Genomic DNA, 144,179 nt, shown 5'->3' on the forward strand with positions numbered 1-144,179 from the left:
TGGCACACCTCCATGCAGAAACAGCAGACAAAATACAGGAATTCTGTGCTGTCATTGCTGGATCTGTGAAGCTATTCCAGACATTGCGTTCAAATGACCTCCACCTTTTTCCTACTGCAACATGCACCAGGAAATAGCATAAAACCAAGTCATATGCTTGTGCCTGCAGGCTCAGACTTTTTCATAGAATCATAGAATTGCCTGCTTGGAAAAGACCTTTGAGATCATCAAGTTCAACCGTACCAGTACGCTACTAAACCATATCCCTGAGCACTTCATCCACATGTCTTTTAAATACCTCCAGGGATGACAACTCAACCGCTTCCCTGGGCAGCCTGTGCCAGAGCCCAATAAACCTTTCAGTGAAGAAATTTTTCCTGATGCCTACTCTGAACCTCCTCTGGCCCAGCTTGCGGCCATCTCCTCTCATTCTACTACCTATCACTTGGGAGAAGAGACAGCATCCACCTTGCTACAATCTCCTTTCAGGTAGTTGTAGACAGTGATAATGTCTCCCTTCAGCCTCTTTTTCTCCAGGCTAAACAACCCCAGTTTCCTCAGCTTCTCCTCATAAGACTTGTTTTCCAGCCCCTTCACCAGCTCTGTTGCCCTTTTCTGCACACGCTGTAGCACCTCAACATCTTTCTTGTAGTGAGAGGCCCCAAACTCAACACAGTATATATTTATTACAAAATACTATAAGATTTATATATATTTGGTAAGAACTACAGACTAGCAAGGAGCTAGTTCCCATTTTGGTTTTGAAAAATGGACACATAGAGCTGTGAAAATAGGAAGCCAAACAATGGAAAACTTGTTTGTTCTGAACTTCTCACAAGTCTTATTTGTATGGCTATGGTGCAAGTCTCATAGACATTTCAGCATTTGTCTGACATATTTATGCTAGAATGTCCCTTTAGTTAAAGAAAATTAGTAATATTGGTAAGGATAAGGACCAGAATCTCAATAAACTGATCAGTAATGCTATTGTGCACTTCTCCGCAATGTTTCCCAATAGATTTCAAAACTGGAAACACTACTGCTTGTATTTCTGTTTCCATGCCCACTCATTTCTTTGATGATGATTTCTATTAAAGTTGCCTGTAATAAGCACATCTGTTTTGTTGAGTACTTGAAAGCTGGCAAGTCTCAGAAGTTTCTGCTCTCTGGACAAGTATGTGTAACCACAATGAAGTTTTTATTATTTGAAATAACTTAGAACTGTAAATTCAGCAACAAGACAAGAAGATGATGTCGCAACACTAATTTTCATGGCAATATATCTTGTAGAAGTACCATAAGCTTGTTTGTAGTATTCTTTATTTTGGAAATAGATGAAAGAAGAAACAGCAGTATTAACTAAAAATTACTCAGGAGATAAAGAATATGTCCACAATGCATAAATGAAAAAAAGTACTGACTGATAGTTAACAAATTCTTATATACATCACACCATTATTTATGGATGATAAACTGCTCTATCTGTTGCTAAGCATTTAGCTGGCAGCAGATGAAAAAGAAGTCTACAGTTGATTCTGGCAGAGAAACCTAATGTTACTCAGCAACATAGTTATGAGCATTGTAAATACCGCATATGGAAAAACCTACAAGCAGCTGTTCGGGTGTTTAAGTGATTAAAATTCCATGTACTTCATTGTGTAAGGTCAGCTGTAAACATTCATTAAACCTGAGTCTATGACATATGTCTCAGCTGCTTATCTCTTGCTTCATTTCTTGGAGCATCTCCTCTTGTTCCTCTGAGAGAAAATCTTTAAAATAGTCCTCTAATTTTGTTCTGGTAGAGGTCAAATGCAGATCCCCAAATTGTCATGCCCTTCTGTCTCATTTTTACCTGCCTAGATAGCAATTGTCCTCTTTAGAACATGAAACAGAGTGAATTCTCAGCTCTACACCAGTCACGGCAGAAAAGGTCATTTGTATCTCAGTCACATAACTGTCTGCGTACAATATGCGTGTCTTTAAGCATTGCTTTAAAACAGAATGTGCTAGAGATGTCTGTGAATGCAGACGGTTATCTTAATGTTGAGTTTTTTTAAATTGGAAAATTAAAAGAAACAAGTGAATGGTGGAAAAGAAGATAATTCCCTACTTTTTTTTAATACCAACCACATTGGGGGAAAAACTTTGGTGGATCAGGAATTGTTGGATGGCTACATACAGAGGGTAGTTGTCATTGGCTCAATGTCCAGATGGAGATCAGTGACAAGTGGTGTCCCTCAGGGGTCCATACTGGTACTGTCTAATATCTACTTCATCATAGACATAGACAGTGAGATCAAAAATCTGCAGAAGACACCAAGCTGAGTGGTGTGATCAACATGCCTGAGGTATGAGGTGCCATCTAGAGGGACCTGGACAAGCTGGGGAAGTAAGTCTGAGTGAAATTCATGAGGTTCAACAAGGCCAAGTGGAAGGTCCTACACCTGGGTCGCAGCAACCCCCAGTATTCAAAGAGTGTGGGGTACAAAGGGATTGACAGCAGCCCTTCAGAGAAGGACTTGGAGGTCCTGGTATATGAAAAGCTGGACATGAACCAGCATTGTGTGCCCAGAGCCCAGAGGCCAACTGTATCCTGGGCTGCATCTTGAGGAGCATGGCCAGCAAGTCAAGGGAGTTGATTCTACCACTATACACTGCTCTGGAGAGTCAAGCTATGGAGCCCTCACCACAACGCAGACATGGGACCTGTTGAAATAGGTCCAGAGGAGAGCCACAAAAATGATCAGAGCCATAGAATACCTTGCCTACAAAGAAAGGCTGAGAAAGCTGGAGCTGTTCAGCTTGGAGAAGAGAAGGCTCTGGGGAGACCTTATTGTGGTCTTTCAGTACTTAAAGGGGGCCTATAAGTATGGTGGGACCAACCTTTTAGCAAGGCCTGTTAGCAAGGCCCTAAACCATTACAAGGCTTAATGGTTTTAAACTAGAAGAGGGTAGATTTGGACTAGATATTAGGAGGAATTTTTTTACAATGACGATGATGAAACACTGGAATAGGTTGTCCAGAGAGGTGCTGGATGCCCCATCCCAGGAAATATTCAAGGTCAGATTGGATGGGGCTCTGAGTAGCCTGAAATAGTTGATGATGTGCCTGCTCACTGCAGGAGGGAGGGTGGACTAGATGACCGTTAAAGGTTCCTTTCAACACAAAACATTCTATGATTGTATGAAATCCAGTCAATTTTGACAGATCTGGGATCACTATATCTTCCGCATACTGGGACAACTCAGCCTGGCACAGCCACCGGGAGCTTCAGACCACATAGAGCATCCTGAGGTGTTCCATGACTGCAGCTGCCACTGCCATCAATGCCACTGGTCCTGATGTCCACACATATCAGTCTCATAGCCCCACCTGCCCTGTTCCCTGCCATGGGCAACCTGCTGCTGGTAGGGATTTCCCCAAGTTTATGCCTTGTAAAAAAGCAAAGAGGAAGAGGAGTTGGCCTGACTCCCAGAGGTACCTGTAGCTATGGCTTCTTTTGTCTTTTCTTTTTCCCTTTTGGGTCCTCCACCAAACTATTTTCTTTTTCTTTTTTTTTTTCAGAGAAATGTAACCCATTCCTGGCATGGCATGGCTGGAATGGCTCAATTCCTCTGAAAGCACCCGCACCATATTTCAGTGACCAACTCTGTCATTAGCCGGCAACACACCATTGCTGACAAATCAGCTATAAGCACTATATCCTCACTTGAAAATTAATTTTGTTTTTCAATATTAATCTCTAACTGGAGTCATTCTATAGCTGAACAAAGAGATATTTCCCTTTGGAGGAAAATCTATGTTAAAAGAAAATGAAATCAAACTTTCTGGAGGGAAGGGGAGTGTATAAGGCATTCGTAACAGCGGTCCTAAGGCCCAGCAGCATGTGGCACTGCCTGCTGCCAGCAAACTCATCTCCACATCACTAAAAAGTAGGTTACTAGTTATTTTGGTAGAGTACAGGATTAAAAAATAAAATAAAAATGAGTAGCAAGTTTATATGCTCAATTAATTTCAAGCCTGCAGTCATGGTACTGGAATAAAAGCAGATTTAGCTCTGATGTAGCTCGTAGGAAATGGGCTTCTACACAGGACTGGATCTGTGAACAGTTAAACAAGGTAGAGATTTGCATGACCAGTAGCAGATGAGTGGTAAAAGTGACTTGAGCTGCTGTACTCTGTAGGTGAGCCATAGCTCAGGCAAAGGGATAGGGGAAATGCCATGCCACAATTTAGTAGTCAAATATTTTGCCTCTGGCAATGACTAATAATTTATTTGCTTGAGGGAAAGGAAACTGGTAATAGGGATCACTACATTGCAAAGAAAACTTCTCTCCTGTAGCAATGAATGACTTGCCATCATGCAATAGTAACACTGTAGTATGCAAGTATACATATTCATCTCATTCTGTAGATTATTATTCTATTATTTCATTGAACATTTATAATCTTGCAATGGAGTAGCATGACAGAAGACAATAACCACCTCACACTACTGGGTTTAGAGTTGAGCTTCATACATAGGGACCGTTCCTCACATAAATGAGAATATCCATGTGTTTTCAGCTCATTTAAAGGGCACTGATCTCAAAAAGAGGAACATACCTTGTGTTATCGCTGCAGTTGAATAGGCCACATGTTTTATGGCTCCATTAGCTTTAACTGAATTTGCCCTGATATCAAGTGGGCATGTAGCCCGGTTACTGACCAGGTTTCAGGTTTTCATCTCTTTTACCCTCTCTTTCCCAAGAGCTGCAAAAATAGTTAAAGAAAATGTGCATTCATTTCCCTTCTCAACATGTGGTTAATAGCTGTTTCCAGCTTCCTGGTGAATTCCTTCAGCATTTAAAGGAGAGGCAGATTTGATAATGGGTAGAGGACAAGAGAGCTACTGCCCATCCTCCCAGGTGATTCCTCACCAGAAGTGAGCATAGCATTCAAGACTCACTGAGCTTTGCAACCATGGCACCCATCTGTCAGTGACAGTGAGAGGGAGATGGGTCCCTGTCCCTTCTCTGAAAGTTGCTCTGCATTCTACAGTGGCTGACAAAGGGCAAGACTGGTCCTTGTCCGCTTTTCTGCAGATGTGTGGACTCCAGGGAGGTGCCATGGGATAAACCCATGGGAAGATAGGGTGGAGGAGTGTCTGCTTTTCAATGCTTGCCTGGACACAGGAGCTGCTTCCTCCTGTCAAGACAGATTCACCCACAGGGTAGTAATTTGTCATAATGACTTTGTTTTTCATGACAGCAGCGGGGGAAGATGAGAGAAGCTGGGTGTGACAGCTAGGATGGATGGGCACTGAGGGGGCATTAGCTCCCTGTGTCTAACTGGGAAACCAGGGCAGATGATGGGGAGAAGAGATCCCAGACAGGTCTCTCACGGTGGGACAAGTCAAAGCTGTGGCAGGACCATAGTGGAGTACAAATCCACGACACATGGGGCAAGAGCAAGTGCATGAGTCCTCTTCTGAAACATAGCACTCAGGATGGGGAGGGATCAGCCAAGGCTTTTCCTCTCATGTTTGATCCACAATCCCGTGTACCAGAACTGGCCCTGGGCACAAGCAGCCGAAGTTCTCAGCAGACGAATGTGGCTATTTCAAGTACCTCAGTGTTCTGGTTTTTGCATCTGGCTCATTGCTTTCGGTGCTGCAGGGCAGGACTGACTCTCCATGCCACAAGCATCCTTTCTCCTGCACTTGCTGAGCTTTTCCAGGAGCAGAGGGATGGCCAGAGGCCAGAGGGACAGTCCCCTGTCACCTTCCCTTTTCCAGAGCATCTGTACCCAGTCAGGCATGATTTGCTCTGAAATATTTGTTTTGTTTTGCACACCAGTGAAGTGGCACTGGCTGAAAGACAAAGGAGTAAGCACTTTAGAGTAATTTGGGAATATTATAAGTATTATAAGTATAATAATATAAGTAAGATCTTAAAGAAAGCTCTTTTCATTAAGTAAAGCAGTACAAGGAAAGGAAAGGATGATACGAGAATAACTGAAGATTAGAGAAAAAGAAAGACAAAGCCCCTTTTTGTCAATAATATTCTCGTACTGCATAACTAAATTGTGAAAATACTGCCATCGTCTGGATGACTAAAAATATAATCCCATCTTTCTTGCTACTGTTCAGCAAAAATATTTGAGAAAGTAATAGAGTACATTTCTGCCAAAACAAAAAATGTGTCAAATGATAGCAATGACTAAACAGCTACTTTCAGGGATTCAGGACTATGACTTTACCTGTGATAGTCTATGAATGTAATGAGACTAGACTTATAGACAAACTCATGTAGCTGTGTTTTGGACGGGTGTTTGGGGAGTAAAGGTGCAGATAACATAAAAGGATCTGAAAAAGTGCTAAAAGCTTTTAAAGACCTTATCTGGTTTGGGAAGAAATTCATAACAAAGGGTATGAAGCTTTGTAGTTTTCTTCTGAATGTAAATTTTCTTTGGAGCCATGTGTTTTTTTCAACTTGGAATCTAATTTTTAGATGCCATTTCTTCACATACCTTTCTTCCTCTATTTCTTACTTCCAATGATAGCCAAATCTGTAGGTGTATACACATTAAAAAATAACTAGCATGAAATATTGTCACAGACTCAAATCTCATACCAACTTTGAGGCATAAACCTTGTCAAAACAGGTTTTTCAAATATTTTTAGTTATTCTGCAAAACTTGGTTCTGCTTCTTATTTCTGTGTTCAGTAAGAGGCAGGGGTTTAATTCAATTTTAAAATATGAATCATCTTTTCATGCATGCACTTCAGCAAGTTTGTTAAATGAACTGAACCTTCACCAACTTTTTAAATTAACAAGGACATAAATGACTTTGAGAAGGGAAATCAACTTTATTTTTTGCCAATTAGAGAAAAGCACAACCTTCCCACATTAAAAAATACAGACATTAATTCTTTAACATCTTGAAGTCAATCCAAATGGCATGGTGAAAAGGCAGATAAAACTAGGAAACTTGATATTTTATATTCATTCCTGTTAATAGAAAATACATGGCTTTCCAAGGAAGGTTGTGAAAATGTCTTGGGAATACTAAACAGACAAACTGTGTGTAGTTTCAGAACAAATCCTTGAACAAAGGGACTTGATTACCGCGGTACCTTGAGATGGCCAGCAAGCCGTGAAAGACAGACTTTCTAAGGCCTTTCTGAAACCTGAGGTTTCCCAAGGCTGCAAAGCTCAGAAAGCAAATACTGGGAACGGGATTTACTTGTGTTCATAGATGTATTATTGACAAAAGTCAGAGACAGAAGAGAAGGATAAACTTTGGAAGTGAATTTTAGAAATCAGTATGCAAAGCATAATCTTGATTTCAGAAAAAGATGTGAACTTTCTACTGTCTTACTCAAGGACAATGTTATGCCAGGACAAGTGAAATACTTTTCTCAGGACACTGGGAAAACTGTAGTCCTGGGCTGTCACATAGTAGGTATGTATTTTAGAGAAGCCATGACATGACACTGGGACAGTGAAGGCAGGGACTGGTGATGGTTTGGAAAAGAACAAACGCCTGCTTTTTTTTCTGTTTGAAACTGTAAACAAAGATTTTGTATTCATATATCCATAGAAGACTGCCTTTTTTGCAACACTTTTTTGCAATATTTTCATTTTGAATGATAAATTTTTGTTTTGTGCTTCAAGAACCAACTTTGTCACTGCTTGGTGCACTTTAAGGATCTTTCTTGCCTCTGCTTTTTTATGCCAGGTTATTGCTGCCTGTTGATTTCAGACACTCAAATTGGGAAGAAGAGGGAGAGGCAAGCCAGACCTGCCTATTCTGCCAAGCACCACAGCAGGACTAGCTGCCATCACCAGAAAAAGAGAAGGTGCTCAGTTGTGAGGGGTGAGGATTACCCACGGTACCTCCAATGCTCATCAAGTGAAGAGGAAGGATATTGCTGCTCCATCCATGGAGTGAACTCAGGCCACAAATTACTTCTGCACCATCGGAATAAAAAATGGCCTTCAGCAGGGATCCAGGCAAGCGAATTGTCTGAATGTTTTAAATAAAGAGCAGATTTTTTTAAAGAATCACTGATACGCGGCAGTGGTATCCCCATTAGTGTGAAGTGTTTATTTTTTCAATTTATTAGTCTTTCATAATGAAAATAACTAAGTTATACAAATACTCATCCAAAACTTTTTATCATTCAGACCTGACATGGGATGAATTCATCCTCTTCTACCACTGTATGCTTAAGATTGCTAAACTTCTAAAGACATATCTCAGTTAAAAGCATAAAGTCTAATGGGACGAATTCAAGCCTCCGCGTGTTTTGATGTAGTCCACTCAGTAGTGTGTTTTTTCTATAATACAAAATATTTTATACAAAAATAAAGTAAACAGTTTTTATTTCCACAGTTTATGTTCCATTAGGATTTCACCAAATATTGGGCAAATATGACCCTGATTACAGGCAAATAAATCTCGATTTCTGTTACCATTTCTTCATGATTCTTCTCTGCTTTTGACAATGAAACGCATAATTTTTGGACTTTGTCTGTAGGTAGTATTCACAATTACATGGAGTCTGAGCTGTGCTCCTTCATCTAGGACTTAAAGACAGAACTGTTTGCTTGGATAGAAACATGTCTCCTGGCAGTCTGTCAATTCAGTTCAATGCAGTACTAGAAATCTTAGATGATTTTGCTTCTTAGAAAGATGAATGGGCATCGAGGCATCCTGAAGAGGGACATTTTCCCAAACCTGTAAGGGAAGATCTGCAAAATTGCACAAGACATTATTTTCTCTATAGCTCATTCATTTACCCATGATGTGAAATGGGTATTACCATAACTTGAAAATCCAAACTGTACAGATTTACTGTAAGCAAATACTGGCATTTTGGCAATAAAATTAGAAAAAAGTTTCCAGTGAAATGAGATTTGTCAGAAAATATCATTCATTGACAAGGAACTGTTTCAAGAAAATGTACCGTTCTGTCACAGCTTTCTTGGAAGCTGTTTAAGTGCTGGCTCTGGGCACCCTCTCCCTGAAAACAATATCAGTTGTGGGAACGCTGGAGCTGGTATGTGCCATTCTGCCCCATGAACTGCCTCACAAGCTACCCCACAAGCTGTCTAAGGGCTACTCCACAGGCTCAGGGCCTCCCCACACTGCATCTGATGCCCCTGGTACCCTGAGCCAGTCAGGACTCTTAAAATCCAGGAGGTGACTCTTCTAAACTCCATTTGATTTTAAAAAATGTTATGTAATAATGCTTTAAAAACAATTCCTTTCTGCAAAAGAAAGTCAGCATTCTCTACCTCTGCTCATCACAGCTCCCTCTTTTGCTTTGAGTCCCAGGATATTCCTAGGGCTGGAAAGCATCCAGTATCACCGCTGTGTGGGGCACAGTGTCCCTCCCACAATGTCCCTTCAGCCTCCCTAGCTCCAACCCCTCACGCTGTGCTGTCACTGGTGACTGCATCCACCCCCTCAACTCTCCTCGCTCACTGGGATCTGCTGGACTCCTCTGTAGCAGTATTCAGGTCGAATAGGAGGATGGGAGATGCCCGATACCAAACTACATGGTAATTATTATGGAGACAACTGAGAAAACTCCTGTTGCTTTGACAGAACGGAAAGTAGCTCTCACAATACTTATTCAAGTCAGAGTGTGCTACTCCGCTGCTAACAAGAAAAGAGGTACAAGTACATTGCTGAATTAATGCATTGTTTGCAATATTTTCTTCTTTTTTTCAACTGGTTAAATAGGGTTGGAAGGGAATAAATAATGTATTATTACATAAATCATTACAAGAATGATACATTTGTGGTGATCTACTGAACCTGCCTGGCAGCGTTAAACAACTTTCCTGATCTTTTACCAGTTTTGGTTTTTTAGTGAAGTCTATATGCCCCAAAATAAAGTTAGAGCGGTTTTGTTTAAAGGGAGAGGGAAGATTGTTTCTTGGTAATTATCCACTGCTTACTGAAACAGGATATTTCATGTAAACTGTGGCTGACAGTTTTGAGCAACTGGCAGTTCCAGGAATCAAACTGTGATCATGACAAAAACATTTGGAAAATATTATCTCCTTTGGATTTGTTGCAATATTGTGCATTCACAAGGAAATTGTAAAATTGCTGTTCTACAAACAAATAAATTTGTCCTAGGTCATGTTTCATTGCTTTTATAAGCAAGCCTTAAAGTAGTCTTTAGGAAGTATGAGTCCTGCCAAAGTCCTGGGATAAAATCATTCACAGTACTGATGCTGGAAAGGATGGCTTGTAAAGGGAGCACTTGAGGTTGTGAAAGACAGAGAGTTGTAGGGAAATGGGAAAAGAGCAGAGAAGCTAAGGCATCTGTGAGCAAGGGGCTCCAGTTCATTTGTACCCAGCTATGATTTATGTTACTCCAAGGAGGTGCAGCAAAAACAACCTGTCTCTGACAGCCTTGCTAAATATTGCCCTGTCTGTCTCAATCCACTTCTCCAGATCTTATGAAGGAATAAACTCAATGCATATTTTTACTTAATTAAAGTTTGTCTTCAATGCAGAGGAGTGGTTTCACTGTTCAGTGCACTGAGTCCTGAAAAGTGACAGGCAAAATTCATTTGAATACAGTGAATGCATTTTTTAGTGGACTTAATTAAAGGCTTTCTGCGAAGTTAAATGAATTGTATGTCCCTTCTTCTTAGTTTACTCAAAATACTTCAGCAAAGAAAAATCTGGCTTTAGCTGTATGGTGTTGCCTTTGTCTTTCTAGGCCCATTTAGCATGTCTAGATCTCACTTTCTCAGCTCACTCACAACAGGCTAAAATTAATTTCTAAGTTAATGCACTGCTTCCAAAAGGATTCTTGAAAGTAATTCAACCTGTATAGATTGGTATTTGGAGAAGTCTAATTTATTTCTAATCTTACATAGAGAATATGAGCATACTGGTGAGTTTGTGTCCTTGAAAATAATACCTAGTAGCTTTATCAAAAGCTTATAGTTATTTTCCTTTCTCTCCACTATTGTTCGGTAGAACAAAGAAGAAAAGTGGAGTAATAGAAAAAGAACATCAAACAGCCAAAGAAATTCAATATTTCTATATGGAGCTTTCTTTCTTTGGCAAATGTGTCACATTCCTTAGTGTAGTAATCACACTGATATATTAATAAGCATAGTTTGAACATGAGTGTGACACAAGGTCATGTAATCTATATCCAAAATATACATAATTTGTAGAACAGGGCTGTATAATATTTTTAATAAGTTACTAAGAATTGTTAAATAATAACATCCAGAAATTATGTTGCTATAGTTTTACAATTCTGTGAATTTATTAAATATCAATGACATCAACTTTACTTTGAAATTCTCATTCTTTGGGTTATTTTGATTAAGAGGCAGAGAGCAAATGCATAAAAGGGCTTTTTCTTCTATTAGAATACTGCAAAATGTCAAGAGATCATGCTAATTTCCAATGCCAGAACTGAGCTACGTTTGAGCTAACTGTACTTTTGGAAACCCAGCTGAAAACATAACCTGACTCTAAATCCTGTAGCTGGATAATGATGCCCCTTGAACAGCAGTTGTGTTTTTCTGAAGAAAGAAGACATATTTGTTATACTTTTAGAAGTCTGTTCTGAGGACTAGGAGTGAAGCATAGAGAGCCAAATTCCCTTATATAAAATAATATCTAAACAAGTAAAATTGTGCTGGTTCATACTGGTAGTTAACTGGTCTGTGTCTTAGAATTATTTAATAACTAGTTAGGATACCTTTTCAATAATTTACTCATTCTTGTAATAGGAAAGCAATAGGAAAGCGTACACCTTCTGCCTGGCAGTTAGGTGTTTGGTTATTTTGTCCTTAGACCTTTAAAGCTCCTCAGTGAAAAGCAAAACAGAATTTCATCCAAGTACAAGCTAGATATAAATAGTGAACCTAAGTCACATTTTCCTGAACATTTGTTAGAAATACATTAAACAAACTGCTGATCATTTCCTCTCTCTGCCGGACAGATGTGTTTACAAACTATTAGGGAAAGGAATTGAGTTGGCAGCAAATTTAACACGAAGGCAAAATACTGAATGCCTGTGAAGATATTTCAGAGCACTTTGAAGGTGCTCCAGGAGCAAATGGAGAAAGCTGCATTTCTGAGTTTCTTTAGTTTTTTGAACAGATAAACATAGAAATTGACTCTAAATTATTTGTGAGTTTACTCTCTATGTCTATTTTCTATGCGTATTTTTAAGTGATGCCCTGTTATTATCTAGACAGTGTGTATGCAGTCAGAGCCAAAGAAAAGGGCAGAAAAGGGATTTGAATAAGGACACTTAATCTTCTAAAGGTTTTATTATAGTTTCACATTTTTTCCACATTATGAAAAAGTTATATTAGTATAAATAACGAAATCTTAATGGGAGAAGAAGGAAGAAAAACAAGAAAATATCACAAAAATTCTTTCAGAAAAATGAATGAAATGAAGCTAAGTGCACAATTTAATGCAAAAGAGATGAAAACACGACATTGGCTAACAGACAACAGACTGAGTATACTGGTAGGATATTTGAAGATACAAATCTAGTATGAGTGAAAGAATCATTAGGCAGATACTTTGCTCAGCATGCCCCACACTAACACTGCTGAATCACACCATGACAGCTGAGCAAATGCACCACATAAAAATCCCAGTATAGTAAAAGACAATGCTTCTTCAGGTTTCTGTATTAAACACAGATCTTTTTATGCCATATCTTCTTCATTATTATGATAGTTGCCATACAACACTGTTCAATAATGAACTGAAATAGAAAATTTAATACAGGATCTCCCTATCATATCATTCCATATTAAAGAAATTTTTAAGGTCATAAGTAGATAGCACTGTCATCTTTCATTGAGGCCAGAGAGAACATAAATTAATTATATTTATAGTGCTGAAAATCAGCCCTTGCTATGATATTATTTGCAGAACAAGTATGTTTTGCCACTGAGCAAAGCAGGGATTATATCTACTAAGTTTCTAATTTTTCTCTTCTATATGTAGAACTTCAGACACCTCTTACTTCTTACATAGTGAAGGAGAAAAAGACCACTCAGCTCATAACTGTCCCTTAAAGTCATTTTTTTACCATAAAGATGTTGTTGCTGCCTGTTCTGAGAACTACATTTCTAAGTGGTCAATGTTTCTTTTTTTTTTGAGTAGCTAGCTAGACATTTTCAATAGATTTTATTTTAAAGCATTTTAAAATTGAAGCAAAGTTCTATAGTACAGCAAGTATTCTAATTTATAAGGAGTTCACTGGCAATAAAAGCTCTAAGAAAGACATTTCAAACTTGCACACTAAAAGCAACTAATCCCAATATTGCCTTAGAGAACTGAGGTTTTATTTAATAGCTTATGTTGACGGTTTCAGCCACAATACAAAAGTCCTGACTTTCATGACAATTGCAAGCTACTTCAGGAAATGGTTCCTTTTTGAGTGGGCAAGGAAATTGTTAGAAAGAAATGTACTGCAGAGTCCACAAAATACTGTGTATTGACACAATGGAAGAGGGTCAATAAATCAAAGTCTTTAAGTACTTAAGTGCATCGCAAGTCCCAGACAAAGATCTTCAAAATGCCCATCTCACAGACTGGTGCCTAGCACGACTTCTGCTTATAAAAATGCCCAAAACAGCTGTCCTGTTTCCATGCTGTGAGGTGTTCAGCTTTGTGTCTCACATAAACTTCCTTAGAATATTTGGTTTAGGCATCCGTCTGCCTGTCTGCTGTGGGTGACTCAGTCCAGGAGGTCAGCTTGGACTATTCTTAATGCTGGCTAGTTTGGATTCCTTACAAAACGCTGCTGTCACAGCCCATTTCACGTGAATCAGTATCTGTCTAGCTTGCACTGTATGTATTTTACCACTTTTTCTTGTACTACATGTATTATACTGGTTTTGAATTAGCAGCTTTTTTTTATTAGCTTATTCATGCAGGAATTGAGAAGCCTGCGTTTTGTTCTCTTTTAGCACAGAAGATGTCCAGAGCCATATTTCATATTTCATGATTGTGTCAACCTGCTTAACCAGAGGGCAGTTAGGATGCAAGTATTCTCTGGTTTCTTTGTTGAAGCCCTTCCAGAGAAGAATGCAAATTCTTCTGGCCATGCAGCTGAAGCACTTTAAAGACTCTTTAAAAGGGACAGAAGAGTAATATATATATTTTATGTTTCATCCATATTGAATTTCACTCTGAAGTTTTATGTCCAAATTGTGTCAATCTACTAAACAGCTAAACGCTTAAATGTTAGTTTCAGTACTTCAGCCCAAAATTTATATTTCAAAAACCTGCTGTCTAATTCTGGAAGAGCCTAGAGCCTATTATCAAAAATGACAGGAGTAGAAAAAGAGCCCAGATTCTGCAGAAGACTCCTTAAACTAGGCTTTATCCACCAATCTTTTGCTATCTAGACTCAATCTGTTACATGTCTTTAGGGCACAATTAATAATGCCAGGCCTGCACAAAAAGTTGGCACCTACAGTGGCTGAGTGCCTATATGGCTCAATTTTTAGGGCCTTTATCCAGAATATGACATGCAGTATTCATAAACATGCAGTATTCTTCTTCCCGAATGGATCTGAACAGGCACCTTATCAAGGAGGTACTCAACAGGCACTTTATCGAGGAGGAACTCAACTTGTGGGCTACAGGATATTGTGGAAATAGTCTAATTTCAAACGGTACTTAAACCATTAGCAAATTTTCACAATAGCCTTGTCTCCTCTCTGTCAGGAGATATGCTAGTAGCGGAGCCTAATCCCCACGTGTATTACATGGAAAATCTGCTTTGTAACTCCAGTGGAAAGGTATCAGGAATGCAGCTATTGCCTTTTTTTTTTTTCCTACCCTGCAGAACAATTTTTCTTTCATGTAATTCAGTATACATTAGAAATATTAACAGGCATGTATGAATGAACAAGAAGTTGATCTCTTCAGAAAGTCTAAGATACTTCTAGTGAACATTTGTAGATGTTCCATGGCATCCTAACCAAGTGACTAGAGGTAATCCTGGAAAGTCTAAAATTCTTGAAAGAACTCAAAGTTTAAGGCACTTTCTAAATAAAATAAAATAAAATAAAATAAAATAATAAAATTAAGAATGATGTCATCGCATAGTCAATGAGGTAAAAAAAAATTGGAAGTTGGTAGGAAGTAGTTATTCATCCCATTCCCTAAAGAAACAGACGTGTCTTTCTACTAGTAAATATATCTGCACTGCAGAACTACTGGTCTTCAGTTTGGGCATCCCCTTACCATCGTGCATTTGGTACATTGTATATTTCGCAGTGATCAAATAGCACTGTGGGTTACCCACCAACATCAAGCTACAGGAAGTCATTCTGCTTAGGCTTTTGGAAATTCAGGGGTGTTTAAAAAGAAGAATACTATAAAAACTAAAACATTAGAGATGGTGAAGCACTTTGGGTTGGAGGTAATATCTGTTCTTATCTAGATACATCTGTAGACTAAATGTGTGGTTCGAAAAGTATTTTTTTTTCTCAGCACATTTCAGATTGTCAGTCAATAAAACTGCTACTGCAGTTTTGTAAAGCCTATGGAGGCAAGAGGAGGTATGGACACAAATCTAATCTGCATTTCTCAGAAAGATTCTCCAGGAGGAAAGAAGAAAGCAGTAATTGCGTCTGCTTAGGGTAGATTTGCACAGTGAGAGCCAGCTACTGAGGCACACAGCCAGATCTACACTAGCATATGGGTCTTTTGGTAGGCTTTCTTACCTGTGGCAGCACATCCCACTCATGCAGGCTCACAGGCAGGAGATGATTTGGCTCTGGCTAATCCCTGTGTGGGTGGACCAGGCATCTTATTGACTGCAACCCACATGCCCTGTGAAACAGTGAAACAGATTTTATATAGGAAGCTCCTCTTCCCTTGTAACTGTTCTCCTTGGTAATATTTTACTTCTATCTTCCTATCTTGGTTTTCCCCTTCTCTTTAGTTTGAAAATGTTCAGTACTCTACAATAGCGAAGAGGGGGAGAAGGAAAATATGAACACTATGAACTCAGTTTCACTCTGGACACAGCAGCTCCAATCTTTGGATATTACAATAAATGAATGACGAGAGATATTTTTCTGCTTTTGTCTTCACTGAAAGCAGCATAAATTGTGTGCAAAGGTTTGACAGGTCTTGAATGGATGTTATATTCTCTTCCGTTTGAATGGTAATGTTTCATATTTGTGCTTTACTACTCGTGCTCTTCATATGGATATGACTTTTGCTGTGCTGGAATGCATGCATAGGTTTGCAAAAAAGATAGTCTTCTGAGGGTAAGCCTATGGAGATGAAAACATGGAAGGAGATTTAACAGCTAAATAGAGAGAGTCACGTCTTTTCACTCTGTTCCTACCTCTGCTAATGTATGCTCTGCCTCACTTGTAATCAGATGCATGCAGCAGTAAGTTAGTCTCCCGCAAATGAGAGATGTCAAAACAGTATATATTAAAAGCAGCGCTGGAATATTTAGTGTGTTTCTTATTCCACCATAACCCATTAGTGAGTCACAGCTGGCATTAATGTAAATATTATAGTCTCACTGTATTTAAACAGATAGTTTGAAGCATAAATATGAGAGAAAATATGCATCCACATGTGTAGGGCAGCGACTAATTCTTCTAATTTAGAGGCTGATCCTGAAACAAGTGTTGTTCTCCCCTGATTATTTTTTTATAGGTACGTTAAAAAAAAAAAAAAGGTAAATTAAGTTGGTAAGAGTATAGCTAATTTGTCTAAGTGCTGGACTGAGGGCTGATACAGAGGGGAAACACTTTTTCCTTTCATGGCCTTATGCAAGTTGTTTGACCCCTCTGTCCTTAGACAGGCAATCTGTAAAGCCTTCAGGGAGAATAACAGCTCCCTACTTCACTTTGGTATTCGAATTACCTGGTGTCCGTAGAATACTAATTTCTCTTATAGTCAACCATAACTACCACCCCTCATCAGGAGTAGAAGATAGTAGCCTTTCACTGCTGTAATTTCTGGGAAGAACTTGTGTCCCGCTTCCATTAATGCTCGTAACAGATTTGCCATTTTCTCTTTTCAATCAGTCACTCCTGGTCTCTCTGGTTTGGGAACAGTGACATTTCCCAAGTTCTTCCGCATCTCATCTATACTAGAATGATTAATTCAGCTACTTGATGTATGTTTTTCCTGTTCAGTAAGTATTTAAGTGCATTTTTTCTTCCCATTTCAAATTGAGAACACCAGCAACAAAGATTTTTTGTGAACAAGTAATTAACCCCAAATTTTAATCTTACAATAAAAAGCATCTTATTTCAATTTTGTCTTCTACATTTGTTATTTTTTTTGAAAGAAAAAATAAGAAATTCAGAAAACCCTTTGTTTATTACCACAAAATCTGTGGGGCTATTTTGGAAAACCAAAACAGGCTATTTTCCATTTTGAAGAGTGAGTGTTCTCTACATTCAGATTGTTTATTTCCCAGATTTCATCACTGACATGATGGAGATTCATGAAACTGCAGTGTTTTGTTGTAGGTGCGTTTTACTTGCTGAAGGAAAACCGCAGGATGAAGGTGTTCTACCTTATCATAGTGTCTTTGGGTTTCCCAACGTAACTTTTCTCTGTGAGTACTGACTTTTGAATAAATGAATTCTTACGATCACAGAACAATCAGTTGTGCAGGACTGGGACATATCTTTGGAGGGCATTTGTTAGAAAGCCAGTGTCTATAAGTTACCTGCAGGCTGCTGATGTAACTCCAATAGCATAGCTCTTTTCCCAGTGTGGAGGTGAAGGTCAGGGTGCGAAGGTTTTGAGCTCCTCATATGTAAGGAGTTCACAATGAGCTTAGATGTGTGAATGACAGGGCTTTTGTGCTAACAGTGTTGCACAGAGAGCAAAATACAGGAAACAATCCGGTCTGTGTTAGAAAGTGTGAAGAGTATCAAAGACAAAAAGCTTATCTGTTAGTTGGGTACATTGTAATCGTAGCCAACAGCATAACAGCATCAACACAGGTTCTGGCCAAAAATGATTCATGCATCATTGTAACAGGATAACCATTCAGGAAATTCTAACTGCACTGAAAGAGCCCGTACCTTTGGCACACTGCTTTGTTTCCACATTGCTAGAGCCATGTACTAAACATTTACACATTGTTAGCCCAATATGTATTTTTCATTAATTCAATTGCTCTTTTTTACCCCAGTTCTTCAAATTGCTCAACATTGTGTTTAAATTTGTAGTTTGCTGAAGCTGGCTCATGAGGTTGACCACCAAACCATTATTGCAGAGATTTGCTTCTTTTTGCTTTACATTAGAAAGCCAAACAGGGAAAAAATACCCCAAACTTGCCTTTTCAGAACATAAAAGCAGCATTTACATAACTTAAATTATATTTCTGATATGACTCCATGAGAAATACATGTAAGTATTTTCTACCCAAATCATAAGAGATAAGACAGTTTTGTGATGGCAGGTGAGTGAACAGTTGCTGATAGTGGAGAGATTCATGATTTCATAGTCACTATAGCTAAAACATTTTCAGTTGCATTGATAATCAATTGTTCATGAGAAGTATTTAACCACATCAGCAGCTTTGAACACAAATTACCTGTTATTATCTGAATTATTTGAACGCGAATACCTGCTCGTGCTTTTTACAAATCATGTACAGTATTTTTCCACGCAAAGACTAAATTGAACTCCATCTTGGTAATGCCAGGCTTGACAGCACTGAAAGAAGACATTCTGTTCTTTGCAATTGTAGAACACGCACAAAAGACAAACACTGGTGTCCTAGGCTGTATTCAAATTTTCAATAAAATGAGATTTAATGGCCAGAGCTACTCTCAAGTTACTGCCAAAAGTATAAAGAATGTTACATTTGCCCACATAAATACCTCAGAAACAACATTTAGATTGCAAAAACTACTTAGAATACCTAGTGGGAAAAACATTGTAACATAGAACTAAATTCTCAACTAATTTGAAGTGCAGAATGAAAAATCTGGGAGAAAAGACAGTAAGAATGCATTTTGAATCTACTAATGTTGAATGCTCAAATGTTTTTCCAGATAATACATAAAATTGATTTAAAAAGTTAATAGCTAAAGTTCTGTGGTTTGTTCTTTATTATGTTGACTGACTGATGTATGAGACAAAGACCTGTCTCTACAAAATATTAAGAACTTAGGTCCATTCCAAAGACCAGTGACATCTCTTTGAAACCTGTGTGACGATGCGCGTAAAGCATCTTCATGGGTTTGGGCTTCAAACATTTTGTCATTTGTGAGTCATAAACTGAATTTGGCAAAGGATGTGAAGAATAATAAGGGTTTGCACAGGTACATTGGCCAGAAAAGGAAGATGAAATAAAATTATAAATAAGACAGGAGAACTGGCAACAACCAACATGGAGAAGACTGAGGAACTCAACGATTTTTTGCCTCAGTTTTCAGTGGTAATCACTTTCTCTTGCTACATCTTTGAGGCCTCTGAACCTCAGGGCAAAGAGGGAGGCAATGAAGTCCTTCCCATAGTAGAGGATGATCAGGTTCAAGACTACCTGATGAACTGGAACACGTGTAAGTCCGTGCGATCTGGCAAGATGCATCCCAGAGTCTGAGGGAATCAGTTGATGTAGTTGTCAAACGACTCTTAATCACATTTTAAGTCATGGCAGTCAAGCGAAGTCCCCAGTTACTGGAAAAAGGGAAGCAACATGCCTATTTTTAAGGAGAAAAAGCAGGACTCTGGGAACTATCCACTAACCAGCACTACTCCAGTGTCTGGTAAGATCATGTAACAGATCCTCCTAGAAGACATGCCAAAACATGCAGAAGATAGGGAAGCCAGTGCAGCTTTACCAAAGACAAACCATGCCTAACTAAATTTGTGGCCTTCTACAGCAGAGTGGCTGGAGGGAATACGGTATGCCCTCTACCAGACTTCTGTAAGGCCTTTGATATGGTCTTATAAGGGAGTTTATAAGAAACCCAGAGAGACTTTTTACCAAGGTCTGTAGTGACAGAACAAGGGACAATGGTTTTAAACTGAAAGAGGAGAGATTTATATTTGATATAAGGAGGAATTTTTTTACTATGACTGTGGTAAGGCACTTGAATGGGTTGCTCAGAGAAGTTGTGGATACCCCATCACTGGAAATGTTCAAGTTTGGGTTGGACAGGGCAACCTGATCTAGTGAAAGATGTCCCTGCCCATGGCAGGGGCATTGGACTAGATAATATTTAAAGGTCCCTTCCAATCCAAACTGTTCTACAATTCTAACAGAATGTACAAGGGCACAAAGGCCTCTGGAGAAGAATAAAAAGACAATATTTTATGACAATACCACAGGCAAGCACTCTGATCCTATTTCAGCCAATCCATGACTGTTTTCATCACCTGAGGATGTCCTTTTCATATCTATATTGCACCTTTCATTTGCACGACTAGGTAATTCTGATCCCTACTCTCACAGGCAGAATAGCCTAAATATAGAGCTGGTGTCATTCTATTTTTATGCAAACAAAAATTTGTGATGTCTCTAAGTGTTCTTTCTGGCCTCCAACTCATTTACGCCAAGGTTTCCCAACTCTTTTTCTGGGCATCACTGCCTGAAGGGGCAGCAACAGACACCACCGTGATGGCAGCAGCCACCGTTCTGGGCTCCATGACATACTTTTCAAATGGCCGGAGTGCTATTAGTTCTACTAAGAATCGTGATATGTATTGTATGATCTGATGGTACATCTCTAAAGCTATGACATGCATAGATTGTTTTTCTTTGCGTAAAATAGGGGATGGGAACATACAGCAGCTGAACAAGTCTCTCAGGAGATGGCACGGATTTTAATAGATCCCTACAAGCTTCTCTTGCAGGCAATGGTAGTCAATTTTCAGGCCAGCATGACAAAATTAAAAGTGTGGGGATGGAAAAAAAAGCATTTGCAGAACCTTCTGAAACCAGTTGGTTTTGGCTATTTCTCTGTCTTTTGGATGGACTTACGCACCCTGAGGGAGACAATATACCTGATCCGAAGACATACTACCAAAATTATTGTGTAGCCAGGAGTCATGACATACACACCGAAGAATCATCCAGAAAGATCACCAAGTTGGGGACATTAATCACAGATGAGAGATGTTGAAAACTCTTCTGGGGTTAAATATTTCAGGTTTGCGTGTCCTGGGTATGGCATCCTGTAATATGCCAATGTCATACTGTAGGATTAGCCAGAGAAAACAATTACAATCTTGAAAGCCTTTATAGCTTGGAGGCTCTGAATGACTTGTGTTCATCACCCTAGGGAGTCTCTGGAAGAGCAGATGAGTGAACTCAGATTCTATCAATGAAAGGCATGTGTCCAAATCAACATATCAATTTTATTATCTTAAACTGCCTGTTTGCATTTTTATGTTTAGAAGAGTTCATTTTTTAATAGCTCAATATCCAGATGGAGATTCGTGACAAGTGGTGTCCCTCAGGGGTCCATACTAGAACTAGTGCTGTTTAATATCTTCATCAATGATATAGACAGTGAGATTGAGTGCACCCTCAGCATGTTTGCAGATGACGCCAAGCTGAGTGGTGCAGTTGCCACACTGGAAGGACAGGATGTAATCCAGAGGGAGCTGGACAAGCTGGAGAAGTGGGCCTGTGAGAACCTCATGAGGTGCAACAAGGCCAAGTGTAAGGTCCTGCACCTGGGTCAGGGCAATCTACGGTTTCAATACAGGATGGGAGATGGTGTGATTGAGAGTTGCCCTGCAGAGAAGGACTTAGGGGTGCTGGTTGGTGAGAATCATAGAATCATGGAATCACCAGGTTGGAAAGGACCCACTGGATCATCGAGTCCAACCATTCCTAACAATCCCTAAACCATGCCCCTCAGCACCTCATCCACCCATCCCTTAAACTCCTCCAGGGAAGGTGAACACCTCCCTGGGCAGCCTGTTCCACTGCCCAATGACCCTTTCCACGAAAAATTCTTTCCTGATGTCAAGCCTGAACCTCCCCTGGTGGAGCTTGAGGCCATTCACTCTTGTCCTGTCCCCTGTCACTTGGGAGAAGAGGCCAGCACCCTCCTCTCCACAACCTCCTTTCAGGTAATTGTAGAAAGCAATAAGGTCTCCCCTCAGCCTCCTCTTCTCCAGGCTAAACAACCCCAGCTCTCTCAGCTTCTCCTTGTAAGACTTGTTCTCCAGCCCCCTCACCAGTTTTGTTGCTCTTCTCTGGACACGCTCCAGAGCCTCAACATCATTCTTGTGGTGAGGGGCCCAGAAATTAACACAGTACTCAAGGTGCAGTCTCACCACTGCCGAGTACAGAGAGAGAATCACCTCCCTGGACCTGCTGGTCACGCTGTTTCTGACACAAGCCAAGATGCCATTGGCCTTCTTGGCCACCTGGGCACACTGCTGGCTCATGTTCAGTCGGCTGTCAACCAACACCCCCAGGTCTTTCTCCTCTAGGCAGCTTTCTAGCCAGACTTCTCCTAGCCTGTAGCACTGCATAGGGTTGTTGAAGCTCAACATGAGCCAGCAATATGTGCTCGCAGCCCAGAAGGCCAACTGGATCCTGGGCTGCATCAAAAGAAGCATGGCCAGCAGGTCAAGGGAGGTAATTCTGCCTCTCTATTCCTCTCTTGTGAGACCTCATCTGGAGTAGTGTGTCCAGTTCTGGAATCATCAGCATAGAAAGGAGATGGAACTGTTGGCATGGGTCCAGAGGAGGGCTACAAAGATGTTCAGAGGGCTGGAGCACCTCCCATATGAGGACAGGCTGAGAGAGTTGGGCTTGTTCAGCCTGGAGAAGAGAAGGCTCAGAGGAGATCTCGTAGCAACCTTCCAGTATCTGAAGGGGGCCTAAAGGAAAGCTGGGGAGGGACTGTTTACAAAGGCTTGTAGTGACAGGATGAGGGAGAATGGGTATAAACTGGAGAGGGGCAGATTTAGGTTACATATAAGGAAGAAATTCATCACCATGAAAGTGGTGAGACACTGGCACAGGTTGCTCAGGGAGGCTGTGGCTGCCCCATCCCTGGAGGTGTTGAAGGCCAGGTTGGATGGGGCCTTGGGAACCCTGATCAAGTTCTATGTCCCTGTCCATGGCAGGGAGATTGGAACTAGATGATCTTTAAGGTGTCTTCCAACCCAAATTATTCTACGATTCTATGATTCTATGATTCTATGATTTTATGATTCTATGATTCTATGACTCATTGTCCAGTGAGAATTTCAGCCACTGATTCTGACAGGTCCAACTTTCTTCTCTTCTGAATAAGTAACAGCTGCAGAATGCACATATTGTCATCATATTGCACAAAATCAAGAGGTTTAAAAATTGGTTTAAAATGGAAAGGCTAAGCCCATTTTCTAGGGCAAATGGTACTGCAATAGATGAGTGGGCTGCCTGGATCTGTTCTTAAGGAATTCTATGAGGAGACAGTCACATTATATTGGTTTTTCTAAGTGGCTATTTCATAAGAACCAAGGTTATATTCTTGAAACTGGACTGCATAATTAAGGCTATTTTCTTCTATTACTCTTCCTATTTCTTTCTAATTACCTCACTCTATTTGCCCTTTTCCATTCAGTTTGTCAAACCCATAAGTATCATCTATAATGACTATGCTGCTTTCACTAACTTAGAAAACATTCCACTGAACTCAAGTTCATCAGATTTATTGCCCCAAAGTTGATAATTGGTTTAGATCAGCTCAATGTAAGTGGCATAAGCAGACAGACAGATGCCTCTGTGCAATTGCATGTCAGGTTTTCTCTTCTGTCATTAAAGAATTGCACAAAACAAGCCATGTGTATATACTGAAAGCTTCATCAGCTGTGAATCTGCTTCTTGCTGTGTTGTTTCCAACAATATATTTTTTAATTTAGACTGAATAGGGAAGTAAACAAAGTCAGTGTACCATGCTTGCAAGAACACTATTAATATCCAAGCTAATATTTACAGTCCTAACACAATCCAAGTAATAAAGTTTCTACTAACATTGTAAATACAAGAAAGGGACTCTGTAAATATTTAAACCACAGAGATCCTTATCCAGCCTAGGCTAGAATATATGGAGGTGGCAACTACAGGCAGTATTTCAAGTCTTTTAGTCAGCTTTTGACACAGGTAAGGCATGGTCTAGCTCTGAGATGTCATACAGCCCAGTTTTCCATCATCTGATGTCACAGTTACTATAAGCCAGTTGAAAGGCTCATGGGATTTTCAGGCCTTGTGTCTTTGTGTATCTGAGATTCTTTTAGACAGAAACATCTAACAACTATAACACATCCTAACTTCTCAGCAGCTCTCAGTTGTATTTTCATTTTTCATGGCAAGAAATTTTTGGTTGGAGTGGCAAATCATCTTGGAGTAGTTTTAACAATACTTTTAGGGAAACAGTTATTTCACGAATAGCTTATGACTCTGAATACACAGAATGAGTCATATTAACAGATGTGGTGTTGTCTGTTACCAGACGTAAGCATACTGCTGTCTTGTGACTTCCTATGTAACCTGATCAGCATATGGCTTTCATCCTATTCCTTGCTCTATTTAAGAAGTGCAATCACAAGGGCCACTTGAAACACACATTTGGAAGTTTAATGCAGTGGGCAAAGCTGACAAGTGTAAAAGGGTAAGTCATTTCAGGGGATCTGAGTGTTGCAAACCACATTTCAATCTAGTATTTACTGCCATGGGGATCTTTGAAATGTCCTAGTAGGAAACAAAGCAAATTGGCTACTGTCATGGGTGCAAAAATATCACAAAAGGTCAATCCAGTTGCACTATTTATACAAAATTATATGTACATACAAATCAACTGCCGAAGAGGAATACACAGTACAGAAGCAGCAGCGGCCAAAAATTCTCCTCTCCTTCTGCCCTGTCTGCCTCCCTCTCCTTCCTGCTTTCCTCCTATCCCACTCTTCCTTGGCCTCCTATCACTTCTTCCCTCACTTTTCTTCCTCCCCTCCTACCCTACATAAGGTTTGGGCTATTTTTCCATCTCATTGTAGAAATATTGGAATTAATTAAATTAACCCAGGTTCTCTGTGAAGTTGTGAAAGACAGAAATTTAACTCTCTACTAGTTTTGTGCAATTCACATGTCATATCACGGAATTTCTGATAAAATTAAGATCGTTCATAGTTAGTTCAGTAAACTATTTTATCTAAAAACCCAGTATCATTTCAGTGACAATGACTATTAGAAAGCACTATAACAGAACCTAATAGTTTTTCCTAGAGCTGCCCTACAGAGAAGGACTTGGGGCTGCTGGTTGATAGGAAGTTCGACTTGAGCCGGCAATGTGTGCTCACAGCCCAGAAGGCCAACCATATCCTGGGCTGCATCAAAGGAAGCGTGGCCAGCAGGTCGAGGGAGATGATTCTGCCCCTCTACTCCTCTCTTGTGAGACCTCATCTGGAATACTGTGTCCAGTTCTGGAATCCTCAGTGTAAGAAGGATATGGAGCTGTTGAAACGGGTCCAGAGGAGGGCTACAAAGATGATCAGAGGGCTGGAGCACCTCCCATACGGGGACAGGCTGAGAGAGTTGGGCTTGTTCAGCCTGGAGAAGAGAAGGCTCAGAGGAGATCTTGTAGCGATCTTCCAGTACCTGAAGGGGCCTAAAGGAAAGCTGGAGAGGGGCTGTTCATAAAGGCTTGTGAGGATAGGACCAGGGGGAACGGGTATAAACTGAAGAGGAGCAGATTTAGACTGGACATTAGTAAGATTTTCTTCACTGTGAGAGTGGTGAGACACTGGCACAGGTTCCCCAGGGAGGCTGTGGCTGCCCCATCGCTGGAGGTGTTCAAGGCCATGTTGGATGGGGCCTTGGGCAGCCTGATCTAGTGAGATGTCCCTGCCCATGGCAGGGGGATTGGAGTTAGATGATCTTTAAGGTCCCTTCCAACCTTTACTATACCATGATACTATGATCGTATTTCATCCAGATTAATGTGTACATATACTCTGACACCTAAGTTTCTGTATGTTCTTACATTGAATGGAGCACATTCATAAAGAAGACCGGATGAAATATGTCGGTTGCTACATTTAATTCCTGAGTATAAATAGAGAATCTGTCTGAGACTCAGTGTAATGTACTCAGAGAAAGCCTATGAGCTGGTTAGACTTGGGGGGGGGGGGGGAATTCAGAAAACGTTATACCCGTTTAGCATTAAATATTAGATATTTGAAAAATGCAACAATTTGTCAAATGCTAAGAAAATTACAGAACTAAAGAATGAGTCCTACGTAGTTGCTTGAATCTGTTTAGTTTTGAAATCACAAGGACACGTTTTTCCATTGAAGGTATCCCATTATTACTTTCTGGCTTTGTGAAACTGCAAAAATACAGCTGACATAGCTTTTAGGCACCCATCCTATGCTAGGAAAGGAGTGGCTTGTTGCCATCTCTCTTTCCCAGGGCAGATGCAAAGTGCACTAATGTTCTTGGTGCTGAACCAGTAACTCAAAGACTGGTACAGCCACTGTATTACTGGAACAATTTTGACATTCTTCTAATATACGCCAGAAACCGCAGTGGAGAAGAAATGAAGGATCTTGATCTTGTACAAAAGGTATCTTCTGCTTTGGCATGAACAGATTAGGTGATTCATAAGGATTTCTTCTGAAGTAGTTCTGGCAAATGTTAAAGTTCTTTAAATTGCATATTAATGCCTTAAATGTACTTGATAAATCTGCACACTGTCATCTCACTGAAGTCAGCTGTATCCATAGTTATCAGAACTTCCACTAAATAAAATCACTATCCAAGAAGCAAAGGTGTAAAGCATTGTATGTAATGTGACATTAACTTCTATATTTAAATCAAATTAAATTAAATTATAATTAAATGATTTATGGAAAAAAAATCTGTCTTTTCATGAAATCCACACATTCATTGAGAAAACAGCACAGTATGAACACTAAGCTTGAACGTAATACAGTTTTTATCTTTTGGTATGTGTTCTACATTATTTCGGGAACCTTAATCTTGCTTCTTGCTTTGAAATCTACTGTAGTATCTCCTGTCCCAGAAACCAGAAATTGAGTCATTAGGCAGAGAAAATGCTGAAGAAAAGTACAAAAAAATTATCCATGGTATATTCAACAAGATATATTTGGAACAATATTTATGATTAAAATCTTCTAATTGTGAACAGGTCAAACGGTTCCACCTTTTATAGTGCCTCAACACACCAGTTGCCTCTCAGCTTATGGTGTGTTGCCAGTTCCTCCCCAAGCTCTTTCCAACTTGCATTCCTCCTGCAATGGAACTACAAACTTCTTACAAGTAGTTGTCCTAATCCTTTAGTGTCAGTCTTAAATGTTTCAGATTTAAATCCTTGTGGTATTTAAGCATCTAATTGCCATTCATTTGATCAGGGCCTATTTTTAATTTGGTCTTTAATGACTTTTAAATGTTATAGAATGCTTTCAATACTTACATGACAAGGTCTATAAAAGATGCTGCAAAGTTTGTTTCCACACTATAGGCAGCCTAGGCACTCCTCAGGCTGACACAGTTGTGACCTGGAGGTATTCTTTCATGACCTCATACTGCCTCTTCCTTTTTTTTTCCTTCAGTGGTATATCTACGAGTTAGGGATCTAGATATTCTTGAAGCTTTGGTTCCAGTGGTTCACTGCCCTCATGCTTTATTTGTAAATACCTACCCCTAGAGGGATACAAGAAAAAAAAAATGCAATCTGACCATCAGGAAAAGAGAGAGGGAGATGTCTTTGGAACACTGTTAGTATATGGCTGAGTAGTCAAAAGCATTACTTCACTTTCATGGCCACTGAAAGGGTTATGATGAATTCATTAGTCCATTAAGTGTTCTGAAATTAAGTCCTAATGTACACCTGGAATTCTTGAAAGTGCGGTTACTTGCATAGCTGCCTGTTTTAATATTCAGAAAAGAAAAAAAACCCTACAATTTGATATTTGGAAACAATAAGAACAAACAGGAACAGGTGCCAAGAGGCTGTTAGGATTTTTGGGAAGATGAAAGAAGAGTTTGACTTGCTGAGTCTGACAAAATTAAGGCTACAGAGGTCTGCAATTGGCTTCTTCAAAGTAAATCAGAAGGATAGATACTATGGTGAGGGAAGAATAGCTTAAAATGGAAGGCAATGTTAACCAGGAGGAAATGCTCATCCCTAGACCTTGAATAAATATAGATTGGAAATAACAGAAACATTATTAACTATGAAAGCAGTAAGGTATTGGAAAAGTCTTTTAGCAGGTAACTAACATAATTGTCTTTAACATAGGATTTGTTCACCTGAGGAACGATATAGCGTGACCACTTGGGATATCAGATGACTGAATTTAGTGATCGCAGAAATCCCTTTTTAAATACCATTCATTTTGAAGTTTCCTCACAAAAAAAATGTCACGGTGACACAAAGTTCTGATTTTGAGGAAATTAGCTTTCCTAACTAAGAACCACTACTAAATATCCACAAAATTCCAACCATATCTCTATTAATGAACCAGTGCACTGTATCGTCTAGTTACCTGTGAACACAACAATTTTCATGCTTCAAGGATTGTATCGCAGCACTGGAAAAAAACTCAAAGTGCACTGTTAAGTCCACAAAGTCTATCAAGACCACTCTTTCTCAAGTTCCATATTTTTAAAAGATAAGCTTGTCGTGCTGTAAAGCTTCAACTAAAACTATTTTGATGTGTGCACCTAGTTTCTATTTACTGAGATGGAGACCCCATATCCAAAGAGACAGACAAACAGAATTGGGTAGTGATTCTGGTCAACTACTGCAGGGAGAAATTTCTAAGCTGCTTGATTGTTGAGAGTTTAGAAAGCCATTTTTCATGTCTCTCCTTGAGCCACTAAGCTATCGTGGTCATGAACTGAGCTAGCATGACTGAGTTGCAATACTTGGTCTGTTTCAGCAGGCTAGGGAACGATAAGCTGCACAATCGAAGCTCCATCCTTGTCAAATGTGAATTTAGGAAACTTTATCTAGATTTCTTTATAAAAATACTTTTATTTACAAGTTTTAGAAAAAAATATTTTAAGTATTTTACCGTTGTGCAGCTTCGTGTGATCAAAATGTTTGAAAATGTGCCTCCCTGAACCACAAACTGAATCCCTTGTTTGAAAAATCAGTAAGGCTTATAAATTCTGAAGCAAGAAGATGAAATCACATAGAACTTAAATTTGTGATACTGCTTGGAGTATATCAGCTATTTTCCCCTCAATGATGTATTCTACTATATGTGGTAAGACAATTTGTGCTAGCACAAGGAACAAGGTACTGTTCTATACTAAAATGCTGGCCACAACAGCTCTTCCAACATCAAGGAACTGTGTAGTCTGACTTTCAGTCTACTGTGGATGGGGCCAAAGATTCATTTGAGAATTACTTCAAATGAACAGAGCAATTTTGTGGCACTTTGAAAATACAGCGCAGATAACAAAATATGACTTATTTTTCAAAAAGAAAGTACATGCAACTCTTATGCTGCCCCATATTGCATTAGGTATTGATCACAGACCACTACCTTTTATATGGCAATTCTAATTTTTGAAACATTTATTAGTAAAGTGAATCTTCATAAGTAGATGGTATTCATCTTTGGTGATGTTTAGATTTTCCATTAAAAGCAATTAGTGCAAATTAGGTAAACAAGTACCCTCCAGTGACTACCTAACAAAACTGAAACTACTCAAAGATATTGCATTAGAAAAAAACTTCTCATATAAGAAGGTACATTTGCAGCCAGAAATGAAAATTGATGGGATTGGATTAGATGTATTAAAAAAAGAAAGCTTCAAGGATCACTTGATGAGTTGGATGCTCCTCCCGTACTGAGCAATGCATACCTACCTCTTCTAAATAAGCATCTGTCTACACACAGCAAGCCACCAGATGACGCAAGTGATGGCTTGACACGTCACCAGAACTTACTGATATAAGCATCAGAGGATTCAAATAGTCATATCTTTATGCTCTTTATATATGTGCTGCTTCAGGGAGAAATCACCTGCAAACTTCTTGAATGGTAAGCTCAATACAGTTTTGCTCTAGCTCAGATTTTGTTGTTCAAATTTCTGTTGGGCCTACTTTTCTTTTGCTTTTAGGGATTTTTTTTGTTCAAAATACAAGCTAGAATATTTGGAATTAATTTTTAAATCTAAATTTGTCATAATTTCAGCTACTTGAAGAACTGTATGATACATTCTTAGTGAATTTTAATAAAATCTGCTTTTTACAAGCAGAAGAATGCAAGTAATACACAAAAAAAATAGGTCATTCTTTCATGTTCTGTATGACTTTACATTTCTTCTTATTGGCAAAACTTTTTCGCAACCTGATTTTTCTTTTGGTCACCACACATTGTTTATTTTCCCCAGTAGGTTGATATGAAAAAATATTTTAAGTATTGCACCTACCTTTACTGGTAGATACTAACTCTATTTATAAGTAATATTTGTAAAAATTAAATAATTATATTTGCTTAGAGCAAAATAGAGTATTATTACTGAGGGTCTGGTCATAGTTGCACATCTACTGAATATGCAACACAAAATATATTTCAACAAAATACATATATCTATTCCCTCTAATAAGTGTAGAGAACTTAATCTTAGTGAAACACAATACCTGAATAACTTTGATATGACTTGGCTACCATCCTTCAGTTAGGACAGGAATGTCTAGGACTTGGGGAAATCAAGTCAAGTGTCAGCAAGATTTAAAGACTAGCTAAAATATGCAATATTATACTTAAAGTAATTTCATTCAGATATTTTGGCCTTTTTCTTTTTTCCTGAATTATATATGTTTAAACTGACTGCTTAAAAAAGACCTAAGTATTTCTATATTTTACAAATTTAGGTATGTAAGCACCATTTTCACTCCGTTATATATGTAACCATTTTCAAGATAATGCTTTATTTCATCTTAAAATAAACTATATATGCAGTTTATATGCACTAGATAAAAAAACATTTTGATAATTCTAGATTTTAATAAGTATTTTTTCCAAACCTGATAGAGTTTAACATACCAAAAGTTCTGCTTCACAATTTCAGTGCAATTGCATGAGCAATTAATTGAGAAGAAATAGAAGTAATACAGGCATCTTGCAAAATAAATCATTGATATTTGAAAGAAATCATAACCTGAGGTATAATCTGACATAGATTAGAGGAACTGCATTCTATTTCAGAAAACATATCTTGTTGCAGTTGTATCCATCTGTGATGATCCATAGAAAGCACTTACTGAAGACTTCCAGTGTTGGCTGCTTCTGCAATAGAGATTCAATTCATTATTCCCAGTCACCTACACAAGAGGTTCAGGTCAACCGCTGGAAAGGTAAGAACCATATCTCTCTCAGATATTAGAAATTATGGAAATGTTTTCAGAAAATTCTTGTACATAAGAGAGTTAGAGGCTTAAGTGAATCCCCTTAGTTCAAAAAACAAAAGTATAGTCAGCAGATGCTAAAGAGAAGACTGACTTTGGCTGGATAGTATGTAGAGAAAGGAAATAATGTCAGGAAAAGAGAAAAAAGAGGATTAAGCAGCCTTGAAATATAAACAGAGAAGCCAAGGGAGAAGAACAGGCAAGAGAGAAGATAGTAGGAAGAATGGAGATGCAGTCATCCAAACAGGTTTGAAACTCCAACGTGAAGACAGTGAGAAATAGCGTGCAGTATTATTTCACTGATGTTACCTTTTCATGCTTGAGGTTACCACCTCTCATTTTTGGTACTCGCAGTCCGGTGAAGAGGAAACATGCATGAGACTTCTCATCAGTGGTTCCCCAGAACAACTATGAGCATTAAAAAGTTTGATCATTCTAGTTTATCAGTAAAATGTACACCTCACCCTTTGAGTGTGTACCCCTCACTAAAAATGCTGACATGCATTTTTCCACAATTTTACCTCTTTTTACGATCCTAAATTCTAGTTAATTTCTCTCTGTTTATTTAGGTTTTCTGCCCCTCTCCCCTTTCAAAGTGGAACTTCTTCATTTCATTCTGATTTCTAGCACAAATCATCTTGATAGAATAGCAATCTTCTACAAGCATGAATAAGTATGGCTAGATTCACAATCACCGACTATGAATAAGTATGGCTAGATTCACAATCACCTACTAATTTGTAATGTTTCCATCACTACTTTAACCCCTTAATGATGAAATTTCTTTTGGAAAGCATCTTTCTTTGTATCTATAGGAGGGCTACAAAGATGATCAGAGGGCTGGAGCACCTTCCCTACAAGGACAGGCTGAGAGAGTTGGGCTTGTTCAGCCTGGAGAAGAGAAGGCTCAGAGGAGATCTTGTAGCGATCTTCCAGTACCTGAAGGGAGCCTACAGGAAAGCTGGAGAGGGGCTATTCATAAAGGCTTGTGGGGATAGGACCAGGGGGAACGGGTATAAGCTGAAGAGGAGCAGATTTAGACTGGACATTAGTAAGATTTTCTTCACTGTGAGAGTGGTGAGACACTGGCACAGGTTCCCCAGGGAGGCTGTGGCTGCCCCATCGCTGGAGGTGTTCAAGGCCATGTTGGATGGGGCCTTGGGCAGCCTGATCTAGTGAGATGTCCCTGCCCATGGCAGGGGGTTTGGAGCTAGATGATCTTTAAGGTCCCTTCCAACCCTAACTATACTATGATATAGTGATTTTTTTCGCAGAAAGGGTCATTGGGCACTGGAACAGGCTGCCCAGGGAGGTGGTAGAGTCACCTTCCCTGGAGGCGTTTAAGGGACGGGTGGATGAGTTGCTGAGGAGCATGGTTTAGGGAGTGTTAGGAATGGTTGGACTCGATGACCCAGTGGGTCCTTTCCAACCTAGTGATTCTATGATTCTATGATACTATACTATGATCTAAAAAAGTATACCAGACATGCTACACAAAAGGGAAACTCCAAGTCAGTGAGCTTAAAATTTACTGTGTGTCCTCAGTAGGAAATAACAAACACATGGAACCATTCAGCAGAATGATAAACAAAGCAGTCAATACAGTTGTAAAAAGGAATTATGCCTACTAATTTTGCCTTTCTGTTACTGTACATGGTAAACTCCATTTTATTCCTAAGAGTGTTATGAATTAATAGAATACATTCTGACAGGTTTTCCTTCACACAATCATTTTTAAGAACTTCCATCTTTAAAGACATTTATCAATAACAGGTCAATAACAATAGCCACCAGTGAGACTAGACTTTATGTCTGAAAGAAAAAAAGTCATTGAAGACTGTCCAGTTGTTCAGAGAAGAGAGACTAGGTGTTGTGTAATTAAGACGTCTTTCTAGAGGACAGATTTTGCTGGATAGAATGTCCAGAAGAGAAAAGGGTTTCTAAGTAGGGAGGCTAATAAATTAAAAGCACTGTTGCAATGAGGGTGCTGTTCCCTGACATGCACGGCAGTACATATATGCTGTGTAGCAGAAATACGTGGATGCATATTAGGACAGCAATGGCAATGTAAAATACACAGCTAAATCTATTCTTGGTCAGCAAGAAAGTGCCTAGCTTAGATTGCAGCTAGGATTTAGTCTTCTAAAATCTAGGAGTGTTTTACCTAAAAGAAGCCATTGCCTAGCCTTTACATATACAAGTATCCTAAGGCACTTGTATCTCCAACCTGATCTAGTTGAAGATGTCCCTGCTCTCTGCAGGGGAGCTGCATTAGATGACCCTTAAAGGTCCCTTCCAACCAAAACCATGCTATGATTCTACGTATTTCATTACTAAGATTCTCCAGTTTTTCAGAGTTGGTACAACTGGAGATGTATCTTCACAATATCCAGAACAGAAATAAACTTGTCTATGATAAGCAACGTAATGCATATATATCAGACATCAGTGTGGTTGGACTTCATGGATCAGAAAGTTTCTGAAGCCTAATAATTCAGTTTTTTCCTAAATTCCGTAGTTAGGAGAAGCCCAGTATTGAGGTCTCTGTTTCACAGATGGTTGCTGGATTTGGTCGGTGGTGGCTGAAAGCAAACCACAAAACCAGTACTGAAGGCAGGAACGAGAAGGCAAGTTTTCCAGTGTGGTAGGGAACTGGACTGCAGCACTTTGACCCTGACAGTCTCTGGCTTCAACAGGGGGAGAAGAGAGTATCACTATCAGAAAGCAAGCTGCCATTTGGTGGCCACAATTGTTTTATTAAGAAATAGACAGACCATGTTTAATCTCTTGAGTTAGAAGAACACATATGATACCTACTATGTAAAAGGCCCTCCACTTGTTTAAAAGATAGTTGGCAAGAGATGGCTTAGCTCCCAGCTTCACAACAGCATTACTGTCTGAAATGGATATCTAAGTCATTCCTCACCTGAACACACTCCACTCTGAAGCATCCAGCTCTCACAGGGAAAGGGATTACATTCACTTTTGCTACCATATACCTAAAGCTTTTCTAGATCCAGCTTATATACTTGAAAGCTTTTTATCAAAGAGTTAACTTGAAGACAAAAGTCACCGCAATTAACTGCTAGGCTGTACTGGACACTGTAGGAAGTACCTTACCAAGAATATTCTCATGGAGTGTCATCTCCTTGCTTTTTACAACTTATTTTAACCATGAGATCAATCTATACTTATATACTAGGTCCCTTCCAACCAATAAAATATACTTATATTGTTATACTTCTGAAGCATAGATTGCAATCTATGGGCCTCTATTTAAATGTTCTCTTGTCCAAAGCATTAGGAGTAAAACTCAAGATGTGTAAGATTTTATTTTGTACCTGATTATCATTAGCAAAAAAAGACTCTGTGATATAGCGGAATGAAATATTGTTTTATAAATCTTTTTTTTTTTTCAAATGAGGCATGTAATAAACCTATCAATAATTTAAATCCTTCTGGTGAGAGTAGCAGCCTATTCCTTTACCACAGTAAAATCTCAAGAAGAAAAGCATTCAATGAAAAATCCATTAGACATAAGTGTAAAACGTGAGTTAAATTCACCTTGTTGTTTTAAAAAGACAGTAGGATATTTCTCCATGGCAAGTATAAGCATGTTTCTGAAAACCTGTAGAAGACAATGCATTCTTGCTTGTTTGGGTAACAGCTTGGATTAATTTCTGGGTGACTGTAATCAATATCTGAAGTACCATCATTAATTCATTTGGCTTACTGAATTAAGCCGACAACACAATATCCTAAATATCATTTTACACATTATAATTTGTATAACACTGTTGCCAAATAAATCACTTCCAAACCAAAAATCATAGAGTACATCTTTTTCATTACTGATATTTCCTTGAATTTATGGTTCCTAGGCCTGCAAAATTAACAAAATTGCAATACTGTATTGCTAAGGTTATCGGACTGTAATGGTGCATATTTATTGTATATACAACTTAATTATTAAACAATCATATTTTTAATGAAAAGCTGCTCTATGACTACCTTTAGTGAATTTTGCTTGTACTAATGGATCCACTACTCTACCATTAGCAAGATCATGTTTGAAATAAAATGGTGTAAATGTATTTTAATTCACCCTTGGGAAAAACATCTGTCAGAAAGGTTACTCTCTGACTACTTATGTGAATTAGTTCCTTGTGTCAAATTATTATGCAGAAATAAAAGCTGTGGTCAGCCCACTTAAAATTCCATTTGATTCCTCCTGGGAATGGAAAACCTTTGTATTATTTTTCATGCTCTGAACATTCTTCTGAATATTTACTAGAAGACCAGAAACTAACAGTAATTTTAAAAGAAGCAGGCAGTATTATCCAATCAAAGAAAATAAGTAAAACTGGTTGTTTGAGGATAGCAACTTCTACTGTTGCAGTGTTACGCTGCAGTTTAGGGGATTTTAAGAAAAAATGGCCTAAAGATTTACCAACACTTACCAATGTTTCACTGATACCTCTATTTCTAGGTAACAATTCTTGCAGAAAATAGCATTTATTTTCTTTATACTATACAGAGACTGTGTTTTGTTGAGTTTCATTTCTCATAAAGAGGACTACAGGCAATAGAAAATTCAAGGCCAGACACGGAATTTAAAGGGACCTCGTCATTAGAAGGTGAACAATCTTACCAATGGGAGTTGCTCCTAATCAAAGTACCGTGAAGATGGTTTAGAAATGCAGAGAGGTCCTCCAGTGACTTAATTTCAAGTCACATCATTAGAATCTCCACAGGAGTATAGCTCTCTTGCTATAGCATAAGTGTCCCTGTTTCTTTTGGTTACAATTAAAGGTGAATTAACCATAAAAATGTACCTTAATGTACTGCTGCTGAACAAATGCAATAACTAAATGCAGCAGAATGTGGGCTGGAGAAACTGTATTTGTCTCACTTTTTAAAGTTGTCTGATAAATAATAGGATCAAAACTCTACACCACAAGCACTTAAATCCACCCAGTTAGTCTTAGAACTATTTAGTCTTATGAATTTAAGACTACTTAGTTAAAGTCATGTAACTTAAACAACTACTATAAATGATTCTGGAGTTACAGGCTCTAGGATTAAAACCACCACAGCATTCATAGAGAGAAGTCTAGCGTTACACACACCAGTGAAATTGAAGGAATCAGCAAGCGTAAAGGTACAAAGACTGCCAGTGACAACTGGATTTGGGAAAGTACTTCAACATGGTCCCTCATCATAGTCTTTTAACAAAACTAAACCGTCATAGGACAGGCAGGAAGGATTTCATTAATCTGCTTAAGGGTTAAAAAATACGGAATAAGAATACACCTTTGCAAAGCTGGGAGCTTCCTTAGGACCCCTTAAAGTCAGTGTTTAGATCAATGGTGCAAAGACATTCTGCTGATCTGGAAGGTGCTATTGAATGCAGATGGTTGTGGGAAATCCCACAAGATTTGGTGACGTAGTAATGAAATATTGATAGATGTGCATAAATACTACGTGCATACACAGAAGAAATGTAGCCCTAACTACTCTTATAAGTCCATATAGCACCTAAATGCTATTTATTTATACTATCACCTCTCAGAAAAGGGATTGTGGCAGAGCAATAAAAATTCTCAGGAAACACCTCAGTGGCATTCAAAAAAAAGCAAACACTTCTGTAAGCATTTAGGATAGGAATAAAGAAAAAAAATGGGCAAACAGTTAGTACTATTGCTCAATATACCTTGAATTCAGCATGGTTTTACCATACCATTTCAAAAGGAACATAGAAAACATGCAGAGTAGTAGGATGAGGATATTCAAACATGGCATCCCTAAGAAGGAAAACCATGTTAGCTAAGGCCCATCAACAAGCAAAGAGCTGGAAGAACTTTGTGTGAAGTTATGAGTACCAACAATGGGGAAGAATATTCCGTTTCTCAAAATAAAACCACTAGGGAGCACTAAGCAAAGCTAGTGGTAAAAGAAAGCATTTTTCACAAACACATAATGAGATTAAGGCACTTAGTGCCACAAGATGTTGTGACACAGACAGTATAAAAGAGATTCAAAAAGGGCATGAGCGAAGTCATGGAGAACTGCCAGTCGGTGGCTATTAAACAGGCTGGATTGGATGTGGCACCTAGCAGTCCCAAATTGCAGATTGCCATAAACCATGAACACACAAGTGAAAAATTCACCTATATGCCTCCTACTGCTTTTCCTAAGCATCCGCCCCTACCGCTACCTGACCTTTGGTAGGGCTGTTCTTATCACAGTGAGTTAACTGTTAGTTCTCCTAGTTACACATTTCCATTAAAGACTCAGCAAGAATCACAGAATCATAGAATGGTTCAGAGTGGAAGAGACCTAAAAGATCACCTGTTTCCAGCGTGGCCTTGAACACCTCCAGGGGTAAGGAATCCACTCCTTCTCTGGGCAACCGGTTCCAGTGCCTTGGCACCGTCACAGTAAAAAAATTCTTCCTAATATCTCATGTAAATTTCCTCTCAGTTTAAAACCATTACACCTCACCCTATCAGGGAGTGAGCACTCCCTGATAAAGAGCCCCTCTCCAGCTTTCCTGTAGGCCCTCTTTAAGTACTGGAAGGCTGCTCTAAGGTCTCCCTGGAGCCTTCTTTTCTCTAGGCTGAACAACCCTGTCCAGCTATGGGAGGTGCTCCAGCCTCAGTTAAAGTCACTGTAGTGACATCTTCTGCTGTTTCTTTCTATAGCTTTCCTATGCTGCTCCAAATTTGGTACTAAAATAAATTCTACAAAAGAAACCCTTTATGACTACAAAGTAAATGCCGAGAAGTTAACCACAGAAAACTGGTCTAACAAGGTTGCGCATCTGGGGCAGACTGGAGCCGCAGCTGCCAGAGCAGCCATCAAGGAGTGCCACTCTCCCCCTCACACCCTGGGCACTGCGCAGTTCGATTTTGCCACTCCTGTTTTACATGGCATTCATTGATTTTAAATGGTCACACATTGCTCTCCGCGCTGAAGTTCTATGCACATCTCCAGGGACCGCTGTTACGTATTGCAAATGCCGGCAAATAAGCTCTCAAAGACTCATTTCTAAGTTTTAGAAAGGGAGCATCCTTTATCAGGCCTGGGCAACACAAGGAGTGATCTCCATCAGTCTTGTGCAATGAGACAAGAGCTCATAACAGAATGCATTTCCCATTTACAGGCAAATGTATAAATTTTCCCAGAAATCTTACGCATATTCTATTACTTTCCAAGGACTAATTTTAATGTTATTATGAACTTCCTGAACGGGGCCTACAAAAAAGCTGCAGAGAGACTGTTTACATAGGTTTGTAGTGATAGGAAGAGGGACAATGGCTATGAAATGGAAAGGAGCAGATTTAGACTAGATATAAGGAGGAATTTCTTCACGATGACAGTGGTGAGGCACTGGCACAGGTGGCCCAGGGAAGTTGTGAGCGCCCCATCCCTGGAAGTGTTCACAGCCAGGTTGGACGGGGCCTTGGGCAGCCTGATCTAGTGGGAGGTGTCCATCACAGGAGGGTTGGAACTAGATAGTCTTTAAGGTCTTTTCCAACCCAAACTATTTTATGATTCTATGATTCTGGTTCAAAGCAGTCAAAACTCTTGCTAATTTGGACCTGGCTCCAGCTCTCTACCTGACCCAGCATTTGGGACAGGAAAAGCCTTCAAAACAGAGGTGATTATAGAAGAAGAGACATCTGCGCAGCACAGGTCTTACTTCACACAAGATGTTATCCTCTTGAAGGAATGAATACCATCTGGAGAAACACCGTTTGAAAGAAAACACGCTATCAGAACGACTTTCTGTCTAACCTTCAAAAAATTAGTTGCTTAGATGAAACTTTACTTTAGCTTAAATCGAAAATATTCCACTTTTTGTAACCGTAACTACTTTTTGCATCAGGGAATGGTACAAAAGCGCACTCCGAACCCGAGCGGGATGCCCTCGCCCCTCTCGCCCCACTACGGCTGCCCGCCCGCTGCCAGCGGCTCGCCGGGCTCCCACCCAGCGCGGCTGCAGGCGGTGGCGCCCGAGGGGACCTGCCCGCCCCGTCGGGGAGCGGCTCGCCACGCCGGGGGCAGCGGCTTTCCCCGCCTCCCGCCCCGTCCGAGCCGTCACTCGCTCTGTCGCCTCGCAGGTCTGCGGAGCGAGCGGTGCGGGCGCCGCTCGGGCGGGTGGGCGGCATGAAGCGCTCGCTGCTGCGGTTCTGCCACTCGCGGGAGAAGGCGGCCGCCTCCAGCTCCTACCAAGGCGTCGTCTGCGAGGCGGACGCCGCCTCCGTCGCCTCGCAGGATGTGTTCAAGGTGGGTGCGGGGGGGGCGGAGGGTCCCGGGGGGGAGTTGAGGGAAGGAGGGTGAGGGGCAGCCTGGGGAAGCGTGGGGAAGGGGGATGGCCAAGGCTGGGGCGCGGGTGAGACAGGACAAGGAGGGTGAGGTGGAGGGTGAGGTGGGCGGGGGTGTGGGGCAAGGAGGGGTGAAAGGGGAGGGTGAGGTGGGCGACGGTGAGGTGGGTGAGGGTGTGGCACAGGGAGGGGTGAAGGTGGGCAAGGGCATCGGGACAAGGAGGGGTGAAGGTGGAGGGTGAGGTGGGCAAGAATGTGGGACAAGGTGGAGGTGAAAGTGGGTGAGGGTGTGGGACAAGGTGGAGGGTGGGGGGGACAAGAGCGTCAGGACAAGGAGGTGTGAAGGTGGAGGGTGAGGTGGGTGAGGATATTGGGACAAGGAGGGGTGAAGGTGGGCGAAGGCATCAGGGCAGTGAGAGGTGAAGGTGGAGGGTGAGGTGGGCGAGGGTGAGTGAGATGGGGCGCTGGAGGCAGCTGTGCAGACTTTGAATTGGTCATGTCCCACAGACTCTTTCCTCTCAGAGGTCTCTTCCCCTCACTCAATCAACGGAGACTTGAGGGAAGAGCTGTGAGGGGTGGGAGACAGGCTGGGAGCAGCCCTGGCCATGGGCCATGAAGGCATAGAATACCGTGGCGTGGCTTGGCCGAGTCCAGACTAGGGCAAGTGAGAAGGCGGGAGGAGAGCAGCCAAGGGTGGATGTGAGGTGGTTGGCTGGGTGGTGAGTGGCAGGGAGCTTCTGCAGGGATCCTGGGCACAGCTCCCCAGAAGGTCTTCTCCTCTCAGAGGGAGGCCCAGAGGTTGTGATGGGAATGAGTACACCATCGAGCAAAAATGTCTGAAAGGCAAGTTTAGAAGCACCGGAACTGTTAGGAAGGGAAAGGGAATCAGCAGCACAAACTACAAGTGAGAAATTGCTGCCAGGAAGGATATCACATCCTCTACTTTTCCATAGAGAGTAAGACAAGAAGTGATGTATTTATAGGGAGACCTAGACCAAAAGTTAGGGAAACCTTTTTGGAGGGTCTCAGTAAAGGAAGAGAGGTTGCTTATGGGCTGAATGACTGGGGTAACTGGAGATTTTTAAAAGCAGGCTAAACAAATTTCACAAAGTGGATGGGTTTAAAGATCTTGAAGTGATTTCCAGCCTGTTTTCTGTGTGCTAGCTGTAGTCCTGAGCAACACCCCTTCAGTGTAACAGATCGACACTCTGATGCGTGATCTTTCACTACAGAGCTGTTTGGGTGAAGTGCAAAGGAGCTGCTGTTGTTTGAAGTATCTTGTTTTGAACCAAGCAAAATACTGATACACCTAACTGATTTATTTCTTCCCTAGTTTGTTAATGAAACAATGTGGCATCAAATGAAAAATCATATTTTTCTTCATACCACAATTCAGTCACGTTTTGTCTTACATTAACAAAAAAATCCGATGTAAAGTGTGGTGAAATATGGTCTAAATCAATAGAATACTGGCCTCTATAATAAGGTTTTCTTGAATAGATTTTTGATGTGTATAAAGTGTATAGCTATTTGTGTATGTAATTGTCCTCTTATTTTTGTGACAGTTGAGTCATCTTAGATACCCTTTCCACAATAATATCACCTGTTTTCTATTAACTTTTTCTCATTGCTCTTTTGAAGCAGATGCTATCCCTGTATTTGGCCCTAGTCTTCTAAATCTATAAACACATATGTGACGTTATTCACATAAGTAACCTCACTGAGGTCAATGGGACTATTAAGCGGAAGGAAGTTAAACACACGCTTAAGTGTATGAATGGGCTGCCTGGTAATGTATACTTCCTTAATGACAGCAGAAATTGCTGAGTCTTTGCGGCTCAGGGTTCCTGCAGAGCAAAGTTTTTTTTGTTTTCTTTTGCTGCTGAGGAGGGAACAGTGGTTTTGAGGGATTTCGTTTTTCTACCTTTTGCTTGCTTACACATCTTTGGGAAGGTTTGCAATAATTTTAATATGCATTTTTAACTTTTTCGTCCACTCCCAATTTTGTTGCTTTGTTTTTCCTTTTTATTCCCTTTCAATTTGTTAATAACAACACTGTAACAAATATATTTTAAGAACACCATAAAGTAAAAATCAACAAGGTTTCCACAGTGGGATTTGGTTTCACAGCGGAGGCGGGGGGGATATCAAGGTGTCAGAGAGCTGAGCTGTCGGACAGGGTTTTTGTTTATTATGCTGTGAAGATGCTGGATTGTTTCAGACTGACGTACTAGCTCATGGGATATTCTTAGGATACTGGTGAAATTAAAGAATTTATTGGTTACTTTGACTTAAAGTACATCACAGAAACCCAGTAGATGAACTTGAAATGCCAGAACACAATACAAGTCTCTGCAGAAAGCTCTAGAAAATGTGTTTATCAAGATTATTAATTTTTCCTCTCTGTTGCATTCATTTGATGTGGCCACAGCTGGAGGGAGAGTGTAAAACAGTAAGTGATGAATTTGCTTGTTTGAGATTCTCTGTGGTGGAAGTTGGATCTTGAGCTCTCTACAGAAGACAAAATTATATATTCAAGATAATTTCTGGTTTTATTAATTCTGCACTGTTTCTCATCTGGATCTCCTTTTGCAATCAATCAAATCAACATGAGTTTCACTGTTGACTCAATCTATCTGATCAGAATTTCTGTATTTCTGTATGAAACTAAACAAGCTGGGACAGACTTATTGAGTGGTAGATACCTACAATAACATATTATAGCATTGCTGACATCTTGCTTATTAGGAAAATGGAATGTTTGTGTCCAAAATAGGTAATTTCAGATGGAAGTGCCTGTAGGCTACGGAGCTTCATTAAGAAGAATCGTTTTGGGCTTACCAAAGTGGATGAATTAAACGCCACCCCACTGCATCATGCTGCAGAAGGAGGTCAAATAGAATTAATGCAGTTGATCATAGATGATTCTTCCTGTGAAGGTAATATAGATTTTAGGAATTATTTTATTTAACAGAAAAAAAAAGTTTAAAAATCAAAGTGTTATTTACTCAGCCAAAGCAGAACTGGTAGGAGTTATCTACTTATATAGATTTGAATGTAGTTCGAACTGTCTGCCATAGTTTGCAGTGTCTCACGTGTAGTTTGTGTTGCCCTTTTTATATTAGGATTTTTTTCTCTCTAAGGCAGTGATTCAATATATATTATTCGTTGGGAAATCAGATTTACGATCTTCAGATATGAAAAAGAGAACTGCAGTGAAGTACAGTAGGCCTGACTTTTTATCATCCTTAGATTTGTTATTTATCTTTTGTTACATTTAAAATACTGGAAATGTAAAAAAGAAGGAATTTGTTTTCTCATATTTGCCATTCAAGTTGTCATTACAACTTGTTTACTTAATAGTGAGGATGAATAAACATTTGATGAGATAGGCCATCAGAAGAAATTTAGGGAAGCAGTGATAAGGGTGAAAACATGGGGCTTTGAATGACTGAAAAATACTTTGTGTAAAAGATGTTTAATAGTTATTAGTAAGCATTATGAAATTATGTACAATACCACTGACAGACTGTGGGAAAGTGAGCAAACATACGGTCCTAAAAAGCTGATTTTTTCACCTAGTGATGGCCAATCCAATTTACATTATTCTGTCTGAAAAATACTTTTTCTTTTCAATATATAGTGCTTGTCTTAATTTTTGAGAATATCTGTTGAAGTTTAGTTCCCATTTTGATGCTTAAGGTAAGTTTTTTGACTGATGTGAGTTGGTTTACCGACTCAGAATTAATCAGAATTGATATGGTCTTCAATCTTATAACTTACAAGCGCCTATCTATTATCACTATTTTAGCTATTCACACTCACTTGTTCTGTGCAGCCTCCAAAGCAATAGCTGCAAAGTCAAACAAGGTAGGAAAGAAAAGAGGCAAGGAAAGAGGTAACTCAAGTAACTATTGAGGGAGAAAAAGAGAGATATAATAATGGGAAAGAAATAATAAGTTTTTTCACCCCTCTCATTTCTCCACTATTATAATTTCAACAGTTCCAAAAAAAAAAAAAAACTTTATTGCCTTTTGCTAACCTTACCAAGCTTCCTCTCTGCTATTTTAGTATATGAATATTTTTAATAGAACATTTTCTCTAACAAATGCTGTGTATTCAGCTCAATGCTTAGTCAGTTTATCAGAATACACTGCGTGACATGCAGTCTTTCTCTTTTTAAAGAAAGGTAACAGCACAGACCTAAACATCCACTGAACATGCTTTTCTTTTTTTTTCAGTGTGATCAGAACATGTGATGATTTTGCTCGGTTTTGGTTCCGTTGTTTATTTTTTTCCTTCTCTCCTTTGACCTAGTATTAAATGTAATGGATTCTTCTGGAAATACCCCGCTGCACTGGGCCACAAAGAAAAACCAGGTTGAAAGTGTTAGTTTGCTTCTCAGCAGAGGAGCCAATCCAAACATTCTGAACTCCAATATGATGGCACCTTTGCATATGGCTGTGCAGTCCCTACATAATGAAATTGTTAAGGTAAGTCTAAAGTCCATATATATTTACAACTTTAATAAGTAGCTCAGCTGCGGCTGCATGCACAACACCAAGACCTTGTTTATATATGCAGTATCCTGGATGTAGCTCTCCACATGCTTGGTTTAATGAGCAGGATGAATAACATATGAGGGTTATAGAAATGTTTGTATCTTCGCACATCAAGTAAAAAGGAACTTAATGATTTATTTAAATACTGATAGCTGTGCTGTTATAGTAGTTACAATGTTTCAGAGAGAATTATAAATTTTCCAAGTGGAAGGAATTTTATTTTAAAAGGTTATTTTTAATGCTTTTAAAAGGTTCTTTTTAATTTAGGAAATTTGCATTTGCTAAAATGCAAAAGTAATGGAATAGGACTTTATGGTTGTGTTTGGCTTATGAATGAGTGAATATTTTCTTAAACATTTAGATTTTAGTCCAGCATAGCAGTACGGACGTTAATTTGGAAGGTGAAGCAGGGAACACACCTATAATGGTAGCATGTTACAAGGATAATCCTGAAGCACTGACACTCCTGGTAGGTATAACTCCCCACCACCTTTTCATGTGATTCTGTTTACCTTGATGCAATGTTATTTGCTTCCCATATTCTGCCTTTGTTCCGTGGAGGAAGGTTAATCATGGACTTGATACTCTGATTACTTTGCATAGGTCAATGCAAATAAATATTCAGTGGACACCCTTACAGCATCACTATCTGTGAAATAAAGGGATCACCCCTTAGGGAAAAAAAAGTGTAATTTGAACCTCAAAAGGAACTGTTTGTCTGAAATACAAAGTATTTTATCTTCCTGTATGTCATTCTAGAATTTTCACTTACATGCTTCTGAAGTATGAAGAAAACTTCCAATGAAATACTTTGGGTCTGTTTGAAAGAGTGTGAGAAATTACTAGATACATTGTGGGGTCCCTGATACTTAAAAAATATATTTTACAAAATATGAAATGTGGCATTTTATGGTATAGAAAACCATAGGAAAAATGTGAAGTATACCTGACTTGTTGCCTGCTTTGTGAAAAAAAAAGAAGTAAAGAAAACAGTAGAATAGAATAGAATAATTCAGTTGGAAGAGATGCACAATGATTGTTTCGTGCAGCTGCCTAGCCACTTCAAGGCTGACCAAGAGTTAAAGCATGTTGTTAAGGAGTTTGTATATAAATTTCACAATGTATATGCAACATAAAAAAAACACTAAAAAGGAGACAGCTACAGCTATACAGGAGATTACTCCTGTTACAAGGTGTTCATTAGTCAGAATTTTCTGTATGTCATTAAGCTATACCCAGGCATTATTTTTCAGATTGAAAATGGAGGAAAAATATGTAAACCAAACAAAACGGGATGTATGCCTATCCATGCAGCTGCATTTTCAGGTGCAAAAACTTGTATGGAGATTCTTTTAAAAAAAGGTAAACACATTGTTCCCATACAGTCATAAGATTTGTTATTTATAGTAGCGTTACCAATTTAAAGCTTTACTTCTCAAAGAACTGTGCTAATAAGCACTTATGTCTGTGATTGAACTTACAAGAAGTTAGTGCAATTATTCCCAGGGATAACTCATGCTAGTAACTTTTGTAGGATCGCAGCATGAGCTTGACTGTTTGCCCAAATGTGTGTTCATCCATTGTTTAATAGAGTGAAAGGTTTATCTTTTGAGGGGGGAGAATATTATTCCACTGTTAATATACTTGTTTTGAAAGCCTTGGTATGCTGTTCTGTCATTCTTGTTTAAAAGATTTCCATTTACTTTCATCTCTTAGGTGAAGAATTGGGTCACTCTGCTAAAACCCACATCAATTTTACCAATAATGGAAAATGCAGTCCACTTCATTTGGCGGTTCAAAGTGGGGACCTTGAAATGATTAAAATGTGCATTGAATTTGGAGCCCAAATTGATCTGAAACAGGTAACGCTTGGAATGTAGCAAAGTATAATTTTGATAAAACCTAGATATCTCTAAGTCTCTTGGTGGTGTGGAAAAACAGATGAGCAAAGAGTCCTTGCCCATTTTCTCTTCCGTTGCAAGAGCAGCAAACGAGAACAAGTCTTTAGTTCAAATCAGGCAAAATTGTAAGTTTCTTTACACTAGTTATGTAGGATGTTGTGGGTATGAAAAGTTTGCACAGATTTAAAATGCATTTGGGCAGATCCACAGGAGAAAAATCTGTCCTTAGCTACTGAGTAAAACAATATAACCTCGGGCTCAGGAAGTCCTTGAGTCTAGGAGAGCACTCTGGAAAAGTATCACTGTTCTTCAACATTCTTCACAAGCTCTTTACTGTGCAACCGCTACCATTCCTTTCCAGAAACGGGATCTTCCATCTGACTGTTTCTCATAATTCTTGCTTATCCTCAGGCTTGCCCTGGCCTTTACAGTATCTTCTTTGTAAGCAAGCACATTTGTGATACTACTGCTGCTACCACAATACTGTTGGTTTGAGGGCCAGTGCTTTGAAGAATAAACATTTCTGAAAATATCTGTCATTAATTAAATTGTTTGCAAGGCTGAAATCAACTCATGATTGCAAATGCTCATGAGAGCAAAGATAAACATGGTTTAGCCTTCTTTTATTTGTTTGGTTCTTTGAACATACAGCTTTTGAATGACATGTTTTATGCTGATGATTTTGTGATGGACAAGACTGTTTTGAGAATGCTTATGATTTGGAAAAGCGTATTTCAATGCATTCACTGAAATGTTCTTGTTTTGAAAAGAACAAAGTCAAAACCCTCAGGCATGTATCAAATGTAGTTTATTCCGTCTAGCTAAGTGAAATCCTGTTTTGGCAAATCTTGTTCTAATCGTTTATTTATTGCTTAATAATTTTATGACTGTCTAGCGTGTAATAATTTATATCATACTACACCAAGTTATTTTTAGCCTGTGGAAAATGGAATTTAAGAACAACATCTATGTAAGATTCCATTTAAGGAAGACAAAAGCATTTTGGAAATAATGCATTTTCTCTTTTATATAGGCAGATTTCTTTCCTTATTAATTTGTTCTGGTTTACCTAGGACTTTCTGTAGTCTTTTTTTGCTTCGTCAATTGTATTAAAGGATGCTCTATGTGTCCACTTAATAATTCAACTAGAAAAAGATTTTAAGATTGTTATATCTTAGGGACTTGTCATAGAATAATAAAATTGAATAAATAATAATAACAAGTGCCTTTAAAATTATCTTTAGAGTGCTGCTACTTTAGTTGAAAACTAAAGTCTCATTACTTGTATAGAAATGTAGGCTTTTAGGAATTACGAATCCTAGGCTAGAACCCTAGTGAGCCTAGTAGGTTGGAGGTTAGGTTGTTGGGGTTTAAATATTTAAATGTTGTATCATTTTCCCATTTACAGAATGAAAAATGCACAGCACTTCATTTTGCTGCCACTCAAGGAGCAACTGAGATTGTAAAGTTAATGATTTCATCCTATGCTGGTGAGGAATCAATAATTGATGCTGTAGATGGAAATAAAGAAACATTGCTTCACAGGTAGGAGGCTGCTCTGCCAGACTTCACTGTAATTTGTGAGCCATGATATTCTTAGTGATTCTCAACATCCGATTATACTTCATATAGTACACTTCAGAATGTCCTTCCACATAGGCTGGAACTCCTCGATGGGATGGGAGATAGTTTTTGTACAATATGAAAGAATCGGTAGTTTGTTCAGAATGCTAAAGATTTTGGTACTGGTATCAAAATTAAAACAGTTCCAGCTACCTTTGAACCATGTTAAAGAATGGTCAATAACAGATTGTATTGAAAATTTACTCCAGTAAAGAACTACTAGGTGAACCAATTTATGGAATTGGTAACAGCTTATAAGGCTGTGGAACAAATGCCCTCATGTAATGGGGTTATGTTCTCCAGAAAATGAATGAAAAATAAAATGAATAATTAAAATATCTTCCCCCGCCTCTCCCCCAACAAAAGCCTTATACCTGTTAAGGTACAAGTAGATGTTGGTACACTTCCCTGTGACTGTAAAGTTGCAGATTGTGTTTGTGTGTGTAATAATCCTCTAAACTTCCTAGTCTTTTAGTCTTTCACAGCCCACTTGAAACCAGAGCACTTGACTGTGGAGGAGTTTTCCTCAGTCTTCTGTAGCAGAGACAGTTAAATATGCTGGCTGCCAACTCTGTGGAAGATAGTATATTTCTCCATCTATGCATTTTTACAAGAAACATATGTCTCATTGCATTTAAGTAAAGTGTAATCATTTTTCAGTGTTATTTTGCAAGGAATTTCAAACTGTGGAATAACTGGTAGAGTCAGAAGTAGTAGAAATGATTGTTCTTTGGACATGGCTTGAAGTGGACTGATTCAAGGATAACTGAAGAAATTTAAAAGAGGAGTGTGTTGTAAAGTTAAGATAAGTTTTGGGTACACTTTGAAATGCTACCACAATAGAACATTACTGAAGACAAAGTGATGACAGAACGCCAAAGAAAATTGTTGAGGCATAACATAGAAAATAGATAACTGGCTTTCATTATTGTCCTTGGCGAAAGCTTTGGACCAGAAAGAATGACATTCTTTTGCTCCCTGTGCCTGTGAAACAGGAAAATATATTATCAAGAATCATCAGAAAGGCAGAAAGTCACTCAAATCTCTCAGAATATAAATACACTGAATAAGTGTGTGAACTGAACTTATTGAACTTATTTTGAGTGTGTGTGAAGCATTCAGCATTTGTGCCTGACTAAAGAGGCCTGCTGTAGATAATGGAGGCTCCTCTACTTATTTGGAACCATTACATGATTTTTGATATGTCTTTTGAAAAATCAGTTCTAACTATAGTATAGCCTGTGTTATTACCTCTTGTAATGCTGTGGGAACTATAATCTTTAAGATACAGTACAGCCTTGGAACTGTCCTTCTGTATTTCTCATTGAGTCAAAATATTTAACAGAGGTCTGACTTCTGAAAACATTTAGCGTGTGTGTGTTCACTGAGCCATACTTCCCAGATTTACCATTTTTTTCCTATAATATATAGTTCAAAGTCTCATTGTAGAATAAAACCTGATAATTTGTCGCATGTTTAGATGGCTCTAAAGTATCTTTAGTAAATTAATAAATGTCACCATGGTTTTTATCAATATATATTTTTTGAGTAGACTTGCTTACCACAGTCAGAATAATAGTTTAGCTAAGTCATTGCCAATTTAACGCCATTCTAGCATTATTACACAAAAAATATAGCAAGTTATTTTTGTAAGACTGGATCAATGAAATGGATTTGAGGCTCTAGGTCTGCATGGAACAAACTGAAGATGAAGTTTGTGGAATCGTGTATTGACTTTCTGTGGTACAGAAATACAAAACGACTAGTTTGTTTAAAATTGGTGGTAAAATACCTGTTGACCTATCAGTGAAGTCTTGTTTCCTGCAGTGAGTTTTCAATGTAGTAATTGAACTGAACTTATTTTAAAAAGAAAACTCTATGACAAAAATGGAAAAAAAATTAAAATGAATTATGTAATAAAGACCTCTCTCTGTCTCTTTATTTTAAAATGTATTTCTTTGAAAATATTAGAAAATTCTGCAAATGGAGAAAAATGCTAACTTTGGATTGAAAATACATTGTCCTTTCTAATGTTGCTGTATTTTTGCATTTTTCCCCACAGGACAGCATTGTTTGATCATTATGAACTGGCAGAGTATTTGATTTCAATGGTAAATATTTAATTAAGCGAAATGTTTATAGAGATTATTGCTTTCTATTACTACAGGTGTGCATAGAGAAATTCATAAAGGACAATATGTTTTCATGTATAGGTTATTTATAGAGAGAGATATATTTCATAATGCATAATTGGCAGTTACAGTACAGTGGTAGTTATGGCTCCATAGTAGCATCCCACAGTTACTGAGGACAAATTCTTGCATTTTTTTTCCATTTTACTTACTTAAAAAGGTTTCATAAGAAACCTTTCAGATATGAAAAGCTGGTTCAGTCATCCTCACTTTTAGGATATGAAATATGAAATAAATGTTTAGCATGCATTGACTTTAATCTGATTTTTCCAGAAAGAAATCCTTTCTTTGAAGCATGTGCATATGATCTGGGATCAAATAACCATATATTGAAGTTTGTGTATGATCTAGAAATATTTTTTACTCTGTGTAGTTTGTTTACATTTCTTCACTGACTGATTATGAGAGAGAAGGAGAAGAAAATGTAACTGGGGATGCTACTGGCTGTGCTCCAAGTGTCCATTTATACCAATTAAACTAAGGCTTATATAATCATTATATGCCTTACTCTGATGAGGAAATTTTCAGAAGTGGGCAGATTTCTTTTCCATTTTATGTGTGTTTATGGTTTTGGGGTTTTTTTTTACTTAATTTCATGACAGTTGTGTTAAGAAAAACTGTCTTCTATATACAGTTTTGCTTTCCTTAAAAACTCTGTTAAAGGGATTAGATTTAGGTCAGAACTAGATGTGTGCTTTTTTTTAATTCAGATGTGAAATGGTGAGGTTAGAATGCTTAAACCTGGCTGACAACACAACCTAGCTATGGAAGTTATTACCTGGTAAATAAAGGCACAAGTTTTTGCATTTGGAGCTTCTTGTGGACAAAGTATTAGAGGGAATATCTGTAACATTGCATTTGCTAAGAATAAACTTTTGTTCCTTGAGTGTCATTTTGACTATTTTGGCCTTTTTCATAGAATCTATGCTGAGAATTTGTTTGCCTTTCCTTATAAAGTATGGCAGTTTTGAATTTTTAAGACTGTTTTCATTTGTCCTGTCTGGGAATGGATCAAAATATGCTAGTTGGGGTTAGTGGGATGTGGCCCTCCTGTTAAGAGGAGGTAGATGTCACCTCTGCTATGGTGTACAGAAGAGCGAAAAAAGTGGAGCAATGTTACTTCTCAAGAGGAATAGCAAATTCCAGTTCAGAATGGCTTTTGGTTTTAATAAAGAACAATATTTATTTATATCATACATTGTATTTCATACGTTTAATGCACATTGACTAACAATTAATACTTCCTTTGCCTTATTTTTGGTACTTTTTGTGTCTGAAAATGAAAGTCATTGTAAACTGATACAGTGTTACATGTAGCTCTTCTAGACTGAAAAGGTAAGAATTAGCTATGCTAGATAGAGTTGTCTAGGCACAAAAAGTATGTTATTTACATTTATGTTACACTATTTTAAGTTATAGGTCAATGTGCTATACAAAAATCAGTTAATCAAACTGTATAGATATTTCTTGCAGAACTTTTCAGTATTTTGCATTTGGCCTCAGTGTACATGGCAATGAATAAATGCTTGCTCTTGTTTTGATGAGAAGTGCAGCTGTGATTTGCCTTAACTGAAGGCTAACCGAAGCCTTAAAAAGAGACAGAAATCTAGATCGAAATTCCCAGCTTCTAAACATTAGAAAACCTTATAGCTCTAAAGAAATTCTAGTTACAAATTGGTTTGCAAATTAAGCATTTTAACCTGTAGTAGTGTCAAAGTGGCCATTGTCACATTTGACAATTAGGTGCACCATACCTAGTTTGCACGTGCAAATGGCATGGTTGTATTTACAAGGTACATACACAACTGTAAAGAAGAATAAAGATATGAAAGCCAGAACATTCTCATGATTTAGATAGTATCTAGGCAATTTCCCTGCATCTTTTAAAGATGTTTTTTTTCTTGTGTACTGGACAATTTAGCATGAGGTATGTTGCACTTCTGGAGTTTATTTCATTAATTTTTTTGAAATATGTAAATAAGGAGCAATTTTACACATTTTCTTGCTTCTTGTTTTTTGCTTTTTCCCCTTCTGCTTCTTTTGTCTTCACTAAAAGGAAAATGAAAAACTAAGTTGATATAAATACTAACTTATATTTAAAAATATGTATAGTACATATTTTTATATAAATATCTTTTAAATTCATTTATACTAATGTATAAATGAAGAAGTACAAGGAGTTCATAAGCTAGATTTGCAAACTCTTCATTCAGCTGTGTCATAAATGTGGTAAATGTATGTGGCAATACATGCTACTCCTTATTGTGATAAATCATGATGAATGCTACTGACTTCATTTTGCTGAAGGCTGAACAATGACGTTAGCTGGAGGGCAGGTGGTTAAAGATTGTGTTATTAATTGGAAATTGCTGCCCTGTATTTATTGAAATGAATAAGCCACTTGGATAAAATGGTCTCTATTTCTTTGATGGATAAGAACGTTTTTAAGAGGTTGCTTGAACTTATAGAAAGGTAACTGTGGAAAAAGTCCTGCATGTGTTACTCTCAAACATATCATAAACACACATGGATGCTTCCTGCTCTGTCTGGTAAAGTAATCACTGTACATTTATTAAATGTTTATTATTACTGTATTACAGGTTTTACCATCCGGGAAAGTAAATATTGCTCATGATTATGAGTCTCTCAAATTAGTACTGGCCCTAAAGATGGTTGAAGTTAATAGAAAAACTTCCATTGATTTTTTTTCAATAATCTTTGGGTATTATCTGAAATAAAATAGACTTTTTTGTGTACTTCGTTCAGCAAATCCAATTTGACTTGCAACTCAATATCTAGAAAAATTATATCTAAAAGATCATAAAATATACTGACATCTCATCAGTTCATTTATTTGTGTCTTCGTACTCCTTTGCTGGTGGGATTTTTCGCATAAATATGTTCATAGTATTTTGCTGATAGGACCATAGTGATACTGTGACCATAGGGACCATAATGTCCTGGCAATAATCATCTTATGCAAAAACAAACAAAACAGGGAAACAGGACTTTTAGCAAAATATCTCTTTCCAATCCTTGTGCTTCCCCTATGGAGAAGAGTAGTATAAAAACCCTTGAGTTTGTAGAATGAAAAATGTGTCAATTTTTTATACAGCTACTTTGGGATCAAAATTAACTTGGCTTATATAGTTTATGATGAAGAAAGAAAGTGAAGACAGATGAAGCTATACAGATTGAATTATACTGATCTCTGCATGCATTACATCTTGGGCAGTATTCATATAGTGTAGAGCTTTGGAAGGGTCTTGTTCAGTAACTGTTTGCTAGGTAGGACCATATCATTCAGAAGGGCTGCAATTATTGTGTTTTTCCAGAGCTTCAGTCCCAGTATTTTCAAGTCAGAAGTATATATTTTGAATATTTAATTGCATGGAAAGGTGACTTAACAAAACATTAAGAGTTGTGAGTTCAGTATACCTAGAAGTAGGTCACTTTATTTAGGCATCTATAGATCTATATAGATGACTGTGATGTGTCCGATAGTTTGAAAATGTAGTAGTTTTATATAGACATGCAATGGGTTTATTAAATTTACTTATCTGGAACATCTGGAGTTCCTAAGAATGTCTATAATTCAGCTTTGCTTTTAAAGGGCTGCACCGTTTTATAATTTCATTTATTCATTATTCATGATAAACTTGAAATTCTTTATTGCAGGGGGCTAATATTGATAGTGTTGACATAGAAGGTCGATCCCCGCTTCTGTTGGCCACTTCCTGTGCATCATGGAAAATTGTGAATTTACTGCTTTCAAAAGGTAAAAAGGAATATACAGATATGACATACTTCCTTTGAGCAGGGTTCATACATATTAAAGCTCTGCGTCTAACTTCCCTCTCAATTTTGATTGAGTACTTCAGCATACAGTCCAGAAGCAGTTGAGCTAAATAGCTGCACAATGCTGGTATCGCCTGAGATAAAGGACAGAGTAGGGTGATGATTTCACCCTTCTTTATATAGAATGAACAGGCTGTAGAAAATGTGTGTACTATGTGTCATGCTTCTCAAGGTAGAGATGGCATTGGCAATCCATCCCTGCATTCATTAGCAATTCTTGAAGTAGACAGAACTGTGAAATAAGTACACTACTTATACAGAGTCGTGTTTCGTATCAACACTCAATCTTTTAATTGTTAAAGCCCATATTTCAAGTGTTACCTGTGATTTTATATGAAGAGTCACCTTCAAAATGTTTGAGCTATATTTTTCAATTGCTACACTTTTGATGCAAGGTAGTTATTGTTAGTATATTTCTTCTTGTTAAGTTATAAAGGTGATTTTGTTAATAAGCCCTGTAACAAGTTTTGAAGCTCTAACAAGATTACAGCTTTAAGGTTATGATGATATGGTGGTGATCTGCGTCTTTAAATGACCTATTGATTTGTGAATGGTCAGTATCTCTGGATATAAGGGCCCCATGTAAATCTTAGTTCTGCAGTGAAATACAAAATGCATACACACATCAGATAACGATGGAATCTGAGTGTAAATAGGGGTTTTATTTGGAACTGAAATTCTGTGTTGACTTGAAATAATACCTGTTATTTTATAGATTTATAAACATAGTTGTTCCAACATTTGTTCCTTTGTCTAAAACATCATGAATTAGTGCCAGGGGCCAGCAGTTTTGAAGTTGCTGGTATTTTTTTCCATATTTATCTAGGAGCAAATGTATCATTAAAAGATCATCTTGGTCGGAATTTCTTGCATTTGACGGTATTGCAGCCTGGAGGATTACAGCATCTGAATGAGAAATTTCTGCAGGTACAGTAAGCAAATTTCATGTCTTTGTCTTGCCTTTACTAGAAAATGTAAGACAAAAAGCAAATACCATTTTTTTTTGGAATGTTTGTAAAAGTTTGTGGCACTTGTTAAGTTGCCCAGTGTACAGAAAATAGTTTGAAGAGGTACATATCTCTCATGAAAGCATTTCAAAGCAAATAATACAGTTTTCTTATTGCCAGGCAAAGGAATAACATAATCCCATAAATTATTTTGCTGTTGGGGAATTGAATAGCTCATGAGGTAGGCAATAAAATATAGAACTTTTCACTTCTATTTTCCCAGCTTGCATGCATAAAAGCTAAGGGATATGATCATATTCAGTCAAACTCTAGGGCTTAAATAGCTTACAGCATATTCATCAGGAGCTTTCTGTGGACTGGACTGTAACGAAGACTTGGATTTTTAAAAAGGGTTTCAAACATGAATTTGTGTTTGGCTGTGCTGAGGCGAAGCACTCATATTGCTAGAGCGTAATCTTGCTTTAAGGAGTTAAATTTGCTAGTCTCCAGAGCTCCAGAAACAATCTTTTAAATGTGAATCAAGTATAACTGACCTTACAGAGTCTGCTGAAATCTGTAAACAACTTTGATTAGTATTGTAGAATGGATTTAGCCTCATTTTTCAGCAGATGTAGAGAATTTGTTTTAAACCAGAGTGATAACTCTCAGTTGTCTGCATTGACTTTCTAATCATTGATCATACTAATAATTCAGAAAAAGGAGTGCAGCAGACCTGGGGAGCAGAATTTTTAGTTGCTTTAAGAGGGACTGTACATAAGATAGTGTTAGGCAAGGTACAGAGGAGAAATAAGGGAATGAAGAGGAGAAAGTGAAATGGGGGAAATAAAATTACACTATAAACCAGTGAACTGATGGTTCTTGACAACCAGAAGTTTTGTTACTGCAGACTGGCTATAGACTACCCTTGTGTTCTGTACAAACCTGCTGGCTTCAATGAGTGTTATGATTGAATGACAGCAAAGAAAAATCTCCTGTATTATGCTTGTACTGTGGATGGATTGCATTAAGGGTGTGGAGTTGTGAACTGCTGTTTTCCTCAAAGATTAGCTGTTCGAAAAGATGGTAACCCACAAATCAGCAATGAATGTTCATTGTTGTTAAATTTACTTTTCCTAAAATTTGTTTCTTATTTTTAGATACTGCTTTGAAGTATTACTGCTATTGTTAAAAACTATTAGAAGCTGTGGAGAATTAGTGATATAAATGTAATTCTGTGCTTTTGGGGTTTTTTTGGGGGGTACAGATGGAACATATTAAAAACCTTGTAGTGGATGAAGATAATGAAGGATGTACTCCGTTGCATTATGCATGCAGACAAGGTGTGGCCCTCTCTGTAAATAATTTACTCAGCCTCAATGTTTCAATCTACTCTAAGAGCAGGGACAAGAAGTCTCCATTACACTTTGCTGCCAGGTTAGTAGTGAAGTCTAAGCAATGGAATCAATGACATTTTTTCCATCTGTATTTGACATTAATTTCTATGTTCATCTTTCAAAGCTATGGGCGCATCAATACATGTCAACGACTTATAAGAGATATGAAAGACACAAGGCTTTTGAATGAAGGTGATAAGAAGGGAATGACTCCCCTTCATTTGGCAGCCCAGAATGGTCATGAGAAAGTAGTTCAGTTTCTTCTGAAAAGAGGGGCCCTTTTTCTCTGGTAAGTATACAGATTTCTATTCATTAAGGCAAAAAGAACTATCACCCTACATTTTATGTCTGTTTGCTGGGAAGTTTATTTAACATAAATATAATATGTGAAAATGTTTAATATATATAAATATAAACATGCAACGTAAGAGCATATTTATAAAATATTTATAAAACTTAGCTGATTGATTGTGTCTGTCTGACATAGAATCATGGCTAACTTTGAAGCAAGGCTTCTAATGCAGGGGAAACTGAGTTTTCTCTAAATTCGAATGAGAGAAGAATATTGAACTTTTTGATGGAAAAAAAACGTTTTGGAAATACTGTAGTCATATCAGCTTCACTTACAGGCGTCAGTAAGGATTCTTAGGTTTAGTGTTTCACAGGCAACTTGCTGTGCACTCTAAGTCCTGATTTCAGGTCAGGACAAAGATCCTCAGATCATTGGCAGCTCCACAAAAGCTTCCAGGCCCACCTGTAAAGACAGAAGCTAAAGCTACCAAAAGCTGAGAGTCCTGTTTCCAAGATTAAGTTTAGTGCATTAACTTTCAAGTTACTTTCAAGTCCTGTACTTCTAAGTCCACTGCAGCTGCACCTTGGAGCAAGGAGCAAAAGCATACTGAGGAGATCCTTTAGCCAGCAGGCCTGTCATATATTCATTCTTTGTGAGTATGGGGGACTCACTAAATGGACTACTGTCAAGCCCCTTGTTTCCAGTGTCTCTAGCCAGACTGCTGTACCTATCAACGATATGGGTGTTGATATACATATACATATACATATACATATACATATACATATGGAAGTATTAAAGGCCAGATTGAATAGGGCCTTGAGCAGCATGGTCTAGTGGGAGGTGTCCCTGCCCATGGCATGGGGGTTGAAAGGTCTTTTATTGTCATGAATGACACTAAGCTGGGAGGAAGTGTCGAGCTGCTTGAGGGCTGGGAGGCTCTACAAAGGGATCTGAATAGGCTGTATCAATGGGGTGAGGCCAATGGGATGAGGTTTAGCAACTCTATGCAGTGTTACAGGCTTGGGGAAGAGTGGCTGGAAAGATGCGTGGCAGAGAAGGACCTGGGGGTGTTGTTTGACAGCTGACTGAACATGAACGAGCAATGTGCCCAGGTGGCCAAGAAGGCCAATAGCATCTTGGCTTGTGTCAGAAACAGCATGGCCAGCAGGACCAGGGGAGTGATTCTGCCCGTGAACCCAGAACTGGTGAGGCCACACTTCAAATCTTGTGTTCAGTTTTGGGCCCCTCACTACAAGAGTGACCTTGAGGTCCTGGAGCGTGTCCAGAGAAGAGCAATGAAGCTGGTGAAGGGGCTGGAGAACAAGTGTTATGAGGAGTGGCTGAGGGAACTGAGGTTGTTTAGCCTACGGAAGAGGAGGCTGAGGGGAGACCTTATCACTATCTACAACTACCTGAAAGGAAGTTGTAGAGGGGTGGTTGTTGGTCTGTTCTGCCAAGTGATAGGATGAGAGGGAATGGCCTCAAACTGCATCAGGAATGAGTCAGATTGGACATGAGGAAAAACTTCTTCACCGAAAGGGTTTTCAAGCACTGGAACAGGCTGCCCAGGGAGGTGGTCGAATCACCATCCCTGGAGGTACTTAAAATAAATGTAGATTAAGTGCTTAGAGATATGATGTAGTGGACAGGTATGGTTGGACTTGATGATCTCGAAGGTCTTTTCCAACCTAGGTATTCTATGATTCTATGATTTAAAGTCCCTCACAACCTAAACGATTCTATGATATATATCTGTATGTATGTATGTATATCTATATGTACACATGTATGTGTGCATGTGTTTAGGCTTAATTTAGAATTAAAACTGGCATTTTTTAAAGAAATGTCCTGGTAATTTCTATATGACAAAAGGCTTGATCAGTTTCATTATACTATTATGAAGTAATATTAATAGAAATAGATTTGTGTGGTTATAATGTATATTCACTATCTTTAAATGCAAAAATTACATAAATCATGTGGCCATGATCTATGTCACATCCATTGCTGTGTACTAGTAACAGAATATTGCAAGCATTTGTGTCATTTTCAAGTAAAATATAAGAAAATGTGTGCAATCCAGACATACACAGAAATAGAGAGAAGAAAAGACAAAGGGGGACCCAAATACGATTACTGTGTTGAACCTTTTACTTCTGAGTAATGCAAAGATAATCACAGACTAGCTGAGAAAAAGCATGGACATCTCTGTAATAGTCATGCCAAAGAGCAGCAGTTTGAGTCAGAGGAAAAGGTATTTACATTATATTATGTTTATAAAATAATTTCCATTTATGATTACTAATCATATACTGCTACATGTAAGTGATTATAAAGGCTGGACAGCCCTGCACCATGCTGCCTTCGGAGGATACACTCGTACAATGCAGATCATTTTGGATACTAATGTGAAGTGTACTGACAGAGTGGATGAAGAAGGGGTATGTTTTTGTATAGAATTACTTGTTTCTTGTCTGCTATTACTTCTAGACCAAATTGTCAGTGTTGTGCTGTTAGTAGATTTCCACTGTGCATTACGTGTCTAATATTTGATTTCCTGTGGCAGATTTAAAGTCTTTATGTTTGACTGCTGTCAAAGTTTATTACTTAATATATGAAGGCTGAAATCTTATCCAGTTCTTGTAAGTGGGAGACAAAAAAGGCAAATAGTCTAATATAAAATATAAAATGCTGAGTATGTTAGACATGCCACTCTTGGGCCCTTTGCAAATTGGTAATTGAAATTTAAAGAGCTTATGAAAATTAGAAGAAATCCACCATCAACTATAATGCATTAACATACTGTTTGATATCCACCTGTTCTGCACAGTGATTTCCAGCAGATACAGGTGGTACCTTGCTCTGAAGTTTGGGAAAATACAGTATCTGTCGGATCACGACAAAAGCCATTTCCTGGATTGGAGACCTCTTATATGAACCTGCCTACAGTTCCCCATCAGGAAACAATGAGCTGTCATTTTAAAGAACTATTCAGTTTCCAACACAGAAGCTGTTGCTAATTTCTCTGAGAACTGCTGTTGAAAACATTTAGAATTAATAGATTAGGAACAAATCTTGCCTAGAAATTAATGAGATGCCAATGCTTAGTTCTTAATTTCCCTCAGAAACACCTGAGTGAATTGGGAAGGCTGTCAAAAGTCAGTTTCAGCATGGCTTGAGGCCTAAACAACTCGTTGCCTTACTTTTATGAAAATACTAAATAAAAAATGTTCTTCTTATAAAACTGCATTTTATTGCATATTTGGCTTTATGAGCATGTGTGGATGTAAGTGAATACTTCCCTTCCTGATCATTAAATGCACGTGTTCTGTATCTGTATCTGTAGATACCATAGTTTTTACCTACTTGTGACTTGCAGTTTGTTAGTTACAAAACTAAAAGATATTAATGAATCAGCCTTTCTTACCTACAGTTGAGTTTCCTCTTCATATTTAGCACTACTGTAGCTGTAGACGTAGGATCACTTGTCTCTAATCTCTATCAGAGTCTCTGTGATAGTATTCTGCTTTTTAATCTTGTGACTGAAGGTATTCAAGACTTGCAACAGAGAACAGCATGTAGTTTTTCAGTTAAAGAAAAGACTAAAATATGTGCTTTTTAAAAATTATTCTCATGGATACATTGATGTACTACTCTTCTGCACAGAACACAGCTTTGCACCTGGCTGCAAGAGAAGGACATGCAAAAGCAGTAAGGTTACTTCTTGACTATGGTGCGAAAATCCTGTTCAACAAAGCAGTAGCTTCTTTTTTCCATGAAGCAATACACAATCGGAGGAAAGATGTAGTGTCTGCTGTCATTTTACACAAAAGGTAAGGTACACAGAGAATGGTTTATGAATATATTTTCTGTTTTATTTTCTGACTAAGATTAAGTTCTGGAAACCTGTAGTTTAATAAATAAGACTGAGTATGTATTTTTTAATTCCAGAGCTTATGTTTCCTTTGTGAGATCAAATTAAAAATGGCGTAATTGTAATGGACTTCAGTTATGTGCCACATTGTTTTCCATATTAGATTGAGTATTCAGATTCAGTTAAAAACACATCAAACCAGTTAGAAATAAGTAATTCATCCCCTGTCTTCCCTATTCTTAAATACATGTAGTAATTTTTGCTTTTCACATTGTGCTTCAGTATCAACAGAATTTTAAATAAAATGTCAAAGTGTCTGATACCAGTCAAGAAATTTAATTTAAAATTGGAGTTTTAAATATGTTGCAGATGTTTAAAAATGTGGCAGTTCAGCTGCCATTTTGAATATTTTGCCTTACAGTATAGTCAAGCTCCACTTCAGAAGTAAAAATGTTGCACAATTGCCCAATGATTACTTCTCTTGGTAGGAGTTTCAGGAACATGGCTAGTATTTTACGGCATTTACTATTATTCACCTGATCTGGTAAGCCAAGGTTCCAGCTTTAGTTCAAGTTGCATATTTTCAGAGGGTCTTAGCATAGTTGAAAAACATGCATCATCCTTAGAGAGGCATCGTGCATGTTACTCAGTTACTCCCCAAACAGGCAATTTTCCAGTTAATGATATGTGAACTTGTTACGTATTGTGATCTGCAAGATAGTATCTCAAATAAAACTCAAATAATCTAAAAGCAGTTAATTCAAAAGAGAAGAAACTACTCTATTTTCCATTATCTCAACTCATTTTTACAGATGGGAAGAAGCTGTTATGACATTCTCTCACTATTCTACTGCCAATAAGTGTCCTTTGCTGGAAATGGTTGAGTATCTTCCTGATTCGTTTAAGGTAAGCTTTGTGCACTTATTAAAGAAATGACTGCACAAAGAAATCTTAGTTACATTGCACCATTTGCCATTGTTTTCCTAATGCTGTCCTCATAACACATTTTATTACAAAACAGAAAAAATATAAATTCACAAATTGATTTAATTGTATTTTAGTGATAGCTTCAGGTTGTTCCTTTTAATTTCTTTCATATTAGAAAGACTTCTTAGCTTCCTGAAGTCAATAGTTACAACAGTATAAAAATAGCACAAAAAAAGAGTATAAAAGTGGTGAATATAAGAAGAGGATTTGGTTCAAAACTGTCTGAGAATTTTCACTTTTTGAGATGTTAAATTACTCTATGGAAAAGCTTTTTATTAAAATAGCAAGTGACTTGGTATGTTTGTATTTGTAAACACTTCACATTTCAGACTTGTATACTAGAATATAGCCTTGTAAACTGCATGGTCATTATTTAAATCCTACCTGTAAACTCTGAAATTTTACATCTTCAAAACATACACCATAAAATCTGATTGAGTCATTGTTTCTGTTAGATGACTGCTATACTTGAAGGCCATCTTGTTCAGGTGCAAACTCATTGCATTCTTTCTCATGAACTTTATCTATATCACCTTAACTCACTGTTCTGTTCTTCTTCAAAGCTGGTTTTGGACAACTGTATAATTGAGTCTTCGGAGGAAAAAACAAGTCGAGACTTCTATGTAAGTGGATGAAAAAAATTATGAAGACAGTACGTTTTACATCGCAGAATAGAATATGTCACAGAGTTCCTGGCCATATGTTAGCAGTTGTACTTATTTGGATAATATTTAAGCTTGATAATCATCAGCTTGGCTTTTAGCTACTAGTACTGGACTAAATTCTAGTACCTCTTAAATATTTTCTAGAATTGCAATTACAGTTCTATAGTTGGTAAATCGAAACCAGCCAGCAGTTTAACTTGATTTATGAATAATTCTGTTGTTATTCACCAGTAACTGTATTTGAATCTGTGTTTTTAGTGTGTATTTGGCAAAAAAATACTCAGTTTTAGGATGACACTTAGAACAGCACTTCAGATATCAGCAATCTTCAAATATTAGTCTTTTTTTTTTCAACAAAGCTATTGATTTCATTTTAATTGCCTGTGTGACACTGAACACATTTTTACTTGAAAGCTTGGGAAGTACACAGTTTGTATGCTTTAATGTGTATGTCAGTTTCATATGGGTAAGATATGACAGAAAACACAGGTGACATTTTATCCTTTGGGCTGCAAACAACTTTCACAGAATCACACACACAAGGTTGGAAAGGACCCATTGGATCATCGAGTCCAACCGTTCCTAACACTCCCTAAACCATGTCCCTAAGTACTTCATCCACCCGTTCCTTAAACACCTCCAGGGAAGGCGACTCGACCACCTCCCTGGGCAGCCTGTTCCAGTACCCAATGACTCTTACTGTGAAGAATTTTTTTCTGATATCCAACCTGAACCTCCCCTGACGGAGCTTCAGGCCATTCCCTCTAGTCCTGTCCCCTGTCACTTGGGAGAAGAGGCCAGCTCCCTCCTCTCCACAACCTCCTTTCAGGTAGTTGTAGAGAGTAATAAGGTCTCCCCTCAGCCTCCTCTTCTCAAGGCTAAACAACCCCAGCTCTCTCAGCCGCTCCTCATAAGACTTGTTCTCCAGCCCCCTCACCAGCTTTGTTGCTCTTCTCTGGACACGCTCCAGAGCCTCAACATCCTTCTTGTGGTGAGGGGCCCAGAACTGAACACAGTACTCAAGATGCGGTCTCACCAGTACCGAGTACAGAGGGAGAATAACCTCCCTGGACCTGCTGGTGACCCCATTTCTGATACAAGCCAAGATGCCATTGGCCTTCTTGGCCACCTGGGCACACTGCTGGCTCATGTTCAGTCGGCTGTCAACCAGCACCCCCAGGTCCTTCTCTTCTGTGCAGCTCTCCAGCCATTCTTCCCCCAGTCTGTAGCGCTGCATAGGGTTGTTGTGCCCCAAGTGCAGGACCCGGCATTTGGCCTTGTTAAACCTCATCCCATTGGTCTCGGCCCAGCAGTCCAGCCTGTTCAGATCCCTTTGCAGAGCCTCCCTACCCTCCAGCAGGTCGACACTTCCTCCCAGCTTAGTGTCATCTGCAAACTTGCTAAGGGTGCACTCGATGCCTTCATCCAGGTCATTGATAAAGACATTGAACAGAGCTGGACCCAGTACTGAGCCCTGAGGAACTCCACTTGTGACTGGCCTCCAGCTGGAGTTAACTCCATTGACCACCACTCTCTGGGCCCGGCCATCCAACCAGTTTTCAACCCAGGAGAGTGTGCGCCTGTCCAGGCCAGAGGCTGACAGTTTCTGAAGCAGAATGCTGTGAGAAACTGTGTCAAAGGCTTTACTGAAGTCCAAGAAGACTACATCCACAGCCTTTCCCCCATCCAGTAGTTGAGTGATTTTGTCATAGAAGGTGATCAGGTTAGTTTGGCAAGATCTGCCTTTTGTAAACCCATGTTGACTGGGCCTGATCACCCGGTTCTCTTGCGTGTGCTTCATGATAGCACTCAAGATTACCTGTTCCATGACTTTCCCTGGCACTGAGGTGAGACTGACAGGCCTGTAGTTCCCCGGATCCTCTCTGCAACCCTTCTTGTATATGGGCACAACATCAGCCAGCCTCCAGTCTAGTGGATCAGTTTCTGTAATCTTAAATGCATTTTAACAAGCTTAACATTTAGCTTGATCGATCTGTAGACTTTATCTTTGCTATGTTAATTCTTGCAATCAAGCCATCAGAGGTTATGGATATTTCAAAATAACAGCGATAGAAGATGTAATACATATCAAAAGCACACCTGTCATAAGTAGTGTAATTGTTATCAACAATTCAGAGTCCAAAGTAAATTCTTTTTTGTAAATTCTTGTCCAAAATCTCAAGCATTGTTTTCACAATGCTAAGGAGAAATGAATGTTCTACAGTTAGGTTACCTTTGAAAGCATATTGAAAACCTCCTTATGAATTAATACATTGGATTATGTCTAGATCTTTAACAGAAAAATTGCAAATTTTCTACTACTGTATGTTATATTGTGTTATCAAAGCCATATAACTTTTAAAAACAAGCGTATCTTCAAAACCAACATTAAAACAAATTACAGTTATAAGAATAACCCTTTTAATCTGTAATATTTTAAGAAGAGATGCGTGCTTTTTATTTTACAATTAAAAATTAATGTTTAAATATCTTACAGGCACAGATGTGCATTTTGATTATATGTGTTAAATGGCAGTGACTAACAATTAGTATACGTTAATGTTCTAATTACTTTGACACAATATGCCTTTTTTCTCTCTGAAGGACAAACTTTTTAAAATTAAGCCCATTGTCTCAGTCTTAGATTATCAGTTTCATCACATTTAAATACTGGTGGATGTTTATTATGCAGATTGAATATAACTTCAGATATCTTCAGTGTCCCCTGACACTTAACAAGAAATTAAAGGAGGGTGAAGACATTTTCTATGAACCACTCACCACTTTGAATGTGAGTTCTTTATTTTACTCTGACATTATTCCATGCTGTCTTGCTTCGAATAAAATCAAGGGGGTTGGATTTTTCGTCATAATATTTCTTCTCCAAATCGTGTAACTGTATGTTTGAAGTACATTGGAATGAAGTATGGGCCAAAGTTCTTATAGTCTGAGTAATATATAACATCTCCTTTAGGTTTAGATAAAAACTCTTAATTTATTTAAACAACTATGAATGTTTCAAGAGAACACGCTGTATGTATGTACGTCAAAGAAAGCCATATTCCAGTCATTGTGGTGACCATACACTGCAATAGTGAACGATCCGACAAAACTGTTTTTTCATGTGCTAATTGCAAAATACTTTCTGTGCCTAAATCAAAATTTGCTGTTCTTACACATTGCCTATATTTGTCAGAAAATGTTTAGAGAACAAGTTTTCTGGCTTAATTTGATTACTTCTTTAGATTTCCTGTTGCAAATTAGACTTGATATATGATCTAATAATAAATAGATAATTATTTTCTGGTTAAGTGCAACTAGAAAAGCTTGGTCATGTATAGTTGGCAAAACGTTTGCTCCTGAAAAATCATGTAATGATCAGTCTGATTTTTTTGGCAAAGTATGCTATTTCTGCACAGTTATTTTTTAAAGCTTGAAATACAGTAACAGAACAGCAGGAGAGATGGTGGATGCCTGAGTAGGCAGGAAAGACAAGATAGTAATAGCTTTTGGCTAGAATGTGTTAAAAAAGGAACTTCGCAATCTCTTACAGACATTTTACTTTTCATTAGGCTAATACTCAAGTAAAGAGGGTGGTCTGGCCAGTTCTGTAAGCACTTTATTAGATGAGATAATTTTGATTCTTCTGCTTTCTTGTTTTTTAGGCCATGGTACGCCACAATCGCATGGAGCTACTCAGTCATCCCGTGTGTAAAGAATATCTGCTTATGAAATGGTAGGTGTATTTTAATGCACATAAAATATAATATTGCATGTGAGGATGAAGGTTATCATGCCTGAGTGTTGTTTACTAGGATGTTCATATTTACAGTATTGACTGAATCAAAAGTCTTTTCCATGTAACCTCTTGTAAGCATATTTAATATATGCTGATGATTATCATATGGAATGTAGCTTAGAATTTAGTCACAATTCTTCAGTATGTACAGCAAAGAGAGCCACTATCTTTGTTTCCACCTTATTGCAAAATATTTAATAGGATTGATGAGTTAAAAAAAAGAAAAGGCACAGTATTTCAGAATGGCCAGTACGCCTTTGTCTACATGAAGCTCAATGAACATATTCATCACAAAAGAATATTTTAAGAAATGTTTATTTTCTCATCTTGAGAACATTGTTGACTGTTACATTTAAATGCATGCTCTTCTAAACTTGTAAAGTGTAGTAACTTTAACTTTCTTACCTTCAAGGATGGCCTATGGGTTTCGCGCACACCTAATGAACTTAGGCATATATTCTCTTGGTCTCATCCCACTGACTCTTCTGGTCACTCACATACAGCCAGGAAAACCTTTCAATGGAACAGAAATGTATGAAGCAAGACCATTAGAATATGAGGTACTGAGTTTTCTTACTAGTTATGTATGTTTAAGATTTTTATAGTAAAAGGATACGGCTAAATAATTTCTAGAACTGTTTATGATTTAGCAACTCCAAAGAATAGAATTGAAGTGTATTTTTAGACACTCAGCAGCAACTTCTGTAGGTAATTTTCAGTTCTCATTTCCTATTTTTAAACTTTACTGGAAATTTCACATCTGATACATGGATACTTGAATATCTTCCCTGAAGTGAATATTTCTTCAATGTTGAAGAAAAAGGATTAATGTATATTTAATTCTGAAAAGACAGAAACCATTGTATTCTTAAGCTTTTTATGTCCTTTCAATTTTCAGCCAAAATAACTGGATATGAGATTTAAAATTTGATGTAGAAAAAAATGGTCAATAATAAAGTGTTTTGGGGTATTGAAATACAGCTTTCTTTGCCTATATTATGTATTACTTTTCCTTGCAGGCTTAGTATTTCTTCACTAGGTTCATAAACTATGATACTTAAGACAGAATAACTTTTGTCAAATTGGCAATATACAGGGTCTGACACAAAAAAAACAAGACTAACCAAGAGCGGGAGGGGAGAAACAAAGACATTGTTATACAACATGTTCTAACCTGTCACAGTGAGACAAGGCTCTACTCGATTGCTTCACTCAGTATGAGTGGGCATGTATTCAAATATAGATGTTTTAATACCCTCGGTCAGAAAATGTTGGTGTGCGCCAGCCGAGAGCGCTTTGTCTATGGAGCAGTTTTTAGCTAATAACAGTATCATTGTGCCTGAGCACCCACTCTGCTCATGAGACTTTGCTCTGCGTCTTCCCAAAGATCAAGTCAGTGCTTAAAGGAACCCATTTTTGTCAATAGTTGTGGAAGCAAAAACAACGGAGATCCTCAACAGCCTTTCAGAAAATGATCTGTAGAATTGCTTTGAACATTGGCAGCATTGTATGCAGCTGTGTTGACTCAGAAGGGAACCATTTTGTAGATGATTGTAGGTGCTTTCTTTAATTTGTTAGATAGAAAGAGTTACAAGCATAGTCACAGGTTATTTGTGTTGGACCTCATCTCTGGAGGTATTTAAAAGATGGGTAGATTAAGTGCTTAGGGTAGTGGACAGGTACATTTGGACTTGATAATCTCAATGGTCTTTTCCAACCAAGCAATTTCTATGATTCTATGATTTCCATCTGTGTGTTGGTACTTCAGGTGCAACAGAAGCAAAAAAAAGAATAATGGAATTCTGTCACATATGATTGGAAATCTCTGTGAAAGGCTTTTAAGTGTATTGCTTTGTTTATAAACTTAAAAGAGAAAAATATAAAAAAATTGAGCTGTACCAAAATGTGAATGGTATATTCCCATTTTGGAATTAAGACATCTCAAAATTAAAAACTTGATTAGGTTGCAAAGTATTTATGCATCATAGTGACTTTTGAATATTCGTCTCTCAGTCACAGTTATGATAGGTGTGGGGCTATTCTAGTAATACATAAGTATTGATTTCATTCATGATATGCATCAGGTGGAAATGATGCTCGAATTTGGGCCATAAGAGAAGCAAACAAGGATGAACCCTGTCTCAAGATAAACCTGTCCTCCATGCATGCTTTGGGGTTGTTAAGAGACAAAGCTCAAATTTTTTTCAGAAGCTGGACCTGAAATAATTAGTAGACCGTAGTGAACCAAAGAAGTTAGGCTTGCCAGGTCTGCAACTACAGGATAACGAGGCTTTAGAAAAGAAAGGCATTGGTGCAGCTGGTTGATCTCCTTTTTGTAAGTGTTTCCACCCTGCAGTTAAAACTAAGCAGTATTCTGTCTTTTAAGAAGGCTGTTTTGTCCCTAAACTGAACATTGTAGTAGACTTGCAGAACAGAAACTGCAAGTTCTGCTGTTTATTGAACCTGTCAATACAACTCATCCATAGTATTACACTCCTGTGTCCATTTGAAGGGCAGAAGAGTCACAGAGCTCTGTCTCCACAAAATGAAGTCATATCATTTGAGAAGAGACACCTGTGTCATTTGCCCTGAAACAGTAATATACAAGTGTTAATGGAGACAAGAATATGTTTTGTGGGAAACTTTTCAAATTATCCATTTAAAGTAAGTGATTTTATCACTAAACCCGAGGATTTTAGCAAGAAAAAAAAAATAACTAAAGAGGAAAGAAAATATTTTACAGTTCTTTGGGGAGAGAAAATACATAAAACTGAGATAGGAATTCAAAAAGGATATGCTAGTGGAATTCAGAAATGAAATAATCTCAAGGGATGTGAAAGGTTCGTGAAGATAGCCCGATATATGAAAAAAAGTCAAGACAATCACATACCCAGCCCAATATGTGCAGAATTCTCCAAGATTCAGAAGCCAGAAGAACTAGCAGAACTGGAAGAATTCATGCTTCGTTACCTCACTTGTCTTCCTGGTAGAAGAGAGGAGAATGACAGGAGCTGCGTGGAGCGGACAGAGGAATGACTCAGACTGACCTAGGTCCTTGAATCGTCAGAAACAGGGTGGAAGAAGCATAGCTGAAAGGGGGAGCCCTGTCCTTCAACAATGTATGATGCCAGATGGTGGAAAAGCAGTGCACTGAGCAGGAGCCGTGAAGGCGCTGCCTGAGACACTAGAGCAACACCAGTGTATATGAAATGATGTCCACTGAGGGAGACAAGTGTTCTGATAACTCAGTTATGGGAATGCAGTGGGGAAATGCCAGATCTGTAGGGAGCACAGTCTTACAGAGCATAGGGCTATACTCTTAACCCGAGTTAAAGAGACATCATAATGGGGCAGATGCCACTGAAAAGTGCATTTGTGGTCTGCCTGTGAGTTAATGAACCCTTCAGGTGGGGAATTAACTCTACAAGTTATGTATCAAAGATTAAATTCACTGCTCCAGTTTGTAAACTCAAATAGTAGGAGAAGCTGCACAGCAGCTGTTTATTAGTGGAACGCTCAAACTTTCAGACTTGGCTTGAATTACTTAAAATATAAATGGTATGGATTTTACAATAAATATTAATAAAACAATGTAAATAAGTTTATTTGAAGCAAGCTAACAAGAATTTCTTAACTTGGCAATATATTGAGTGTGTAGTAGATAGAGATGAAATAAATGTTCATTTAATAATTTCTGATTTGTTCTGTGCTCCATTTTTTGTTTCAGAACTCATACTTCACAAGAGTGTGTATGTGTTTAGTTTTAATTATGAGTTTACTGGGAATCTGCAAAGAAATATTTCAGCTCATTCAGCAGGTAAATACACAGAGAAATAATGTTCGTCAGACTGTGCTTGCATAACGGTTTGTGTGACATTGAAATAAATCTGATTTTTCCCTAATAAAAAGGGAAATACCTTTTTAGATAAATTAAAAGTGAGAGGAGGATTTAAATAGTGTATTGAATTCAGCTCTTTAATGATACATGACTTGTAAATATGTATCTGTCTCTCTTAAATCCTAGAAATTGAAATATTTGTTGGATTACTCCAATCTACTGGACTGGACCATTTATACTACAAGCATAATTTTTGTGTCTTCTCTATTTATTAATACACCAGCTCATTTGCAGTGGGAGTGTGGAGCAATTGCTGTATACTTGTCTTGGATGAACTTCTTGCTTTACCTTCAACGGTAAAAGTTATTTACTCACTTTACAATAAAATATTCCTACTATTTTCAGATATTTTATGTATCCTAAACTGTGACTGATCAAGTGTGATAGTTCTATTTTTTTTACAAGTTATACAAGTTTCTGGATTACAACCATAGGAATGTTTTAACCTAATGAACTGTAAAGCAGTTTTGAGTAGTTTTGAGCATTTTTTGTGTAGAGAATAACAACGTGTTAATGGCAACTAATGAAATTTCAAGATTTATTTTAATGTCAAGTTAGCAAAGCCACCACATATGTCTTCTTAAAAATGTGTTTTATTACACTGTATAGACTTTCACTTAAAATAAAAAAGAAATCTGTTTTTATAACTAAAACCTGGGAGAAGGTAAATTCTCTCATCATTTATCAGATTAAAAGGCAAACCCCACTTGTCTACACCATAGTGTCCTGTGAAGAAATGGTAATGGATGAAATTACATCTTCAGTTGCCATTAGGTCTTACTATTATCATTAATGGTCTTAATGCTGTCAGTGGTACAGTAGTGGCCAAGAGTCATGGACTACAGGAGAGCTGGATGGAGGGAATAAAATAGTGTGGGTGTAGTGCTTAAGACTAATAAATTAAACATGTTTGTGCCTGAGAAGGACTGCCTTGCACGAAGATAAGGTGTGGCTGATCAGCAAAAAAAGTGGTGATTTGGAGCTGTTCAGGACATATGGATGACAGTGTGTCACAAGACTGCATATATACTCTTCTGATTCTTATTGTATATATGCACCAATCATCCCCATGAGATCTGGCAGACAGACAAACATGACATTTGCTGATTAATTGCAGGATCGTTTTACTGTAGTTGGGTTGTTTAAGGGCAAGGTTTGTAAACAGAGTTAATGTATCTTTATGGTACTGTCTCTGCTGGCAAACCTTGTCCTACATGTGTCTGACCTTAGATGACTAATGAATGGGCACATCCTTTCATCTCTGCTGTGTGCTGTGGGCAGAATGAGGGCTGACCCCAAACAGTAAAAAGTAAATTTGTAATTGCCTAGCCTTCCTTCTTCTGCTAGATGAAAAGCTTCCCTTGCCTTTCATTTGCATAGCAGTAGAAACCTACATGTCATTTTTCTAACTCATTTAGGCCTTCACTTTTCAAAGCAACCTGTAGCAACATTGACTTCAATGGAGATTTGCCTCGTAAATGCCTAGTAAATAGTAGAAGAACAGGGCTGCTTTACTTCCATCCTGATATTTTCAGCCTTGCACATAATATGTCAGGAGGGAAATCCTGTGGAGGAATTTTCTCAGTTACTTCTGTTGTAGTGTGAAACAGTCATCTGGTCCCTGAAGCTGACAGAGGACATAAATCCCCAAGTTCAGGTTTGAGGGGGAAAATGTAACTTAATCAGCTTTATGACAATTCCTGTTCTGAGACCTAGTTTTTGTGCAAGGCAAGAAGGAGAGAGGCTTGCCAGATGACAGACTGTTGTTGGAAACACAGGTATCTTAAAATTGTGCCATTCCCCTTCTCTTTCTGAGCAATGTGTTTCTCTTTGTTTGCTTGTTTTACGTACTGTGTAGTGTCATAAAAAGCAAAATAATTTTAAATCAGACATGTGGCTCTTAGATTGGTTGTGGTTCCAGTTGTCCTTTGTTCTGGCTGCTAATTTGCTTCAAAAAGTAGTAAAACATGGTGTAAATTCCTAATGTTGTTATTCCAAGTGTAACAGTTGTACAATACTGTACTGTCTGTGGCTGTGAAGAGAGTAAAAGTTGTCCATGAAAAATAATATCTTGAAGAACTACTGCTCTAGTGGATTCATGTATAAGATTATATAGTTCAGTCTTGCTGTAAATAAGACCACTTGCATTATTTTGGATGGGAAAGTACAACATACCATCTCAGAATGTCTCAGAGAGGCAGAACATCTTTTTACGCATGAGAATCAGGATTACTCATTGCCTTATGTAAGGGCCTCTCACTTCAGTATTTAATTTTGCATATCTTTTCTGTTTACTTATTGACTAGATTTGAAAACTATGGCATCTATGTTGTGATGTTCTGGGAAATTTTGAGGACTTTGATTCGGATTGCTGTCGTTTTCTTTTTCCTGATATTGGCCTTTGGACTGAGTTTCTTTGTCCTTTTGGGGTCACAGGTGAGTTGAATAGCATAGCTATTTTTTTATCATTATAAATATTTTTTACTAAAGAATATCAAGAGGTTCTTTACAAATTTTGTCAGTATGTGTTTTTTCTTGATTTTGTTATTTTTTTTTGCAGCAAACGTATAGCACACCTCTGCTTTCTGTAATGAAGACATTTGCAATGATGCTGGGAGACATTAATTACCATGATGCATTCCTTGATCCATTACTAAGCAGTGAATTGCCATATCCATTCCTGAGTTACACAGTTCTTATTATATTTACCTTGCTCATTCCAATCCTTCTTATGAACTTGCTAGTAAGTAAACTACTTATTAATATAGAGAAGTGGTTAAGCACAGGTTTATACACAGTTTTAACATATAGAATTACTTTAGTGCTGATTTGTGACATCCTTTCATTATTTAACGAATTAGTATTTTCAGTACTGGTTGCCTTTCCCGGGACTCGTTTTCCCACCGATTTACTGTTCTATGTATTTTCCCACCTCTTGCAGGGTAATCTTGTATATCCTTAGGTAGCAATTCTGATGGAATTTGAATAGGAGCTACATTGTTATTATGAGGTTCTGATAAAGAAAATTGAGGGAAAATGATTTTAAGAAGTACTTTGATATATGAGTAGACATAGTCTTAATGGTGCAACCCATTGTATCATAACTGAAGGCTAACAATATTTTTTTAAAGATAAACCAAAACCCAGATCTTCATTGCACACAAAACAGCAGTCAACAGTGGTGTTAAAACTAACTAATGAGCCTGACCTTGGCACGAAGAATCAGAAAACCTGGTAATGGTGAGAAAGGAAGAAAATATTTAATACAACTTCAGCCATGTTCCATTGAGCATCATTTTTTTCAGGAAATATTTTTTTTATACTAAGTAAGCAATAAAATAAAAAAGTATTTTAGGTTACTTATTGCTGCCATGATCCTATTCAATAAAGAAGTCAACAAGTTTTTTGACATAGCAGCAGCGACGAAGAATCAAGATGAAGGAGTTATTCTTGACAAATATTTGAAGTAGCTCTTTAGAGCCTTACTGGTAGAGAGATAGTTGGCATTAACACAGCTTACTTCATTTCTTTATATGGATTTTACAAATATGCACAAAAGGATTATGTTTCCAAATCCAAGTGAAATAAAATAAATGTAACTTTAGAGTAATTTTGGATTCAAATGAGACTAAGAAATACAATTGAAATAACAGACTATGAAAAAATAGATAGTGAAATCTTTCCTGGTATTTTTAGATTGGTTTGGCTGTTGGGGACATAGCTGAAGTACAAAAATATGCTGCACTCAAAAGGATCGCCATGCAGGTAAGTAGCATACCATAGAAGCTTGCTTATTCCAGCAAGCACCAGCTACAGGAAGTAGATACCATTGTTAGAACACAATTCAGATAATTACCTTATTTGTCATCAGCATCCTTAACTAACATCTTAGCATCTCTGTAAAGCAGCTTTGTGTACGTGGGCATCTTATTCTGAATCTCATTTTCAGTTACCGATTTAGGTACTTCTTTGCCAACAGAATGTTCAGGAGGGATGTTGTCCTTCAACTGAGCACTACGAAATCTTTGTTAATCATACAACCTCCTGTATGTTTGACAGAAAGTTGTCTGCAATAGGCTTATGTTGTACATCCTGTTCTTTTAGATACATATGCTCAGTGTTTCTGTAGGAGTTTGAAAAAGACTGGAAAAGGACAGCATCACCCAAAAAAGCTCTTTCTACCCAAGGGAAAACTGCTTTTCTCACAGGCATTCCACTAGCTTAATCTACTGAAAGGATGTAGCATAAAGAGAGAAAGATCACCCTTTTCCCCTTTATAATTTGGTCTTAAAACTTGTGACTATGATAGGTATTCACTTGTTGGCACATTTCTGCTCTGTAATTCTATACTGCAACCCATGGTGTACTAAGAAGCTATTCAAGTCATTACACAAGAGCTAACTCAGTTTTGGAACCATTTTAGTTGTAAGAGTGCTCATCTGTATGAATTAATTAATTCTTGTAAGATACTTAATACTGCCATGACTAAATGGTTTTAGTGCCTGGGCTGCGCTCTTCAGATATTACATTACTGTTTGTAGTGTAGATATCCTCTGGCATTTGACACCTAGTAGTAGTGATTTGAGTATAGTAGCATGATGATTATTTTCACACTACAATCTGTCTTTATCTTATGAGAATATATCTTATACTAAATGCAAAACTATGTTTAGGTTAATCTTCACACCAACTTAGAGAAGAAGCTACCATTTTGGTTCTTGAGTCGAGTGGACCAGGAATCGATCACTGTATATCCCAACAGGCCGAGATACTGTGGATTTATGGTAAGATGGTGAATCTTAGACTAAAGAATTCTACCTAAAATGAAATATGGTTGACTTACTTCAGGCACAGGTTGCTAGGAACGTTGCATTAATAAGACTCAATCATTAACTGACATCAGTGGAATCGTGATTGACTATCTTCAGTGAAAATGATAAATCAGTTTGAGTGCAGCCTAACTTATTCAGATATAATTAGTGTTCAAACTCTCAGTGATCTGTGAATTTATTAAGTGAGACAAGCTAGAAAAGTTATTCAAACAGAAAACAGAATTACTCCCTTTTGGTGTTTCTCCTTTTATTTGTTTACTTTTCATTTCAGCTGTTGGTGGTGGACTGAATTTTCTTATTAAACAAATTTTGCAAAACAAATGTATACAAAAAATAACTTCGCAACAGAAAATCTTTTCAACTTTAACACTGTGTGGACACTGTTACCTTTCACTTGTTTGGGATTTTTGATCTATTGCTGAACTATAATACCTGATTTCAGTTTGGTTCCATGTTTTGTTTAGAGTGTGTTCCAGTATTGCTTTGGGTGTGAAGACTCTACCACAGATGCACAGAGCACTGATACAACGTTAGAACTGGAAGTTCTGAAGCAGAAATACAGGTATTCATTGTGTTATTTTACTGCTGTAAAAATAAGTAGAACAAATATTACAAATATAATGCTATTTCTAGAAGTATCCTAAAGCTCCATACTGTACCCAAAAAGTAAAATTCATTGTATCTAGTATTCTTAGGTAAACTCTCTCACTATGGAACTTAGTATTTTATATTCTGTAAAGTATTTACCTTCAAAATACTTCTGTAGTAGAGACATATTTTTATCCCATGGCAGAGAAACAGGACAGGCTTGTTTGCTCATTAAAGTAAACTGAAGCAATGGGGAAAATGCATTTTCATTTCAGAGTTACAGGTTTGTGTATTGAGGTTTTCAAGAGTTATTTTAAACTCACAACTGATGTAATTACAATTGGTTTGCAAATATAAACAGTCTGTAACTGACTTTCCACTGGTCTGATGGTAAATCTGCCTCAGATTGTTTCCCCAAAAATGGATCGGTGTCCTGGTTCTCCTTTAAACAAATCATCTGTTTCTGAAAGCCTTGGAAGGAGTTTGCTCTACTTAATTTTCTTACTTATCTTGCTAATATATCAGTAAGAATAGTTTCAGACAAACCTTCTGTGAATATAGCTAGGAAAATCTATTCTGTCTCACTCTCCTCTGCATTTTTTCCCTTTCTTTGTTTTTATTTCCCTTTTTTTTTCCTGCTAAATATTTGTCCCTCTGCACAGATTCTGATTAGGTTTTTTTTTCGCTTGAAGGAATCAGCAAGCTGTAGGGGCGGTAATACACCCTACAGATGTAGGCAAACCATGGAAATTCACATATCTTTTCTCAAATCTATACTATATCAATATATTATAATGAGACCTAGCATTGAAAACACTCCTTTTAATTTCCTTACAGAGAGAAAAAAACTCTTGAATTTTATAAAATTATAAAATTATTTTAAATAGACTAACTTTCAGCGATTTCACTGTGGGAAGTTATATTTACTGCTCTGAAAATATTGGCTGAAAATATTTTTTTTTTTTTGTTTTACTAAATTGCCTGTGTACCTGTACCACAAGAGTTCAAAACAGAGTTCAGTTTCTACTGAAGGTAGTGGCAGTCAGTGCTAAGTGTATACTTTTTTTCTTTTTAGTATGAAGTGTGTGTGTGGGTGCCTTATATTAATGGTATCTAATTACAGCACTATTTTAAAGCTTGTGGTGTTCACATAGTTTAAAACATATTTTTTCAAAAAAAAATAAGGCAACTACATACAAGGAAGGCCCAACAGAGAACCTTTTAAGTCACTATATATGTTTTCATGCTGTAATTTTATAAGCAGATATTCAAGAAACTGGATTTTCAAAATGCCCGTTTGGTAGTTTGATGAAGACAGTTTCTAGACATATTTCCCATTTCTGTTATTGTTTCTCAAAAGATAACAGATACTGTGTTCTGTATGCCTGATGCTAACTGATGTTAACTCTTTTATTTGTATTAATTGCACTTTGGGTACCACTTTAAAAGAGGTCAGTGGGTGCCTCATCAATGTCTTTCATAGTTGTCATGATCAATAAATATATGTGAATATGTAATTGCAAGTGCATACCTGGCCCTTTTTCTTTCCAAACTACTTCAGTCAATAGGAAAAACTTTTGACAGAACTATTCATGTTTCCTGAAACCTAGTGAAATACCACAGCCTGAAAAATTAAATATACTGCAGATAATACTCTTCATTAGCACAGGGGTGAAATTGAGATCTGTCAGGTCTTTTGTATCTGTAATTTGAATGACTAAATTATCCTTTGAAAACAAATGGCCAAGCCTGCTGTACACGTTTTTTTCTTTTTTCTTTGTTTTTTAGGCTCAAAGATATATCAACACTGTTGGAAAAGCAACATGACCTCATTAAATTGATTATACAAAAAATGGAGATAGTGTCAGAGGCTGAGGATGAAGACAGCAATGATTTATTTCAGCACAAGTTTAGGAAAAGGCAGTTAGAGCACAAGAATAGTAAATGGGATACAGTGTTAAAAGCTGTTAAAACAAATGTGTCTAACCCAAGCACAGAAAAGAACAATAGCTTCTTCTAGGCATGGCTGTGATATCATGTTGTATTTTGGTTTACTTTGGGGTCATTTCTCTTATTGTCTGTGCATAATGTTAATGTGATACATCATGTATTTAAATTTAAAAAAAAAAAAGGCCAGATCTGGAAAAAGGATGTAAATGCTCAAAAGAAGTATGTAAGGAGACTGAAGATGTATACATCCAAAACTGTGATCCTAAAGGTGGCTGGCTAATCAGGAAAGTGCCTAACTCACCAGATGCCAACCTTGCTGTCCCAACAGTTCCCAAGGCTTCCATCTAGCTCTGTTCCTGGATTTGGCCATAATACTCTTAGGTCTGTATTATGTTATTTTTTGTTACAAACATTTTTAGAATTTCAGAGTTTTTAGAAAAAATCTAATCATTTAATGTTCAGAAGTTTTGAGGGAGCCAATGGGCTTTATGTAGCTTAAAGAAAAAGTAAGAAACAACCTGACAGATTGCTTTGGAAGTTTTGCTGAGTAAGGACTGCAGGATCAGGCCTGAAAGGTAAGAAATAAAAAGATCATGAAAATGTAATGTAAGGGAAGGACTGATTTCTGTTGTGGATAACTATATGCAGTTCTCTGAGGAATCATTTGTATTAGCATGCATATAGCAACAATAGAATGACATGTTAAATATTAGTCATTTACAACTTACTGTCCTTGCACCACTGATGTGATTTTGGCCTTCCTGATAACCTAAAACCTGACCTTGCTACTCCATTCCGCACTTTGGTTTGGTTATTTATTTACTGGATGTTCAGTGCATTATGTAATATACAGTAGTATATCAAATGTGGAAATAAACATGAATTAAACTGTGTTTAAGTACCTGAGTATATTTGTTTCAAAACAGCGCTAATAAACTAATTACAGCTATATCAGTTGTAATGCTCTCTGGTCGGCTTTTGAATTCAGACATTTTCTTTAAGAACTTAATATGTGTTAATTCTTCGTGTAAAGAGCAGTTGTTATTCCGGTTTATTTTAAAGGTTATTGCCAGAAGGAAATTCATACTGTACAGAACTTGTCCAGTCTTCAGAATACGCAGGAAGATGCGCTCTAAATTAGTGAGACTTGTGCCTTAAAATTGCTATGGATAACATGCTTCAGCAGGGAAAACACTTTCTCATCTGCTTGTTTTATCCCAGCTTTGAGACTTTAAATCTTCGCCTGGTAAATAGAGAAAGGGGGAGGTTATCACTGCATTTGTCTATTCCCCTACACTTACTGAGGTGAACGGTTACTTAATATCAAAGAGTGGTTGGCATGTGTGGAGATCCAAGAAGCATTTGGAATTTGTTTCTCTTTACTAGCAAGATTCATTGATACCTTTGAATCCTATGGCAAAAATCCATGCCAGTTATAACTGGAGATGTTTACTGTTAAAACTGAAGTTCTTGTTCTGGGTTTACCTCTCAGAATCTGCACAGGCATTTTATGTATGCGTGACTGTAATAGTTTAGTTATCTATAAACTGTAAATTTTGAGGCAGAAAATAAGCACTTGGCTACTCCATTCAAACAGCAAGTTGGGAGCATGGACATAAGCATGGCTGTGTGATAGCATCCACAGATGTACTTCTGGGTGCCTCCAAGGTCCCAACCTTAAAGTCTGCCTCTGGATGACATGTTCCAGATGGGCTGTTGAAGATCTGGTGTGTACTATCTCTCTCATGTACTGGAGTGGAAAGAGATACATTGCATAGATAGTGAAGTGTAACAGCGTGTCCAGTATTCTCTTGACAAGGAGGGGATGAGGAACCTGTGCTACAATGCATGCTGCAGCTGCCCTGCAGGATCCAGGAGGATTCTGCTTCAGGGCCAAGTCTGTATGACACAACAAAACAGGGAGAGGGAACCAGTAAGCAGGATCAGAATCAAGCAAGTAAAATTAAAGCTAACTGTAGTTACTGATGTTGCACCATGGCCTCAAAATTCAGAGCTATTCCTGTGAATAAGTTGTTCAGATTTTCTGAGCTACTGTGCATCTGCAGCTCCCTCTGTCAGTGGAAAGAGGAATGTCCAGGTTCTCAGCACAAGGCCAAGCTTGAAAAATGTGGATTTTTTTTTTAATTCTTAAAGCCAGAAAAATAATTTTAAATTCCTGACAATCTGTACCATTAACACTAGATGGCAGTGAGTGATAACGTTTTTGAATAAGTAAATTGGGTCTAAATGCATATTTTAAGTGAAGAGGGACAGCAGTATGGTTACATCTGGAGCAGAGTAGTCAGCAGTTATAGCTCTAAAGTTTGAGCCTTTCAAGCCTCTAAACAGAGCCATGAGATAGTTAAACACAGCAGCCACACTGTACAGAGATTTAATCTTTTCTGATCTTTTAACTAAGATTTTGAGAAATGTTTTCCTTTTTTTTTTTTTCTCAGACTGCTTTCATTCATTTAGCAGTTGTCATTATGGAGGAAAATATGGATAACCATATCCATCCTTCCCACATACACATCCAAAGCTAACTCTAACACCAAGGCACAGTTTGCCTGCTTGGAGGACCATTTGACGATGGATGTTAAGAAATTTCCAGACTGCCAGATGGCTTGGTTTTATTTTATCTTCTGTGGCTTAGCTGTAGCAGCTTCACAGCCTGTTAAAATTCTTAGTGACAGCTCTCCCACAAATCAGAGTAACTAGAGAGCCACTGGACATTCAGTGTGGATATAAATCCAGTATCGGTGCATCTTTAGGGAGACAATACACATCATGGCACACAGAAGCAATTTTGGTGATGCAAACACTTCTGACAACCTCTACCATGTGTCATAATACCACTTATGAAGGTAAACACATCCATACAATTAACTATGCGAATTAATATGCAAACCCAAAACAATTTTGGTCAACAGTTTTTATATGGTAAGACAGATAGAAGGTATTTTATAATTAGCGAATATCACAGCATTGAGTTAGTTATTTAACTTTCCGTGGAAATAACACTGCTTGTTTAATTACCATGTGGTAGAAATATATAATAGAGTCTAAGTACAATAAGCATAGAGCTTAGGAAACTTCATACATGCAGTATCAATTGGAATACAAACCACAGTTGTGATTGAGAAGAATTGAGTAGACTGAGGTGAAGATACTGAGCCATTTTGGCAATCTCTAGAAGAAATCCTATTAGGTATGTCCCTGTATGTTAACTGGAAGTATCATCATGTGAATAGTTATATTCCTACATGGGAATTAAAATGGATAAATTCAACTGAAATTGATACTGTGGCTATGAATATAGCATCTGCAAAATGTGATGGCTGTATATCTGTATCCAGTCTTTATCACCCAGTTCCCTTTAATCTGTATGGAAATGCCACCTGCTCTTCATTTGGGGCGCTGACAGTTCTGTAGGCATATGTGGGCATCATTTCTGTCTCTCAGGACTGTATATCAAATACTTCTGATAATGAGGGTAAATATTCCAGCACACCTGCTGCTTAGCAGCTCTGGCAATGTTTTTCTCCTCAGAGCGAATGGCAGCATGGGTCAGGCAATGGCACCATCTCCTTCCCCCAAAACGAGGGCATCCCCAAGAGTTCTTGCCTCGAGGGTTGGTTTGTGCTTCTCCTCTATGACATGTGAGAAGGTCTTTGGGACAAGAAATGCTTGCCATTACGGTATGATTTGGCAGTCAGAAAAAGCTGGCGATCCTTTGCTGAAGCTAAACATCCAGAGGCCTGGCTTTCTAGCAAATGCATCAGGCTCCTGCTGAGAAGGACTGACTAGCAAAATAATTTGCACAAGTGAAACAAAATCTGCTAGAGCAATAAAATGCATCCTTATGAGAAAAAAACCAATGCATCCGAATTTGAAGTGGACTAGAGTGAGACTATTTCAGGGCTGGAACACACGGCAGGTAGGAAATAAATTGCTTCAAGCTGTCTAGTATGCATATTTGTGACCTTTATGAGATCTTATATTGCTGGAACAAAGACAGAGCCACTTTCTAAGTAAGCCTACATCATTTTTTGGCTCACATTCTGTCTCCAAAGAAATAAGCAACCTTGTATTCTCCCTGCTGTGTTGTATAATACCATTTTCTGACATGAAACATCCTGAAGATGTGGCTTTGCAAAACGTTTCACACCAAAATGTCACCCATTCAGATCTCCCGACAGTACTGTGCTATGTGAAAAACTGAATTACAGAGGATGGCTAGAGGAGAAACCCCTCACTGAAATCAACCAGAAAGGATTTAAAACGCTTGTGGGTTACATGTATTGAGGAAGAAGCGAAATCTGTATGAACAAAGAGGTGTTCTCCTAATTGCTCAGGGTTTTGTCTTGAAAGATGAAATGCCCAGAAGCAAGGCATGTAGTAAAAGAAACGAAAGGAGAGGAGAGAACATCCTTCATTGATATTGAAGAACCCAAGGGAAGAAGCCAGAGCCAGATTTGCCTTAGGGTTAATGGCCTGTTGTCCTACCCTGTCAGCCTGAAGAATCATTTAGGCTGTAGCGTAGTATGAACCAGTTGTAAAATGTATTTACATCGACTGTCCAATACAAGGGGATCTCCCTTTGGGCAGGAATTGGAACCATATTATAAGTAATCACTGGAGAAACCATAGGAGTGTAGCAAACCTCACCCTGGGATTGTGGAGAACAGGAGGGTTTTTTTGAGCTTTCCTTTTCAAATGACTGAGAAGATAAAAAGGATCAGGCAGGGTCTGAGAAAATCTTTGATTCCAAAAATTCAAGTACTGCTTAAAGGCAGCAGTACGAAGATACCAGGTGATGCCAAGGTGCAAATTGATACTGGCACGTGAAAAGCAAGAGAGCTTCCTGCGAGCCTGTGTGTCTCTGTACCAATTTTCTGGTTCCAGGGTTGGTCTGTGCACAGGCCACTCAAGTGTGTCTAAATTTGCTAGATGAAGATCTTGGCATCCTTATAGAAATACATCAAAAACAATGCCACTATAATTGCGAGATAAGGTGCTTCAGACACTTAAGCAAGTGGCTCAGACAGGAAGAAATCTCAACCATTGTAAAATTTGGTTTAGAAGTCAAGATGGGAAGTAACACAAGTGATGGGAAGCAATGCATTTTATGTTTGTTTCATGATTGCAAAGCACAGGTTAGAAAGCAGAGCAAAGTTTAAAACTATTTATTTCAGAAATGAGTAATAGTATTGTTAATATTTATTTATCTAGAGAGGTTACTGCAGTTTAATATCAGTCAGTAGCGGGAAACTGGGGACTGACAAAACCAGAAAGTTCAAAAAGCCAGTAAATTGGAGAAAAAATAAGGGAATAAAATTGATGTTAGTGTGATCTTACTAAAAAGGACTGAAAGCCGCAACACACCACTGGCCCAGTCTGAGTACAACAGTGATGATCATAGGAATGTCAAATTTAGCTGCATTCAGCCACGTGAGATCGAGGACAGGGAGAGTTAGGATTATTTAAACTTTTAAAACCACAAAGCATGCTTCCCATCTCAGCCCTGATGATAATCCTTGGAGCTGGCAATGTCCACAGGAGTGATTCAGCAAGACAGCGTGGAAGTGATGATGTGATAGGTAGCCATAATGGACTTCAGAGTCATTTATCATCACTGGAGCTGACTCACTTCCTGCAGATTTGAATTTTAACATTTACTGGCATCTTTTCTTAGTCTGTGGGATAATTACACTTACATTAAACGACTGAAAGTAATCATGGTTAAAGTTACCACTGGCACTGTTACTGTGTCATGAGGAAAAGAGCATGTGTATTTCACGGGATTTGGTCTGCCTAATTTTAGTTTGAATGTCATGTCTACATCTTGCATGCATGAGTAATTGAAGTATGGTGGCTTCACCCTAACAGGAGGAAGGGATTCTCAGGGCAAGGGAGAGCTGCACTGTCTCAGGTTGAAATAATTTGTGAAAAAAAGTGCATTGGGCATTTAAGAAAGCAAAATAACCCAGTTTGCATCAGCATTCTTCAGCCTCCAAATAGGCTTTGGCACTGCTGCCCTTGTACCTCAGAAGCACTCACTGCTCTGATCCCTGCATCGTGTATTGAGCCTCTTTCCACACAGCATCTGCTGCCACTTCCAGCTCTCTTCAGTGCCCACCATGTCTCTACAAGAGCAAAACCGCTAAACACAGCTGGGTCAGCCCTTCAAGCACCCAAAATAGAAAGAAAATGAACCTGCCAAGCACTGTGAACAATATACCAACAAATCAACAAAAAGGAAGAAATTCAAAGTTAGAGGGGAAAGATAGGCTTGGACTCATGTTCTCAGCTTGGGTGGAGTACGAAGGCACTGCCATTTATTTTTGTTGTTCTAAGAGGAGGATATCTGCAGGTGGTGCTTTCATATATATAAATTATGTTTTAGAAAAAAGCTGGGAATTAAAGACTTCTCATTACATTGACCCATAGTTTACTCCAATGGGATCTTGCTCTCACATATCTATGGTGATGACAGGAATTTGTAATACAGTTGCTAATCATTGATATGAGCTTTAACTTTTAGCATAGAAAGAGAAATGTAATGAGGATTGTGTGTGGCCTTGACAGTCTACAAGAGTGTTTTATGTACCATAAGGCCTTACTTTTTTATTGTCAAGTTAAAGACCGTGCTAGTGGTTTTGTCTGATGTCCAGCCAAAAGGTGGCTTTGTCTTGCCTTACCCACAGGACACCATAACCAAATGGATATCTAAAAGCAAATTTATCCTCAGAGTGATACTGCTCTATTCAGCAGAGGCACCACATTGGCTTGACAGAGTTGTCTAAAGGTTGGATCCTTGCTTTGAGACTGAGCAAGCATCCAGCTTTTAAGGAAGTTGCCTCTCTGTTTCATTCAGATAGAAAGCAAACTAGCTCACTGTCCGGAAGAAACAGAGCCAACTTCTTTGAGCTAAACAAAAATGTAGGTTACTGTAAGCATGCGTTTATATCTGACCATCTGACTGTAATAGTACACCACACACTTGAAATAATAGTCTTTATTTTTACCCATGTATATTCATATTACATAGAATATATGTTTTATTTAGTAATGTATCATATACTCAATATATGTATTCTACAAAAAAATAGATGGTTGATATTTCGTACTTGTGAGAGTGGCAATTCATACATGGAGTCACAGTGTGCCCCTCAACCCAGACAGAGGTAGTCAGCAGGCAGAGGGGCACCTGGTAGTCAGCAGGCAGAGGTGGTCAGCAGGCAGATCTGTGTGGAGTTGTGAGTGAAGAAGAGGAGGAGGAGTTGCAAATATAAAGCATATCTGTCCCAACCTTGGGCTGTAGGCGATTACAGCAGGGAGAACTTAAATAGAGGGGAGACAGTGTGAAAGATGCAAGCTGGCTCAGGGGGAACTTGTGGTGTTTGGGTTTGGGACAGCAAAGTTTTCAGTGCTACAAAACTTCATTAGTTTGACTGTTGAAAGAAAAGGCAAAGGGTGCTGGCAGAAACAAGGGTGGAGTCCAAGACAAGGACTGTGAGTCACGAGGGAGCTTTGTTTATTTTCCAGCAGAGTCATAAAAGCATCTTCCACTTATCTGAATAAACACAACAATGCACAAATTATTCCTGAGGAACTCATAAAACATGTATTAATCAACTCTAGAGATAAACAATAGAAACCTAGCTCCATCATGGATAGTTTCTGAAGTAAAAGTCTCCTTTTTAATGCCCACATTCCTTCCTTACAAAATAGTCTTTAAATAAAGACCTAATGATTGATAAAGATCTTACTCTTCAATTATGAAATCAAGCAAAAATACATCTCTGGGCCTGTAGATTTTTTTTCCTCTTGGTCTTTAGAAATAGCTAAAACATCTAGCTAGAAGGAAATAAGAAGGGTTGAAGAAAATAAAAATAAACATCACTTAAGCTTGGATATTTGGTTTATTTGATAGTGTATCTGAACAGTTGAGGTCATGAAAAGCAAAATGCTTCAGTAGAGACTAAAGCAAAATTAAAGCAGGACTGGTCATTTTTACCTTCAGTACCCACAATCCTTTTGTGTCATCCCAGCTCCTGGTCTGCCTGAAAGTATGCATTTAAACAGTGCTACTGTTTTCCATGAGAACTCAGTGTCTTGTAGATGATCATTCCTTCAGGAATCTCACCTGTGGGTGATAATTCTTGTTCAGTTGCACTGAATGCCACTCTGCTGCAAAGGAGCTCAAGCACTCACACAGCCCAGACAACTTGCTCCGAGACCTCTCTGATGCTCTCCAGGTAATGCTGTTTACCTGCACCTCCACAGAGTGGGATAATTTGCTGTTCTGCTGTTATGATCAAGTGGAACAAGGTAACCTTAGGGTAGTTTATTTCAGATACTCCCTTTTTTAGTTATTCGGTGCGGGTTTTGCAGTGAGTCTTTCCTACCCTGCCACTTTCATCCTCCACATCACCTAGTAATTTAGAAAATGCTTGAAGTACCTACTGACTGCAGGTGACAATCCTGGTTCCTGAGGATACACACAGGTGGTTGCATTGCCAGGCTAAAAGTTCAGAACTACTTGAATGATTCATGCAAACCTTCCAACAAACTCTGTCAGTTTTCAAAGTATGTGTGGGATGCCTGAACACCTCCTGAGGAGAACCTCCATTGATGTTTTGCCGTTACACAATCCCCCACTGAATATATTGTCAGATGAAGGAGCAGCAAACCTGTACTCGTTTCAAAGCATGAGTAAATTGTATGGTGAGTGTACAGTCCCTTGCCCAAAATACAGCAAATTTCTGTTTGCTGCCAGTACCTCCACACTAATACAGCACTTCTTTCTTGATTTCTATCAGCATTTTCTGAGGGAAGTGAGATACAAGTGGTTGTGACAGCATTAATGTTGTCACTAGTGACATCCATCTTATCTTAAGACCTTGCTATCCATAATTTAAGTTGGTTGAGTTCCTTCTAGGGGCAGGTCAGTTTTCATCAGCAGTGATACGGCACAAGCCATTCCCAGGGCATCTGTAGCAGCACTTCCCTGGCACACTTTCCCCGGAGCAAGAAAGTTGTCCAGCACGAGCAGCACCAGCAGAGAACACAGGGCTGTGAAGATCAATCAGTGTGGCAGGCAGAGAGGACCCCGACTTCCCTGTCTTCATTCACGGTGTTCTTCAGTAGAGCAGCAGCCAGAAAAACCAAACAACAGGTGCTGCAGCATGAGTTACGTACTCCAGGATAAAAATAACCTCCAAAAGCAGTGTTGGCCCAAGTGGCTGCCCTGATCTGCTGGGAAACTTCTAACATGGTGCGGAAACCAAACGCTTGGCTTTTGCTGTTTCAGTGGCCTGTGCTCTTCCTGCAATACACCCTTGGGATGTTTATAAGAAGAATATGTATTACCGTGGTATTGTTATCAAAATAAGATGATTTTTCAAAATTGCCTTCTACACCAGAACAAGCAAAGCAGTGACTGGCAAGAAATGTGTAGCAGGTGGCATAAATTCTGTAATGTGTGTGGTCTTTCCCAAATTGAAGCCATATGATGGTTTCTGAGAGGCTTTCAAAGTTGCAAAGCCTTGTGGATAACCTTTCTGAAATGTCTCATATCGACGCTTGACAGCATTCGTAGCAAAGCTACAGGAGTAGAGGGACAGTGTAGCTGCCTTCAAACCTGCCAGTAACTCTTCATCCTTCTCTCGTATTTCGCTGCTACAATAATTAATAACTGCACAGAAGCAATGGCATTAAAATGATTGTGATGGGAAGTCTCACAGATCATTGAAAAAAAAGTAAAAATTAATTTTTACTTCAGTGAGTTTGAAGTCAAATTCTGGGTGTGGCTCAAAATAGGCAGCAACTTGAAGATGATCCAGGCATAATCAATTATGATAGACAGACTAATGGGAAAGAAGTTCTTATCGAGAAGGATGGAAGGACAGAAAGCTGTGGCCTGTTTCTCATAACTCCTAAATTAATTCAGTTGTCAGTGCAGGCTAAGATTTGCCTTCATTTCTTTCTCTGCTATTCTGACCCTGGCCATGGCTCCAGGCTGCTGAAAGGTCCTCAGTCTCTGCACAGAGTGATACCCAAGAGAAAACCTTGCTGTGTTCGCAGGGAGCTTCAGACATTAATGTTCACCCACAGAAGGCTAAAGCAGGCTCCAGGGAAGGAAATATAACCTTCCTGCAGTCACAGCGGGCTCACGTAAGCAGCCAGCTGATCGTGGATGCTGAGTTACTCTGTGAGAGCGTTGGCTGGACCGTCAGCCCTCCTTCCACCCCTGCCGCATCAACCTATAAAGCACTGGAGGGGCTTTGCTAACTGCAGAAACTGACTCTTAATGCATTGCCCTCTCTCTTGTAAATTTATTCTGACCACAGGTTTTGGCTGCTGAAGTGGTGCCTGACCAGGCAAAGCCTGCGCTGTCTATATCCGGCTCCCCCACCCACACTGTTTTAGTGTGGCAGTCTCCAGAAGCAGTTAAAAGCACCTTGAATATTCCTCTGCTGGTGTCACTCATAGCAGTGACCATTTTTTATTTCCTAAAAGTGGCAGTCTTTTTGTTGACTATTTTTTCTCTTTTTCCCATTAAAAAAAAAAAAAAAAAAGTTTGCTTCCTTTCTATAAGAATTTAACTAAATATAGTAAAAGACGTCCCTGTACTATAACCCATGTAAGACGGTATGACTGACCCTGGAATGATCTCCTCCCATAGCAATATTCAGAGAAATGTAAATCATATAGCTGCTAGAGAAGACAGTAGGAATAGACTCCTACTAGTGCAAAACAAAAAAAATAAAAAAATGAGTTTCAGTTAATCAGGATACATGCATTGCATGCTTGAGTGTCAATTTAGCAGCCTGAAAGAGGCTTTTGGGTAGTAATTGTCATTCTTCTGGGTTTTTTTCCTTTAAAAAAGAAAATCAATCATGCTTAAAAGAATACTGCTTTTTGTTTCTATTTCAGCCAGGAAGCTGAGAGTCCTTTGCTGTTTCATGGCATCTTCATGAAGCCACTACTTGAAACAAGCAAGGAAACATCAGCACATGCTCATTTGATTTTTTACAGTATTTTACACAGAACCTTTTTTTTTTTCATCAGAAAACACTGATTCATCACAACATAACTCACAGGAAAAATAGCATTTAAAAAAATGAATGAGTTGTGAAAACACCCTGGGTTTTATTTGTCTGAAGTCAGAAGGAGCTAACCATTAGATTTAATTGATTTTCATTTTAAAATCCAAGAGATTTGGGGAAAAAAAAAAAAAGAAAAAGAGAAAGTAAATACTGAAAATATATCATAATGATAAAAATTAGTTATCAGAATTAAATATACCATGTTCTAAGGCTTTAACCATCAGCTTCATGTCTTTTATTTCGGATTGAGATTTTTAATTGTCTTAAATTGGCCTGTGAAATACACCTTTAAAAACCTCAACATGTCATAGGAAGGGATATCATGCCCACCCAGCTCTAACCACAGGCTTGTCCGCGTGATCCCAAGTTGTCCAACAGAAAGGGTGACTGTATCTCAGCCCCCTGGTGCTGAATGCTCAAACACCACCCACCAGCTCCGCAGGGCAGGGCTGTGCTCACTTCTCTAGCTGCCCTGAGGAAAGTGGAGTCATTCAGTTTGTATTCTCCTGCTCAAACAAATGAGTGAAGATCCGAAGACAGGGCACAAGCTTAGCTCTCTGAGTGCTGCCTTAAGCCTTTGCTCCTCCACCCAATGTTTTAGCATGCTTGTGTCAGACAAACCAGATAGAGAAAACTCAGTTTTGTTCTTCCTGCCAGCTCTCAGTTAACCTCGGAGACCTTTGCATTAGGAATATAGTGAAGATTTGTGCCATGTGCATTGTTTGCTGCCTTCCAAGTTGCTCTGTAATGCTCCTTTCTGGGAAAGTGAGCAGTAAGGAATGACTTTAGGGGAATCACAGTTTGATGGATGTGGGAGGTTTTTGTGCTTGGAAAGAAGTGTTCCAATTTTCTTCTGATTACTTTTTTGTACACATGCCCAGAGATGTGGCTAGGGGCCCATTTAGTGCTAATTAATAAATACATTCTAGGCTTCGGGTGTTTTTAAGGCAAATTTAACCCACTTGACCTTTCACTGTCAGAGCTGTAGCACTAAGAGGCTTGCCTGTCACACACCTTTTTGTAGTGAAGGCGACAAGTAGGACATGGAGTTTTCCTTCTTCGTTACCAGCCCCAAGCCCTGTCCCTTACAGTAATGTTAGATTCAGGGCAGAATGCCAGCACGAGCAATTCCACGGTCAGGAGCCCGCTGGTGCCTTGGCCTTGTGTGCCTCCCTCACTTCCCTCCAGGTCTTCTCTGGCTGCCCTGAGCCGTGCTCTCTGGCGGCTGGATGTTGGCCCTGCTCCCCACTCTCCCCCCACCCTGGAGGCAATCGTCCCGAGGTGTGACACCCTGCCCTCTCCTGCCTTCGTCAGAGAGCCCGGGGAGCTATTAAAACACTGTTATAAATCATAGTTATTAGCCAAGTGACTCATCTTACAGCACCGAGAAGGAATCTCTGATCTCCCGAGTGCTCAGTGTCTCGCACAGAGAGCACTGGGGTGTTGATGAGCCATTTTGGTATCCTTATCTTGTATTTCCAACAGCAAAACCTGACCTGTGTTTTACTTGAGCTGTTTATATATCTAATCAAAGTGGGTCAGGAAACGTAGAAGACAGCACCAGGGCTGCCTGAGAAACATAATATTTGTCAGAGAGCATTAACTCAGCCTTTCTCTTTCAGGGAATGATAGATGAAGTGTGCCTGAAACTCTGTTTAGATTACGTGAAGTAATGCACTGGTGGATACATTCATCCTAGGCAAATCATTTTCACTCACTTGAGCTGCCTTACAAAATTTTCCAATAACACTTTAGGCAGCCTAAAACAAAACGGAGTCTTCACAGGTCGCTCATGTAGGAGTTCCTCTCAGAGCCAATTTGCACAAAGACAGACAGTTTCAGAGGGCTCCGTACCTAAAATAGATGTGGGGCCCAGGCCAATGCCTGGATCGGCATTGGATTCAAAGTTTGGAAGGTGCCAGGGCTGATGCCCATGTCCAACGTGCAGAATATAAGCTGGTTCAAATAGCAGAGAGCCTGACACAAAAGAAACCACAGAAGTCCTTATGAAACAGCAGGGTGACCTTCATGGAGGCTATGAGAAGGTTCTGCAAGCCCACAGATGCCGAGACAAGGACAGATGCCTGCGCTTCTCTGAGGGCAGCAGAGGGTGGCACCTCTGCTCCTGCTGGGAGCGGCTCCCTTGCCCAGCTAGCATCATCCCCAGCTAGTGGTCGGCACAGGGGACATCTCCGGGTCCCCTTGATCTGAGGACCATGAGAGCTGTAGGCCTGCCAGTCCCCAGCTCCATGAGCTCATGGGAAAGAGGAATGAGCCAACATGCTGAGCCTTTCCTTCCTCAGGTGACTGCAACACGGTAATAGCACAGTGAACATGCACCAGGCCACACACCAGCAAAACAAGCTCTGGACCAACCCAAGCCAGCTTCAAGACCCATTCCTGCTGCTCCATGAAGTGTAAGTGAAAGGGTTGCTCTAACAGAGGAGATTTCACCTTAACCGTATCTCTACTGAAGCCTAGGGAATCTTACTAGGGATAATTATGGCTTGCTCAATTTAATAATTACACAGAGATATATTTCATCTGCACTCAGTGCCAATTCTACGCTGAAACAAATGTATTGGTTTAAGTTTAATATTTTTTAGGGAGGAATGCCATAATTTTCAGGGGAGGAGTACAATTAAATGAAGCCTAATGATATTTCTGCTAGCCAGCATATTTTCAAATTTATCTTTTCTGCAGGAGAGCCTTTGTTGACATCAGATCCTACTTTCACACGTGGTGTGGCCCCAGCAATTAGGAGTTCTGGGGATTGAGTAAAAAGTCCTGTTTAAAACTTTTCAGAAAATACTTTGAACAAGAGGGGGAAACCACTTAAGTCAGCTGCTTCTGTGCATGTCTTTTTGTGCTGTGAAATATGACTTCAAAGAAAACCCTTCTGTTTCCATTTCAAGGTCTTTTTGTAAGGCAAGGAAGATAGGCAACCAGGACTGGAATGCTGCCGCTGGGAGATTTATTGGAAGTCTTGAAGGGCTCGGTAGACTGGGAAGGTAATTTTTGTATCCTACTACACTCAAGGCTGATTTAAATTTGTGTCAGTTTTGGAACTGCAACCAGAATATGAGCTGTGAGTTTATAAATTGCTCCTCTGAGTGCCTGACCTTGCAAAGGAGGGGAAATGAGACGGAGCTGGAAGATAAAGAGATCTTGCGCAGCAGATCAGATGCATTTCACTGGGTTGGTGGGCTTCTTGCTTATTCTTCATTTCACCCTCAATCCCTCTCATGTTGAGAGGATGCTGGTCTCCATGCCCAAACTTCATGCCGCAAGGGTGCCACTGCCCATAGGGACACATCTGAAATTTCAATCAGAGTTTTTCGAGTGCAGGACACAGCTACTGCAATAACCTATGTATATAACAATTACTAGTAGGAATATATTTTTATTTTGTTACTATAATGCATATAAATCTTGAACCGAAGTGGAAGTTCAAATAAAATATTTAAGGGCAGCAAATTTCATTCAAATAACAGGAAAAATGTATTAGATTAGATTTGGGAATATTGTCTAAAGGGGTGTGCCAGAAGTCCCATCATATGATTCACTTAAAAATAGATTAGACAAAGCTCTGGGGAATGCATTGCAAAAAGCATTTTTATTTTGGCAAAAATAAAGAGAAAATGAGCTAATAGCACTCTAACGTTTTTCATTGTTCAGTTCCAGCTCAAAAATCTAATTCAAGTCCTGAAATGTGTATAGTCTATGAACTCCCATTAGAAATGAGGTTTCATTTTCAAAAAAAATTTTGATTAGAATAAATTGCACTTTCTTTACAATAAATCATTCCGTATATAAGATATGAAGTGTAGGGTGACTGCCCCTAAAAATAATTTCAGTTACTTGAGATTTAATGTAAACATTACACTGTAGTTGCCACAAATTTTTATTTTCTATGATCAATCTTCTCTGCAACAAATACAGAGCAATTTAAATAACACCATGCATATCAAAATACCATTGTCTAATCATAGAGGTGATTACTACCACCTTAAAGCAGATCCTCTGTGTGATGGATGCATAACGCAGGATGAGGACTGTTAGATGGCAGCCCCTGAGCTGTGGCAGGCCAACTGGTCACATACTGCTAAATCCTATCGTGGTTTTCATCTGATATTTTTTCTAGAAGGATAAATTATACTACAAGCATTGCCTAAATGTCAGCTTACCATATAAGCACCCATTGGTGCACCAGGAGTGCAATGCAGTCAGTAGTGGAAAGCCAAGTGATCCATGAATTATGCCAGTGAGACAGAAAAACTGAAATCCCCCTGTTACATATCAAATCAACAAAGCCTTACTGTATTATACACAGTTTATTAATAAATGTCATGTGTGATTAGCACTGGTGGAACTGTTGGGGGAAACGCATTTTGTACCTTTACATTCACTGCATTGTCCATTTCAGTGATTGCTTTGCAGTTTTATTTTTGAGAGAACTTATCTCAAGGCCAGGTGGGAGAGGCACCATGCGTTACCTCCTGATTCACCTTTATCCTGTTCATTCACCCTCACGAGCCAGAGGTGGGAAAGGGCTGGCCCAGACCTTTCCAGGGACTAATGTCTCCAACATTTGAGCTATTTCACTGAAATGAGAAGCAAAAAGAAAATACAATAAACTCAATGTCTTCCATGGGAGCTTTATGGGATCACCAGGCACTGCTGTACATTTAAGAGTACAGAAACTTGGCTGTCATCCTTCCTTTCTTTCATGTTTCCGTTCTCCATTTTGTTTGATTTTCATCTTTCCTGACTGTTCTCTCACCTTTGGGTTTTCGGGTACGGGAGGAAGCGTTATTCTTTGTGACTGATCTATTATAGCACTAACACAACAGTCTGTTGTTATCCAGAGCACTGTGAAATGTTCTCGGTGAGCAAATTCCATCTGAGATAGCCTATCAGATATCATCTTAGAATCCTTTGGATATATTTACCTAATTCCCATTGGCACTGGGGAGCCCACTTTTCAGCATGTATGATGACACGTGCTGTAAAAAAATCTAAAACAGTGGCTGATTGACTTCAGCTGTAACTACCAGTGGAAATCTCAGATAGAAATTGTACATTGTTTTACCTCAAATGGGGCTGTGTACCAAGCTCTGCTTACGTTAGTGCTGTGATCATACTCTCTGCCCTTTATGTGGCAACATCTCCTATTTCATGTTCAGTAGATGGCAGAAATCAGTAGATCAACATTTATCCCTTTCAGTTCTCAAATCATGGGAAACAATTGTTTAAGTGCTCAGTAGGACTGATAGAATTCCTAATTGAAATAAAAAATCAAATAATGCTAACAAGGAAATGTAAGAATAGTTTTCGTTATGTTCATTTCTATGTTTGCTAAACATCCATATCCTAACTAGGAACTGCAAAGACAGAGGCTACTGAAAACTCTGGTAGGACTAGTCTAATGGGTATGACACAAAGCCTAAACGTGTATTGTTACTGTTGAATTATCAATATCATTTAGCTTGGCTGGAGACAAGTTTCCTTCCTGACACACAAGGTAAACAGTCTTGGTTACCTCTCTATAGAGGAATAAGACTCAGTTCCATCTGGGATACAAGCTTCTGCTTTCATGACTAGTATTAAATTTCAGGTTCAGACTTTTCAGGTGTCTTCTTATTTGAGAAGGCTGAGGTGTCAGACTTGAGAAAATGTGATTCCAGGAGGAATATCAGAGAAAGAAAGAAGCTGGTGCACATTTAGCATTTTCCGCCCATACTTCCCCATACTCCAACCATTTTGCACCATCCAAAGGGACCAAGAGATGGAAAGCAGCTCTGACAGTCCATGTCTGTCCAGGCAGAGTGTATACCTCTGCTAGGGCACTTCTGAAAACAGTTGTAAGTCACCTTCAAGGGACACCATGGGGCCGTACTGGGAGCACAAATAATTCTGGTGGGATAGAGCTATGTCTCCAGGGCTTCATGTGTTCAGAGTACCTGCTGAGAACACCCTCAAACCCACAGTCTTGTACCTTTGCAAGAAATCTGAGGGGCAGAAAGGGAAGAACTCATTGACAATTTCCACCTCCTGCCCAACAGAGCTTATCAAGATATGAGAAAATTGCCAACTCCGTTTTAAAGTTGTTATATTACAACAGCTGCTTTAAGAACTCTTCTGTTGACACTGGGATACTTCCTTTTGGCCAGATTATTAATGACATGCCCTGAAAGAAAGCATCAGGCATAACTTTAGCTTGGAAAAATGTTGTCTTTGCTAGATATGCAGAATCCTAAAGTACTGCAGAAAAGTCACTGCAGTCAGCAGCCAAATAAAATCTCCAAGTTGTCTCTGCAGTGGCTGTCAGTGCGTTACACTAACAGCTCCTTCCTGCCTGCCCATACACAGACTTATTTCACAAAAGTGAAATATTTTTCCACTGTTTACCCACAGTGTCTGCAACTGGCACATTATCAAAGTAGTAGCTGCTGCATAGCCAGCTCTGAAATTGTCACTAGTGAAAAAGTCTATGGCATCTGCAGGACTATCCGCATGAAAGCTGAAAATACAACAATTCTTAACATGACTATTTAAAACAGCATTGTGTGGCTGCATTTTAGTGTTGTCATTTTTTATTTTGTTACTCTGGAAGAACTTTCATGCTTGGAGATGTAGCAGCTGAGGTGTTGTTTCCAATAATTTTAACATTATGTCTTAACATCTGTATAATGGCATATGTATATGCCATTAATATTTAGACCTGTCACACTCTAGAGAACATGCTGAGCTAACACATTTTTGTATGTAGCAAGATTAAAAATCATGGTGTTTAAACTAAGGTATAGCTTGATGTTAACTAATTATCAGCCCCATTTTTTTTGGTTGAATGAAAGCTCAGCAAACTGAAGATCTTTAGTAGAACTGGCTCTGACAGATATGGTTAGGCATTGGCTGGCACTGAATTTACTCAGCTTGCATATGTGCTCTTCATTTTCAGGTATGTTTGCAGGAGCTGCATGCATCTCAGAGTATTGTGTTGTTATAATCAGTAGCTGCATTGAGCACTGATGCATGGTCTGAAAGCTCACTGAGGCTTATGCAGAGATAAATGTATTAGAATAAAAACACTTTTGGAGCCAAAGATGGGAAGAATTTCTCATTTTTACCCTTTACTTCTCCCAGTGTGATTCATGTGTTGTCTCCTGGATGAGCAATTTGCAATGTGGATCTCTACACAAAAGGAAAAAGAAACCTGTCTCACAGTGTTTTATGGAAGAACCACCCAACTTGTCTTGTTGTTATTGCAGGTTTCCCAGTTCATCAGGTACTTAGCATTTCCCTTCTGCCACCCAGACTAATTTCTTAGGTCTAACCTGGAGTGTTCAACAATAAAAGTTTGTTCTGACAAAAAAATACATGCTATTAAGTCCTTGAAAAATTTTCCATCTGATTCTGTGGTATTAGTTTTTCAGTATTCATGTATACATTTTTCTTTCCAGAATGAGCAAAAATACTACGTGACATTCTGGTTGGTTTTCCCTCTTGGCAGGGCTGCTCATTACGAGAAACTTTCCCAAGTGGTTCTGATAAGTAGTAAGTATTTTCAAAAAAATTAATCATGTCACCTACCTAAAGCACAAAAAAACCCCAAATTTAAATAACTGGTTTGGGTGAAGGAGGAGAAACACTCTGAAAATGCTCCGTGTTTTCCTGGGATCTGATCTTGTATGAATTGTCTGCGAGCAAGTTGAAAGACATTTAGCTGTTCCTAGCTGAATCCTATTTTGCTTTAGTACTCTTCTCTGCTGTTTATTCAATACTGCAAGGGATTCTTGGATATTTTGCTATACTGTTATTCAGTCAGAGGATGCAAAGTCTGCGGAATGCCAAGGGATTATTATAACAGTATAATTAGCTTGCAGACAGCTCTCTTCTCAACAGCTTTCAAAAGCTCTTTTATCCATCTCAGTTACCCAAGTAATTAATTAAACACAGCTGCAGGCTAGAACAACTGTTGCAAAAAAATGTGTTTGCTGTTTGCTTTTCCTGCTCCCTTCTAGTCAGTAGAAGAAGAGGAAGTCACGTAGGTGTAGTTACAACAGCCAGAGACCTTCTGCTTTGCTCTGTGGCCTAAAATCCTGTTCTGTTAAGTAGGGGAGAGAGGCAAAAGCATCTGTGAGGCACTGCACTGGCTGAACCCAATTCATGCCCACAGCAGGGGTGACTCCTTTAAAATCATTCCTAGTCTCATGTGACTATGTCCTGGAAATGACCTAAGGAGGAAAAGCCCTGAGGATCCTTGCCAAAACTCCTGTGTCATGTCTTTTTTACACAGTGTTAGAAATAAAGTCCCTAAGTAGAGAAAATGGAACAACTGAAGCTGTCTGAATTTGGAAGGGAACTGGCAGAAAACTGGAGCAGGTGACTTTAATACTTTCAAATGTTCCTGGAAGCAAATGGTGCTAAAAAATATAATACTGGAAATGGTGCTGTCTTCTTAACTGCCAGATGTGGCAGAGTTGAAGGTGCTGTGGACTTACAATAAATTCCTTCAGGAGAATTCAAGTGACAGCAAACTGCTCGGGAAAATCAGTCAAAACATTCAAGAATACCATGAAGAAAGTGACTTTGGAAAGGTACGTTTTCTGTCCAAGAATGTCAGCAGACAACTGAACGTTATATGGCAATTATACCATAAAGATATCATTAAATGTGAACAGTTAACACACAGACAAGTTGAGCAATGCTGGGCAGATGTATTATTCTTTCTCTTTAATGGGCTTTACCAGCTATAACATAGCAAAGACTGCAAAGAGAAAGTAACCATACCACTAATCATAGCCAGTGTTACTTGGAGTCTTAGAAGTATGAAGTAGCTTCAGAGGTAAAGACTTGAGGAGTGACTTAGGTTGCACCTTTGCTATTTTTTAACATATCAGCCAGTTTCCCAGCAGAAAATCTATGGAAACATAAGAAGCAATGACAAGTCTTTCAAAGGGTATCTAGGAATGCATGGGTGCCATAATAGTCTTCCTGCTTCACAGTTACAAACATCCTGCTACAGCAAAATATATTTTATAGCCTGTATGATTTGCTTTTCCATAAAATGACAACACTGTCAAGGAGTAAGAAAGCCCTGTACTCAGGGTTTGGGGATTTTTTGGTTTTGGGGTTTTTTTTCCAATATGTTCAATGGCAGTAATTCTGGTTTAAAATGAAAAAGGGATTTGTCCAGGAAGGGGAAACCATTTAACCTCTCAAGGCATATGCTGTGCAGTGTGTGGAATGTCATTGGCCACGTTCCATCCAGCTTCCTCACCTTCTTTGGGATGATGGAGGTCCTGCCTGCTTGTCCTGAATGAGTCAGTGACCATAATGAGGTTTCTAGAGGCATGGCTGGAGCTAAGCAAGAGCTCTTTCCAAAGAGCATGGAGCTCTTTCCAAACACTTCCAAACATACTTTAAGGGCAATCTAGACGTACTTGTCTACTTGCTGACGTACTTGCTGCTGTGCAGACCTGAGGCTGAAAGACACAGTTTTGAAGGTCAATATTTGAAAGTGGTTGTATAAACTGGAAATAGCTACCGGAAAAGGCCTTTGCAAATGTGTTTTTAAGTCCACAAGGTGATAGGCATTGAAGACTTACCTAACTGGCAAACAGTACTATTAGAAAGAAAAGTGCTGCTCACTGGCTAACAAGGGATACTGTAAATGAGATATCTGAGAGGTAATGTTTGAAACAAAATGTAGGACTTTGGCTGCCTATGTACTGTATGTGTTATCTATATTATCTATTACTAATGGTACTGAGCTCCATTGCCTTATAGGAGAGGCTCAGAAAATACAGAATTAACTCATAAAGAGGAGCATAAAAAGGCAAAACCAAGCCAAAACACAAGTGATGGCCCTTAGCACAAAGAGTGCCATCTGCAGCAAACCATCACCTCACACCTTTTCTAGGATCCTTTAGTAGTGTGGCTAGGGGAAGCACAATGTTCTGCTCTTTCCAGCCCTTGAGATGCTATGAGCTCTGACAAAAACAGGAGTAAAGCAGTTTCCATATTCTTCAGGGCACATATCTTGCATTTTTATTCAGGCCTTCCTTTGGTTAATGTTAATAGTTTGTGGTGTTCCTCTTTGCTCTGAGTTAAACAGCAGGCTATATCTGATCTTTCGTGATTTCTACTCTTACAATGTCATTTATGGTCTCTCTATAGATTTTAACATGCTCAGTGACTTCTTTACAAGACGTGGTAACAAAGCCACAGCTATCTTCTTACAGTGTTTCTCTTCAGGCTAGTTAATAAGTCATATCCTGGAGGCTTAGGAGAGTAGCTCCACTTCTCTTTGTTTAGTATCCCTTACGTTCCTCCTTTATTTGTATTTAACTGCATCATATTTTAAATGAAGATCCCTATTAACTCTGTTTCTTCTCTCAAAGTCTGTAAGTTGGATCAACAGCCAGTTTCCACAATTTATTTTTCAGCATCACTCATGCTGTTTGGTCGACAGTGTCTCTGCCAAACACTCTTATCGTACCTTTGTGATGCACCGGTAGCTTGCTGACTGTAATCCTTCTTATCATTCTCAAGAGAAAGCTTGATTCCCACTGCAGGATGGGTTGCCTCAGTGTCCTGTCTCCATATTTTATCCTGGGTCAGGCTGAGTAGGATGACAGATAACCATCAGTGCTTACAGTGCATAGCCGTGGCATGCCTCCTCAGGAAAAATTGCTCCTGGCTCTGCTATGGAGGATGGTTGGAGTGGGCACACACTGTCATCTTTTCCTGCTGAAGTCGCTCTGCTGTCAGGCAGGAAGCGAATAGAAGGCAAATCATGTGTGTCAGACATTTATAGCCATAACAGGTGATAAGCATGTTGGTGTCACTGTTTTTTCCAGTTCATACCACAGAAATCCACTAAGTAGATTGGTCTAGGAGGAGCTCAAAGAAAATTTCCATATATTCTTTTAAAAGATGCTTTCTTCTCTTGTCCTATCTGAGCTTCCTAGTTTTTTTTTTTTTTTCCCTCTTTTTTCCCCCAGTTTCTTGCTGTGGAGACAAACTCTTTTGTGCCTCATTCAGTACCTGAGACTCACTAAGATGTTAGTTTTGACCACCCCTGACTCAGATATCATGGGAGTCTGGGTGGAATTTGGGTTTCTCTGTACAGTTCCATACTCTGGCTGATCTGAGAGATTCTAGATCTTATTCTACCAGGCCTGTCTCCTGATCTGGATTCTCATTAAAAGGCAACAACAGAGGTTCTAGCAGGTTTTCTAAGCTGAAATGTGTCTCAGATCATACACCTTACACGTGCAGTTTAAAAAATGGCTCTAGCTGCTAATAGCTCTCAGCCTGGCTTGAAATGAAAGTCAAAGAAAGTCTGGCACCAGCACTGCAGGATGACTGCTTTCACTTCAAGTACATCCAGAAAACAGGATGTAGTAAATTCTGACGTATGACCCATGAATTAGCTGAAGGATGTTCAACTCAAATATGCCTCTAAACAACTTTATATGACCTAATTCAAATGTCTTAAAAAAGAAAAATGAATAAAAAAGAAACCAGATATAAATCTACCACAACTATTAGCTTTGTCCTTTCTGTTTCTGCCACTTTCTACTTGCAATAAGATGAAGAAAGAAAATCTATGGGTGGACCCTCATTGTCTCACTCATGCCATCATCAGTGAAGCCCTGTGAGGATTGTCCGCTCTCCACTACACTCCTCCTTAGTTGCAAGTGTTTCTTAGTTTTTTACTTTGTACTCTTCTTATTTTCAATATGCTCCTCCATAGCCTGATTGAGCGACAGTCTTGTTAGAAAGTTTTGATCCAAGTTAATAAGCCCAGGCTGCTCTGTCTTAAACACCCCTAACATTTGTTTTTCTCTATCAGTATATTTAAGATTTTATTTAGCCTGCAGGACGATCTTGAGGTCTTAACAAGTTGCATTAAGTATAATATAGACACCTGTTGACAGACAGTCCCTGGCACGAATTTTTTTTTTTTTAATTAATGACATAAGAGAGGAAAAAAGGTAGGAATAAAATGAAAAAAGAAGATGTGTTATTTAAAAGTATTAAAATGTGGAAAGAAACACAGGGAGATCAGACACTTGTCCAAAATCACCCAAGAAGTGTGACAGATTCAGAAATTAAATCCAGGTTCTTCCTCACTGAGATCCAGAAGACTGTGAGCCGGCTGACTGCCTCAGCATGTGCCATAGAATATAAGATTTTATTGGGATGGCACCCCTGCCAACACTGAATGTACATATGTCACAGATAACACCCTCTGGAAGGTGTTCTTACTTGAAAGCAAAATTCTTTCTCCATGTATTCTAAAAGAAATCAGTTAAGCAGGCTGTATTTCAATTGTGAATTTGCTGCTGTTCACAAAACAGCTTAGGCTGTCCTCTCATAGTTTATGATGTCAACAGGCCCCTTGATTGAAATACAGCCTTGAAATCCACCGCTTTCTTCCAGACTCCAGTATATATTATTCTTGTAGTTTTTAAAGACAGCTGTGTGAATTAATGAACTGATCTGAGAAACGAGTTTGGCCAAGAGCACCATTTAAAAGTCATGTAGATGACCTCATAAAAATGGCAAAGAATGCTTACAGCTTGCTTGTAAAACAAATCTATTCCTTAATAACTCAAAATGCCCACATAATTCAGTACACATTTTAACCCGAGTGATTGCTTCATAAGAGAAGATGAAAATTTCCCATGAAAAAGACATTTAACTGGTACAGGCAACTATAAACTTTAATTGATATTTCACAGTATGTACAAGTTTGCTCTCCAGGGAGTGTAGGATATCATTTTTGCACCTGCACTCTAACTGAGGTCTTATAGTATTTCAGCCATTAAACATTTTTCATTAAAGCACTTCATATAGAATTAGTATAATCTGATTTTAACAAAAGCATTCTATATATAGGTTTTTCACACCATATTAATGCAGAACTGTTAGAACTGGAGAAGCAGTATTGTGCAGATAAACCCCAGGTTTTAATCCATAGGCAGTAACGGCGGTGGTCTGTACTCAGAGCGCCGTATTTGTAAAACATATTTATGGTAATCTACTCAACTGTATCAGAGAAGAAAGGTATTTCTAATAAATAAGGGGTGATTTTTTTCCACATAAATTGCTTTTTGCGCTAGATTTCCCCAAAGAAATTGAGGAATCTAGTGAAATAGCAGTTTATGGTATAGCACAATGGTATCACATTCTTTACAACTTCCATCCTCAGCCGTCATAAACCTTAACAGTAGAAGGGGTGTTTGCATATTGAGCAGCAGAGGGAATATTTTTGGATGGCTATAACTTAGCAAATCTGCAGAAATATTTGTCTTATGGTTTGTATTTTATAGCTGTTATCTAGCTGGCAATCAGAGGTGAACAGCTGTGCAGTTTTAAGACGTATGATTTTAAAGCAATGAACTGGAGGCCTTGCTAAATGTTTCAAATTAGATTTGGGTAGTAGCAAACATCACAGGACTTTTCACCTTGTGTTCGAGACAGAGATTGGGACAAACTCAGTTAAGGCAGCACCTCCTTAGTCATTTGTAAGAGACCGTCAAGAACGTCTAAGCACAGAGCTAAAGTTACCTTGACAATATTTTTGGGAATTCTATGAATCTTTTAGGTGCAGTATACTCTTCAGGGGGTTCTTGCAGACCCTCACCCCAAAAACCACTTTCCCCTGCAGAAGAGCCAAGCATCATGGGCATTGCTCTCCATACATTTGACAATGATTTTACTGTTTGAGCAAAGGAGTTGGATGAAAAACAGAGAAAGTAAGACACGTAGAAACTTGAAAGGATCTCAGTTTCACAAAAGCCAGTAAAGTTTTCAGTGTACACAATCTACAATTTGTTCAGAGCTGCAGGGAATGCCTATGTCTGTGATGAAAACATGAGACATAGTTTGTGTTTATAAGAAGCACAGGAAGATATGGTTGTTTTGTATAAAAATAACCCTCTCCATATGCCACAGATGTACAGAGTAGGTGTATGAAGGTGTGACTGATTGCCTTTGTGATAAGCAGATTCAGACCACACACACATTTCTGCCATCACTTTCTTCAGACGCCACCTTGCTCATGATGGGGAACTGGTCAGATCCATGCTTAAGCATTCAAGATAGACAGGAAATGGAAGTATTTTTCCTTCAATTGGCCTGAAAAAGAAGGTCTTTACTTTCACAGCCACAGAGACATTGAGTGAGCTCTTATTTCAGTCTAGATTTAGCACCATATACACTGCTCAAACTTTACAACTTCCAGGTGATCTCTCAAAACACTTTGAGCCAAAGACAGGACAAATAGTCCATGGTGTTGCATGACTGAGTGTTGTCAATATTTTGTCCCTTGACTTGTCCTACTCGTGTGATTACTGAGCAGTCCTCAGTCGTCTCCTTCCCTGTGAGCCTCCTTGTACATGAGACAAAGTTGTAGGGTATTTTTACATATTGTGACTAGCTATTTATCCTTCAGGAACACTTACATCAGGTTACCTATCACCTATTAGCTTTTTAGTAGTGGCTGGTTTTTAGCTGAGTTTTTAACTGGTATGTTAAAAACAGTGTCCTTGCTAGGAACATTAATTGTCTATTTGACATGGTAGATAGGTAGAGCTTAGGAGACTACTCATCTGACCTAACTCAGCAACCACAGGTTATGCTCCAAAGAAACCCCAGGACTGTCAAGTCTACACCAGCAGTGCAGTCCTTAGGGAGCCTTAGGGAAATTCTGGGAGGTATTAAATTTGGGGTGGTAGTATTTTGTTTTGTTTTGTTTTATTTTCTTCTTCCACTCCACAACTGCACATGAAACTGGTCTCCTAGAACATCACAGAGAAAATAAACTGCAGGAGAACTATTCTAAAGCTCAGCAGTGTTTATTAGCTATTTGCCAGATGATACCTTCTTCTGGGTATAGCTTAAAGAGTATATTTTTGGGGTAAATTCAAACACAGAGCAAAACAACATAATAGCTACGGCAGTAAACTGCCATAGAGGACCCTTGGCTGTATTGCATGATCTGCAAATCACTCTCCTGTCTCTGTTACCGCTTTGACAGTCTGCTTCACCCAGGCTTCATCTCTAAATGCAGGTTGCTCTCTCAATATGGATTTGCAGAGCAGCTAGAGCACAGAGGGGTTCTGATTTCTGCTGGCACATCTTGACACTACTGCCATCTAATTGCCCTTTAGTCAGTAATGTCTTATACTGAGGCTGTTGTGGAGAACATGAATTTACAGAAGTTGAAGGTTGATGGCTAAACTTCTCTTGACTTCGATGAACTTAGAATCCTAATCCTGCATTTTCTGGGAAAAGTCTTAAAAACAAGCATACCTTCTTTTTAACAGAGGTTAAATCTTAGATAATTCTCCAAAACAATTGTTATTCTACCAAGTCCAGCAAGTTCTTTTTGCCAGTGTTTAAGCCACAGACAACTGTATTAGTCTTCAGATGGTATTGTAGAGAAGACACCAGAAGACTGTTTTCTTACTGTGCTCACATACAGTCTTGAACTTCTTGAACAGACGAGGAGAAGGCTGAGGTACTCAACAACATTTTTGCCTCAGTCTTCACTGACAGCAGATCTTCTCACCCCTCGTGGGTCAATGGACAATAAGATGGGAACCGGGGGGTAAAAACCCTCCCACTGTAGGGGAGGATCATGTTCATGACCACCTGTGGAACCTGAACATATATAAGTCTGGAGGACCTGATGAGATCCATACTAGAGTGCTGAGGGGATTGGCTGATGTGATTACAAGTCACTCCCCATGATATTTGAAAAATCATGGCAGTCAGGAGAAATCCCTCCTGACTGGAAGAAGGGTGACATTGTGCCCATTTTTAAAAAGAGTAGAAAAGATGACCCTGGGAACTACAGATCTGTCACCCTTACCACTGTTCCTGGGAAGGTCATGGATCCTCCTAAAGCACATGGAGGATGGGGAGGTGATTAACAGCAGTCATCATGGCTTCACTAGGGGCTAGTCCTATATGACCAACCTAGTGGCTTTCTGTGATGGGGGAACCACAGCAGTGGACACTGGAGTACCAGTGGATGTGATCTATCTAGACTCCTGTAAAGCCTTTGACACTGTGCACCCTCAGCAAGTCTGCAGTTGACACCAGGCTAAGTGATGTAAGTTGCCACTCCAGAAGGGTGGGTTGCCATCCAGAGGAACCTGGACAAGCTGGAGAAGTGGGCCTATATGAACCTCATGAGGTGCAACAAGGCCAAGTGCAAGGTCCTGCACCTGGGTTCGGGCAATCTCCTGTTTCAATACAGGACGGGAGATGATGTGATTGAGAGCAGCCCTGTGAAGAAGGACTTGGGGGTGCTGGTTGATGAGAAGCTTGACATGAGCTGGCAGCGTGCACTCGCAGCCCGGAAGGCCAACTGTATCCTGGGCTGCGTCAAAAGAAGTGTGGCCAGCGGGTCAAGGGAGGTGATTCTGCCCTTCTATTCCTCTCTTGCGAGACCTCATCTGGAGTACTGTGTCCAGTTCTGGAATCCTCAACATAAGAAGGATATGGAACTGTTGGAACAGGTCCAGAGGAGAGCTACAAAGATGATCAGAGGGCTGGAGCACCTCCCATATAAGGACAGGCTGAGAGAGTTAGGATTGTTCAGCCTGAAGAAGGCTCCAAGGAGATCTTACAGCAACCTTCCAAGACCTGAAGGGGGCCTACAAGAAAGCTCAGAAGGGACTGTTTACAAAGGCTTGTAGTGATAGGACTAGGGGCAGTGGGTATAAACTGGAGAGGGACAGATCTAGACTAGAAAAAAGGAAGAATTTCTTCACTGTGAGAGTGGTGAAGCACTGGCACAGGTTGCCCAGGGAAGTTGTGGCTGCCCCATCCCTGGAGATGTTCAAGGCCAGGTTGGATGGGGCCTTGGGCAGCCTGATCTAGTGGGAGGTGTCACTGCCATGGCAGGGGGTCTGGAACTAGGTGATATTTAAGGTCTCTTCCAACCCAAATGATTCTATGATTCTATGATCCTATGAAATTCCACTGGCCTCAAAGAAAAAACAAGAGGAGCAATCTTTAGGGTCCCATCCAACCACTCTATCATTCTGTGGGCTTATATTTAGTAGGGCAGCATTAGTATATTAGTAATGAAGGAAGGAAGATCTCTCTGATAGCAGAATGAAGACTAAAAGCTAAGCATAAAATAATGTGTTTATAAGAAATCATTTTCCTTTTTACTTAGGATATCCTTTTAATTGCACTTCCTACACATCTAGAACAACTTCATTATTATGCTTGAAACCAAATCAGTTCTATACTAATTCCCATATTTCAAATGTTAATTTTTCTTGAATATGTGTGAAATGAGTTTATCTATGAAGTAATCAATCAGTTCTGTCTGTTTGTATGGTTCACATCTGTGATGGTAGCCACTTTTATAAATAAGACACAGTAAATTCCATAATCTGTGAAATAATTTTAGCCCAAATGAGCATTTTGTGCCCTTCTTTCATGGAGATTGTATAAAACAAGGCACACATGTTTCAATAGTAACCGTACCCTTACTGAGAAAGGGAAGTTTTGCGTACTATCTTAAATCAATCATTCTTTATTTGAATAGGGCTGGGTACAATGAGCCAAACAGTAAATTTAAGGCCAGATCTTTTTGTTTCTCAGGATAAGGATCTTACATTTTCTTCTTTACCTGACTAGCTTTGACTTTGGCCACAAGTTCCTGTAAGATTTTTCACAGAAATGCAGCTGTGATCTATTGAAATACAAGTCATTGTTCATGGATCTCATTTATAATCCACCCTACTGGTGAGATGCATATTTGCCATATGTGAAAGCAATTACAATACTTTGTACAGAAGAAATGCCTTCAGGTGTCTACTTGCCTAAGTAAGCCTAGATGGAGTTGTACGTTTGGGATCAAAGCCGAATTTTCTTAAAAATAACTGTTCTGAGAATTTTAAGTATGTATACAACCAACCAGGCTTTTTGCCACCCTGGTTTTCTTATTCCAGGCGTTTCTGTCCATACCAAGCTGTTGGCTTTCAGTTGGCATAGTTCTATCAATTCCAGGGAAATAAATCCGTTTATTTCAACTACAGATTTAGTGTCTTAATACTCAGGTTATATTTCTCCTTAAACATGAGCATTTATTTCTGTCTCTGCCTCAATTCCTCTATATTTTGTTCATAAAGGACGGGCTTCCCATTCCAGATATGTTCTTGAAGAAAGCTACTTGTCAGGTTCTGATCTCATTTTCTTATGGAGTTTCTTAGACTGTAGATTTACTCACAGGCTTTCCTATAAGTAGCTACTTAATTTTAAAATGCCAGTCAAAATACTCAGAAAAAAATCTCTTCCTCCATTAAGAGAAATTCTCTGCCCAAGTCCCGTTTCAAATTCAAAGGGACTGTTCACTTAACACTTGTCATATCCAGTGTAATTAAGAGTGAGAGGTTTGGTCCTCTACCCTTCCCTGCTTTTTTGAAAGCAGATATTCCATAATAGTATTTCTGGGGATATGTTTCTCAGTGCTGTGTAAATCACCTTAGTCTTTTTAATAGGATTTTGATCACATAACTTAATACCAGTGAACAGATCTCCTGTGTTAAATGTGGGTAGGTCAAGGCTTTACATTTTAATGTGTCCTTTATGCTTATTCTGCTATTCTGCTGTAATGATTCAGGGCATTAGCATATCATGTTGCTACCTAACCAAGTATATGAGAACAGCTTTGTGGGGCTGATGTTTGGTGTTATTCCATGAATCAATCTAAAAGATCTTGCTACAGACACTGCCTAACTCTCCTAGGGTAACTCAGATTTAGATTCTCTTGGATTTTAACCTGCAGAGTGCTGAGGAGCTTAGAAATTCAACGGGAGCACACTGTCTACCAGAATTTAGCAATACAAGGCTTTTAGTTTACTCCTGTGGTGGAGCTGTGTGTTAAACATAGTACTGAGGGGTTTCAGATTTCCATCTAGTATCTTTTCAGTTTTATACTCAGATTAAACAGCAGTTATGTGAAACACTTCCCTACTGCTGGCAAAGTACTGCAAGAAGGAAATACTACTTATTTACAATATCAATATGCATTAGACATGCCTTTTTATATGAATAACTATTAAAGGTGTGTAAAAAATATATTGTGTATTTTTAAGACATACATCTAATAAAATAGGCCGTTCTTATTTCCTAGCAATTCTGAAGGTAAAAGTGCACATTGCTACGGAGAAACTGAGTGTCAGGCTACATATGTTCCACACTCATCTAAAGAAACCCACGTTTTCTAAATCCGAGAGGCAAGAAAATCTCTGTGGTTGTCTTCAAAAAAGTGTATTCTGCAAAACAAGCAAACTATAAATCCCTACATATGTCTCACTGGGTTACCCGAAGAGAATAAGAATAAGGAGAATGGAAAACATGATTTCCATGTTGAAAAAGTTTTTTTTGTTAATTAAAATAACATTGAATCACTATTTCATCGGAAACATTATCACTTTTGTATACTTTTCATGACAAATAATTATGTGTGCACCTGAAAAGGCAGGCAGCTTTCAAAACTGGCTTCCCAAGTTAGTGATGCAGCTTTTAATTTTTTTCCCAAAACTAACATCTGCCAGACATCACCAAAAGCATCAGTGTATTACAGATCAAACTGTTCTGAGGCATGGCACTTAATTTTCCCTTGGGTAAACAAAGCCAATAATGGATAAATACTGTAGGATCAAATATCTTCAAACTTGCAGAGTTGTGACTGCAGACTTTAATCCACATCAGAAGTAAAAAAGAAAGGGGAGCTAAAAATTGTGGCAAAACATTTTTAATTGTCGAGCAGTTGGAAATGACAGATTACCACTACAGTTGGTGCAGAATCATCGAAGGACCTTTTTAATTAGAAACACTGAAACTGCAGAGCCTGGCTTAAAGCATTCAAAGTCAGTTATTCAAATAATTCTTTAATATTTAATTAATCATTTAAATAATTATTTGCATAACTATTTAATGAGTGTTTGTGTCATTTCATCACTAAATTTAAAGTATTGTGTTATCTACATACTCATTGTGAGTATAGTATTGCCCTGCCCTGACTGTACCAATAATCTGGGTGTACATGAAATGTTTTGTTGCTGTGTTGCGGTTACAAAGTCTGGCATACAAACGAACTTGTGAAACTGCTGCCATTTTAGTGTGCAGTTGCTGCCACATCTGCAGAGCAGATTCCTCAGGGAAACAAACAACCTTAGTTTATCCTAAAATTTAGGGTCCTGGATTCTCTGGGGATAAATAGTCTAAAATAAGGCTGAGGAAACCTCATGACTGCTTGCGCAACAGCAGGTCATTTATAAATAGGCAGTGCACTAAAGCCTCACTAGACAACCTCTATATGAAATCAAGCTTTTTTTTTAAAAAAAAAAAAAAGGAAAAAGAAAAAAATGTTGAGAAATCCATTTTAAATAACAATATGGAACACCTGCAAATCATATCCATTGTTTTTAGATGTTGATACAGTGAGGGTGGAAAAAATTGTGGTTGCATTGAACTAAGGAAAAGTTCATTCAATATGTCTGGGTCTACAGTGACCTCATCTTCAAAAAGAGAGGAAAATTAAAAAACCTACAGATATTAAATACTAATTGTATATTCTTAACCAGCAAATATATCTTTTTCAAGTCTGAAAGTAAGTGGATCGCTTCTTTTTTTAAGCACAAAATAAATGTTATTTTAATGTGAATGCCTTTCTTTAGAAGTTGTTTTTGTACTGGAATGACTTGCAGTGATTTGAAAGTTAAAAGTTCAGTCCTGGTCAGAGATAGCTCCAAATAAGGAATGTCTGTGTTGTCTCATTAAGGAAATACTGATAAAAAGTTAAAAGTGGATAGACAGTCTCACATTAAGAGTGAACACAGGCCTGTGAAATCAGGGACAGGTATAATAGATACAGTTTCTTTCCTGATTTTGACCATTTATTCCATAGGCATTGTCTTATCCAGCATGTCAGAAGGGGAGTGGAGACTCTTTCTGAGCGCCTGGCTGGGACGCCCTCACTCATCTCACCACTCAGTGAGGACCACTTCAGTGCAACATGAAGCTTGTACTCCTGCTTGCAACCTCACATTCACAAAACCTAGCCCAAAGCTATGAACGTCAACAAATAGCTTGTTATTTATCATTCGTGAAGAAACCATAGAGCAAACATCAGTGCATAACAGGTTTTCTAGATGTTGGCAGCCTCCGTCAGTAGCACACAGCTAACTCCGTAAGACTCCTCTCACAGTGTGCAAATTTGCTTTATCATCATTTTGCCCAGTTGTGGCTGAACCCCAAATCAAAGCAAATGCATGGTATGAAGCAGTTTTGCTGTTTCTCTTGAAGCGGCTTAGCTGCTTCACACTGACCCAACAAAGGCCATAGAAGCTGTAAGCAGAAGTTATTTGTTAGGCATTAAGTGTAATGGCTCAGTAAAGGCATTTGGGTCTTGAGTGGCTACAAAACATCTCTTTAAAGGACTAAATAAAATGAACTGCTGTGTATTCTCTGACTTAAACTGAAGATATATAAAGAATAGGTTGTTTCATCAGGACTGATGTGTCTTTGCACAGGGCCATTGACTGAGCAGAAAGGAAATAAAGTTGAACTAAATACTGCTATTCCTTACCTTGAAGTTTTAATGACAAGACGAGAACAGCTTCCTAAATGACTTTCATTATTTTTTGAGAACACTTTATCCAGATCTCTGAATTTTTGAAGGCTCTTTACTGCATTCTCCAATCTGCTTAGAGTTAAAACAGCAGTTAACACCATAGAATTTTTTTTTAAATCATGGATGTTATCTTCAATCAGTATCTTTGACTATCTTGTAAATATGCTTCTTCATAGGCTAATATTCAAGAGCCCTAATGGAGAAGCTGAGAACTGAAACTGCTTAAGCTCCACCCCAGTGGGTGCTCTTCCTATGCGCCACTGTTCTCCTAAGTTTAAGCAGGACTTTGCTGGTGCTTTAGTTTATGCTCATACAGAAAACCGGTGTATTTGTATCTACAAAGATAGTCTACTTCTTTTGCAAGAAATAATACGAGGTAGGTGGAGAAGCAAGTTATTCTTCCATTTACAATGTCATGTGGGATGCTGATATTAAAGTGCAGACTATAGCCTGCCTCAGCAAAATCCTGCAGAGAGACTCTTCCTGGCATGCAAAACGCTTGCAACAGCAACAGCACAATTAAAATGCGACTTCCAGATTTGCTCTGGTAAATCTTCTGCTTCTTTGAAGTAAAAGGAAATTTTACCACTGACTTCAGTCAGGCCCTAGATAGTTTTAAAAATACTCCTTTTTCGTGGACTCATTTGCTCCACGTTAGGCTGTAAAAGAGCTCAGCTGTATGGAGTCCTTTGCACTAAGCAGTCTTTTCTTCCATGTCTATTAAAAGAATAAAGATGTTTTCTTTGGCCAAGAAATTCCTGGGTTTACTTCTGTGCTTTCATATACTTTTGAGGTCAGTTGGGGCTGGCTTGTCTGAGCTCACAAGAAGCTTTTACTAATTAGCAGAACCTGATTTCAAGATGTTGCTAATAATCAGTAAGAACAGATTGGATCTTTTTAAAGGAAAATTCACTACTCAGCTAAAAACAGAGAAACATTTGCGTTACTTTACTGAAAGATAAATCCAGACACATAAAGAAAGGAGAGAAACAGTGCTCATTTATGTTAGCTTATGAATCTGAAAGATCAAAGAACTTACAAATCATTAAAAAAATCTCTGCCGCAATTTGGTTTTATCTGATATTTCTGTTATTCAAGTATTTTAGCCTCTTTAAACACTACAGCAACCATAATTAGAATGCAAATTAAATTTTCAACAGATTCTGATAAGAAGTGTGTAAACTTCCGGTATTGTCAAGGAATTTTGTTTTGATTGTCCATGTTTATTTCCCACACCGGCTTAAATCTTTTTACTGGTGCATCTATAACTTCTCAAGATCAGCTCTTCATGGCCAGTCCAATTTAGATGGGCCTTAAAATTTGTTTGTGAAGCTCAAAAATACCTAAGTCATTCCTGAAAACATCATGAAAATTAACTGATTGACCTTTGGTCTCAGCTCTCTCCAGGCCTTTTGAAATCTCCATATTTTTAAGAGATTTATATTCTGGGACTTTATAAAATACAGTGGCAGTTTTGTAAACTTGATGAATTTGCTGTGTGTAAGACAAATAATAATTGCATTGAAAATGTTGACATGTACCGCCTGAGGGAAGATTGCACTACTATTTCTTCCTCTACCTAACACATCAATGGCAGGAACTCTATGTTAAATATGAATATGCATGATTGTTGAAAGAGATAAACTGGAAATTGTACAACATCTACAAACTCTTCTCAGCATTGCTATGTGGACGCAGCTTGAAAACAAAATACCCGTGAATCCTTAAGACTAATGAGTTAGCATATTCTATCGGCATTCTTGGACATATTGCCATCCAGACTAGGTGTTTCTGGCACTTGTGTGAAGACCAGGAAGACGGTGACTGGAAGGAATGAGTGCTCAGAAACATCTGCCTTTGCAGAAACTGATCTCATGGGATATACATTTGCGATCCTCTGTGACAGTTACTGACACTGTGCAAGTTTCAGATTCTCTCCTTGCTGTTTGGAGAGGCTGAGCAGTGTTCCCGGCCTTACTTTCTGCCACCATGCCATGCACCTACTGGCTCCAACCAAACTGTGCATGCTTATCTATGCTGAGCAGCAATTTACTTCAAGTGTGGTCCTATTTACCATCATAAGCAAAGGTTTTTTGGTCCTGGTATCCATCCAGTGAGACTTGTGACCGTATAACACCAAAGAATCAGCACTTGCAGTCCTACAGCTTATTTCCAGACATTCTTCTGGGAATAAGGAGAAAAACAAAGATGTCCAGATAAGCAGTTTATGGGAAAACAGCATTTTTATTAATAACTCAAAATATTCCTTACACGAATGCAAATGACATTTCTGAAAACTAGTTTAGTCTGCTCACACAAAGTCTGTAAGCAATATTTCATTTAACTCAGATTTGCTCTGTCTGCATATGTGCTTTAAAAGACAGAAATGTACATTCTCCTAAGGACTTAGTCCCACTCCTCAGAAACTGCTGCACAAATTTACTCCAGCAGAAAACCATTACCCTACACTGCTACTTTCCCCTCTTACAGGATGTGATTTAGTTTATAGTTGCAGGATGAATTTTGCAGAGATGAACAAAATTATTTGCACAACTATTCATACCCTATAACATATATTTTGTATAGTATATGAGGGTTTTCTCTTTTATATGAAATCCTGATAGCACTCCAGGCGTGAGCCGTCCTCCAGTTTCTACCATCAGAGAGAACACACAACACATTGAGAAACACTAAAGAGGTAAGAATATCGCTCCTTTACTTTCTTTCATATTATTTGTTCACTCCTTTGGGTATCATGAATTTCTGGACAAATATTCCAAAAATCTTCTTTCAGAACACACCTTCTCAATCCTACCAGCACTGCACTTTCCTCTCAGATGACAAGGCCATCTTAATTTCTATTCTGGATGCTATTCCTTTTTTTTTCTACAGCATTCTTACAGTGATCTAGGAAATGTCTGTGCAACGTGTGAATAAAACAGGTACAGGTTTTGCAGAACTTCCCTTGAACAAGTTCACAGCAGCGATGAAATGCTGATGAGAATGGGTTATCATTTCCTCTGCCCTTTGGTGAAGCTTTTTGATAACTGGCAGCTATCATTTCAGTTACTGCTGTGTAAGCATGAGGGTGATTGACCCATTTCAGAGTTACACTACTTTTCACATTATCATCTGCTTCTGTTATCTTGGAACATCTTGTACCTTCACTCAGACTGGTGCAAATTCAGAGATATTTCTACTTTATAGTAGTGTAGCTGAGTGAAGTACAGCATTTCTCATGCCTGGTTTGACTGACTCACCAGACTAATTTTATCTTGCTCCTATCTGAGGAACCTTTGGGTCTGATTCGGTCATTCATGGCCATTATTAAGGGTTGCATGGCTGCACTTGCAACTGGCTACTGCTGCAAATTCTGTCTGTCCCTACAATGGGCAGTATCTGGCCTTTACTGGAGGAACTGCTGGATCACTTCTCTGTTTTGTGTTGTCTTCATAAACCCTGGCCAGAAGGAGCTGGGACAACCTCCCAGCCAAGCAAACTTGAGCAATACAGCCCAGCTTCCCACACCTGCACAGCAGCGTATATGCAGAAAAAGGGCCTTTCCCCCCCTCCCATCTCACTAGTTATAACCCTTATACAGGATATATTCCCCTCTTACCTCATTAGTTAAATTATTTACCTGGAATCAGTTACATCTGCAATTTCAACAGTATTTTGAGCAGAGAGGCTGCTGTGTGTTCTCACACCAGAACAAGAGACAGCCTGCTTGAAGGTAGAAAGGATCTGCAGAGGGACCTAGGTGGGCCAGCAGGAGCAGAGACGTGATTGTCCCCTTGTACTCAATACTGGTGACACCACACCTTGAATAATGTGTTCGATTTTGGGCCACTCACTACAAGAAAGACATGGAGGTGCTGGAGCATGTGCAGAGGAAGGCAACAAAGCTATTGAAGGATCTGGAGCACAAGTTTTTACAAGAAGCAGCTGAGGGAACTAGGGTCATTTAGCCTGGAGAAAAGGAGACTGAGGGGGGACATTATTGCTCTCTAGAACAACCTGAAAGGAGGCTTTAGTAAGGCGAGTGTTGGTCTCTTCTCCCAAGCAGCTAGCAATAGGACAAGAGAAAATGGTCTCGAGTTGTGCCAGGAGTGGTTTAGACTGGATATCAGGAAAATTTCTTCATTGCAAGAATTGTCAAACATAGTAACAGGCTGCCCACAGAAGTGGTGGAGTCACCATACCTCCCTGGAGGTACTGAAAAAACACATAGATGTGGTGCTTAGGGACGTGGTTTAGTGGTGGAGTTGGCAGCGCTAGGTCAACAGTTGGACTCAATCTTAAAAGTCTTTTCCAATCTAAATGATTCTATGATTCTTCGTGTCCTTCAGGACTTCTCTGGACAGATTAATTTTTTAATGATGCAACAGCTAGTCAGTGTCTTTTCACAGACTCCAGGGACCCCTAATCTCCCTACGTTTGACTTTTTGTCATCTGCTGATACCAGTAACCATCTTGAGGATCACTTTACTGGGTAAATTAGTCCCACTGAATGAATGGGACTAGTGCTAGTTCTGCTCAGCACAGGAAAAGTCTCTGGCCATGCATAGCTGTGTAATTTCAGTCCTTCTCAGTATTTTCCTTACTTATTAAACTTTAATAACCTCAGTGTGGCAGGAGTTCAAGTCTACTAGCTTTCGGTATGTTTCTGAATGTTAATGTCCATTTTCAGCTTTGCTGCACAGGAAAATGTCTGGTTAAAAAGTTTAATGATTTGCAGTTGTGATTTCTAATGCATCAAACAGTTTTTCTCGGCAGCTTTTCTGTTTGCTCATTCTTCGTATTTCAATAAGACAATTTGCAATATAAATTTCATTGAGGTTTTTATGACAGTCACCTGAGATGAAATATCTCAAATTTACAAACATGAACTCCAAAAAGTACCCAGGGGTCTAATTTGCCTACACATAAATACTACAAATACTTTGTAAAAGCACAGAAATGATTGGAGTTGCACATGTGTCATTTATTGTGCAGCAGCAAGTAGGCAAACCAAGAGAGGGCCACATACAGGCATGAAATCTACCCTTGCTGTGATTTTCCCCTTAAATAAAATACACACTGAGTTCCATAAATCACTTGCAGGATCTTTGTGTAACAAGTGGTCTATATTACGACTGAGGCCTCCTAGGAAAGGTGAAGACAAAACAGGCAATACTGTGATGAAGTAACATTTAAATATTTGAAAGTCCTCTTTATGCGTTTGCTTAGTCCTAGCCAGATTAGCAGGCGAAAAACCACATTTATACATCTTCTTTGGTGAAAGTATGAGAAGTTTGTGATTTAATTTAAATCTGCAAAAGCTAAGGAAATCAAGACTTAAGTAAAATAAGGACCTCTAGCTGTAAAGCTGGAATACAGATCTGGATCTGAACTGCCCCAAGTTGAAAGGATTTTGATACTCAGGTGATTTTAATTTGATAAATATCCTGAAGTGAAATTTTCGGCCCCGTTTAGATACACAGCTGGATTTAAACCTACGTTAAGGCATGCAACTCATGGTCATTTTTACTGTTAAACATAATATTCTGTGATGTCTTTTCATTTATAAATTATTATCAGTGCCCTTTATGGCCTGTTGCCTCTACCATATTGGTTTACGGGCTTGGAGTATGGTAACATACTCACACATCTATAAAAAACCTTCTCTTGACATCCAAAGTCCAACATAAAACTAAATAGAGATACCTTAAGCAGTTTTCCTTCCTTTTCTGGGGATCCACAATAATAATTCACATTCCATATTCCAACAATTATGATAATTTGTATCCTTGAAATATCTTTTACCAGGTAGATTCAATAAAGAAGACGTGGCAGTGCAAAGGGCTGCCTTCGTATATGCCTGTGAAAGTATGTATCTTCAAGTGCTTAAGACATGGAGAACAAGTCTTATGAGGAGCGGCTGAGGGAACTGGGGTTGTTTAGCCTGGAGAAGCAGAGGCTGAGGGGAGACCTTATTGCTCTCTACAGCTACACGAAAGGAGGTTGTGGAGAGGAGGGTGCTGGCCTCTTCTCCCAAGTGACAGGGGACAGGGCAAGCGGGAATGGCCTCAAGCTCCGCCAGGGGAGGTTCAGGCTGGACATCAGAAAAAAAAAATTCACAGAAAGGGTCATTGTGCACTGACAGAGACTGCCCAGGGTGGTGGTTGAGTCACCATCCCTGGAGGTATTTAAAAGACTGGTGGATGAGATGCTCAGGGGTATGGTTTAGTGGTTGATAGGAATGGTTGGACTCGATGATTCTGGAGGTCTTTTCCAACCTAGTGATTCTGCAATTCTGTGATTTCTGAGAACTGATTCATTATCTCAAATTTAACACTATTTTGTGTTCTTCTAGATAAAAGTTTTGATACTGCTCTTACAAACCATTTCATCAGAGTTCAGTGAACTTTTATTTGATACATTTTTAAATAATATTAGAAAGAAAAATAGTGAAAGTTAGCTCTTTTGTAGAGGATCACAAACTGAAAAGTGTCTGCTTTAACAAATACATCATGATCTTGACTCTGAACTCTTAAATAAGAAAGCTCCATTGTGATTTTTTTTCATGAGATCCCAAATGAGGATTGGTGTATAAGAAGAATATAAATGTAAGTTATTGTCTACAGCATACTTCGGTTCAGGATATAATATATAAATTAATCTTTTCCTAATAACAGCAATGACCTTCTCCCCATCAAATCTTTTTCAAAGCATCTTACTATTCCATAGCATCTGCATGAAAAGACGTTAAACAGAGCTCTAAGTCCAGCTCTTTGGGTTGGAGCTGGAAAGCAGCAGGCCTGATGAGAAGGTAAGATAGCCTGTGTTAGTGTTTGCCAGGGTTCTCTCTCCTCGTTTAATTTCATGCCTATTTTAGGTCTCAAAGTAGATTATATGGCTCATACACTCAGTAGACTGTCCAACTATTTGTATGCCTATTTGTACAGCTCCCGATGACCAATTTTAATCTGACAGAAGCTTTTTTCTCTTAAGCTCTAAATCTGGAGCACCTTCACACACTATTGAGAAGTGAGACATGAAGGAGCAGCTAGCATTAAACTCAGAGCTGCTATATTGATGTACATCACAGTTTTAAACATATCATTACTTTATGGTACAATACACCAGTGGAAACTTCAGGAAATCATGTCTACTGGAGCTCACAGTCCAAAAATGCTCTGTGGGTCCTTTCCCAAACAAGTATCACCTGGTTTCACTAGTCCCTTGGAGTATTTCTGCTGTGAGTTCACACAGAACAATGAAGAATTATAAACTTAATTTCTTATTTGGCTGACATTCAGAAATCAATAGAAGTTTACCTCTAAATTGAAAGGTAATGGACTTGAAAGCAATAGATTTTTTGTCATGAGTCTGTGGTCTCCAGTCAAAATTACAGACATAAAGGAATGAATCAAACAAAGATCTAGGGCTCAGGGTGGCATCAGATTCACTGATGGTATGTACAACAGTAGTCCTTTATTTCTTGAAATATTTAGTTAATTGCTTTAAAACCCATAGATTTATTTCCAATTTTAGTCAAATAGTACTACTCTAGATTCATGCTGGTGGGCTAAAGGATGGGAATTGGTCCACTTTAAATTTCTAAACCACGGAGATGATGGTTTACTTTCAGTGTACCACTGAAAAAAAAAACAAAACCACAATCATTGTTCACTTTTCAAATAAGTCCTTTAGAAAACCATAACCTTTTTATGTGACCAGTTCCCACCAAAAAAAAACCCAAACCATAAAATCCCTCAAAATGTAACTGAGGCACCCAAGCATTGCTGACTTGCTACTTTTTAATTATTCTGTTTGCTAATATGAAGTTGGAGGGTTCTCTAGTTTAACGGGACAGAGCCAAAGGTTACATAAGCCTGGTGTGAGTAGACATGGAGTTCTCAGATAGAGTTGCTGGGAGCAGACAGCACTGAAAGGAGCACCTGGCCTGGACTCCCAACAGTGCATTAGTTAGAAACAGGAGAGAGAAACGTTTGCAACACTAATGAGCCCCAGGTGAAAAGACTATTAAGTGGAACTCAAGTCTTTCTTTTCTTTATTTTTTTTCTTTTTTAAATGCTAATGTTTTGATGGATGAGACAAATTGTTTGGAATTCCTAATTATTCATTACAATAAAACATAGCTTTTGTTTTCCTATTTTCTTTAGGACACAGGTTGCTCGCTACTACAATAACAAATAATGACTGAGGGGGAAAATATTCCAGATACATACTGGAAGCCTCTTGGTGAGATAAAACTCTGTATCATATCCCGTGTTTGCTGAGTGTTTACGAGTCAGAACAGTGCAATGGGATTCCCTGTGAGGTAAAAATGGCTTATGAAGCATTTACAATAAAAATTTTCATATAATTGCTTCTTTTGAGAGTTTGGATTCCTCTGATCCTTTCAGCCAAATCTTTTTTTAGTGTGTCATTAAGAAGTACTTCTAATAGCCACAAATATATGTATTGAATTACGTATGTGTTGATTTGGATAGGTTTACTCTGTCAAACTGACAGTATACATAACATATACATGTGGAGTGAGCTGCTAGCCAAAAGCAATAGTTGCTACCTTTTTGCATTATTGTATTATTTTATGGATAGTTAATTTTACGCACGACTATTTTAGGGACATTAGCAAAAAAACCAGCTAGAACAGCAATTATTGCAGCAGAAGGGACTTAGAGAATGGATTTTCACTTCAGCAAAGAAGAAAAAGGTGATATTCGTGCTTATCCTTCTCTTTCAGTGTCACATAGCTATTGGCTGCTGTAAGGATAGGATCTACATTTGCTTATGCAGATTTCAATTTTAATCACTGTGGTGTAGAAGTGTGTAAATCTGTATTAACGCCTCAGCAGAGTCGCAGCAGGTTACCTCCATGGTACTGGAATCATCCAGGTACATCTCTGGAACTGCAGTCAGAATCTTGCCATGGATCTATTTCATGATTTACCCAGAGTAAAAAATCAAGCCGGGATAAAAACAGCCACTTGCTTTCTGCTCTTGCAAGGGCCTGGCTCTGAGTCATTGAAATATTTTCCTGATATTGAAATATGAAATATTTTCCACTGTCCATTCTTGCTGGATTATGGCTAATCATTTGCATCATGTTAACCTATATTAAGAAAAATCTTTTTCACAGTGGAAGGGTTAGACGTGATAGAAGACCTCACATTAACTTTGCTGTGAGAAATTTGGTGCTTATTTATTCTAATTCGTGCAATAACTTCACTGCCTGTATTTCAGCACCAAGAGGAAGCATGTTTTGACAGTGCATGATTAGCAGCACGACCATGAAGCGAAAGCTATTCAGTACAAGGCTATAGTTAGAACTTTGTCACGATATAGTTGCTTGGTGCCATTGGGGTAGAGAGATTTATAGGTGCTGCCTCAATGTTGGTAGATGCCAACCTCAGTTCCTGGCTGATGTCTTTTCAAAGCAGTTGTGACTGGCAGTGAAATAATAATGACAGAATTCACACCTGGAGAGTGACAGCATTGTGTTTGCTAGCACGAGGTGTCCCAGTGATAAAATAATCCATGTAACCCAGTGCTGATGGTGCAGATGAGGGAATGAAAGCTAAAACCCCTAAAACCAGAAATTAAAACTGCGTGGGACTGGGCAGATAGAAATTAAATATTAGAGAATATCCGCAGTAAAAACTCTCCAGTGCAAGACTTATCTTTTAATTTAACACCAGATCTAATCGATATGAATAAGCTCAGGAAAATTCACTTTGTGTTCTGTGAGGATAATTCATCATGATTCTTGTAATACGCTATAGTCATTATGAGTGGTATGAAAACAGGCTCTACCATTTTTAGCTGGAAATGTTAGGAAATGCACCTGCTGATAAGCTCATCAATCTTAATACACTTGGGAGCTTAAATGGGCAAAATCACAGTTATGAACCATCTCTATAACCCCCAACAACTTTCTGGTCTTCCCCACAGGAGAACGGTGCCCAAGCTTTAGGGGCTTATCTTCACTATACTCTGCCCAACCCAAAATCTCAGCTGCTACACAGCTGTGAAAGATCAAGCTCAATTTTTTTTCCTTGACATTGAATTTGAAGGGTGAATCCAAAGGCCTAACAGATCCATTCAATTGCCAAGGGTTTTTTTGCCAGCTGATATAAGTATGCATTAGTTCTTCAGAAATTTCTCATTACCATGATGATGGTCAGCCAAAATATAATCTGCTCAGCAGCAGAACTGTCACACACTTGCTCCATTTCTGCACCAGATGGATGGGTTCATAATAAATTCTCATCTTGGTCCCCAGACTGGAAATCTCACATAAGAATTGACTTTTTAAAGGGTTTTGTTTTATGAGGTACTTCATTTCAGTCAGTTTCTAGTTATCTCCTGGCTGCAACAGAACTATTTGAATTCACATTATGTCGTACTCCTCAGTATCCATGTAAGACACCAGCTTGTTTTCCACTATAGACTCCAAGATACAAGTCTGGATTTTCTTTACACTTTACATTCATTTGGACCTTTCAGAAACAATTTACTTTTCCCAATAAGTTTTGTCTTTACTTACACGCGGGCTTGTTCCCAAATTTTATTGTTTAAGTCTTAAGCTTTGACTACATTTCAGCAAATGATTTTTTCTTTCTCATAGATGATTTTGGATCAAACTTCCCAAAATGAGTCATTTGAACCAGATTTGCCCTTGCTAATTTACTGGCTGCTGTACAGAACCAGTTGATGAAATCTGACTGATTCAGATACTAATTAGAGGCAAAATAGAAAGTAAAATGATTCTGGAAACAGGGATTTTACTTTACATTAAAGAATCTTCACACGGGTAACCAAAATCATAGGTAAGATAAGTGAGTTCTTCTTATACCACCAAACAAAAATTTATACTGATAACGATATCCTGCTATAAGTACAGTGCTCACATTTAGATCAAAATGATACTCCAGGGAACCAGCAGCAATCTACAGGCACTCTGCTCTGGCAGAGAATGCAGGACTCAAACAATGAGATAGGAGATAATATAAAACTAAAATAATTCGATGTAAAAATGATCCTTTTAAAAGCATGATGAGATCTCAGCACCCCTGGAAATATTGCTCTGTGTGAATACGTATCCTAGGACACAGAGCAATAATACGGCCCTGGGTGCTATCTTATACAACTTACTTAGATTACCTGTTGCAAGAATAATACAGCTGATATTGAAAATGTTCCACTGAGCATAAGTGGCTTGCGGCAGAGTACGTGAGTTCAGACACTGATTTGCATCAGAGGTGATGTTTGAATTTTTTAATGTTTAACTGCATACATGAAAACATGTAGAGTATTTGTAAAATCATTTCAGCGTTTATGGTTCTATAAATTTGAACTAAAATTCAGAATAGCTTTATTACGATAGTTGCTTTTACTTTGTTTTCACTTGTTTATTTACATAGTTTGTGCTGCTTTTGATAGGATATTTTACTTGAAATTTATGAAAGCTACTGAAATTAAGGCTCAGATTGTGTAAATGGTTATTTAAAGATTGATGAATTATGAAGGCCGAGTTTAATGTAAATGTATTTCTTTTAGTGGAATAAAGTTCTTGTCATAGTAAAAGAAACTATTTTAATTCTTACTGTGATAAATCTTATTTTAACTTCAAATAAATTAATGGAATTGCAACTTAAACATACATATCTATATATACATATACGCAGTTGTGTGTGTGCGTGTGTGTGTGCCCGCGCATCTGGGACAAATTTTTCAAACATAGGAACGGATGTGAGTGCTGTTTAGGGGTATCAGAGCAATGCAGCTCTTTTTATCAATACATCTTTCTCCAGCTAATACACTGTATTTGTCACTGGGCTAATGAGCACTGCTGATGTATATCAATAACATTGCCCTCTTCTACATCAGGCTCCTCAGTGGTTGCACTGTGGAGACATATCTCATGCGACTGAAGGATACTAATTTCCTTAAAAATCCTGAAGGAAAACTAGGCCTAGACAAAACATCTGAGCTTTTTATAACTGTGGAATTTCTATATGCAGGAAGAGAGCTGTGGCTGTGCACACAGCCTAAGTCCATTTATGTCTGAAAGTGTGTTTTCCTTATAGTGAAGTTAATTAGGCCACAAGTTTGGGTTTTTTTATGTCTACATGAATATTTGAAATATAAACATTTTCAATTAAAATCTTTTATGTCAATTGAAATCTAAAATGTAACTGATACTTAATATAACAATTAGGTAAAGCTTGCACAAGAATAAAATAAGATCATAAAAGGAAAGGAAGTAGAAAATTATCATTTTAAAACATCATTTCTCAGATGAAAAAAACCCTGACCTTACTCATAATTATTTTGACTGAGCAGTTAAAAACATTTTGATACAGCCTTATTCATGAAGGAAAAAAAAACAATCATAGGGACTTCATAGGCATTTTGCAGTCATTGTCTTGGTGTGAAGTGCACAGAAACCCTTCAATATGTGTTAGGCACACAAGTGTAATTATCTTTTCTCCCTTAGGAGAGTTCATCTAATCAGGAGCAAGCTGAATGATCTTTTTCTCAAGTTGCTGCAAATGGAGGGGTCAGGGACATAATTTTCTCTAAGCACGCACCTCCTCCTCCCTCCTTACTCTTGCCATGGCTGTTGGGAGGTTTACAGGAGCTCTGGTTCTCCTCACACTCGACACAAGGAGTTGGATTCTCCTGGTGCACATCCTATTATTACTCAGACTCCATTTTGCTGTGGCTGCACAGTTAAAATCAGCGAGATAAGATGGGAAATAATTGAGAAGAGAACAGCTGCACCCTCTGCCAGGGTGCTCAAATTTCTTGTAACTAAGTCCTGGGGAAGACATTTTTCAGTCACTTGAAGATAACTGCCACAACTGTGATTCTCCCAGTTCAGCCACTTGGAAGTCAATTTTTAACATTTTGGTTTGAATAAAAAACCTCTTTAAATTCTGTGTCTTGTGTTCCTGTATATATTCATGCTACAGGCTGCTGGAGGAGACAGGAAAGGTGAACCTGTCTCTGATAAAAGGGCATGTCAGCACTGGGAATTAGCTGAGGAATATTTTTCCCAGATCATGGCTTTAGGCAGGGTCCCAGACAAAACTGAGAAACTGTCAACTTTCTTTCAAAAACTGATAAATGCAATTGTTATGCTTAAATAAGAGTTTGGAGTTTTGCTGTGAATTGTATAACACTGACTCTTGTTAATCTAGCTGAAACAGATCTTATTTGAGGGACTTACAACAGAAGTAGTAGTTATCTGCCTTTGCTAGAAAAAAGTGAGGTAACTGGTAAAGGATGTCGGGGGGAGGAGGTCTTGTATTTTCAAGTTTTACCTTTGATTTAGCAGTGCAGGAAGAGCACTGCACCTTCAGGTTTGTCCCTCATGAACAGACTCACAATAAATTTCTCCTACTTTAATTTTCACTCTCATTCCTTTAGCACTATTAAGAGAATTAATAGTTCTAAACTCCAAAGTGAAAGTTTGACTACCGTAAACTTTTTTTAAGGGACCTGATGTTAGTCATGCTATGTTGCACTCCAGAGATTTCACAGTAAATATCCTTGCAGGCGAGTCTGAGAAACGATTGCTCATTGTGTAAGTCAGGAATCTGAGCTGTTTACAAACATGTCTTTTGCTTCCACATAGTTATCCTGTGGCAAGAAAAATATATAGAGATGCATAAGGGGAGAGGAAGTATTCTGCTAATCAGCTGAAGATGTAAAAACCTCTATTTGAATGGATTTTTGTACAGACACTGTACTCTACGAACTTGTTCTACTTAAATAATTCCCATCCCAATACACATAACAGAGTACATCCTAGGAAACTGAACTTTTACAAATATAAACATAAGAAATCAAACCAATGTGGAAATCTTGATCTCTGGTTATTTATTTTACCCAGATTGACATAAGAAAGTATCAAACAGTGCTGTGATAAAGAAGAGACTCTTACATTTTGACCAATGGAGGTACAATCCATGGAAGTTTTATACTAAAAAAAAACCAACTATGATATATTTATAAGCTATTTAGGCTTCATTTTTAACAGGTATGTGCTAATCTTATGAAAACTTACTGACCATCCTTGTATCTTATATTTCAGAAAGAAGACTATTAATTTATTAGCACTCCTTTATCCTGTTGGTCACCATTTAAAGTAGTAATTTAATTCTGGCTTTATTGGTTAATTTTATTTTTACTTCTAGAAAAGAAAAATGAGCTTGATTAAGCTCAAGAAATTACACTGATATTTTAGCTGGTTCTAGTTTCCATAGTTAAATTTTGTAAAGTAAATATATTTTTATCACTACATTTGGCAGTTCAAAAATTCCCAGTTAAACCTGGAAGGAATCAGAGTGAAGAGATCAGTTCTGAATCTAGCAACTTAATCTTAAGTGTGTTTACATGGACTGGATGTTTAGTAGCATGTTTTATGGGTAGTGTATCTGAAATGCAGTGAAAAAATTTTGATAGCTGAGAGTAGTCTATGATTGAGTGAATCAACAAACAAATTCAAGTGGTTTGTTCCTACTCATTTCTGATATAAGCATACAAAGTGACAAACCCTTTTGATTCCTACAAATGCAATAGCACTCTACACAATATGTACCATCCATGACCTGGCTCTTGCTTGAGTGTTTTGGAAACAAATGCGTACCACTAAAGGGGCAGTTCAGAAAATCTCCTCTATTTTTCACTTATTTTTCACTTTAAAGTTTATTGACCAATGCATTAGGAATATAAAGCATAAAAAGCAACAGTTTGCCTAGATGGTCCAGCACAAATTGCAGTATCTTCTGGAGGACACCAAGGCAGTGATAAAGGCCAGCCTGCCTTGGCACTGAATCAATGCATTTTTGCAAAATCGTTAAAGACATCTGAAACTTCTGAAATAGCATCACTCCATTCTTTGAACCTAAAAGACAGTTACTTATTCAGGTGATTCAAAAGATCAGTGGAAAAAGTGCCCTGACACCTGAGATGACCGCAAAACACGTTTAAGCCACGTAATACACAACAGGAATGTAGGTTTGTGACCTGTGGACATCTTTTTTAAGAAGACTGCTGTGTTTACTGATCTTTCACCTGACTATGGTCAGGGTCTGCTTGAGAGCAGCCAGTTGCGGTAGCGAGGCTTCACCAGTGGTGTTCAATTTCTGTGCCTGATGCTGGATTTTTATTGACTTTAACATTTGCATAGTCTTGTTCTACTGATACCAACCGTTCCGTGGCTTAAGTTTAGAATTCAATGCTAGTGCAGAAATAGCTAAGGACAAAACTCAATTTACCTTAATACAAATTTTGTCATTCATAAAATGACCAGGACCCTCCTGAACCTGTCACTGACCAAAACCAAGAGCCACAGGTGTGCATGCAACTCTTCCTTGGGAAAGAGAGGAAAAGACAGGGAAAGCATCTGCAGAAGTTAAAAAAAAAAAATGTTTTTTTTAGTTCTTCTGCAATGTTCAGATGGAAAGACTGACCACCAGGTGTGCAATATGCTACTTTTGGGGAATTTGGCTTTCTGATCATTCAGACTGGGGATTTGCTGGAGTGCACCATTGCTTGTTCACAGCTTGTGGACCACCTCTCCTTGGAGGTACACCAGAATCTCAATCCAGTTCAAGACTCAACACATGTCTCATATGAAACCAAACCCACATGTGACTAGAAGTGTTCCCAGATTCTCCACTTCAGGGATCCATATTTGATTGTTTGTGTGTCCCTCTGTCTCCCAGTTATCTGTAGCAAATGGATTTACATCATGACACAGGATAGAAAAGAATGATAATTTCAAGCATGTAGCCTATATAAGCTTGGAGCCGCAAGAGCAGAGTGTGTTTCTACCTATGGTAAATTACAGTGCATTTGCAAGTAAAGTCTCAGTAGTGTTTATGTTGTGGAGAAGGAAGTACAATATCTCCTCAGAAATTTCTGAACAGAAATCAAAAGCAGTGTTTTCCAGACTCCCATTCAGGAGCCATTATTCACCCATGCAGTATTAAATAAATGACATACAAGATAATTGTAAACATATTCTTTTACAGGCTCACATGTGCAAGCTAGGAAAGGAAATGGAGAGAAATAAATGTAATAAGTGCCTTACTATTCGCTTATTTAGGAAATTTTGAAAAAGACTGAACGATTGTTCGCTAGTTTATTTCAAGAAAGGTGGACAATTATTTAATTAAAGAGGCATTGAGCAGTTCTGGTACAGAAAGCCTAACCCAGAAGGAGATTCAAAACTTGATTCTATCCAAGATCTGGGCAAGTGAATTGAGGTTGTGTCCACATTACCTACAACAGAGGCCTAATGAGCTATATCTGCATACGTAGATCATCTGAATAGAATTCTCAAGCATTGATGTAATGTCAAACTATAAAAAGCATAGACTATTTCCATGTATAAATATTTTAACCTATGTGCACTTGATGCTACAGATTGAGAAGCAAGATATGGATAAACTCCCTCCTGCCAGGAATAGAAGGCAACGTACATGGTAGGATGAAAAGAGAACAAGGAAATGGGATGGCAGGACAACGGCTTCAGAAATCATAGTTAGATGAAATACTGAGTAAAGTTCTTTTATTCATTCAGCTTAAATGATACACTCACTCCTGTGCTAGGCTGAGAAGACATAATCTTTGTCCTAAGGACCTTATCATGTAACTGGACGAACCAAATGGAAGTATAAAAGCAAATCTATCAGAGAAAAATTAATCGTAGTGGGGTTTTAACTCCCTCTAGGGAGTTTACACTTCTTTCTTTATTTTCCCAGAACAGGGGTCTGGTGTGGGGCTAGAAACAACTTCCTGAAGAGTAGCTTGAAGGAAAATAATTGATAGAGTCCATTCCTGACTGGTTGCTATCATGTCAAGAAAAGGAAAGAAAAGAGAAATGAAAAACTTGTATTATGTTTGGGCAGTAGCCCAGGGATATGTGGAGGAGGGCTCTCACCCTAAAATACACTCCAGGCACAGCCCCTAAATCTCAGTAAATTGTATCTCGATTCTTATTTTAGTCAGTTGTAAAATAGGCTTAATTTTAAGGCATGACAAAAGCTCATTCATCATCTGCCAAAAAGCACTTAGATATTGCATGACAATATGAGGGTATGTGCAGAGTTATCGGGATGGTTGATTTTATTAGTGTGCATTTTTGGCATTCTGTGCAGGCATGAACCTACAGTATAAAGTGGAGAAAGAAATTTTTTGCCAATCTATACAAGAGAATGGCTATGGTTCATTTCCAGGACCCTGAGGACCACACATACTATCTGAAAGGATACCATCTTTCTCTAGATCCTTCTCTGTTCAGTTTTGCAGTGCAACTTCTTTTCAAGACCTACGTAACAATGCTCTTCTAAGACGTAAGTCTTCAGGGAAAACATGTGAGTGAGATGAGTTTTTCCCATATACATATATGTGTAGAAGAAATTCTGGTTCATATATTGCTTTTATCTACACTTGTTAGGCAGAATTAAATCATTTGAATTGGTGTTGATTGCCTTTTTTTTACAAAGTTCATTACAACAGAAGTTTTTAATGTAATACTTTAATACATGGAAATCTTCTTTAGACATCACAGAATCACTAGGTTGGAAAAGACCTCCGGGATCACCGAATCCAACCATTCCTATCAACCACTAAACCACGTCCCTGAGCACCTCGCCTACCCATCTTTTAAACACCTCCATGGATTTTGACTCAACCACCTCCCTGGGAAGTCTCTGCCAGTGCCCAATGACTCTTTCTGTGAAAAATTATTTTCTGGTGTCCAGCCTGAACCTCCCCTGGCAGAGCTCGAGACCGTTACCCCTTGTCCTGTGCCCTGTCACTTGGGAGAAGAGGCCAGTACCCTCCTCTCTACAACCTCCTTTCAGGTAGTTGTAGAGAGCAGTAAGATCTCCCCTCAGCCTCTGCTTCTCCAGGCTAAACAACGCCAGCTCTCCCAGCCACTCCTCACAAGACTTGTTCCCCAGCCCCTTCACCAGCTTTGTTGCTCTTCTCTGGACACGTTCCAGAGCCTCAACATCCTTCTTGTAGCGAGGGGCTCAGAACTGAACACAGGATTCGAGGTGCGGTCTCACCAGTGCCGAGTACAGGGGCAGAATCACCTCCCTGGACCTGCTGGTCATGACATTTCTGATACAAGCCAAGATGCCATTGGCCTTCTTGGCCACCTGGGCACACTGCTGGCTCATGTTCAGTCGGCTGTCAACCAACACCCCGAGGTCTTTCTCCTCCAGGAAGCTTTCTAGCCATTCTTCCCCCAGTCTGTAGCACCACACAGGGTTGTCGTGCCCCAAGTGCAGGACCCGGCATTTGGCCTTGTTAAACCTCATGCCATTGGTCTCAGCCCAGCGGTGCAGCCTGTTCAGATCCCTTTGCAGAACCTCCCTACTCTCCAGCAGATCGACACTTCCACCCAGCTTAGTGTCGTCAGCAAACTTACTTAGGGTGCATTCGATTTCAAACAACACCTCCTCTTTGTGTGGTGCATAGTGTCACAAATCCAGGTAAATCACAACAATCCTTTCCAGCCTCAAGATTAATTGATGTCAGCTTGCTCCCCTAAGGCTATTTTGTTAGTCTTTCAATAATTACTTAGGTCTCAGAAATGCGCAGGACTTCTTGTTCATTCTCTGAACAAATCCAGATAGATTGGTTTGTGAGAAATAAAATCTCATGTGACAGTATAAAGAAAACGCCTTTACTTTAGTGTGGAATTTGAATTTAATACTCCCTTTTAGTGATAGCTTCTCTTTATTCAGAGGCTGTGAAAACAAATACACAAATCTTTCAAAAAATTATCACCTACTAATATCTCAAATAAAAAAATTTAGCATAATATGTTCTGGGAATTTTGCCAGCTAAATACCTTTACTTAATACACAATTTTATTACTCTTTCACTTAAGCACTACTTAAGTTTTCAAAATAGCTATTGAAAATGATAGGTTTATTGTACCTATGTGTATTCATTACTCTCAGCTACTGCTAGTAGGACTTTGACTGTTAGCTAAGATGTTCCTGACTGCTGTGGATGTCACTACTGACTCAGTCCAAGTCTCCATGCTTAATTTGGCTTCCTCTGTGACCCTTAAATAAAAGAGAAAAATTAATTTTGAACCCTAATGATTCACTAACTTCTGGCCTATTTTTTTTTTGCAGTCTCACCCTCTGCAAGCAATTTTTTCTTTACCACGTGAGCAATTTTGTCCATATGCCAGAGGGTCCCATAGATTTACTTGTATGTTTTTTTCAAAGCAGCAGTGAGATAAGAGTTACGAGCAGCGACCATGTTCACTTTCAATTGGAAGTGTGGTCTGGTCCAAGGGGTTTCACTTTGAACACTGGGCTGTGGATGCCTTGTTTAAGAGCCCATCTTTACGCTGTTTATTGAGATGGACTGTAAGGGCAGGATTCTTCTCTCCTAATAGAGGTGTCTACAGGACCGATGCCTTCAACCAAGCCACTGTTCTGGACTCTTGTTATAATCAACATTGAGAGACTAGTCAAAAGAAGTGATCGTTCCACTACAGTCAGCACCAGTGCAGCCTCACCTTAAGTACTGCCCACAGTTCTGGGCTTCACGATATAAGAAAGATACAAAAGTATTGCAATGTGTCCAAAGGAGAGCAAGGCGAAAGAACTAGTGGCTGAGGATATTAGGTTTGTTCACCTTAGAGAAGAGGAGTCGAAGGGGTGACCTTGCTGTCTACAACTTCCTCATGATGGGGAGCAGAGAGGGAGGTGCTGATCCCTACTCTTTAGTGTCCAGTGATGGGATGCAAGGGAATGGCTTAAACCTGCTCCAGGGGAAGTTCAGTTTCAATTTTAGGAAATTTTTCCTCACTGAGAGAGTGGTCAGTCACTGGGAACAGGCTCCTCAGGGAAGTGGTCCTGGCCCCAAGCTTGTTGGTATTTGGACAACACGCTTAGATATATGCTTTAAGATGTAGGTTTCCCATAGTGGAGTCAGAAGATGGATTGGACTATCCTCATGAGTCCTTTCAAACTGAGGCCATTCCCTGATTCTGTAAGTCTGTGACTGGCACATACAAGGAATGGTTAACTTCAGCCTAAAGTAGATGTTTAAAACAGGTCAGGTGCCAGTGCTATCTGTGACCAAGATGTGCCTGTTTCTCTGAGCAAAAGGAAGGTGCTGTACACACCTGCATTGCAGAGTCTTAAGTTAAGATTTCCATTTTTGTAAAATATACTTCAGCAGAATTCCAAGGAGAGGGTATAGTTTTGTGATCATCCCAAAACTGATTCACATAAGGCACTCGCAGGTTTATTTGAATGATGTCATATGTTAATTTATGTTCTTGCCTTCAAGTTATCAAGAATATATCTTGTCTATTTCAAAGGAGGAAAATCAAGACCCTAGAATTTAGAGAAGTGTGTTTTGGACAAGGGAATATAATCAGCGTAGTCTCAAACACATCTAGAACCATATCTAAAACGAAAATCTAACTTCTTGTTCACCTTTACTACTGTTCATGTCTAGACTGATGTCTGAAAGACTGGATTTCAGAGATTCTTAGAATAAAAGACATTTAAGTATAATTTCAGAAGGGCTCAATGTTAACACTCAGTTTGATTTCTTGTTTGTCTCATTCCTTTAATTTCATAGGGTGTCACCTTAACTGTTATATGAACAAGATTATCTTTTGGGAATCGTTCTCAGCCTCTTTCAGTAAGTATTTTGTATTTTCTGCCAAATAATTTTATTAAATGCACGAAGGGAATCCCATTCCAAACACGATTTTAATTGACATTTCCACATTGTAAGTCATAGCTTAAGACCTACCTGATAGTCTTTGTTCAATTTTAGGCACATTTAGTGATTTTGCACTGTATCTATTTTTTTATGCAATTCTTTTAATTTAAAAGATTTGACAGAAATTCTTACAGCAGTTGGAGTGACTTAAGAAGATGAGCTCTTCCATGCTTAACAGGTCTTCCTCACAGCATTTGAGACTTAATTACTCCAAAGATCATTTTGGAAAATGAGGATTCTTAAAGAAAAAATATGAAAGCCTCAAGGAACTAATTGAAAATATTTTTTCTCTTGCAGTCTCCCAGGTGTAGTATACTTCCATCACAAGGGGTTGGAGTTATGTCTCTGCATCACTTCTGTGTTCTGTAATCACTGCACAGGTGACACAACGCTGTTTGAACAGGGACGGGGAGATACAATTTCCTTCTTATACTATTTTCCTCTTTCATTCTTTGATTGTAATAAAATTAAATTCCTCTTCAAAAGTGTATAATTCACCCTTAAAAGAATACTTGGGATTAAATTTGATTTACAACATGCTGGTCAGGGAACAGAAACGCTTTTCTTTTTATGGTGCTTTGCAGGTCTGTGCAAAAGCAATCTAGTTATTTTCATGTTTATACCTTCTTTTTACCTCTACCAAAAAAAAACTTCCTCTTTTTTTCAGCAACGTAATGCATGAATGAAGGGGAAGACATTTTTTAAATGCTAAGAGGTTTATGCCAAGGACATAAGTTTAAAGAGCAATGAGTAAATTACATGCAAATTGTTCCCATCAGATTTAATATAAAGAACAGAATTATTGTATATATATAAAGTCTTATCTACAGTCCTTTAGCGACTGACTAAAGTTGTGATTGTGCAGTAACTATTTTACTGGTTATGGAGATTGGAAATGGACTCAACAAAACAAGAGTTTATGTACTGTTGGATCTTTTCCTCTTACACTTTAATGACTAGTTCAATGTTTAATTGAGAAAACACAGTTATTGAATGGTTGTTACATGATAAAGGAAGACTAAAGAAGGAGCCAGATACATGAGGTGTTGAGATATCAACCTATCCTGACTTCAGAGTTCATTGATCATGTTCACCACTTCCTGGAATGAATTCCTCTTACGTGATTTAAGTTATTTTTTCTACAAAGAACTCAAGTCTTTGCTTATTCCTCTGCTGAATTTGGGCCCTGGCCTGGCCTTACCCCATTGCATTCCGAGCCGTGGGACCATCTGGTTCATACATTAAATACAACTTTTTTTGCAGGCAAAACCAGACCCATGCAGGTACTTTTGTACATGTGAATTCTCTTTGAAATACAAAAACTATTTCCAGGAGATTTTGCCTTTAGATACTTTTGTCTAATAGCTAGTACCTGAAGAATCTGCAAGTCAGAGGCAGCATCCACCCTGTTCCCTTATAGTTTCTTTCTGTTATCTGATAACTCTGGCTCTTGCTGAAGGAATCTTTCCTCTGGGTTCTCTCTCATGAGTCTTCCCCTCTTTGTCTGTCATTCCGCGCTCCATTACTTCTTCTTACTTGGGTCTTGGCCAGCTTGCTCTCCTATGATCTGCTTTCTCTTTCATCCTCATCCCAGACTGACTCTGTGACTGCAAATCCTCTGACGGCTATTAAATATACAGCAATGCAAATCAAATCCCATGAGGAAAGCCTGGCTAATTATGTGCTGACTCCCTTGCTGGTACCAAGACTCAGTTTCTCTCATCAATCCTCCCCAGGACTCTACTGACTATCAGAGCCTGCTGTGTGTTAGTGACTCTCCTCCATGCCCTTTTTGCACACTATTCAGTGTCTTTCTTTAACCTCTTAGTAATTTGCTGAAATCTTCCTTTTGAACATTGGAAGATTCATGGATCCACTATTATCTTGAGCCAAGATGTAGAAGTTCAGCTTGATTTACCTTCAACCTTCCTTGGCCTGTTTTAAATCTGCTGATGCACTCTCTCTGTAGTTTCTCATTTCACTGTTAAGACCTCTGATCATTTGGAGGCTTTCCCTTCTCTTCAGATGCTGCAGGCTTCCTTGTGCACTTCAGGGCATTTGGTTAGCTTCTTGTTTTGCCTCATTTCTGCTGGTTTTGGCTAAAATAGTGTTTCATTCTGATTCATTTGGTTTCTCGTTGTCAGTCCAAACTCCATAGAAGAGAAGAATATTAAAAGTTTCTCCTGTGTAACAAGCGGTCAGCTCAGTTAGAATTACCATGACAGTGCAATTTATATTACGCTAAGTCAAAAGCAGCTGCTGATGATGTTTCTTGGTAAATTTCTCCAAAGACAGCAATATCCTAAAACCTAGATCTGTGACTCAGGGGCAGGCTGCTCGGAGCCTGCAGGTCCTCACCCAGGCAGATGTACAGCCCTGGAAGATTCAAGAAGCCTGTCGCAGGACTGGTGACACCAGGATTTTAGTGCCTACAGGTCCGCGATGGGCACACCATGCTCCTGTGTGCAGGTGCTCTGCTGCAGAGCTGCTGCAGGAGGTTATTCTAAACCAATGGGGTTTTCTAAACTGCCCACCAGGTTGTAACACGTAGGGCCAGGTGCAGGTTTTGTCCATTCCCCTTGCAGTGGTAGAAATAAAATGGACAGTTTCAGTAACAGCATGGCCTGGAATTAAACCAGTTTAAGAACAACATAGTCTCAGAAATTCTAGTTAGATGGGAGGGGTTTTCTTTCCATCATAAGCAAGATAATATTCAAATCTTGTACACGGCAGAAAACTTTCTTTTTCACTGACTTCAACTGTCAATCCTGGTGTCAGCTATTACACTTCTATTGTACATTAGTGTAGAGTTATCACATTTTAATTCCAACAGCTACTCAAAAACTTTTTTTAATCCTTTGCACAATCTTTTGTTGTCTTCTTAAAATGTAACAGGTAGATATTGTGACATTGATGGACATTTATGGATGGCTGATGAATTCAACTTGGCATTATTATACAGTTGCTAATATATAAATTGTGTCACTGTGAAATACTTGCATACATCTTTTGGCTAATCCTTTGTCAGGCCAAGGGATAATAATTGTGTCATTAAATCTTGGAAGATGACAATTAAAGCAAAGAATAATATAGAAGAATATATCCCTCCTGACAAATTTTCTCTCATTAGTCAATAGATAATGCAGGGGTTCGTACAAATGCAGTTTCCACCATTAAGCCAGCTACTGTAAAAGATGACTTCAAAGAAGACCAAAGCTGGGCAGGAAACAGTTTGAGGGTAATTCACATAGCAATGTGTGAGCACTTCCAGGGGCTTCAGTTTAGTTGCACTGGAGTTTAGCAGATTGGCAACAAAACAAACTATGAGCTGTGCCACTTATACATGTGCACGCTGATCCCAGACTGTCCGAGAAGACCTTCTCTTCACCTACTTAATGTGATGGAAAAATGAGCAAATTGAGACAGGAAAAATACATTCAGAATCTATTCCTTTTGAACGTTCCCCGCTGGGATTTCCTCTTCTTTCTCATTGCATGTGTATACATTACAAAAAATAGAAAAAGATAATTTTGTTAGCTTTGGCATCAGTGGAAAGAGTTTTATTATGGTCACATGACTTGCAAATACCTGCCAAAAGCCACAGGGAACCTCGCTAAGGAAAATAACTAATTTTGGGTAATCAGCATGGGCCCAATACCAAGCCCATGGAAGCCTACAGAGAGACTGCTACTGACTGCAGTTACAGAAACCTTCAGATCAGAGTGGAAACTAATTAATCTGTGGTTTTCCTGGTCCATTTCTCATGCTCAGGCATAGCTTCCCGTTCATTTATGAGTCACCTCTGTAAACTTCAAGTTCCAGTGTTGTTTTGGAAAGTTTTTTTATTTGTTGCGGGATATTTAACACGTTTGTGTAATCGATGAAGTGTCCTTTACAAAATATTTGGCAAATGACACAGGCGTGTTAGAGTGTTGTGCCTCTTCAAAAATCACCTGTAAAAAAGGTGAATCAGGAACGTGTATGTGGTCACACATCTAATCTCCATCGGCATGTCTGATAGCAATGTACTAGATGGCTACTATGATCATGACTTGGCTTTTTTTTAAAGCTAAAAAAGCTTTGACTACAATAGCTACCAAACAGCTTCTATAATTCCTATATTTATCAGCAACGGTATTTTTCTTTTTTTTTACCCTCTTTCACCTGGGAGGTCGGTGGCCTTTTGAGGACTGAAACCATGATCTTCCTAATATCTTACAAACAAACAACCTCGGAGGAAAGATCTATCTGTGGAAGTTTTTTGTAGACTTCCAATAACTATTAGTAAAATAAAGCCTTTTTATGAATGAAAACATTAAGCTTATATGTCATAGCAAAGACAAATTGGGAATATAAATTTCTGTCAGTAAGTATTAAAACACCCGGTATTCCCAAAAAAGAAATGTGTTATGCAGTTACAAAAACTAAATAACATTTCAAAGTATTTTTAATTAGATCTTGCACTTAACCTCTTCTGTGACCATTTCTTTGTAAATCCCTTTTATTCCCTACCACCACACTGTGATACGGCTTTCTTATGAACGAGAGACTAAGTAAACCAGCTGTGCTGAATATGTGAGTGATTAGGGAATAGTTTACTATAAATTATGGATTTATAAAACGAAAGTGGTCTATACATGTTCCTAGTGTTTGAAGCAAGTATTTAAAAATCCCCTTTCACTAGGTTATACCACTTCACTAACTTTTCACCTATAAAAACCTACATGGCTGATATTAGGGTCACATATTTTCAAAATCATCCACTTACTTACAAAATCTTTGTTCCTGGATTATTTTAAAAGACTTCTTTAACAAAGTTTTTCCTCTTCTGTCTCAATTGTGCTCTGCATCTGTTTAATCAGGAAATTTCTAAATATCTCTTCAGAAATACACTACTAAAAACGCAGAACACCATATTAGAGAGTTCATAGCTTCTTAATCAGTGTTCTGGTGCCATTATCACATGAAATCTGGATCTACAAAATTTCCTGTTTTCTTCACTCTCATTTTCATTCCAAGCAAGTCCAACATTCGTGTCCCACAACCTGCTTCTTTTTCCTCTGCTGTGCCAGTTAAGGTAATTGGCAAAGCATGATCCTGTTCACAACAAGGTACAGTTCAGTCTGTAAAGTATGCATGTTATATCTGCTGTAAAATTTTCTACTGTGTTAATTACTTACCTTAACTCTCCTAAAGTTTCCTTCTTCTAGATAAACCTCTTGATTCATTGAAGTATGAGGGCTTTTATTTCTAATTTATTTATTAGATGAACGCTTAAATTTAGTCATTCACATCGGATGCCAGCTCAAAACTCTAACTCTGAAATTGGATGTTAGTGTTAAATTTAAATGAAAGACCTTTCAGGGGAAAAAAAAAGCAAATCTTTATTCCATTCTGTCCTCATCAGTTTTTTATAAGTGGAAACAGTGGGATTTGCAGCATACCCATAGACTAGCAGAAGAGAATTATCAAGGTGGAAGATGTCTCACAGTGAACGCCCCATCAGCAGCTCCCTCTTAAAGACTTGTTTTCATGAGACTGCATCATCAAGAGACAGGCACTTCACTTTCAAGTGAAATGATTTGAGGATTTCTGAATTAAAATCCAAGTTCCACCTAGATGCTTTGGAGAAGTCAATGCTATCAATAACAGCCAGCATCTAACACAGTCACTACACCTCCACTTACCAAACAGGCTACAGCATTCCAAACTATTGTAAGTATAACACTGTATTTAGAGTGCCTGACAGCAATGTAAACCTGGTGAGAAAGCTGTTTGGAAAACTATGTCAGGGAGAAATGTGTTCACTTCAGAAAAGAAGCTTGCTGATGTTGGGTGGAGTTGTGCTGTGGTTGCAGTTCACACCTGGGCTTCCTGAAGTACTCTGACAACCCCAGACTGTGCACCAGTGGTAACAGCAGTCAGTCCAAGAGCCCGTTTTCCCTTTCTAAAGCCCATAACTCAAAAGCCTGATTATTTTCTCCCATGCCTTGCTTACTTAAAAGATCTTTTCTGCTACCTCTTGGTGACGTTTCAAAGGTGCCTGACTGCCTGAGCTGCCCTCTACCTACAGCACAAAGATCCCCATAAGTCCTTCCTTCCCACCATCTCTCAGCTGTTCCTGGCTTAGCTCCTGTAGGTCCCATTTCAAGTCAGTCCTTTCCCAGCTACTGTTTCCCGGGCTCCCTGCAGCAGCTGCAGCAGCTGTTCACTTCTCTCGGTCTCCCGTTTTTGGGAGAGGTTTGTCCTTCTCACCAGCTGCCCGCTCCCAGCCCCCAGCTATTCAAGTCCCAACCCTGCTCCCTTATCTCATCCTGATTTCTCCTGCAACTGCTTATCAAGACCTACTGCCTTCCCTCCGCACCCAGCTAGGAGGTTCCTGACTCTGCCTTTGCAGCTCACTCATCACTCTTTGAACTCCACTGCCTCCCTTCTTCTGTGAAGGAGAAGCTCAGTCATGGCACTACATGGTCTTATCCAACATTATACATTTGTCCAAAGCGTTTTCTTTCAACAGGAAGTCCAAGTGAGAACAAACGCAGCCATGCAAATGCTTAGCACTGAAAAGCAGATGTGTTTAAAAATAATTGGGGGTGTATTCTAAATTCCCTTTGCCTGTGAATTTAAGCTTAAAATGCAGATTCACTCATCTAAAATCTCCTGTGTAAAATGTAACACTTCGCTGTAGTAAGCAATCTATCTTTGTTTGGCTAGTGGTATTCCCTATACCATCAGACACCTGAAGTCTGCAGTTATGTTATTTTTTAATGTTTAATAACTATAGCACAATTAGTGCAGATCCTGTGAAACTGTTATTTTGCAACAAGATACTTCCAGTGAACTCAGCCAAAAAATCCCATGAACTTAGGTTTTGAGTGCTGTTATAGAGAGACATGGAAACTATATCAGATGGTTGGTTCAGAAAAAAAATGTTATTTAAGAAGGAATTTATTGTATGCAGTTGTTTTAAGACAGAGTTAAGGTTTTGCTTGAAACAACTTTTTAACCTAACAAGACTAGTTTTATTTTATATTAACTGATTTCTTTGATTTGAAATTTTTGTTTATCTTAAATTTTGCCCCATTTTAAATGCTTTTTTGCTGTAGTGAAATGCAACTTTAAAAAATTGATCATCTTAATGATTAATTAATATTTCTGCAAAGGCACTGTGTCATGTTTCATAATACTCTCTTCGAAATGTGAGGGAAAACAAATTTTGCATACAGCTCTGAAGTAAACATTAATTCCTTAAATTATGTTTGCTAAACTCAGGATGAAAAAAAAAGTCTTCTAGTCTCAACAAATTGTAGACAATAAATAACATTTATGTTCCCTTCATAGGTAACTTTTTAAAAGATGTACAGCTTCCTGTTAAGGGTCACTTATAATTGAGGGATTCCTGAAATTAAACAGTTAGATGCAATAACATTTGTTCAAAGTTGAGAAAGAAATGGCAACTTGCCACATTCTTAAGATCATGTAATTGAGTGAAATCTGGAATTTAATACCTCAGCAGATGACAAGTTCAAGGATGACCCTGTTTTACAAAAGCCCAGTTGGAACGCATAAAGCCATCTGATTTTGAGTTTTCATGTGAAACATTTTAGAGCAGCAGGATTAATGAATGTATGAGAATGTGTCCTTGGATTAGAATGCATTCCTTTAGAATGAGAATAAGAAATATGAGAAATATTAAAAAGAAAACAAATGCAGCATTGTTAATTTCTTGCTATGTGTCTGAAACACTTGTAACTAAGTGTCTATAATATGACTTCAGTAGTGGCTCATTTTCTCACAATGCACCTGCATGTCTTGGAAACAGTTGTAAACAGTACATGATTCTGCTAAGAGACAGAGCCCATAAACTACCGTTAAACTCCGCTTAGTCTTCTGTAAGTGCTGGTAGATTCCTCTTCTGGAACTAACGAGATAATAAATATAAGTCTTCTCAGATTTCTAGTTTAGACCACACCGCTTTCCATCTAAGAACAGACCTTTGTAAGGAGATGAAAAATATCATTTAAATATATGTGGGATAGTCATGAAAACTCCATATTTGGTGAAGAAAATAAACTGGAACTCCAGTTTAAATGAACACTAGCGTCACATCTGTTGCACAGATCTTTATCTCCATCTTATGTTCCTTAGTTTAGTTGATACAAGAATAACTGGTGAACAGAGGGATTGGTGAAAAATATTTTAGATTTCTGCTATATTTGTTTTTAGAAAAGAAAAAAGGAAAAAGAAAAAAAAAAAACAAGGAAAAGAAAACAGAAGGAAAACAAAAATGGAGAAGAAGGAAGCTAAGGAAAGCTGAGCTAAAACCAAGTTGTTTGAATTGTGAACTTAAATTAAAGTTCACAGTTCAGTTCAAAGAGTCCCAGCTGTTCCATTAGATAATTCCTTGGCTAGAGATCACTCTGTTAATAAGAATGAAAATGTTCACACTCTCTAATGACAAAGCATAACTACTGAAGAAAGAGAATTATTGCAAACATTCAAGATGCCCACAACGCAAACTTTTTCCCATTACAATATCTGCATCCTGAGCCAGAAAATAAACCATAACATGCTGTTGGGTTCACTATTTTAGCAATTTGCATTAAAAAAAGGCAGGCAGCATCTGCAGTAGCAGCACAAACTTCTGCTGATTCTTTCAGTAGAAAATAGTTGTTTTTCAAAGAGTGGAATGCTGGACACTGCATTCCTTAAAACTGGCAGGATGTATTTATTACCTCTTGTGATTATCGTGGGTCCGATCATTCTGGAATTTTTCCATTAAAACAAAATTTAATTTAGTAAAGCACTATATCTAATGGGAAATATCCCAGCTCTCAAAATCTGTATCTTTGGAAAGACACTACAAACACCTACATAGTGGAAAGAACAGGAGGAGTTATGGCATCACTGGCTGTCCATGACAAAAACACAGGTGGGTGTGTTGATAAACATGTTCAAGCTGCAGCTGCTGCTGGTTCTGATGGGAAAAATGCTGTTCTAGGGATTAGGAATATACTGTAATCATGCCAGCCAAAACATGCATGACAGTTGAAAAGGACAAAAGAACAGCTATATAAATGGCCACGGTAATCTAAGTGATTTCTTTTAAATTTGCAAAAGAAACACCTTATTAAGCTTCTCCCACTCTGCCCCCTGATACCAGTCTCTTCATAGGAACATGAAGAACAATTATATTTCATTGCAAAATACTTTCTTAGTGACTTGGTATAAAATTATTTTAGCCCTGCTGGGATTTAATTTATAAAGTGACCTGAGCTCCTGCTGAGTAGAAAATGTGCACCCGGTTTTCCATTAGACTACTCAGGGAATAAGGAGTACTCATCCTGAGAAAAGACATCAGAGACTAGTCTGGGGCACTGAGAAATGAAGCATGTACTCCTTATTCTTTTACCATTGAAGGCATTTCATACCACATATGATATGCATGGCTGACATAGAGTAATACTATATCTACATTTTTCAAGCAAAGAGAGAGTAGTTGGTGTGTCCTTTTCCATGGCAGATGTTTTCCAGATATGCTATTGTCACTCATTAAGATAGTGAGTAAGATTTGTATGAGTTATGATATGGTAAATACTATATATGCCAGCTCATCCATAAAATACTACGGATTTCTCAGATAATTCCCCCCCTCGCTTGCTTTAATCATTTCAATATGACTGGCTTCCCTACGAACTCAGGACAACTTTTATGTATACCACTAGCATTATAAGCACTATATGAGAAACAAGCTGGGTAATTTTTTATGGATTTTTTGCATAAAATGTATTTGTTCTGTCCTTTATCTGATCAAAACCCTTCATCTATGTCAGAGGAAATGGAGAAAGATGCAACACTTTCAGAACACTAATTGCATTCGCAGGGGGGCTTGAATGATATGACTATATCAAATTGCTTTGTAGGACTAACATAGAGCACTTCCCTATGCAGTCTTTGCCACGATAATGACTGCAGAACCATCTTACTGGATTCTGGGTTTTTAATTTTATTTGAGCAGTGTTAACTTTACTTTTGGATAGATTCTTCTGGGCTAATGCAAAATGTGTTCCTGCTCCACAGGAATGAGAAATCACTGTTCACTACGGTAGCCCTGTTGTCCTGACTGAGGCAAAATTCAAATTTTCAAGCTACGTTGCTGCATTTACAGCCTCTGTGCTGCATCTACAACCTCTGTGCTGCATCTAAAGTGCAATGAGAGGAAAGTATTTAGTAGTCCTGGGCTTAAGGGAATCTTGGAGAGCTGGAACACTTAGTGTCTTCAACACACTTTTGTAGCCTAAACTCTGAGACTGCACAGCAGGATGGCATGTGAATGCGGCTGGAATTTATTTAAATCCTCTTTTTTTTTTTTTTTTTTCCAGGAGGAGGCTACAGGACTCGGACTATATCAGATCTGAAGTCTGAAGCTAACAGAGACTGTTAAATACACAAGTCCATAAAAACCTCTTATCGATAGAGAAACATGCTGTTATGTCCTGCATACCAGATTGAATGCATTTGCTTTCATCAGACCTGGGGAGTTCGCACTTGGGCCAATTTCAAGGAGTGACTCAAGGCATTCTGCTCCAAATCCCACCCCTTCTGCAGGACAGCAGCCCATGGCTATGACTCAGAACCTGAGTTGCTAGCACTCTCTTGGAAAGCTGGGAGGGATGGCTACAAAATATCTCCTTCCCTCCTTCCTTTCTCCCTTCTTCCTCTAGGAGACAAACAGTGGCTCAGGGCACTGTCTTATTTGGCTTCTCTGTCTTGTTATTTTCCTCCTGCCAGAGCTAGAAAGTCTTTTTCTAGGCTGGCTGTTGTGCTGCTGAAGGAAAGGCTGATCCTTTACTTGGCAGGTTTTACAGCATTTTCTAGCCTAGATTACATTAGGAGTAAAATTCATTTGCAAAATGTGGGATGCTATTCATGCCCCCTGAAAGTTGGATGTCTCTACTGTATTCACCTCTACAGTCATTTACTATATCCATGTAGTTATCACCTCTTTTTAATCAATGAAGAGAAGTAAGACCTGTTAAAGTGTCATTGCACTTACTTACTTCAGTCATCTGTTTTAGGACAAAATAAGTATTTGGAGGGATTGAAGCATACGTCAGTGGGTTTTTTTTCTATTTTATTTTTTTTTATTTCACTCAGACTGCCAGTCAGGAGAAATGTCAGCCCTTGTTCACTTCTCCTCAGGCAAAACTTTTGGGCACTGCTTACCCTGCGGTGTACTAGGCAGTTGAGAAATATGAAATTTTGTACATGATCATCCTGATATTACAGTCCTCTCTAGAAATAGTCTTTCATACACTGTCACAGAAAAAAATACTCATCTAGAGCAACTTATGCCAGTTACTAGGTCTGACCCAGGAGAGGACTCATATGGTCTAGCCGTGTGCAAGCATTCAAGCAGCATCAGGTCAGAAAGACTAAGAAACAGCTGGTTAGATCTGTTGCTATAATGTTTGTGTCCTCCTAGACAACCAGAGAATACATTTTCTGCAACATTTGATGCTTTTCAGGGGGACCACCAGATCTACTTGTGAAAAGGAGCTTAGCTCGTTTGGCAAACCGCACAGGATCTTTGTGAGAAACCACATTTGTGATTCACAGGCATTCACATACTTCCTCTCTGTCATAGATGAATCCTAACACAAAATTTGTAATACAGATAAGGCTTCAAAATCTGCAGCACAAATTCTCTTGAATTTTCTATTTAGAAAATTACTTGGAAATGCAACAGCTCAGATTGAGGAGCCAAGACCAGTTGGAGTCTATGGAGTCTTTGTAGAACAACTCTTAATGTGGTCATCTTGTAGTGTATTATGGACGAATTTTGTTACAAGGCCTTTCCCACTCATGAGATCTTAATCCATGAATAAAAGCCTGGAATTTCTGTTCTAACTTCTGCACAGGAGCCACAAGAGTGACATTTTCTTTACAACACCAAATCTTCAAACTGATTGCAGCTCCTCTAATGTTCAAATATATGTCTCGTTTTGTTGGGGACACTATATCTAACAGACGACTATAAGTTTGTCTGCATGTCTATGTATTCACATGCGCATAAACAAAGAAGCAAAAGTAAGAGAAACTTGATGAAGAGGAGTTGGGTTTTTGGAAAATCAAATCATGCACTGTAATTCACATATTCAAGTCAGAAAATAAAACCCAAACCTTAATTGTCGTGGTAGTCTTCATTCCTCATCCTTCTTGCTATACCACGCATCTGGCAGACAGGTGTGTGTTCTCAATATCTAGGTTTTCCCAACATGTCTCAGACCAGTCTTTCAAGATGTTTAATCACTGTCAGTATAGTCAGGCACGATATCATCCTCAGAGAAAAATGTTAAGGTTATTATCTGGTATGTATTTTTCACATCAACTTTGAAGAATGTTCAATATATTGAACTTAGGTAATGGCTCTTCTTCCAACAGCTTCAATAACAGATCCTCAGAGGAAACACTAGATGGTGGAAAAGTCAAATGCAGAATAGGAAATGTTACAGATGCCCAAGCATGTTATCTTTTGCTGTCTCCATTATTAGATTTTTTAAATTTATTTGGTAAATTAAATTATGATCATAATAAATTTTTACTGCAAAATGACCATTTAGTTCTTCTCCTTTCTCCCATAAACTCTTCCTGCTACTTTCATGCAATGCAATGCAAGGTATGATAGAGAGTGAGGCTTTATTGTTGATTTTCATAATCTGGACATAACTTCTAGGTTGCATGCAATGCTGGCAGACACAAGTGACTCTATTAGGAATACCTGGTTGTGCAGAAAAACACATTCTGCCAAGTTGTCTTCTGGCACCATTTAAATTACAGGATTTTCCATAGGATAAACTCAAAGGAGAGTGAAAAATCAGGTCCATCATTACAAATCTAGAAAACAGCTGCACTGCAGAATAAAATTAGATGTTGTGCTTGCTACTAACTTTTTTATATTATTCTACCTCTTTCTACAACAAGCTGTTCAAAATACATCAGTTTTTTATAAACATGCAAATGTTGGATTTATTCTTTGCATGTGATTTCTGTGACAAGGTACCAAAATGTACATTTCTATTAATTTACCTCTATGAGGAGGTATCGGAGCACAAAACATTTTAATTAAGCAGGTTGGAGTGGAAATCCAGCACATATGGAGGCTCAGTGAAAATCATGCATGGTTTGAAGTTTAATTGAGCTCATCAATACTCTTTTATAATGTTCAGTGCTTCCAGATGTTTCCAGTACAAGAGTTTAGATGTACTGGAGAGCTAAACATCAACTAAACAACAATCATGTTTTACCAGAGAATTAAGTGTTATTGGAGTAAAAAAACCTTCTGCCACTGAAATCTAGAAGCTAAGAGTACAAAAGTGACAGTTCACTTATAATCCAGTTTTGTACCACACAGCACCAGTGATAAAACTCATATCGTATCCATTTATGTTATGCATATACTAATTTGGTGATTAATATGCAAGAATT

The 144,179-nt window shown here is 38.6% G+C and overlaps 1 protein-coding gene across 2 annotated transcripts; it reads left to right on the top strand.

The window, feature by feature from the left end:
- The first annotated feature begins 9,474 nt into the window (after nucleotides 1–9,474).
- Nucleotides 9,475–77,944, top strand: TRPA1 (transient receptor potential cation channel subfamily A member 1). 2 transcript variants are annotated; one of them, XM_054059068.1, is made up of 29 exons: nucleotides 9,475–9,552; nucleotides 31,224–31,353; nucleotides 39,531–39,696; nucleotides 42,511–42,673; nucleotides 44,052–44,227; nucleotides 44,658–44,765; nucleotides 45,550–45,658; nucleotides 46,013–46,158; nucleotides 47,606–47,742; nucleotides 49,883–49,931; nucleotides 53,691–53,790; nucleotides 54,697–54,797; nucleotides 56,082–56,251; nucleotides 56,336–56,500; nucleotides 58,833–58,947; nucleotides 60,173–60,339; nucleotides 61,193–61,286; nucleotides 61,931–61,990; nucleotides 64,725–64,823; nucleotides 65,698–65,768; nucleotides 66,244–66,391; nucleotides 69,559–69,648; nucleotides 69,856–70,025; nucleotides 72,036–72,165; nucleotides 72,290–72,472; nucleotides 73,426–73,494; nucleotides 74,403–74,513; nucleotides 75,026–75,123; nucleotides 76,938–77,944. In XM_054059068.1, the coding sequence occupies exons 3-29, from the start codon at nucleotides 39,577–39,579 to the stop codon at nucleotides 77,167–77,169; spliced, it is 3,381 nt and encodes a 1,126-aa protein (XP_053915043.1). In that variant the 5' UTR covers nucleotides 9,475–9,552; nucleotides 31,224–31,353; nucleotides 39,531–39,576; the 3' UTR covers nucleotides 77,170–77,944. The 2 variants fall into 2 exon arrangements, with proteins under 2 accessions (XP_053915043.1, XP_053915042.1); XM_054059067.1 differs by having other exon boundaries at nucleotides 9,512–9,667.
- Nucleotides 77,945–144,179: the final 66,235 nt, after the last annotated feature.

This window comes from Cuculus canorus, chromosome 2, assembly GCF_017976375.1.
Source record: "Cuculus canorus isolate bCucCan1 chromosome 2, bCucCan1.pri, whole genome shotgun sequence".
In the NCBI taxonomy this organism is placed as follows: Eukaryota; Metazoa; Chordata; class Aves; order Cuculiformes; family Cuculidae; genus Cuculus; species Cuculus canorus.

Excerpts from the sequence above, each read along its gene's own strand:
- TRPA1 (XM_054059068.1), top strand. The coding sequence starts at position 39,577 with ATGAAGCGCTCGCTGCTGCGGTTCTGCCACTCGCGGGAGAAGGCGGCC. Across the intron at positions 61,991-64,724 it reads AAACAAGTCGAGACTTCTAT|ATTGAATATAACTTCAGATA; the intron begins GTAAGTGGATGA and ends TTTATTATGCAG. Across the intron at positions 73,495-74,402 it reads TCAAAAGGATCGCCATGCAG|GTTAATCTTCACACCAACTT; the intron begins GTAAGTAGCATA and ends AACTATGTTTAG.